The sequence below is a fragment of the Gorilla gorilla genome, chromosome 9 (assembly GCF_029281585.2).
Source record: "Gorilla gorilla gorilla isolate KB3781 chromosome 9, NHGRI_mGorGor1-v2.1_pri, whole genome shotgun sequence".
Taxonomy (NCBI): domain Eukaryota; kingdom Metazoa; phylum Chordata; class Mammalia; order Primates; family Hominidae; genus Gorilla; species Gorilla gorilla.
Genome location: NC_073233.2, coordinates 99,069,103 through 99,213,281, shown reverse-complemented (window position 1 = coordinate 99,213,281; position 144,179 = coordinate 99,069,103). Strand labels below are relative to the sequence as shown.

The following is a 144,179-nucleotide window of genomic DNA, read 5'->3' as shown; positions in this document are numbered from 1 at the left end:
GACAATAAAAGTCTTTGAGCTGATGGTTGCCTTGTTTTATTCCATTATTTCGGGGGATAATTTTTGTTTTAATTCTAGTGTGAACCTTTGTATATTGCTTTCCCATGTAAACCAGGGCAGAAAGCATCTCATGGCTTTATTTATCCAAACACTATCAAAATAGCATGTATGAAAAAATGAATAACTTAGGCAAGGCTAAGTTATTTCTGATCAAGAGATTAATAAACATGCTATATTTTACTAACTTTGAATAGAGGTCCCAAATTCATAAGGCTTCCCTCTCATTCCTACTTTGCTATGGTCACCCATTGTGTAGTGGATGACTGGTCTTGTTCTCTCCATGTAAATGAGCTTATAGTCCATAGGCCAATATCCATTACAGGTTAACTCCTGACCCTGACTTTGTTCTCAGCTTGTGTGTTGAAAAATTGTACCTGCCCTGCCCTCTGCTTTTCAATCTGCCTTTGCTATCTTCACTTCTGACCTCTTGCCTCCTTTCTTTTGCATAGCTTACAAGGTCTTGATAATCCCTTAGGAGATACTTTCTAGGTAGGCACCAAACATAATGTTAACCATTAAGAACACAAGAATAAGGTATATCCTCTTTCATTTATATGTTTTGTCTCACAGTAAAGATAGGCAGAAAGATCATTTCAGTAAAGTGGGATATTAGCAGGTGGTCTTCCATAGGTCGAGTTAGGTCCTAACGCTTCTTTCCTCCTGCAGACCTCTCATCCCCACGGACCTTTATGTTCTTGGCTTCCATCTGGTGGACAGAGAAAAAAAGAGGGTGAAGACTTTGTAAGGAATTATGGGGCCAGATTTGTTGTTAGGTATATTCATTTCACTCCTTTCCATTGTCAGATCTTGTTCATATGGCCCTCCACAATGTTGGCTAGGCGTGTTAATTTTCTGTTGCTATTGTAACAAATCACCACAAATTTAGTGGCTTAAAAGAGTACAAATTAATTTTCTTACCATTTCAGAAGTTAGAAGTCTGAAATCAGTTTCACTGGGCAAAATCAAGACTTGAAGAGGAGAATCCATTCTCTCACCTTTTTCAGCTTCTAGAGGGTGCCTGAATTCCTTCACTCATGATTTCTTTGTGGCATCACTGCAAACTCTTGCTTCCAAGGTCATATCTTCTATTACTTGTTATTCTCCCTCCTCATTTTTATGAGAGCCTATCTGAGTACGGTGGCCCCAAGTTAATCACAAAGGTTAATCCCTCCAGTGTAAGATCTTTAATTTAACCACATATATCAAGTCCCTTTTACCGTGTAACATAACATCTTCGCAGAGTCTTGAGTTAGGATATCAACATCTTTCAGAGCCATCATTCAGCCTATCATAGGAAGAAAATAGTCTTGTTCTTTGCTCTGGGGGAGAAGGAAACTGATTTGGTGAACAGTTTGCCAGTATGTATAATAATAAAAAAGTCTATTACATATTGCATATTTACTTTTTTTGATGTGTATCGTATCTGGTATATCAACATACATATAAATACCAGATAAACATTTTATTTGCATTGTCTTAATTACTCACCAAGTCTATGCATAAAGTATGATTATTTCTAATTTACAAAGGCATAAAAATAAGGCTTAGAGGATTTAAGTACTTGCCCAAAGTATCAAGGTTAGTGGTGGAGTTGGATTTAAAACAAGGTGTGGCTGACTGTAGAACCTGTCCCTCTTTATCACTATAAGGCACTGTCAACATAGATTGAAACACAGGATACTATTTTATTAGACCACAAAAAAAGGAGACTTTAGCCCAAAGCAGAGCTGCAGGGTTAACTTCACTGACATATTAGATAGAAGGATTGGTACTAATTTTCAGTTGATTACTCTTACTTCCCCGGGGCTACAATCTCTCATTGCCTCTTGATTTGTGTCTCCCTCCAGCTCTTCCTGCAAACCTACTAGTTGAAATAGTTGGCTCTTTGTCATCTCCACCAATCTCAGAATCTGTGACTAAAATAATTCTCTACATTCTGTCACTCTAGACCTAAACTGACCCGAGCCATGGTGAGGTATTGAGATGGGGAAGGGAATGATAATAAAATTCAGGTAAGGAAGAATTCAAAAGACAAAAATGTGGGGCAGGGATCAGGGCAGGCTCAGAGAGGCTCAGAGAGGCCAAGGGCCTGGGTGACCGCTACTTGGACAGTGGGGTTCAGTAGAGAGAAATGTCTTCCAGACTTCAGAACAGCAGACATCCAGGTTTTCTGCCTCATATTGCACATATCAAGATTGCATGCCAGAATCTCTCTATCAAAAAGATTTTGATTTGTATCTACTCAAAAGAAATTACAGATTCTGTATGGACTCTTTCTTTGGCAGAAATTAAGTTAATATGCCAGCACATGGTGACCCAAGTGACCCTTTTTCAAAAAAAAACATGAAAGTGAGTCATTGTGGTTTGTGCTGACAAGCACTGAGAAATGGTAACCATTCTTTCTCTTTTTTGCAGTGACATCTGTTGACTTTCTCATAATGTCTATATAATGGACAGTAGAAGATATTATGGTACCATTTAGTAAGTCTTTGCTGCAGAAACTTCCTCAATCTCACTAAATGTGGATGACCCACTAATTTAAAACCAACAAACATATTTGAAACTCCTGATTGTTTGAATTCATGATAAGATATTTCTGTTACCTAGTTAGCCAAACCTGAAGTCATCAGCTCTTTTAAATGAAGTATTCCAGAGGACACCACTTTCGTGTACAAAGCCGTTTTAACACAGTGGGATGTGAAGTGGACAGAGTGCTCTAACTTATAACCAACTTTTCAGTAAATGTGGTCAACATATATTCAGCAGGGACCTACTCTTTTCCAGGCACCAGGTTAGATGGTGCAGGGAATCTAGGTTCATGTCTTGTCTTTGTTAATAATTAGCATTGTGAACTTGAGGAAAGGTACCATTTTCTAAGCCACAGTTTTCTTATCTCTAAAATGAATATAATGATACTTGACCAATCAGCCTTAGAGAGTTGTTGGGGATTTCAAAGAAGGTAATATATTTGACAACTCTTTTGTAAATGATAATAAAGATTATACAAGCATTTACTCTTCATATAAATGGGTTGTGCTTGGCATTCAATTCGAACATAACATACTGGGTTCATTTAGTTTTCAATTCTGATGAAAGGGAACTCACTTTCTTAAAGATTATTTGAAAATAATCATCTCTCTACTCCCCCACACTGAATTGCATAAGGTTACTCTATAAAATTCTTGATAACCTGTAGGCTAATTCCTTAAAACCTTAATCGTCTTTCTGGGCTCCCATGCATTATGTACAATACCATTGTTGCCAACACAGGAACGCAATACTCATGAATATATAATGTGTAACTATTCACCTCTGACATATTTAAGTATATGCATGTTATGTCTCCTGGCAAAATTACAGAGTACAAATTATTTCAATTAATAATCATGCTTTTCATGAAATTAATTACACATTACATTGAGATTTTGAAATTGCATAGTGAAATATAGTTGCAAACACAGCTATTAAAACTGCATTAGGAAATCTCATTCTACCCAAATCTCTCTCCTCAACCCATGTTTCAAACTTTGTACTAAAGAATCAGCTAACTTGTGTTTCTTTAACTGATAGTGCTCTTTATAAGAACAGTGGACTTTTTATGTACATTATTTCAAATCTTCTAGATAGGATACTAGATGATCTTATGATGCATATTTTTACTGGCAAAGGCATTGGGAAAAATAAGAAATAAAAAATACATAAACGTGTGTCTAAATAACTGTGTTATACACTTAGTTCCACAAAATCATAGGACTGGGAAGGAGTTAATGTAGTCTGAACTTCCCGTAGGTGATTGATTCCTTCCTTACAAGTACCTTGCAAAGGGCTGACCAATCCAGTATTTTATCTTCCAGTATGGAAGAGGTCATGACTACTCAAGGAAGCACATTCCATTGTGGATAATTTTTTATATTGAATAGTTTTCTTTTAATTTTTAAAAATTAATTATTTAGCTGACACAATGGTAGGCTCAAGGATAAAGAGAACAAGAAATAAATAGTCCATATCTTCTAGCAGTTTAGAATCTAGATTAAAATATGAAAAAAAGAATGTTGAACTTCTCTATCAAATACATTAACTCTCTGTAGTCACAAGTGTGAAAATGACTATACCAAGGTAAAATTATTTGCTGATTTATAATTTATACTATGTCTTATTCCAAGGTATATTAGAAATTACTTAGAACACAGTTCTTATTTCCTAATTAGAGGTTACATACAAGTTAATGTGAACAACTTACAGTTTTCCTGAAATGGTAATACAAAATAAACTTGCTGACCACATTTTTGTATAAGAAATATTAAATAGCATTTAAGTGATATCATCATATATGATTTGAAAAAGAAAACCTCCCTTGATTGTTCCATTGGTCTGTAGTAATTAGATTAATTTTAGATGTCAGAGCAACTGTGTATTCAGAATAGTTTATCACGTTCACCTCCCAGCATATAGATACATTACTTTCTATGATACGTACCTTCTCTCTATGACATTTGAACAACTTCATACATTGGAATTTGTTTGAGAGAACAACTTTTTAGGTTAAATTATTGGAACCCAACTTAAGTCCCCTTAAGATTATCCTCTTATAATAGAGACTTACACATGAAATACGCAAGTTCACCTGCCTATGGCTTTCTAAGTTCTGAATTGAAACAAGGTAACTTAAAACAATTTTTAATTTAGTAATTATTTAAAATAACCAAAAAGAGAATAAAGGGATATAATATTTTAGTAGGAATGATAAGAATTTATAATACCCTGAGTGAATGTGAAATAATAGATATTCCATTCTGCTGATTGTAGGTCATTAAAACTAGTCTTAACATGTGCTCTTGTTTTAGATTTTCATTTGTTTAACCTAATTCATTGTGACTCTTCTTAAAAGTAGCATTATTGAGATACAATTCACATTCCATACAATTCCTCTATTTAAAGTGTACAGTTGAATTCAGTAGATTTTATTGCATACACAGTTATGTAGCTATTAATCACATTCTATTTTTTCTGCATTTTCATCACACCAAAAAGAAACCCCGTACCCATTAGCAGTCATGCCCCTGCTCCCCTCTGAGCTGAAGAACAAATAATCTGTTTTCTATATTTATAGATTTGCTCATTCTGGACAGTTTTTTGTAAATAAAATTATATAATGTGTGATTTTTTTATAAGTGGCATTTTTCACCTATAATAATGTTTTCAAGATGCATCCATATTGTAGCATGTATCTCTATTCCACATCTTTTTGTTGATGGACATTTAATTTTTTTCCACTTTTGGGCTGTTAATAATCCATAGATGTTAATGTTTACATTTTTGTGTGGACATTATGTTTACATTTATCTTAGGTATATACCTAGGGTTGGAATGCTGAGTCATATAACTATGTGGTTAACATGTGGAGAAATGGCCAAATCTATTTTCACAGGATTGCAACATTTTATATTCTCACCAGTAGTAGTTTGAGGGCTCTAATTTCTCCTCATCCTCCCCAATGTGTTATAATTGCCTTTTATACATTAGTTTTTATTTTAAAAACATGACAGATAAAATTATATGTACTTATGCACACGATGATGAAACACATTTTGAATAGATAAATCTGGGTAATTAACATATGTATTAGTTCACAGTTACCATTTTGTAGTGAAAACATTTAAAATTTACTCAGCATTTTTAAAGAATATATTATTATTAACTATAGTCACTATGTTGTACAATAGATTTGTTTAACTTATTTATTTTGTTGAACTAAAATTTTGTGTCCTTTGACCAACATCTCACCCACATACCCCCCCACCTCTAATGCTCCAGCCCCTGATGACCACCATTCTACTCTCCACTTCTATGAGATCAACCCTTTAGATTCATCATGTGCTATTTGTCTTTCTCTTCATGGCTTATTTGTCTATCTTTTATTTCCATAATCTTAGTGGGTATAAAATATTATCTTATTGTAGTTTGACATTGCATTTACCTAATGACTTATGATGCTCAGCATCTTTATATTTTTATTACTGACTTCCAAGAGACACTTACATATTCTTGACACAAACCCTTTGTCAGATATGTGACATAATCTTTTTCTTAATCTGTGGGTTGGCTTATAGCTTTATTAATAGAATCATTTCAGAATAAAACTTTTTAATTTTTGTGAAGTCCTAATTTTAATTTTTTTTCTTTTGTCGCTTGTGTTTTTGTTGTCAAGTCAATGAAGCCTTTGCCTAATCCAAGATTGTAAAGATTTCCTCCTATGTGTTCTGTGTTAGGCTGTTCTTGTGTCGCTATAAAGAAATATCTCATGCTGAAAAATTTATAAAGAAAAGAGATTTAATTGATGCATGGTTCTGCAGACTGTACAAGCATGTTTCTGGCATCTGCTCAGCTTCTGGGGAGGCCCCAGCAACTTTTACTCACAATGAAAGTGAAGTGGGAGCAGACACATCATATGGCCACAGAAGGAGCAAGAGAGAGAGGAGTGGGGGTTACCACACAGCTTTAAACAACCAGATCTCATGTGAACTCACTCATCAACAAGGGGATGGTGCTAAGCCATTTATGAGGGAATCAACTTCCATGATCCAAACACCTCCCACCAGGCCCCTCCTCCAACATCGGCGATTATAATTCAATATGAGGTTTGTCAGGGACATATAGTCAAACTAGATCATGTCCTTTTAAGAGTTTTATAATTTCTCTTATATTTAAGCCACTGATTATTTGAGTTAATTTTTGTGTGTGATGTAAGAAAGGGATCCAGTTTCATTTGTTGTTGTTGCATGTAGATATCTAGTTTTTCCAGGAAAATTTATTGTAAAGACAATTATTTTCCCACTAAATTGTCTCAAAACCCTTGAAAATCAATTGTCTATTTATAGATATAAAAGTTTATGTAGGAGTCCATATTTAGTTAATCTACATGTCTCTTCTTTTTCTAGTACCACATTGTTTTGATTAATATAGCTTTATAGTAAGATGTAGAAAGTAGAATTCTGAGTCTTCCAATTTTCTCATTTTTGAGATTATTTGGACTTCAATGTTTGCTAGAATTTCTATACGAATTTTAGAATATAATTGTTAATTTTAGCCAAAACAAAAGCAGCTGGTATTTGGCAGGGATTGTGTTGAATCTGTAAATAAATTTGGAAAATATTGCTATCTAATCCATGAAAATGGAATGCAGCTACATCTATTAAGGTCTTCTGTGATTTCTTTGAATAATATTTTCAAGTTTTGAATGTAAAAGTTTAACATTTTTTGTTAAATTTATTACTCCAATTCTTTTTGATATCATTGTCAACAAGATAATTTTCTCAATTTGTCATATTCTTTTTGTGAGTTCATAGAAATACAATTATTTTTGTAAAATTATATTACAAGCTTACCAAACTCATTTATTAGTTATCACAGATTTCCCCTCTTCTCACCCTAGCAGTGGATTCTTCACCCCTACATATGAGATCTTGTCATTTGCAAATACGTATAGTTTTACTTCATCTTTTCCAGTCTGCATGACTTTTATTTCTGTTCCTTGCCTAATTGCCCAGGCTAGAACTTTCAGTACACTATCTAATAAAAATAGCGAAACAGGCATTCTTGTATTGTTCAAGATTTGAGACTAAAAGCGTTTAGTCTTTCACAATTAATATGGTGTTAGATGGTGTTTGTCAATATTATTAATGCCTTTTAAAAATCTACTTTTTGCCTTATTTATTTTCTCTACAGTTTTACTATTCTCTATCTCACCATTTTCCGTTGTAATGTCTATTCTTTTTTCTTGTAACTGATTTTACAATGTTAAGCTTTCCAAAATGTCCTTTCATTATTGATTTTTAATTTAATTCCATTGTGGTGAGCAAACTTTGTATTATTTCAATCATTTAAAAATTTTGAGGCTTGTTTTATAGACTAGTGTTTGGTCTAAACTGGAGATGTTACATCACGTGCATACACTTGAGAAGACTGTGTCTTCCATGGTTGGGTGGAAATTCTGTAGATGTCTGTTAGGTCCTCATTAGTTTATCATAGATTTTAAGACTTCTATTTCATTTATCTTCTGTATAGGTGTTCTGTCTATTATTGGAAGGGGGCATATTGAGGTCTCCAACTCTTATTGTTGATCTGTCTATTTCTTCCTTCAATTCTGTCCCCCTATTACTTCTTATATTTGGGGGTTCTGTTAGGTGCACATATATCTATACTTTTTAATGTTTTTTGAAGAATGGACTCTTTTTCATAATAAAATGTCCTACTTTATTTCGAAGAAAACTTTGTTTTAAAGTCTATTTTGTCAGGCATCGATATAGCCACTCCAGCTATTTTATGGTTATTGTTTACGTGATATATCTTTATTCCTTACTTTAACCTCTTTGTATCTTTAAGCCTGAAATGTGTCTCCTGTAGACATCAAATGTTGGGTGCTACTTATATTATTTTAAAATATGATTTTACAATCTCTTCCTTTTCTTTTTTTTGCCTCTATTGTTTAGTTCATTCACTTTTGATGTTATTGATATGGTTGCATTTACATCTGCCATTTTGCAAGGTTTTTTTCTATCTATTTTGTATCTTTTTCTGTAGATATTTTCTGGTTTCTTTTGCAGAAAATGACTATTTTCTTAGCTGACATTTTATTTTTTAATGATTTCTGAATATTTTTGAGTTTTCTTAGTGGTTGCTATACAGTTTACAGTATAAATTATTACTTATAAGAATCTTCAAATTTATATTAATTTCTGTGAGGTATAGAAAATTTATTTCTGTATAGTTATCTTCCCTCTCCCCTTTTCTGATGCTGTAATTATTATATAGTCTATATATTTCACAAATCCAGTATGATTGGCATCTTTCACCTGGCATAGATCTTCCACCTTATATATAATTGGAGGCTCGTTGGGGGAAGTGAAACTCAGACTTCTTGGCTGCATTTGCCTAAAACAGAGCTTTTGGTAACAGGAAGCTGGTGGAAGGGAGCAGGAGAATAAGAAATGCTGGCAGTCTGTTTCTTCCAGAAAAAAAAAAAAACACAACAAAAACTTGAGCATTATGCTGGGAACTTAGGGAGGTAGAGCCTGGTCTTATTGGTACACTGGGCAAGAGTAGAGCTTCTGCCACACTGGGCTAGGTGTGTGGAGTAAGTGGATAGTAGCTGATATGCCACAGACTTGCTGTTTTTAGCTAGATTTTGTAGATATTCTTCAAAAAATGTTTCTCCATTATATGTATGCTCAGGAAAATTTCTAGAAACTTTATGTTTTTCTAAGATAAATTGTTGTAATCATATCATGCTTCTCTTTCACTTATTCATACTATAAAATTGCCTCTCCTCCTTTCTTTCCACACTTCAGAAAGGTTATTTTCAGCTAGTAGTTAAGATTATTGATCTGATTTAGAGAGAAGGTCTGCTGGCCTCCTCATTCACCATTCCAGAAGTCTTACCTCAGATAATTATTTCTTATATCTAATTGATATTTTTATCAATTGTTTGCAATTATTGTCTTTAAAGCTTTCCTCTTTTCATGGGCAGATCTCCTGTGCCATTTCTTCATAATGTATGCTCCATAAAGTATGCTCAGTGGTCCATTTTTCCTGGAGAGATACTCCTGTTATATGAGTTAATGGTGGATGAAGATATAATTCCTTACATTTGCCTTATTGAATATCTCTTCTTAAACACAGTAAATCCCTCTGTCTTCCTTTGTCATGACTTCATTTCTCCATGCTATATAATGTGCTTTTCTTTAACTGTTCCTTGTATAACATGGTCTTTACTTTCCTCACGATAGCAAACAGTCTATTAAAAACAACGTCCTGTTTGTTGGTGTCTGTCTTCGGGTGTGGTGCCAAAAGCTCTTATCACAACGAAAGCTTAATCTGAAAAGCAAGGCAGAAAGTTTTCTTAATACCTCATTTTTTTTTGTTATAAACCATATTTGCAATATTTTTCTGTGAACTTCTTTTTACAAACTTGACATGTAATACCACATAGTTAGCTAAAACACCATATTCCTTTTTGTTTGCAATATTCTTAACTATGTCTTCCTCTAATTTTATAAGTATTGTTAGAAAATATCCTGATTATCTACTGCAGCAAAATTCATGGTGGTGGTAGTGAATTCTTTGGGTCATACCATTTGCCTTCCTTGTTAGGGCAAACTAAGAGTAAAAATAAGTGCTTCTTTGTCGAAGCAGTGGTGCCCTTTTTTCCCTAGCTTAGTTGCCTCTTTCTTTAACACTTGGAGAAACATTTAAAAGGTCATACAAGTTTTTTCTTTTATTACATTGTGTTGCTGTTCTTCTTATCTACACAGGGTTCTCATCTGTTCCACTAACAGAATGCTGTCCTCTACAGGATATTAACCAGGTCTTATGCATCTCTCACTGTTTCATGCCATAAAATTGCCTCTCCTCACTTTCTGCTATATCTCAGATACAAATGTAATAGTTAAGACTAAAATGATCCAATTCAATGAATTCATACTCGCATGTGAATAATTCACACTAGCATGTGAATGAATAACAAATTCATCTTCTTCCAAATGGTGTGTGTTTGTTTATTTCTAAGTAGGTAGCAAATGAATAGTAAGTATTCAGAGACTATTAGGGCAATTTATCTTATCATTGTGTCTTCAAGGTGTCTTTAAACTGTATCACATAGATGACAGGTTACTTCGCTTGTATATAATTATGGTACTAACAATAATGACACTGATGATGATAATTACTATTTTTCTGACACTTTATGTTTTGCAAAGCACATGTATCATTATTATTTCATTTGATCTTTAAAAATATCTTGTGAGATAGGTATCATTATCATCACTTCCATTTTACAAGTAAGTATATTTATCTGAAAATGACTATGTGTCAAATTAAAATGGTAGCATTGTCCCTGTTTTATTATAGCCACAAGGTAGGGAACACTGAATGACCTGATTGAAATCTGTGCTTAGCCCAGATTTTCTATATTTAATAGTTATTTTTTTATGGAAGATTTTGAAAATCTGATTTTAAAATGTTGTTGCAGTGAGAACATATAGACACAGGGAGGGGAACAACACATACTGGGGCCTGTGGACGACGGGAAGCAGCACATCAGAAAAAATAGCTAATGCATGCTGGGCTAAATACTTAGGTGATGGGTCGATAGGTGCAGCAAACCACCATGACACATGTTTACCTATGTAACAAACCTGCACACCCTGCACATGTACCCTTCCCATAAAATAAAATGAAATAAATTAATATTGTTGCTATGCTATAAGAGAAAGTGAGCGAATTAATAACTTATTAGTAGCCAAATGATGCAGTACTGCTAGTGATGTTCTTTTGTTTGTTTTTTATTTTCTAATTTTGGGAGAAATTACTAAGTGCCCGGTTGACCAATGACAGGAAATTGAATTAGCTGGTTGATAAAGTTTCAGGCTCACACTCTCCCTCTTCTGATAGTTTCTGGAAAAACCACTGAATTTTTAATGGCCTGATTCCTAATTGCTTCTTCAGCTCTGCAAATGCAGTGTGAGGGTGAGAGGTAGAAAAAGAAAATGATGTGAGATGTAAAAAAAAAAAATGTTTGGCTAGTGTTATAGAACAGTACACATTGCTTAAAAGTAGACAGTAATAAAGGTGGCAATAAAGTATTTTCTGTCTCCTGAAAGTTTTCCATTTAAAATGTTTTGCTGGGCAGTATTTATTCAGTCATCACTATTTTAGGCTGGAGATACAGATATTTATATGTGATTTGGCCATTCTCAATTCACAGTTAAGTGGTGGAAAAATGTAACCAGAGAATTTTATTGGGTGTTAACCTGAGGCTTTAGTTAAAATTATTCAATCCATCATTTGTTTTGGTTCAAAAGGTAATATACACATAGAGATACAATAAATGGGCTTTAGAAAAAAAGTGAATCTATATATATTTTATACTTTCAAAACTCTAAGATGAAGACAATAAGCTATTGGTTAGCTTTTTGCACTTGAAATAAGTATAATACCAATTTTTTTTTCCTTTTTTCCTTGCAAATGCTTTGATTGATATGACTGATAGCCCATTTCTGCAAACAGGATTGAGATTTTAGGGAGGTGTGAATGTACACATAAAGTGATCCTCGTCTAAGAAAGCTTGGAAATAAAAGTGAAAATGATGCTCTCTAAGATTAAGACAATTAATTCAGTTTATTATGAATAAGAATAAGCATATACATTTTCTTATTGAAGGTAGACAATGCCTCTGATACCCATAACACTTTATCTAAAGCTGATTAAAGTTATAAGCCCATCTGAAGTAAAACAAACAAACAAAAAAACTTAATTAGAAGAGAGATTGCTCAATAATGACAACATAGATAAAGGAAAGCCTGAGAACTGGATGTTACCAGTGTCTACTAAAACATTGTTCCATGTAAAAATTGACCAAATAGGATATAGTATATTTTAGAAAGATTAATATTCATATCCTATGTTCAGTCTGGAAAATGAGTATCAATTAAATTTTAATACATTCTATGACTTCATGAAGTGTTCTACTTTTATAATTATAGCTGCTTCAATTAACTATAACTTTTTATAACTTCATTTTTCAATTTCTGTGCAACAATCTTGTTTGCTTTATTTTTAAAAATAATGTCCAACATTTCTTGATCCTCTGCTGTACCTCTCACATACCTACTCAGCTTACTGTCCCCTCCATAACCAAGTTGCACTACCTAAGGAGATTTAATGATATAAGACTATAAGACAATGAGTTTTGCCAAGCCCTGAACCAATGAAAAGGATAACAATAAGCTACAATTGTGCCTGAATTTAAAAAATGCTGAACAGTCTGCTAAGCATTTTATGTAAATTACTTCATTTAATTTTCATCACATTATGATAAAGGCATTATTATTTTCATTCTGCGGTGAGGTTAGCTAATTTGCCCAAGAGCGAGTTATCCAGTTGCAAAATTGAATTTAAATTCAGATCTGTCAGACTCCAATGTCCAGGATTTTAACCCAATAATATATGGACTTGGAGTCTGCTTATGATTTAAAATTTATTAAACTATTCACAAGATGATGAGAAAAATGTGAACTGAATTACATGTTTATTAGAGATATTATTGTACCTAGCTCAAACTACAGTAATGGAGCCAGAAAAGAATACAGTGCTTGTTATCCTACAGGCCAGATTTTGGGGGCATAGGTTCACCTTTTTATGTTAGCTGTTAAAATGCAAATGAAGATGTTTCTTGTGATTAGAGAGATTACAAATTGTGTTTTTCGAGGGCATTTAGTAGACCTATGTCTAAGCATGTCCTTGAGTAAAATTTTACTATAAGTAAAAATTGCTTTATACCTTCCCCCTTGATTTAGTTATTTTGATGTAGGAATTGGAGACAAAATAATACTATATCTAGTTTATTCTGTCATTGTTAGAGTCTCTTTTATGCATATGTTGATTATATGTACATATAGATAATTACCATTTAATTGTGATTTTTAAATATTCTGTATTCTTGCTGCTTGTTTGTCTATTAGCAATTAAATGGTTTTATAATATTTCCATCATAACTGTGAATTTGTCTATTTCTCATTTTAATTTTTTTATACATATTGAATCTGTGTGATTGTGCATACCTACATAGAATTATGACACATTTCTATTGGATTGTCACCCTTATTGTAATGAAATATCACTAGTTTTGCATTATTCTACTTTGATATTAGTATATGTACATATATATATTAGTACATCTTATAAGCAGAAGATAAATTTTTGGTAGCTTGTTTTTATTTTTATTTGTTCTATTTGTAAATCTAGTCTGACAATATTAGTTTTTAACTTGAAATATTTAGTCCATTTATATTTAATGTAAATATCAATCTAGTTGGATTTTTATTTATTAATTTCATTTGACCTAGGTGTTTCATAATTCTTTTTCTTTATTATTTACTTCCCTTAGATTAATAAAATATTTTTACTTCACATTTTTTCCCCAGTGCATATGTCACCAATTTGTACAGGTACAGTTTTCAATGCTTACATTGAGATTAAATATGTATCCTTAACTCATTCAAGTACAATATAAATTATTATTTTAAAGTTTCCCTAGTAATACAGGAAACTTAGAATACTTTAACTGCATTTACCTATATCCCTTATGTGTTAATGTTGTCACATATTTTTATTTTTTATATATTTTCATCCCATAAGGCATTACAATTATAGTTTTGTGTAGTCAAAATTTATTGGAATGTTCATTTATATTTTCCCATGTATTTCCCTTTTCTTTGCTCCTCATATCTTCCTTTAACTCAGTGTTTTTCCCTGTGATCATATTCTTAGCACATGAAAAATTTTCTGTAATGTGTTTTTTAGTACATGACTTATTGGTCACCAATCCCCTCATTGTTTTGTTGGGTCAGAAAACATCTTAATTCTACATTTATCTCTGCAGAGTATTTTCACTGGGCACAGCACTCTAGATTGGAAGCTATTTTCTTCTGGGACTTTACAGCTATCATTACATATTTTACAGTTTTTATAATTCCTGTTGAAGAATCCACTGAACAGGCTTTTTGCTTTGTTGGAGATAAAATACCCATTTTTTCTCTATAATTTTTAAACCTTTTTATTGAAATATAACACATATAAAGAAAAGTGCATAATTTGTGTTGCATTTAAAAATTTCTCTTTGGTTCATAGCAATTTACCATAATGAACATAAGTGTAGTTTTATTTTCATTTATTTTGCGAGGGATTTGTAGAGCTTTTTGAATCAATAGGTTGATTTTTTCATCAGTTTTAAAAGTACTCCTTGGCCTCATTGTCTCTCCTTTTTACTTTTGGAATTAAAAAGTAAACTTATGTTTGACTTTTATGTATTATTTATGTATCTCTGATGCTATTTATTGTATTTTACATTTGTTTTACTCTTAAATTTCAGTTTGGAAATTTTCTTTGACTTGTCTTCTAGTTCATAAATTATTGCATTTTTTTAAATATGTCCTCCTCTTAATCCCATATAATATGTTCTCAATTTCAGATATTTCTCATTTCTAGACTTCGCATTTTATTATATTATATAGATTCTAATTATTTGGTGAAACTCTATATAGTCTCATCAATTTTTTCATCTATTTTTTTCTATTCTCCCATTTACTTTACTATAAACATTTCAGTTAGTCTTTGTTATCTAATATCAATATCTAGATCATCTCAGATTCTGCAACTATTTTCTGTTTATTTTATTATTTTAAATCACATGACCTTTTTTGGTATATTTAAGTTTTGATTGCAGGGCAGACATCGTTAAAAAAATTACATAGGCTTCTAATGATGTTTTTATTATCCTGAGAAGGTGTGTCTTACCTTAAAAAGGCCAGTAGAATGATAGGTGCTCATCTTAATCTAGTCAGATACTGTACTGGGCTGGGGCTTGGCTTCAGGTTTCTTAAGACACCAGTGTATCTCTGGCTGTCTTCCAGCTTTATAGCTAAGAATGTGCTGTGCTCTCCATGGCTATTCCTCCTCCCCTTGCCAGTGGACTCCACATTCTAACTTTTGGTGTTCAATACTGTCAAAACTTTTGCTCTGCTTAATAAAGATTTTCCACTTAGTTTTAAAGTCTTCCACATACATTATCACAAAATATTACAAATGACCTAGAGGCAAATCAGGTTGTAGGTAGGAGAATTCCTAAGTTTTTATCAAAATAATTATTGTGCATCCGAAGCCTTCTGAAAGCATAAACTAGAGATTGCCAACCTCTTTCTGTAAAAGACCAAATTGTAAATATGTTGGGCTTTGTGGGCTTACAGTCACGGTTATAACTACTGAACTGTATAGTTGTAGCCTGAACACAGCCATAGATAATGTTTAAACATATCATTAGCATGGTTATATTCTAACAAAACTTTATTGAAAGATGCTGAAATCTGAATTTCATAGAATTTTCATGAAGTATTCTTCCTTCATGTTTTTTTCAACCACCCAACAATGTAAAGAAACATTTTTAATTTGTAGGCCATAGAAAATATGCAGTCAGCCTCATTTAGTTCACAGATCATAGTTTGCCATTTCTGGTATGTGACATGGATTCAGAACCTCTTACTTGCTTCCAGAATTAGCACATGATCTCCAACTACCAGTGGCTATAACTTGCCTCTCCTAGTTTCTTTCCCTCATTTGAATATTATCTTGCTTGTGTTGTAGTAGAGGCTTTTTTGGTAACTTTAAGCAGATAATTTCCATTTTACATAATTTTTCTGGTTGTTCTTAGAGGAACACTAGTCTGTCACTATCTATTGAATCTCACATGAAAGTGGATGTACTAAAACTTTGTTTTTTTTTTTTGTTCTAGATAAAGATATATCATCTTCACACGAGCCAATATAATGTTATTTTGGTTGAATTAATAATGTTTAAATTGTTATATGTCTAACATTGTGCTTTGTAGTCCATGCATATAGATACATTGGATATAGTCGCTACACTCAAATTTCTCATAAATCATATCTAACATTTAAATATATAGATTAATAAATTCAGTATAACATAATCGTTTGTGAGGTGCACACATTTATGTGGAAGTAAAGGAACACAAATCTAAGCACATAGTACCGTCAGAAGTTTTAAGAAATAAATATGCAATGCAACAATAAGACCTCTAAATTTAACATTCTAGGCACAGATAAAGTGTAAAACAAAAGAATGGAGGTAAAAACAGCAGCTGGGTGCAGTGTCTTCTATCAGTAATCCCGGCACTTTGGGAGGCTGACACAGGAGGATCACTTAAACCCAAGAGCTCGAGACCAGCCTGAGAAACATGGTCAAACTTCATCTCTACAAAAATGTAAAAAATCAGCTGGGCATGGTGGTGCATGCCTGTAGTCCCAGCTACTTAGAAGGCTAAGGTAAGATGATTTCTGGAGCCCAGAAGGTCAAGGCTGCAGTGAGCCGTGTTCATGCCACTGCATTAGAGCCTAGGCGACAGAGCAGGACCCTGTCTGAAAACAAACAAACCAACAAAAACAGCATGCTGTTTGCAGAAACTTGAGGACTTTTTTTTTTATCATTGAAGATGATAAGTTGAGTGAGACATGGCCAGAGACATAGAGAGAGAAGCACACAGGTCATAGAATTCTTTTATGGCAGGCCTAACAACTTGGACTTTTTTAATCCAGAGAATTTGACATATTTTCAAATGAAATATTTTGTGCATAGAGACAGTTTTAAAGAAATTACTATAAATGTCCAGAGGCTCAGAGAATTTGATCCACATGCATAAGATCATAAGGCCATTCAGTGGTGGTCCAACTTACATGACTTGTTTTGGAAAAAGTAAAGTAATAAGCTTTCCCAATATGGAGAAGAAAGAACTGAGAATAATTTTGAGTAACTTAGTATAGTCAAAAACGTTTTTAAAATGCTAGAATCAGAGGACTTGAGTTTGAGTAGTTATTTTACTGTCTAATAAGATATGTGTGGAAAATTATATGGATGAGTAGGAGATATTAACCTACCTGTAATAATGATGGTATTGCTTTTTTTATTTTTAGGGTCTAATAAAAGATGAAATTGTCAAATAGAGGATATACCATGGCTTTGGATTTAGATAAATATTGGTCTGAATTCTAGTTTTACTATGTTCAGATATATGAGTCAAAAATTCATTCAAACTTTCTAATCCTCTCATTCATTCATTCATTCATTTAATTGTTATTGCCAATATGTGTTCATGCTTTTATTCAAGAAATATTTACTGATTAACTTTCATGTACAACAAATATTCCTAGGAACTTGTATTAATCAATGTTCTCCAGAGAAACAGACTGATAGGATGTGTGTGTGTGTGTGTGTGTCTATATATATATATCTATATATCTCCATATATGTATGTATAGATAGATGTGTGTATAAATATATATGTGTATACATAGATAGATATCTCTATCTCTGTCTTTCTATGTATATCTACATTACATATAATCTCTACATGTATCTATCTTAGAAATATATATATAGAAAGAAAGATTTATTTTAAATAATTGGCTAACACGATTGCAGGGACTGGCAATGCTGAAATCTTCAGGGCAGGTTGGCAGACTGGAATTTCTCATAAAATTTGATGTTGCAGCCTGAGTCTGAAGACAGTCTGAAGGCAGATTTTTTTTTTTTTTTCCAGGCACCTCAGTCCTTTCTCTTAAGGCCTTCAACTGATTGGATGAGGACTATTCTTATTACGGAGAGTATGATCTGCTTTACTCAAAGTTTACTGGTTTCAATGTTAATCTCATGTAAAAATATCTTAAGCAACAACAATACAGCAACATCAAGACTGGCGTTTGACCAAACAACTAGGCACCATGCCTAGTCAAGATGACACATAAGATTAACCATCATAAAGTTAGTTACAAGACAGACTCAGTAGCTGCTATCATGAAACTTACAATCTAGTGGGCATAATTGCACCTGCCTAGACAGTTTTATTTATTTATTTTTTGTGAGAGTTAATTGAACTATTCTACATAAAGTTAGTAGCATCGTAATTGGTACAGAGAAAACCTACAGCAAATGTCAGTTTCCACCCTTTTATCTTACTGCCCAATTTTTGTAGTTAAATTAGGGTGAGGAACAAGGTTAATACTGCTGCTAAGAGGGGTTTCTAAAAATTCATAAAATGATAATAGTACAAATGGTAATAAAAATCTATGTTATTTATAAAGTGCTCTCAGTGTACCAGTTACTGTTCTAATTGCTTCATATAAATTAACACATTTAATTTTCAAAATGACCCTCTGAGCTCATCTTCATTTGAAAGTTTTAAAAACTGAGGCAAAATGAAGTTAAGTCACTGGCCCAATTTCACACAGCTAATAAGAGATAGAGTTGGGATTTGAACTACAACGTCCAGCTTCTCTGGTTTATGGTGAAGGATTCAGAGGGAAAGATGTGGCCTAGATGAAGCTGTTGTTTCTTTTGGCACCTTCAATGGCTTAGTACTTTCCATCCTTCAAGTCTCAACTTATTTTCACCACTTTTGTTTTCCCCTTAATACTCTTACTACCAATTTGAATGACATTGCTTATTTATTTTAACTTCTTATCTATTTTCTGCTCAACAATACAAGTTCCATAAAGGCAGATAACTTATTCACCTTATCCATCATTTTAAACCCAGCATCTAGTACATTGCCTGGGACACAGTAGAAATGCATTAAATATTTAGTAATGAATAAACTAAAAATGAATTATCAAGAGAAAAGGAAAATTTGTACAATATATAAATAATAAGCCACTGAAAATTTAGGTTCCACTTTACAAATTTTCATGCCATGTGCACAAATTTTAGGGCAACAAAATGGAGTTGTGCCGCTTAGCAACTTTCCTGTTCTGTGCAGTTCCTGTAAGTGTAATTAAAGATCAATGAAGCAAGTGCTTAAAATGCAGCCAACTTAATTGCCACAATTGTATGATTTAGATTAATAATAAATTTGCTAATGATAGTATAGCATTAAATATTCAACATGGTTATCAAAAGTCAATTAAGAAATAATTGTAAGTCAGTAAGCCACAAGTAATGAGAAGAATCCTCCCTTTTTTGAAAAGTTGTTGGCAGGAAAAAGGAATCAGAATATTCTTTCTTTTCAGCATTCGATTTGATAATATAAAAATGTGTAAAAAATATTTAATTTAGTTAGGTTGTCTTAGTCCAGTCAAGCCACTATAACAAAATACCTTAGAATGAATGGGTTATAAACTTCAAGAAATTTATTTCCTATGGTTCTGGAGGCTGAGAAGTTCAAGGTCCAGGCATCAGCAGATTTGGTGTCTGGTGAGTGCCTATTTCTTTTTTCATAGATAGCCACTCTAGCTGTGTCCTCAAACAGTGGAAGAGGCAAGCCAGCTGTCTGCAGCCCTTGTACAGGGTCACTAATCCCACTGATGACAGCCCTACCCTAATGACCTAATCAGTCCCCAAAGGCTCTACCTCCTAATTCCATAACATTGGTGATTAAAATTAGCATAGAAACTTTAGGGGGGCATGAATATTCAGACCATAGTATAGGTTGTATAGCAGATGGCCATGTCCTCAAAATTGGTAGTGCCTTGTAGTTGGAAAGGAAATTATATAATTCCAAAGGTTACTGACACCTAGTCTTGCTGGTTTGAGGAACAGGTGTCAAGGATGACTCTTTCCCTCCTGCTTCTTTCTTGGCAAGACCATTTTCAAGTGGAGTCTTTCTTTCTATTCCTCTGTTTGTACCATCTTTTTAATTTCTGGATTTCTGGTCGAGAATTTTCATTGTGTACCAGCTTTAAACAGAGTTAGGAAATGCTACTGTAGCTTTTGTGACCTATGGAATAAATATGAGTGAAATGGTTAAAAATTCTACACAGCAGAACAACTGACCTTAGCATTCCAGGTGAAAGTTTTGCTTTTATGTCTCAGAAAAAAAAAAAACCCTGTTTTTATTGTAATGTTTTAATCAAGTAACATAACAGCTTTAATCAGGAAATTATAAGTCAATTTAGTATACCAAAATGAAGGATTATTCTAGTTGGATAAACTCTGTGAATAAAATTCAGAATATGTGATTTTGGATTCCATTGGAAGTTTGGCATCAGACTGAAGAGTGGTACAATCCAAAATTTTATCTTAGTGTTCAGAAGCCCTGAATATGTTTTCCCTTCAGATAAAAGAAAACATAACAACAAGAGAAAACCACTGTAACAGAATCTCATTAGCTTGACACTTAGCTAAGCAACTTCACTTAGGTCACCAGTATCTCCTGTAGAATTTTCAGCTAATAAAAAGCAAATTGGCCCTCTAACAAAGAATTTGAAACCTGGGTGAGATGTGAATTAAAACAAAACAAAACAAAACATTTTTTTTCTTAGTGTGACAAAGCACATTTCTTCTAGATACAAATCCTGCTCTACTCTCGATAGAATCTATTAAAAGGCACTGCAGACTACTTTTATATCTCCAGTAAGGTTTTAAGGTTTCAATTTCTTAAAATATCATACTAACAAGGTTTTATTACATCAAATATTTGTATAATTTTAATGTGAAAAAGGTTTACATACATTTGGTATCAAAGTCTCATTGAAATCTGAAAGCTGAGTGAGAGAGAAATAAAAGTCTGAGAGGTGGATAATACAAGCTAGTGGTTCAGACAACAAAATCTGCCCTATCAATTCTTGATTCTCACAGTAACATACTTTGTATTGAAAGAAGTAAATGAAACATGCTTTTACCTTGAAAGGGATGGTTGCTCAGATATATCCAGGGCCATATAAAATGGAATTAGATCAGCTAATTGGGCAAATAAGTTTTCAACTTGTATATGTCTAAATGGAAAGCCTTGGGTTGGTAGGATCAGATCCTAATTACCTATACCTAGTGACCATAATCAAAGATTATTTGGGTACATTCAATGTGAAGTAAAAAAGTTCCACATCTTAAGCCATAATAGAGGTTCAAACACAGAATTATGGTTTTAGCTTTGCTTCTTGTTAAATAGGATATTTGGGGGAAAAATAAAAAGCAAGTTTTGAGACTCAGTAATATGTATTTTGGCAAGACAGCAATTAAAATCTGAAAAGCATAAGCTAAATGTCCAAATATAAAGGACATCAAATAAATATCTAGACACATTTATATATCAGAGAAAAGCCTATCTACAAGGTATGTTTTCTTTTTTCATCATTCTTTGGTGAATTAACTATTGTCCAGACTTTGCCCCACCTTGCAGACCCAAAAACTAGATTTATGCAATATGTGAGGCACTCTGTCTCAACAAGGGCTGGTACACTATTCAGGCTCCCAGATACATGTGTATAAAACAAGAATGGAATTGAGTTTATTTATTATATAACTCTCTGATCTTCAGGTTAAAGATGTGAAGTCTCAATCACTCTCATACATTTGTTATAAAATTTAGATGTAGTGTCAAACTCAGACTTATCTGTGGATGGTGCGTTTTCACTCTGGAATTCTGTTGGCTTTGGTGCTGATGGATGACTGATCCTTCTTGGTCATCATTCTGTTTGTCATATTCAAGGAATTCACAATTGCAGCCTTGTAGTAATGTGCCCTGATGCAATTTTGGTGTAGTACATTAAGTGCCCTGGGTGGTACCCTGGGCTTAAATTTTACCTCTATTACATACTATGTGATTCAGAACAAATCAAAATTTCCAAACCTGTTTTCTAATCTTTAAATTTAGTTTTATAACATCTAGTTATGAATTTTGTGTGTACCATGTGATTTTTTTTTCAGACAGTGTCTTGCTCTGTTGCCCAGGCTGGAGTGCAGTGGCACATTCTTGGCTCACTGCAACCTCTGCCTCCCAGGCTGAAGTGATCCTCCTGCCTCAGCCTCCCAAGTAGCTGGGATTACAGGCACACACCACCACACCCAGCCATTTTTTGTGTGTTTTTTGTAGAGACAGAGTTTCACCATGTTGCCCAGGCTAATCTCCAACTGCTGAGCTCAAGGGATCTGCCTGCTTAGGCCTCCCAACTGCGCCCTGCCCCATGTGATAATTTTAAAAAAGTAAAATCTAACATCTGACACACAGCTGGACCATAGTAAGCATTGAGTATTATTTGCAGATTTTTGCATAAATACATTGTGAATTGTTTTAGTTTTACTCACATAGGGCAATTTTAATTTTTTCCTAACTATTTGAATAACACTGCACAAGAGCATTGAACTACTGACATTACTTCTTTGTAATCTTGAACAAAGTAATGATTTATTTATATTCCAGAGAAATTAGATATGACCTTGTATTGGATAAATCTTATGCCTCTCCTCAAATTCTCTTTGTCAAACTGCCTTCCATGTCAAACTGCCTTCCATACTCCTTACTTGGTCACTTACTCCCCCTGCAAAGCTCTATTGATCCCAAGATGGCCCATGAGGTGTGTATCTCACAATCCACCAGCCCCATTCCTGGAACTTGAGGTTTCTTCCTGCACTTTCAGAAATGACATGGGATCTGACTTCCTTAGATGCTGCCAAAAACTTAGACAATTTGGAAGTGTGTGTTGTCAGGGGAAGGAAACTTTGTAGGATTACCTCTCTGAGAACAAACTTTGAGTAAGGAGAGAAACGAGACAGACACACAGTCAGATAAAATCCTTTCTCCCTTATTTCTTCCAATATATTGTTCTGAAGAGCCGTTCCTCTATGTGATTTGCATAAGACATCCCAAGTGGCTGAATGATGTATTTTTTTATTAATTCATTTTTGAAGCTTGTGGAGGAGGAATAGCCAACATAGGCCTCAGTTCTCTTTTCTTCTTGTTGCTCTGAAATTGCATCGACATTTTCCCCTTGCCTTAGGCTTTGTTTCTTGGGATCACAAGCAAAGACATACACTCCATGAAACATAAAAAGTAGCAGAAGTCTTCTCACTAACTGTCATTTACTTATCCATTCTGCCACAAAATCTATTACTTACATTATTGAAATCATTATGATACGTACAGTAGAAGATACAAACGTGACAGAAACATGTTATTTGGCTTTATAGAGATTACAGTCCAATAGTGGTGATTCTACCAGAATCTATATTAAAACTGTATTATTTGAGGATAGATGTGGATAAAAGTCAGAGTTCACCGGGAGAAATTTTACCTGGGATATCATGGGAATCATATACTCTGCTGGCAGCATTGTTTTGGGTCTTTTAGTCCAGGCAAATGTGACTGGACATTGATAGCATAAATGTCCTAGAAGCTCTTCTGACTCATTGAAATAATTCACTACATCAGAAGGTTTGAGAACTCAAAAGCATTGTTGCTTATAATATTATCAAAACTATGATATTTATTTGAAATATATAAATAAAATTTTTATATTCTCTTGCATAAGCATATCATTATTTTAGAAAATATAAATAAGTAAATAAAAATAACACACAATTAGATCACCAGAAATCGAGAATGTTAACCCTTTGAATTAACATGAACATTTCAGATATTTTTTGTATGGATCCCTTTGCAGTTTTTTTAATTATCAGATTAGATGTAAAATTGTCCTTTTAGGTTTTTTTTTTGTAAATATTTTTCCATGTCAGTAATGTGACAGCAGGTTTTTAAGTACTGCATACTTTCTTTATATGCTCTTCATTATATTAATGTACCATTGTTTTTTAATTCAAAGATTTGATATTATGTTGCAGTGAGCATTTCAAGTTAGTGAAATATTTCTGCATAAATTTAAATATTTCCTTAGGTAAAATTCTTAGAAGAAAGAATCTTGGAAGTAAGACAGCATTGTCATAATTTTTCTCACTTGTCCAATTGGCAATCAAAATATGATCTTAATTGATAAGTTTAGCAGCACTATAAAATGCCAATTTTCCTGCACAGAAAAAAAGATTTTGTAATTTAAAATATATATTTCATTTTGGTTGGAATAAATTCATATCTCATCTATAAGCTAAAGATAACTACTTCATAATATTTTTACAAAATTAAAAAGTCAGTAAATATGTGATTATTAATCTTATTAAGAAAAGAAAACAAAAATAGAAAAGATTAGATGGAAAATATTATAAAGGGGAGAATTAAAATTTTATGAAAATACATTTATAACTCTAAGACATTTTATTTTAAGATGTAGACAAATGAATGATTTCTAAGAAAAATATAAATCATAAAATTTAAATTATAACTATATTTATAAATTATAAATTTATATATTATTTAAATTATAAATATAAATAAAAATATAAATTATAAAAATGAATACAAAAGTAGAAATGTACAATAGAAAATTTATAGATAAGACGTTAAAGTGATTAAACTGTATTGTTAAAAAGACAATAGGATTAGGGCCAGGAGCAGTGGCTCACGCCTGTAATCCCAGCAATTTGGGAGTGTCTAGGCGGGCGGATCATGAGGTCAGGAGATCCAGACCACACTACCTAACACAGAGAAACCCCATCGCTACCAAAAATACAAAAAAAAAAATTAGCCGGGCATGGTGGTGGGCGCCTGCAGTCCCAGCTACTTGGGAGGCCGAGGCAGGAGAATGGTGTGAACCCAGGAGGTGGAGCTTGCAGTGAGCCAAGATGGTGCAGCTGCACTCCAGCCTGGGCAACAGAGTGAGACTCCATCTCAAAAAAAAAAAAAAATACAATAGGATTAGAAGAGTTTACTACAAAGTTTTTGGTCACCTTTAAAGAGCAGATGACATTCATATCGTGAAAACATTTTTAAGCTGTAAAAGCAAATGGGAAATTTTCAAGATCACCTTAAAATGTCAGAATACCTTTAGAAATAAAATCTGACAAATAGCACACAAAAAGACAAACCTACAGAACAATTCTTTACGTGTATATAGATAAACAATTTAAATAAAGTATCATAAAATACATGAAGTATCATAAAATACAATTCATTCCCATCTTAATAAGACTAATATGCTGTGGAAATGTGGGGTTATTGCAGGAAACATAATTCAATACCAGAAATCTGTCTTCATCATTATAACAACCAATTAAAGAAGAAAACAATATGGTTGTATGAGTAGATACTGCAAATGAATTTTATATTATTTAGCTGTTATTTTAAATAATACTTTAAGTAAAATATAAATGGAAGTAACTACTACAGTCTTATAATTACTACTTTTCAAACTCCATGGCATTTATTGAACAATGGTGAAACACTGAATCTATATCAATAAAACTATAAAGAGCTCACCTGCTGTCACCATTATTGTTTAACATTGCCTTATGAATGTAATGAGTCAAAAGTGTAAAAGCTATTATAAAAATTGAAAAAGGAATGTAACATATAATGTCTACTTTTGGCAATGATGTTATTGCATGACTAAAACACTGAGGAAGTTGTAGCATGCTACTAGGATTAATTTTTAAAAATCTGTAAGGGGGCTAGATACAAGTTAAATATTTGTACAAAAGTTCTGTTGACAAGAATAAACAAAATTTTAAAACTTTTAGAAATAAGAATCGTACAGACATTTTATAAAAATAAACCATGAGTTATTATTAAATAAGACAACATACAAATAATCATAAGCATATACCATCTTCTTGGACAGGATGACTTCATATGATAAATACATCATTTTTATATAAAGAGCATATACATTTACTACAGCTCCAATTAGAATATTAACTTTTATAAGAAAGAAAAATTGATGAAATTAGTCAAGAAAAATTTAAAGAACAGTAGTACCGCTCTAATAATCAATAGAAATAGAAGAGGGAATTCAGAAATAGATCATAATACATAATGCCCATTATAAGTTTGTTTCCTTTCCCTTTTTAGTTTGTGTGTTTTCTTTTATAATTGATAGTTGTATTTTCTCTTCTGTTAATTAACTTTCCAAAATTGAGTTTTAGTTATTGTCTTGAGTTTCAAGAATTTCTTATATTACTTTTAACTGCCTTTATGTTTTATTTTTTTTCTTTTAGTTGATTTTTTCTTTTTTTTAATTATCCTTAAGTTTTAGGGTACATGTGCACAACATGCAGGTTAGTTACATATGTATACATGTGCCATGTTGGTGTGCTGCACCCATTAACTCGTCATTTACATTAGGTATATCTCCCAGTGCTATCCCTCCCCACTCCCCCCACCCCACAACAGGCCCCAGTGTGTGAAGTTCCCCTTCCTGTGTCCATGTGTTCTCATTGTTCAATTCCCACCTATGAGTGAGAGCATGCGGTGTTTGATTTTTTTGTCCTTGTGATAGTTTGCTGAGAATATTTTTTTCAAATCTATTATAAAAGTATATTAAAATACTGTTTTATACTAAATACACTGACACAAATTTAAAAGTGTTCTAATACCTACTGGCAGGATGCAGAGAAAAGGATATTCATATACTTCTTCTGGAAATGTGAATTGCTTCAATTTATTAGAAGGTAAACAAGGAACATCTAATAAAATATAAATAAATATCTTCCTCAAGTGTTAATTCTCATCAGACTATATCTCATACAATAAGTCATGATAGATATTTAAATATAAACTTATGCCACATTACATGTCAAAGAAAACAAAAACCTAAAAAATAAAATATAAATGGAAACATAGTAAGTACCTCTTATCCACTGAATATCTGAGTGAAGCAACACACCATGGAAAATTGCAGAATCATTAGAAACGATGAACTAGAACTCTCCCAGTACATTTGTATGAAGTGTTATCGAATTCTTTTAGCCAAAAAGCAGGAAAAATAAATATAATTGTGTCTATTTTTATAAAAAATAATGGTAAGTAAACTTTTTATAGATGCAAATGTATATATTATTATATGAGTATGTGAACCTACAGGAAAACATGAAAATGTGTAAATTATGTTGTTAAGAATTTTGAAGAATGAGGAAAAATAGGGAGGAAGCAAATAATAATAATACAGACTAAATAAATTATGAAGACATATATATGTATGTATGTCTGAAAAATTAAAAATAAACTAGAAAGGCTTTTCTTGAAACATCCAAGCCCCTCTCATAAAGGATGAGCCCTTTATAATTGCTCAATAAATATCAAACCCCTAATTTTTTTTGCTCTATTTTACTTGCTTGCCCAAACTAAAAGTTTGCTAAACTAATATAAATGGCATAAGCAGAGGTTGGCAAACTTTGGTCTGCTGGCACCATCTGTTTTTCTTCCTTCCATTCCCTCTTTCTTTCTTCTGAATGTTCACCAGCAAAGACTGGATTTTATATTTTTAAATAGTTGTATATTATTGGTTATATACGTACCTATGCACAATATGTTTAATTTTGCTTTTTGGCTCATAAGGCCTAAAATATTTACTGTCTAGACTTTTAGAAAAAAGTTTTCCAATTCCTGATATAAAAATCAGAGAGCAAGGCAAGGCATTTTCGGTGAAAAAAGTATATATATGGTCAAATGGTGAAAGAAAATATATCACAAGTTGTGGCAATTTAAATATAAATTAAAAATAGAAGTAAGAAAATTGACCTATGAAATATAGACCATTAATTGGCCAATAACTGTGAAAGTAATTCAATACTGTATTAAAAATGATTCTCTATTTTCATTAAAAGTTTTGAATTAATGCAAGTTTTAGGCAAGTTCAGCCAAGACTTCAAGAAATGGATGCTTTCTTTACTATTTTAACCATTTCAGAACATATAAGTAATGGAAGGTTACTATAGCACAAACATAATTTTGACACCAAAAGTTGACAAAAATTGCATGGAAAAAATAAATTTGAAGGACTATATAAATGTAGTGTTAACTGAAAAATTAGGTCCATATTTCTATCAGCATTTTTGTCTCAAGCATTTAACCAGTCCAAGAAGTTCAAAACTTTCCATCGTTCCATTGTCTTCCTGTCATCTTCTGAGACCTCCAGACTCTTTCAACCTCTTCTTGTCACACAGTTCCAAAGCTTCTTCCACATGTTTAGGTATCTTTATAGCAACACCCCACTCCGCATTACCAATTTTCCATGTTACTTGATTTGTGTTGCTATGAAGGAATGCCTGAGGCTGGGTAACTTATTTTTAAAAAGGTTTATTTTGGCTCACAGTTCTTCAGGCTATATGAGAAGCATGTTATTGGCATCTGCTCCTGGTAAGGCCTCGGGAAACTTACAATCCTGATGGAAGCCAAAGGGGGAGCAGTTGTGTTACATGGAGAAAGAGGGAGGAAGAGAGAAAGGGAGGGAGTGCCAGGCTCTTTTAAACAACCAAATCTCACATGGAATCATTACTTTGGGAAGGGCCATCGAGCCATTCATGAAGAATCCACCCCCATGATCCAAACACCTCCTACCAGGCCCCACCTTCAACACTGGGAATCACATTTCAAGATAAGATTTGGAGATGACAAATACCCAAAACATATCATGGTCTTTTTCATCTATTGTATCGATTTATTTTAAAACAAATTTATTTCTAGTAAATAGGACTTATTAATGCAAAACTAGAATATTGGTAAACTTAAAAGGTTGAGAAACAATTATAGAGAAAACATGAACTATTATTTTCCGTGATAGAAAACATGTCATTTCTCTGTTCTACCTCTGGTTGTGCTTTGCTAAATCGAATTTCACTTATTCTTTTATGATGGCATAAGTTTACTGCTGTATTCCTTCTCTTTCTTTTCCTAGACAGGTTTTTTTTTAACCTGTTTGATTCTTATTTGTGTAATTGCCATGTCTTAATAAAACCTTCTTGGCTAAATTATAGGGTAACTATGAGATTTTTTTTCTAAATGATTTGTCTAAGATTTTTATGTAGATTGGTGAAAGCTCTGGATAACTAAGGTGTATTATATTTGATAACTGTATTTGTCTTCATTTTGACTGGAGGGTGCAAACTTTGAATGTTACTTTTTAAAAAGTCCCCATTTAAGTGTGTGTGTGTGTGTGTGATAAATCTTTGGTAATAATTTGATGAAATTACTTTGATAGTCTATTAATTGTGACATTTCTAGAGCAAAGCTAGGTTATAAAAGAGTGGGGAATTCCCTTCTTACGGAAGATTCTGGGAAAACAGGTGCACACATGGCATGTGAAACAATACCCTTGAAAAATAAGATTCTAATGTACTCACTTATTCAAATTCAAAGATTTATTCTCTTAGATCAAACCACTTTCATCTCTTAGAAGGCACTCCTGGTGCCAGCTGGTTATAATTTTTAGTCACAAAGATTTTAGAAGAAGCTATATTCCTTGAATATAGTGTAGTTTCTTTCCAGATAACAAATATCCAGGACTTTTCCTCCATGTCACTTCCATTTTACAGTAAATGTTTTGTCTGTGTCACTTTAGTCTTTTGGCTAAACTTCACAGGAGTTGGCACAAGGAATCACATTAATTGTCCATTTAATCTAATAGCCGTCTCTGGCAGAAGCCCATTTATGCTGTTTCAGAGGCAGACAAAACATGAACCATAATGCATCCAATCAATTGGAGATTACAAGATTAAATTTTCTGAGAAAGGAACAGTGGATTGAGAACTTTGGTCAGCCATTAAGAAGGATTAATTGGTTTTACTGGCATTTAAAGGCATGCACACAGCTATCACAGCAACTTTGAGTGTCTGCATATAGCCAGCTTAAAAGTAGCATGAACATATAATTTTCTCAAGGAATTAAACCTATAAAAATTCCCCCTTATTTCCATTTGTGATAGATTTAAATAAGTTATTATAGGCATGTGAGTCTAGTACCAGTGTGTACAGCATTATTCTCATCATTTACAGAATGGTCCTACCAGGCCCATGCCTTATATTAGTCAAGAATCTTGAGACTCAAAGTGTGGGTTGTGAACCAGATGCATCAACATTATCTGGAAGCTCATTACAAATTTAGAACACTAGGTTTCACCTTTGACATACAGAATCAGAATTGGCACTGACATTTTAATAAGCTACCTGAGTGTTTTGTATGCCCATCAGTGTTCCAAAAGCACTGTTCCATAGGATATACCAAAAATAATACTTAAGAATAGTTGCTGGTTCCCTGCATTTTCAAAGAACTGAATAGATGTATAATTGGCAGAATCCTCTCAAACTAGAAACCTTTTTTCATAGACATTTGATACGTACTACTTTATCTTAGTCAAGTCTTTTATTTTAGTGATGGCCAGGTCCCCTGATATCTAAGTAAAATAAAAGTATTCATCCTGTATTCTGCTCAAAGTGACTGAAAGAATAAAATGAGTATTCTGTATTTTCAGGCTTCTTTAATCTGAAGTAGTTCCCCTGTCTTTTCTTGAATTTCAGCATTTTAATACTTTGGGATGTTGTAGACCAACTATTTTGTGAGATGTCTTTCAGTTTACATTTGTCTAATATGCCCTCATGATTAAATTCAGGTTATTCATCTTTAGCGAAAATATTAAAGTAGTGATGCCATCTCTTATTGCATTCTCTGAAGTGGTTCACGATTTCAACTTGTCTCATTACCCGTGATGTTACCTTTGATCACTTAAGGCAGTATCTGCCAGACTTCTCCTATGTGAAATTAATCTGGTTTTCTTTGTAAATAATAAGCATTTTGAATAGAGATATTTGAGACTATAATCATATCCTTTTCTCCATTAACTTTATTTATTTATGCAAACAGATATTTTTATTCAATAAGTAATCGTTCATTACTTTTATTATTTATTTTAATACCCCAATTTTCCCATATTTACCCACTGGGAGCTCAGTAGAAAGAAAGTGGCTTCTATATTCTTTTCAAATTTGCCTATCATTCTTTGAGAACTTCCTTATTTGTTGGCATAATAAGATATTACAGGCTCATCTCATACTTACCCTGCCCTAGTCCTGGAGGTGCTATTGCCTCCAGGAGCTGCAGATTTGTGGGTGGAGAGTGATATTTGACTCCAAAATCTGGGATCTGAGTGTGCTCATTGCTACTGAGACACTGAAATATTGCTGCTCCCAGGCCAAATGTGTAGATGAAATTAGGGAAAATATATATTACACACACACACACACACGCACACCTAGATGTATGTGTGCGTGTGTATATGTGTGCATGTGTGTATATATATACACATACCTATATACACACATATATATACACACACATATATATATACACACACACACACGCACACATACATATACATTAACATACACACAAAAATTCCTTTATTTGGCCACTACTTCCACTGTCCTTCACAGAGACATACTCTTCTTTCCGCTGAGGATTCTGGGCATCTCATACCAGAACACTGCTCCATCTGCCTGTCCTTTATAGATGTCCTTTTCATCCCAAGTAGGCCTCCCTTCCCACAGCCACTTCCTACATAGATGCCTCATCACTCTGCTCAGGCTCTGATACCACACTGTTTATCACTGCTTCTGCCATTCTCCTATAAGGATGCCCTTTGGGGCTCTGATACCTCATACTACACTATTATACCTCCCAATCCTGCGTCACTGTGTAGATATCTATCTTATTCAAATCCAACCAAAACATTCTGTACCCAATACAGCTTGAACATCCTTAATCCAAAAATTCAAAATGTGAGCTACCTGAAAAGCACTATTCCCTGGGAAACTTTTTGAGGACCAAATGGAAAATTTATACCTGATCTGATGTCATGGGTTACAGTCACATTGTGTCCGGAATTGGTGGGTTCTTGGTCTCACTGACTTCAAGAATGAAACCGCGGACCCTCGTGGTGAGTGTTACAGCTCTTAAGGTGGCGCGTCTGGAGTTTGTTCCTTCTGATGTTCGGATGTGTTCGGAGTTTCTTCCTTCTGGTGGGTTCGTGGTCTCGCTGGCTCAGGAGTGAAGCTGCAGGCCTTGGCAGTGAGTGTTACAGCTCTTAAGGCAGGACGTCGGGAATTGTTCGTTCCTCCCGGTGGGTTCGTGGTCTCGCTGGCTTCAGGAGTGAAGCTGCAGATCTTCGCGCTGAGTGTTACAGCTCATAAAAGCAGTGTGGACCCAAAGAGTGAGCAGTAGCAAGATTTATTACAAAGAGCAAAAGAACAAAGCTTCCACAGTGTGGAAGAGGACCCCAGCGGGTTGCCACTGCTAGCTGGGGCAGCCTGCTTTTGTTCTCATATCGGCCCCACCCACATCCTGCTGATTGGTAGAGCCGAGTGGCCTGTTTTGACAGGGCGCTGATTGGTGCGTTTACAATCCCTGAGCTAGTACAAAGGTTCTCCAGGTCCCCATCAGATTAGATACAGAGTATCTACACACAGATTCTCCAAGGCCCCACCAGAGCAGCTAGATACAGAGTGTCGATTGGTGTACTCACAAACCCTGAGCTAGACACAGGGTGCTGATTGGTGTGTTTACAAACCTTGAGCTAGATACAGAGTGCCGATTGGTGTGTTTACAATCCCTGAGCTAGACATAAAGGTTCTCCAAGGCCCCACCAGAGCAGCTAGATACAGAGTGTTGATTGGTGTATTTACAATCCCTGAGCTAGACATAAAGGTTCTCCAAGGCCCCACCAGAGCAGCTAGATACAGAGTGCCGATTGGTGTATTTACAATCCCTGAGCTAGACATAAAGGTTCTCCAAGGCCCCACCAGAGCAGCTAGATACAGAGTGTCGATTGGTGTATTTACAATCCCTGAGCTAGACATAAAAGTTCTCCTAGGCCCCACCAGAGCAGCTAGATACAGAATGTCGATTGGTGTATTTACAATCCCTGAGCTAGACATAAAAGTTCTCCAGGTCCCCACCAGACTCAGGAGCCCAGCTGGCTTCACCCAGTGGATCCCGTACCAGGGCTGCAGGTGGAGCTGCCTGCCAGGCCCACGCCCTGCACCCGCACTCCTCAGCCCTTGGGTGGTCGATGGGACTGGGCGCCGTGGAGCAGGGGGCGGCACTCATCGGGGAGGCTCGGGCCGCACAGGAGCCCATGGAGGGGGTGGGAGGCTCAGGCATGGCGGGCTGCAGGTCCTGAGCCCTGCCCTGCGGGAAGGCAGCTAAGGCCCGGTGAGAAATCGAGCACAGCGCCGATGGGCTGGCACTGCTGGGGGACCCAGTACACCCTCTGCAGCCGCTGGCCCGGGTGCTAAGCCCCTCATTGCCGGGGGCCGGCAGGGCGAGCCGGCTGCTCCTAGTGCGGGGCCGCCAAGCCCACGCCCACCCGGAACTCCAGCTGGCCCGCAAGTGCCGCGCGCAGCCTCGGTTCCTGCTCGTGCCTCTCCCTCCACACCTCCCTGCAAACTGAGGGAGTGGGCTCCGGCCTTGGCCAGTCCAGAAAGGGGCTCCCACAGTGCAGCGGTGGGATGAAGGGCTCCTCAAGTGCCGCCAAAGTAGGAGCCCAGGCAGAGGAGGCGCCAAGAGCGAGCCAGGGCTGTAAGGACTGCCAGCATGCTGTCACCTCTCAACATGATGGGTCACAGTCACATGGGTCACAGTCAAAACTTAGTCAAGACTGTTTTATGTATAAATTATTTCAAATATTGCATAAAATTACCTTCAGGCTACGTATAAAAGGTATATAAAAATAAATGCATTTTGTTCTTAGACTTGGTTCCCAAACCCAAGATATCTCATTATGTATAAGAAACATTCTAAAATTCAAAAGAAATCTGAAATCTGAATCACCTTTGATAATAAACATTTAGGATAAGGGGTACTTAACCTATATTTTACTAAGGGAAGAGAAAGAATGGAAGCATAGGGAAGGGAAGTGTAATGCCCATTTTCATGTGTTAACTAGAGGGGGCTACAGTTCCCAACTATTCAATGAAACACTAATCTAGGTGATGCTGTGAATATATTTTGTGATGTGATAAAAGTTCATAATCAGCTTACTTCAAGCAAGAGCAATTATACTAGATTTTCTTGGTGGACCTGATTTTAATCAGTTGAAAGACCTTAAGAGCAGGGCTGAGGTTTCCCTGAAAATAAAAGATTTTGCCTGTGAACAGCAGCTTCAGCTCCTGCCCCAAAGCTCCAGCCTGCCCTCTTGATGGCCTGCCTTATATGCTTACACTTCCCTAAACAGCCCCACAATCACATGCACCCATTTCTTGCAAAAAAAAATCTCTTAGTATATATCTCCTGCTCCTTCTGCCCCTCTAGTTGAACACGGATTGATACTGGAAAGAAAGAGGAGAGGAAAAGAAAGAGAAAGTATATAATTATCATTTTTAAGGAAGCTCACTGAGAAATATATAACTCTAATTTTCTCCTTTTACATAGGATGACAAAAAGAAAGCAGAAAAATATAACACATGAGGGGCTTAAGTATAAGGAGGGATTTCCTTAAAGATTAAAAAACAAAAGGATGGTTGATGGTTAATGGTTAATTTCCGGTGTCATCTTGACTGGATTATGGAATACACAGATAGCTGGAAAAGGATTATTTATTCTCAATCCTTCAGTAGGTACTGAGCCCAACCCTTTTCTGCTGAAAGGGAAACCCAGGGGCTTTTGCATTTATTAAAATGATTGGGCTACCTCAAGTGTGTCTTTGAGGATGCTTCCAGAAGAAATTGGCATTTGAGTCAGGGGTCTTAGTGGGGAACACTGGCCCTCAGTGTGGGCAGACACCATCCAATCAGTTGGATTCTCAGATAGGAAAAAAAAAAAGGCAGAGAAAGGGCAAATTCTTGCTCTCACTTTCAGAGCTGAATTGCCTACTTTCTTCTGCCCTTGGACATCAGGACTCCAGGTTCTCTGGCCTTTGGACTCAGGGGCTCATACCAGCAGTCCCTTCAGGATCTTGGGCCTTTGGCCTGGAATGAAAGTTACACCATTGGTTTCCATGGTTGAAACGCCTTTAGGCTTAGGCTGATCCACACTAGCAGCCTTCCTGCTTCCTCTGCTTGTAGATGGCCTATTGATATAATCTGGATGGCTGTCCCCTCCAAATCTCATGTTGAAATGTGATCCCCAATTTTGGAAGTGGGGCCTGGTGGAAGGTGTTTGGATTATGGGGCAGATCCCCATACCCTTGATGATGAGTGAGTTCTTGTTCTGGTAGTTCACACAAAATCTGGTTGTTTAAAAGAGCATGTCACCTCATCCCTCTCTCTTTTGCTCCTGCTGTCCACATGTGACATGCTGGCTCTCCTTTGCCTTCCCTCACGATTGCAAGGTTCCTGAGGCCCTCACGAGAAGCAGATGTTGGCACTATGCTTTACGTACCTCCTGCAGAATGGTGAGCCAATTAAACATCTTTTTTTAAATAAATTACCCAGATTCAGGTATTCCTTTATTGCAATGAAAGAACAGTACACCTGTCATGGGACTTCACAGCCTTCATAATCAAGTGAGACAATTTCCATAATACATTGCTGCTGCTGCTGCTGCTGCTGCTTCTTCTTCTTCTTCTTCTTCTTCTTCTTCTTCTTCTTCTTCTTCTTCTTCTTCTTCTTCTTCTTCTTCTTCTTCTTCCTCTTCTTCCTCTTCTTCCTCTTCTTCCTCTTCCTCTTCTTCTTCTTCCTTCTTCCTTCTCTCTCTCTCTCTTCCTCCCTGCCTCCCTCCCTCCCTCCCCCTTATCTCTCACCACCTCTCTGCCTTCCCTCTCTCTAGTATATACTCATATATGTATATATATATATATATATATATACTCGTATGTACATATATATGAGGATCTAAGATTAGCTATCTGCACATTAGATTCCGTACAATTTCAAGTTGCTAAGTGGAAAAATTCAAATACAAATTATTCAAATACAATCTTATTGTTTTACTTTCAGTAAGCTTTATTTCTAAATGGCAACAGTCCTACATTTTAGCTTATCTGAGTAGATGCTGTGGTTTCTCTTTCATCTGTCATCACATATTTACAGTAAAGTTTATTCATTTGACCACAAACAGCATAATAAATGGGTAAATATGGGATTGACTGATCCCATAGTTTTGTTGTGGAAGAACCAGAGCAGTATTGCAAACATGTAATAAGTCAGAAAAAAGGAGAAAAAAGTCCTACTCAATGGGCTTGGGTATATGATAAGCAGACAGAAGATCACCACCTGTGTAAAGGAGGCACAGGACTCTGAATATCAGACCTTCCTGAATGACTGACAAAATAAGCCCCATTTCTCATATTGAGCTTAGGATCAAACCAGGTTTTCTTGCTACTGGAGAATACAGTGACATCAGTGAAATATGTATTTTTATATGCTATGAAAACTATTAATAATCATATGTGTGCATGAAAAAATTATATATACAAATACATATGTTGATGTATTTATGTGACTATAAAGATGTTGGAAGTTTCAACTTATGATTTGGCTCATTTATAGAGGCAAGTAAGAAATATGGGTTCAACCCATTTTATTCAATGTAGATAGCAAAGATTATGTTATAATGATCGTTATCTGCCAGTTATAGTAATTTTCAATAACATTTATTTCATTTTTATGCCATAATAATAATCATAGTTATTTTTCTCACATTTCAGATAAGTAAATATATTTATATATTTATTGCTCTTTTGGCAAGTTATTTAGTTGCATGCTTTGTAAATGTTTGTCACTGTAATATTATTTGTCAAAATCTATGTAAAATAACATGGCCAGGCCAATCAGCTTAAAAAGCCTTTCATCCCTCTAGGCATTAACAAATATTTCCCTCCTCTCATGAAAAAAACACAACTATTGTATAAATCACATTGTTTGCCATTATAGCACTTTGCTGATGAGAGCAAATAATATTAACATATGTCTATAGATGGTGAGAGAGATATGGGTTTATAAGTACCTAAATATAATGTATCATAACCACAACCAATTGAATGAGTGAATGCCTTATTTTCTATGCAGGTGCTCTGAGTTTTTGGTGAATAGAGTTGTGTTATTTGACTTTTTTTTTGTATGATCTGATAAATTGCTAGTGATGCAATAACAAAATGCACTGCTATTCTAAGATTAATGATTACGTTGAGTGTTGAGATTATTTATTTTCTTAAAAGAAATCAGTAAAAGGACACCATTCACCTTGGCTTTCATCTTAAAAGAAAAAAACATTAACATAACTTTTGATTTCAAACATGTTTATAGCGGCAGTAAATGATCAGTCAAATGTCTGGATATTTTTGTTTTACAGATTACTCAATTTGTATTTGAACATTTAGGATTATGCACACATAGTTTACACAACAGAAAGGAGGGTGCTTTTATAATAACTTAGACTCCTTGTTTTTATATATTATTATATTAATAAATGGATGTTTTAAAGCATATGGGATTCCAGAAATGGTTTTGTTGCCTTCCAGAATGTTTCATTTTTGTATGTAAGTCACAGGCCTAAATAACAAAAATGTTGACAGTCTGCCCAAACTTACTTTAGTAAATAAAAAGCCGACAGAGCTTTTTTATTTTTGTGGGAATTTAAGTGGGCAAAGGTCCATATGTTATACACAAACACACACAGACACGCACACATATTTTGTCCGGACAGCCTGTAATGTCTTATACCTTTGTATATGTTTTTGTTTTTTCTCTTATGATATCAAAACTCTAACACCCCAACTCTTCGCATTCTGCACGTAAATCATCACTGAAAATGAAAATCATAGCTTATATTTCATGGCTTTATCTCTCAGAAGATTCAGCTGTGTGGAAACCAACTTTGATATTGAGCATTTCCCATATTCAATTTAGAGTAAATAAATTTTGCATAGGTTTAGTCAAAACATAAAAATATTGAAGCATATAATTTAAAATTTGTGAACAGGAGATATTAAGGTGTTTAGCCTTTGAAAGCACGGTCAGCTCCAGATATATTTAGAACTTGCATTATAGACTCTCCTAGGAATGTCAGGAAACAGATGTGAGGTGCATGTTCTGGTTCAAATGGAAAGGCAGAAATTATAAAAGACACTGAAACTAAAGAAAGACCATGAATATCTGTATAAAATTGGATGGAAGGAATCTTTGGAAGAATACTTCCCCGAAGTCCTGTATTATCACCATGGGATAGAGATCTTTTGCACTCATTGCCATTCACTCTCTTTATTTTAGTTGATCTGTGAATTAGTGATGAACGTGTCTTGAATGTACACATGATGACAAGGAAATCATATATTTTGTAACTGGCTCTGAAAATTTGCTGAAGCATGCACAATTTAAACTAGCCAGCCAGCCGTTCTCTCCTGCTGATTCAATGGTATCAAGGACACAGCATCTAACCCTCACATTTTACTTGGCTGCAAACCTCCCTCTGAACAGGGTCCATGGAGCATGGATCGTGGTCTTATGAAACAAATCTTTCCTCCTTAAATGTCAGTGTCTCATTAGACCTTTGCTTTGGTTCATTTTAGTAGTGTTTCTCCCTGCTCTCTAGTGAAATGAAGTGACGTGGTTAACAGTCTCTGCAGTCTTAAATGTACAAGGCTGTAATTTGACTCTAGATAGACTGTGACTCTTTGGAACAAAGCCTGTTTGAACACACATTTCTATTCACGGCAGGATTTAAAGATCACAATAAAACTTCGTGAAGACACAGTGTATATGAGAGTAATGGTAATTTCCATGTTCTATAATGCTCAATTAAAAGGTTCCAACTGACCTCTAAAAGCCCCTGCCTGAATTATGGTGATGCTCAATTGTTAAAGAGAGTCTACCCCTTGTATTTCTTGAGTGTTGCTACATTTGATAATGTGTACTGTAGGGACATACATTATCCATAATGTTAGCAGAAGGTTCCTACCACTCAACTTTCTGTGTTTTGAGCAAAAACACAATTCTGGTTTCATAAAACAATTTTATAATACATAGACTTAGAAAGATAAAGGAAAGCTTTATCTTTATTTATTTATTACTGCTAACAATTATGATAACAATAATAAAAGGATTCCCTTTTATTATCACCTCTCATAATATCCTTCCTTTCTGGGGACTGACCTGGAAGTTAACCCAGGAAGATTGATCACCTCAAGTTAAGCAATAGTACATTTTTATGCTAGATAAATATCTAGAATTCTATTGTCTTCTTATCATTACAACATCATTTTTTGTTAAATTCATTTTTATGCCAGTATAACCGTGTTAAAACTATTACAAAACCAAGGGGTATTGTAATGATAGTCCCTTTTTCCTATTTGGTCTTCTTGGAGGTAGTAATTTACCTTTTTCCACTTTCATAATATGCTATCCACACACTCTTATTTTTGTTTCAAGTGCTGTATTATTCTGTTAAATCTACATTTTTAATGGAGACTTCTTTTTCGTAATTTTTTCTTGAGAAAACTGTTTTGCTTTCTGAAGCAGTTTTTTTGCACCTAATGAAGAGTGCAAAAAGCTATATCTGAGTCCTGTCATGGAAAAAAAATAAGAAAATATTCTACCATCACGTTGTGGGGGGTATTTTGACTTCATATAATATTTAAGATTGGAGATCATTTGCCTTCAGAATTTTAAAGACCATTAATTTCTGTAATCCATAGTTGTTACTGATATATCTGAAGCTGGTATAGTTTTTATCTTATGTATGTGGCATTCTCTCCCTCTCTTTAGAAGACTTTAAAATCTCCTTATCACCAATGTTTGAAAATTTCATGACAGCTGGCCTTTTTCATTGATTGTATCAGGCAGTTGGTAGACTCATGTTCTTTAGTTCAACGAAATTTTCTTCGATAATTTGTTTTCTTTTATTTTCTCCATCTGTGCTTTCTGGGGCTTCTAAAGTCAGAAACTGTCCTTCCTAGATTCGATTTTCTAAGTAAATTTTGTTTCATATTTTCTAGCTTTATGTTTCTTTGTTCTACTTTCTAAAAGATAGTCTCAAATTTATCTTTAAAACTTTAAGTTGGATATTTTTGCAGTATTTTAAATTTGAAGAGATTTTTTCTGATTTTTGTTTCCATGGCATTTTTGATTTTTACATGCATTAACTCCTCGTTGTGGAGAGTAATTATTTAAAGTTTTTAATTTTATTACCTTCCAGAGTTCTCTTTCCTCAAGACTGAAATATTATTTTTTATCTATTTTTTCTGCCTTTAATTTTGATGTTTCTTTTCAAGTATCAGTAAACTTTAATTGTCCCTTTAAAAGGAGGCTTTAAAATTATTAGTTTGGAAGTCCTTTGTGTACTAATGGGCTGAAGAATAGGAGGCTAGATCCACTAACTGGGTGGACAGCTAGCTTTTTGCTAGGGCACTCTCTTCTAAAATATTAATAGGCAGATGTTATTTTTTTGAAGATCCTCAGTTTCTCTAGAGATGATGTTTCCAAAAACCTTCCCAGGGAAGTATCTGGCAGCCACTGTTGTTACTTAGGCTCTCAGCAGGAGGCGCAAGTCTCACCATTCAGTTTCCAAAGGTTCATTTTACTTCCTTGTTTTAAACTGTGTGCATCATCTTCACTTTCCCTCTTATCTGCGATTTTGAATCTTGCTCTTGTAAATAAGTATCTCCAAAAAAGGACTTAGAAATTCTGCGTGTGGAGTGGACATTTGACTGCAGATATTCCTTACACTGGGTGGGGAAAGGGCGGGGTCAAATATTCAGTATGGAGATTTTCAAATGATCTCTGATTTTAGTGCCACTCTTCACCACAGCCTTTCGCTGATTCTTATAACTTCCTGGGAATTCTCAGAAAAAATTAATTCAAAACGACTTTCCCCAAACTGGTGCCATGTCTTATTACTCTTTGTAGAGTCAGTGACCACTCTTTGATTGGTTTCTACCTTTTAATTTAATTTATTATATTTTTTTTGCCACTAGTCACCACATTATGTCCTACCTCTGCTGGTTTATATCATTTTTGTTCCTTTACTGTTGTTTTGTTATGGACTCTGGAGGAGATAGAGATAATAAAATGGCCAGTTGACCATCTCTTGAGAGAAGTGAAGATCCCATTCATTAAAAAATGGTCTCAATAATGGTAGCAATAATGGAAGCAGCAATCATTGTTTTAGTGGAAATGGTTGTAGTCATTACAGCAGCAACACCATCAGTATCTCCTACCATTACGTGGTTACTACCAGTGCCATCACACCACATAATTTATAATGATTCACATAATTTATAGTGATTCACACTTTTAGGAACATTTACCTCACTTAATTCTTACAACAACCCTATGTAAGTAGTTGGGTGTGTATCACTAATCATTTTTTAAGCATTTCACTTTACAGACATGAAATCTAAGAAACAGAGAGGATAAATAATTTACTCAACTTTGTTCAACTAGTAGTTGTTATAGAAAAGTCTCTTCAGTCATTCTAATCCTACCTTTCCCAATATTCACCACCCATGCTGGGAAATTTGCAGAGGCAGTTTGGGACACTAGGTGTGAGTGCAGGCTTAAACATTTCCCAGGCTCTTTCTAGTCTTGTGGTTCTTGCTGCAGTAATAGAACATGGATCTTCTCTTTAAGAATTAATTGTTTGGGAAATAACAGTAGCTCAGACATTTTATTATTACCATAAATTCTGAAACAGAGACGACTTTTGCTCATGAAAAAGCTTTACCAATAATTGGCTATCTCTAATAGTACTCAGACACAACATGATTAAAATCAAACAAAATAACCTTTTTCTGTTCCTGGCTTCCAATTTTTCCAGGCATCCAATTTCAGAACCACAGGATATTCTCTGATTCCATATTTCTCACTTACCCAAATTCCCAAGTTCTATGGATTTTCTGTCTCCTTCATTGCATTCCTAATATTTCCACTATAGCTTAGATTCTTAACTGTTTCTCACCCACACTTCTAATAACTTCCCACTAGTTGACTGTAAGCCTATGTAAGGTTCACTTCACCTAAAGCACAGCTCTGATCAAGCCACTGCCTGCTTTCTAAACTTTAGTTTGACCATTATGGTGCAACTTGTATAACACCCACTTTTTTCTGCTACTCACATCATATTCTTTGAACGATTTCCAAATATCTTTCTGCATTTTCCCATCCTTGAGTATTTTCTCTAGTCTGTCTAACTATCCATCTTCATTTCCCTTTCCCCAAATACCTTCCAATATCTCTTCTTGTTGAATTTCTATCATTATTCAGGAGTCATCTCAAAAGCAACCCCCTGTGAACAGTCCTTCTTCACTAAATTTCACCAATTGCACATGGTATTTTTTATCTGAAATTTCCTTGCAGTCTGTTTTCTTCTGGTACTACTTAAGATATACTATATTCTCTGGTGTACAGCAAATTGCTGTAAGAAGTAGTAATAAATTGGAATTATTTCTATTAGTTACAGAGGAGGTGTTTTATTGAGCTGTATTAGTGAAACATTTTTAAATAGTAAAGTCATAATATCAGCAACCAGTCTTTGTTCATGCATATCAGTTCTTCAAGTTATTTATTGCATTAGCTTGACTCACAATAAAAGGAAGAGTTTGAAGAATAGAAAAGTAACACAAAGAGGAAAGGTTGGAATAGATAATAAAGGCCTAAAGAAAAGAGAAATTGTGAGCATTAAATGCAATATTGAAGTGATTAGAAAAAATGGTTAAATATTTGCCAACTCCATTCTGGATTGTAAAAGAACCTCAAAGGCAAAGACATATATATATATATATGTATATCTATATATGTATATAGATCTATATATATGTATGTATGTGTATACATATGGTATAAATGTATAAAAAGGTGTATATATATATATACCTTTTTCAAATATTTGCTGCTTAAATACTGGCAGAAATAAGACTGATTTACCATATCAAGTTAGAAAGATTTCTTACCTTTTTTGCATACTCTGATCACAGTAACTTGACTAATATCATTAATTTCCTGACCCTGCTATCCTTCAGAATAGAAATGTTGTCTTTAATCTGTATCTTTATGAAGTCAACCAAAGGCTATTCTTGTAAAAGGGCCAAAACTACAGAGTGAAAACCATAAATTGCTTCCAGTATAGTCAGTGAAAACATGGTTGTATAACACGAACAATAAATGTTTTTATAGTGAGTTCAGAGTATAAGTTTCCAATTCTTTCTCAATATAAAAATGGTTAGCCAATGTGATTTAGAGAATATTCTCTGTTTATTTCTGGTCTTTGTATTCTCTTCCTTTAGTTTCTGCTAAATCTCTTACACATTCTTAAACTGTGGTTACCTCATGGAGTTCTATGCTACGATACCACTCTTTTATCAGACACCATATGATTATTTCTATTGAATTTCTCAAGCTTTTATTAGTTGTTTGGTAAAAAGAAATCTGCTCCTCTCCAATGGGCATTGCAAAATGCCTTCTATAAATTATTTTTGGTATCTAAAAATTGTTCTCTCATCCCATTTATGAGATGCTGTGGCTTATGGTCACTCTCTGTGCTCTCCATTATTTTATGTTTTCTTTATGTTCTGCTCCAGCTGTGATTCAGAGGAAAAAAGTATTTTGCTATTCTTTCATTAAAGATATGATAGAATTTCTGACTAGAGTCTGGCCTTAAAATGTCTTTCCTATGGGAAGATGACATGACACTTTCAGTGTGACACCATTAAACACTTTCCTTTGATCAACAGCTCAAGAGTTTATTTAAACTGTTTCATACCCGCTCCCATTCAACCTACATACAAATAATGAACATTTGGTACGTTATTTTTAAAAGGTTACAGTGAATAAATCTGGGGCTTTTGGCTAATAGCCTCTACCAGCATGTGTCCATAATGTACCAAATAGCTATTTCTAAAAAAAGAGTATTCTTGAAAGAGAAACTCAGACATTATTTATGCTTGGCTCAGCATTCACCCTACAATAACATATTCTTCATCTTTTTATTAGAAAAAAATTAATTTTAAATTTCCTATCTGCAGTAGATCTTAATCTTAAACAAAATTTCCCTTACAGCACGCCCACCAAAAAATTGAAGAACATGTTACCAAGTATTGAAACCAGACTATCTAATTTTATTTCTTTTCTGTTCTTCTTCCATGAAAAGAATACATTTGGTCTGACTTAATGTCTCAGAGATGTGTCTCATCCCAAAATCCTTGGCTGTTATCCAGACAAGTTTCTTGCAATCCTGTGTGATTTCAGAGTTTAAATGTTCTCCCTGTCTGTAGGGAAATTTCATGGTCAAAAATCAAATAGTTTTCAATTTTTTATGAGAAGACAGACTTCTCTCCAAGTCTGTTTCAGTTCATACCTACACCCCCTACTACAAACACACATATCCACATATCTCCTGGGACATATCATTCTTTCCCCAGGGTGTTGACGAGAGAGTTGGATTGCCTAGCACAGTGAAGAGTAAATAGATGAAGTACTAAGGTAATACATAACACAAGAACATCTAATGATAATTTATTTTTATTTCAACTAGGATATGCTAGTTTCCAAGAGTTGAGTATTTTTTTTTTTTAAGATTGGGGTCTTCATATATATATATATATATGTGTGTGTGTGTGTGTGTGTGTGTGTGTGTGTGTGTGTGTGTGTGTATTATATATATTTATTATACTTTAAGTTCTAGGGTACATGTGCACAACGTGCAGGTTTGTTACATATGTATACATGTGCCATGCTGGTGCGCTGCACCCATTAACTGGTCATTTACATTAGGTATATCTCCTAAAGCTATCCCTCCCCCCTCCCCCCACCCCACATCAGGCCCTGGTGTGTGATGTTTCCCACCCTTTGTCCAAATGTTCTCATTGTTCAATTCGCACCTATGAGTGAGAACATGCGGTGTTTGGTTTTTTGTCCTTGTGATAAATTGCTGAGAATGATGGTTTCCAGCTTCATCCATGTCCCTACAAAGGACATGAACTCATCATTTTTTATGGCTGCATAGTATTCCATGGTGTATATGTGCCACATTTTCTTAATCCAGTCTATCATTGTTCGACATTTGGGTTGGTTCCAAGTCTTTGCTATTGTGAGTAGTGCTGCAATAAACATACGTGTGCATGTGTCTTTATAGCAGCAGGATTTATATTCCTTTGGGTATATACACAGTAATGGGTTGGCTGGGTCAAATGGTATTTCTAGTTCTAGATCCCTGAGGAATCGCCACACTGTCTTCCACAATGGTTGAACTAGTTTACAGTCCCACTAACAGTGTAAAAGTATTCCTATTTCTCCACATCCTCTCCAGCACCTGTTGTTTCCTGACTTTTTAATGATCACCATTCTAACTGGTGTGAGATGGTATCTCATTGTGGTTTTGATTTGCATTTCTCTGATGTCCAGGGATGATGAGCATTTTTTCATGTGTTTTTTGGCTGCATAAATGTCTTCTTTTGAGAAGTGTTTGTTCATATCCTTCGCCCACTTTTTGATGAGGTTGTTTTTTTCTTGTAAATTTTTTGGAGTTCTTTGTCAGATGAGTAGATTGCAAAAATTTTCTCCCATTCTGTAGGTTGCATGTTCACTCTGAAGGTAGTTTCTTTTGCTGTGCAGAAGCTCTTTAGCTTAATTAGATCCCATTTGTCAATTTTGGCTTTTGTTGCCATTTCTTTTGGTGTTTTAGACATGAAGTCCTTGCCCATGCCTGTGTCCTGAATGGTATTGCCTAAGTTTTCTTCTAGGGTTTTATGGTTTTAGGATTTAAGTCTTTAATCCATCTTGAATTAATTTTTGTATAAGGTGTAAGAAAGGGATCCAGTTTCAGCTTTCCACATATGGCTAGCCAGTTTTCCCAGCACCATTTGTTAAATAGGGAATCTTTTCCCCATTTCTTGTTTTTGTCAGGTTTGTCAAAGATCAGATAGTTGTAGATGTGTGGTATTATTTCTGAGGGCTCTGTTCTGTTCCATTGATCTATATCTCTGTTTTGGTACCAGTACCATGCTGTTTTGGTTATTGTAGGCTTGTAGTATAGTTTGAAGTCAGGTAGTGTGATGTGCCTCCAGCTTTGTTCTTTTGGCTTAGGATTGACTTGGCAATGCGGGCTCTTTTTTGGTTCCATATGAACTTTAAAGTAGTTTTTTCCAATTCTGTGAAGAAAGTCATTGGTAGCTTGATGGGGATGGCATTGAATCTATAAATTACCTTGGGCAATATGGCCATTTTCATGATATTGATTCTTCTTATCCATGAGCATGGAATGTTCTTCCATTTGTTTGTGTCCTCTTTTATTTCATTGCGCAGTGGTTTGTAGTTCTCCTTGAAGAGGTCCTTCACATCCCTTGTAAGCTGGATTCCTAGGTATTTTATTATCTTTGAAGCAATTGTGAATGGGAGTTCACTCATGATTTGGCTCTCTGTCAATGGTGTATAGGAATGCTTGTGATTTTGCACATTGATTTTGTATCTTGAGACTTTGCTGAAGTTGCTTATCAGCTTAAGGAGATTTTGGGCTGAGATGATGGGGTTTTCTAGATATGCAATCATGTCATCTGCAAACAGGGACAATTTGATTTCCTCTTTTCCTAACTGAATACCCTTTATTTCTTTCTCCTGCCTGATTGCCCTGGCCAGAACTTCCAACACTATGTAGAATAGGAGTGGTGAGAGAGAGCATCCCTGTCAAAGGTCTAATATCCAGAGTTGAGTTTTCAATAGCAAAATTTTCATTAAATGTAATGAAAGAGTCAACTAAGTTATATGTATTTTATGCTTCTTAAAGTAGAAAAGGCTAAAATTTGTGACATGGTAATCATCAAGAATTTTGCCAAATCAGAAGCAGAGAGCACATTTAAAAAATCTATCTAGTTTTGTCCCTAAATCTATCATCGAGCAGCATGTCCTTCATGTTTTAGTTGATGTCATGCTATATAGCAGTGACATGATCCTCCCATGAATATGACAAAGTGCTAGAAGAACCTCCCCAGACAACTTTCCTAGACTTCAGGGCAAATGTAAGTGTCTCTGGTGTCAGTTTGAACCCCAACTCTAATAGGCATGTCACCCTTCGACAAATTAAAGGGCTACAGATATGCAACAATATACGAAGTTGGAATAAAAATGCAACATTCACAAAGATCTACGGATAAGGATATATATATATATATACACATATATATGTAAATATATTGTAAAATAGTCTTTAAATAAATATTCTCATCATGTTCCCTTTCTTTTCTTCCATTTTATTCCCCTCTCTTCTCTTCTGATTTAAGTGGAGAAGAATTTCAGAGATGGTTGTAGTTTCCAAACAGCCTGTGCTTCCAGAATTTTTTTTTTTTTTTTTACTACTGAATTAAGTTAAATGTATGTACTCCATGTAAGAACAACTTCCTTGAGGAAAGATGCACCTCTTTGCACAGGGTTGTGCCATCTGGTCCTTGGCAGACCAGTGTGCAAAGATAGGGAGGAACATTAAGTTAAGCACAGCCAGAAAATGATGCACACAGTCCATATGGCTTTATGGTCTGCTCCCCGTATTTCTCCAGGCAGTGGTGACCAAAAAGAAAGCCAGGGAATAAGTTAATCTCAATTCTTTCTTCTAAACTATAAATTTTAAGAGGTTGGGTACTCTTCTTGTTTACTGTATTTACTCCTGAATGAGGTCTTATGATTGGATTGGGAGAGAATAAGTCCTTCACAATTGATTTTTATGGACCTCTTCTATTTGCCACTCTGAGGGTAAACATTTAAAGTTTCTGACAAGAAGGATTATTGTTTAATGGATGCAGAGTTTATTTTGCAAGATAAAAAAGTTCTGGAGATAGATAGTGATGATGGTTGCACAAAAGGGTGAATGTACTTAATGTCACTGAATTGTTCACTTAAAAGTGGCTTAAATGCTGGGCGTGGTAGTGTGCGCCTGTAATGCCAGCTACCCAGGAGGCTGAGGCAGGAGAATAGCTGGATGAAACCCAGGAGGCAGAGGCTGCAGTGAGCCGAGATCAAGCCACTGAACTCCAGCCTGGGCCACAGAGCAAGTCTCCGTCTCAAAAAAAAAAAAAAAGGCTTAAATGTTGTATTTCATGTTATGTATACTTTACCACAATTAATTTTTTTTAAGTTTCTGATCAGTAGGACTTAAGGGAACAAGAGTAAACAAATTCAAAAGCTAGCAGAAGACAAGAAATAATTAAGATCAGAGCAGAACTGAAGGAGATAGAGACACAAAAAAACCCTTCAAAAAATCAGTGAATCCAGAAGCAATTTTTTTGAAAAGATTAACAAAATAGATAGACCGCTAGCCAGACTAATAAAGAAGAAAAGAGAAAAGAATCAAATAGACACAATAGAAAATGATAAAGGGGATATCACCACTGATACCACAGAAATACAAACTACAATCAGAGATTACTATAAACACCTCTACGCAAATAAATCAGACAACCTAGAAGAAGTGAATAAATTCCTGGACACATACACCCTCCCAAGACTAAACCAGGAAGAAGTCGAATCCCTGAATAAACCAATAACAAGTTCTGAAACTGAAGCAGTAATTAATAGCCTACCAACCAAAAAAAGCCCAGGACCAGATGGATTCACAGCTGAATTCTACCAGAGGTAGAAAGAGGAGTTGGTACCATTCCTTCTGAAACTATCCCAAACAACAGAAAAAGAGAGAATCCTCCCTAACTCACTTTATGAAGCCAGTATCATCCTGATACCAAAACCTGGCTGAGACACAACAAAAAAAGAAAATTTCAGGCCAATATCCCTGATGAACATCGATGTGATAATCCTCAATAAAATACTGGCAAACTGAATCCAGCAGCACATCCAAAAGCTTATCCACCACAATTAAGTCAGCTTCATCCTTGGGATGCAAGGCTGGTTCAACATATGCAAATCAACAAACATAAACAATCACATAAACATAACCAAAGACAAAAACTGCATGATTATCTCAATAGATGCAGAAAAGACCTTCAGTAAAATTCAACGCAACTTCATGCTAAAAACTCTCAATAAACTAGGTATTGATGGAACATATCTAAAAATAATAAGAGCTATTTATGACAAACCCACAGCCAATATCATACTGAATGGGCAAAAGCTAGCAGCATTCTCTTTGAAAATCAGCACAAGACAAGGATACCCTCTCTCACTACTACTATTCAACATAGTATTGGAAATTCTGGCCAGGGCAATCAGGCAAGAGAAAAAAATAAAGGGTATTAAAATAGGAAGAAAGGAAGTCAAATTGTATCTGTTAGCAGATGACATGATTGTATATTTAGAAAACCCCATCAGCTCAGCCCAAAACTCCTTAAGCTGATAAGCAACTTTAGGAAAGTCTCAGGATACTAAATCAATGTGCAAATAACACAAGAATTCCTATACACCAAGAATAGAAAAGCAGAGAGCCAAATCATGAGTGAACTCCCATTCACAATTGATACAAAGAGAATAAAATACCTAGGAATACAATTTACAAGGGATGTGAAGGACCTCTTCAAGGATAACAACAAACCACTGCTCAAAAAATAAGAGAGGACACAAACAAATAGAAAAACATTCCATGCTCATGGAAAGGAAGAACCAATATCGTGAAAATGACCACACTGCCCAAAGTAATCTATAGATTCAATGCTATCCCCATCAACCTACCACTGACTTTCTTCACAGAGCTGAAAAAATTGCTTTAAATTTCATATAAAAAATACCCCATGTAGCCAACACAATCCTAAGCAAAAAGTAAAAAGCTGGAAGCATCATGCTACCTGACTTGAAACTATGCTACAAGCTTACAGCAAACAAAACAGCATGGTACTGGTACCAAAACAGACATATTGACCAATGGAACAGAACAGAGGCCTCAGAAATAATACCACACATCTACAATCATCTGATCTTTGACAAACTTGACAAAAACAAGCAATGGGGGAAGAATTGCCTATTTAATAAGTGGTGCTGGGGAAACTGGCTAGCCATATGGAGAAAACCTAAACTGGACTCCTTCCTTACATCTTATACAAAAATTAACTCAAGATGGATTAAGGGCTTAAACATAAAACCTAAAACCATAAAAACCCTACAAGAAAACCTAGTTAATACCACTCAAGGCATAGGCATAGGCAAAGACTTCATGACTAAAACATTACAAGCAATGGCAACAAAAGCCAAAACTGGCAAATGGGATCGATTAAACTAAAGAGTTTCTGCACAGCAAAGGAACTATCATCAGATTGAACAGGCAACCTACAAAATGTGAGGAGATTTTTTCAATCTATCCATCTGACAAAGGTCAAATATCCAGAATCTGCAAGGAACTTAAACAAATTTAGAAGAAAAAAACAACTCCATCAAAAAGTGGGCAAATGATATAAACAGACACTTCTCAAAAGAAGACATTTATGTGGCCAACCAACATATGAAAAATAGCTCAACATCACTGGTCATTAGAGCAATGCAAAAAAAAAAAAAAAAAAAAACACACAACTAGATACCATCTCATGCCAGTTAGAATGATGATCATTAAAAAGTCAGGAAACAACAGATGCTGGAGAGGATATGGAGAAATAGGAATGCTTTTGCACTGTTTGTGGGAGTATAAATTAGTTCAACCGTTGTGGAAGACAGTGTGGCAATTCCTCAGGATCTAGAACCAGAAACACAATTTGATCCAGCAATCCAATTACTGGGTATATACCTAAAGGATAATAAATCATTCTACTATAAAGACATATGCACACATATGTTTATTGCAGTGCTATTCACAATAGCAAAGACTTGGAACCAAACCTAATTTCCATCAATCATAGACTGGATAAAGAAAATGGGGCACATATACACCATGGAATACTATGCATTCATAAAAATAAAATGAGTTCATGTCCTTTGCAGGGACATGGATGAATCTGGAAACCATCATTCTCAGCAAACTAACACAGGAACAGAAAACCAAACACCGCATGTTCTCACTCATAAGTGGGAGCTGAACAATGAGAACACATGGACACAGGGAGGGGAACATCACATACCAGGGCCTGTCAGGGGGTTGGGGGTGAGGGGAGGGAGAGCATTAGGACAAATACCTAATGCATGTGAGGCTTAAAACCTAGATGGTGGGTTGGTGGGTGCAGCAAACCACAATGGCACATGTATACCTACTTAACAAACCTGCATAGTTCTGCACATGTATACCAGAACTTAAAGTTTAATAAATAATAATAAAAAGTAGTAGAAATTTAGGTGTGATGAGAAACTAACAATATTATCTAAAATAAAATGGGGAATGTGTGGTAGACAGGAGAGACCATGTTGGTAAAGTACATTAAGATTGGAAAAACACATCAGAATATTCACATTTTAAAACTGTATTATAAGAATATATATTTTTAATATACATCATGTATATTATAGGAATAGTCTATTACAAGAATAAAATTCTACTGTAAGGGAAAGAATATACAGAGGTTTTCTTAGGATGGCATATAAACATAATCATAGAATGTTAGACTAGAGAAAATTATGATAAAGACATAAGCCATGTATTGCAATCTCATTTTTACATATGAAGCGACAGGCTTAGAGAGATTCAATGACTTCTCCAAGTTCTTATGTTTTGTGAATGGCAGTCATGGTTAGTATTCACAAACTTTACAGTGTATTCTTCCTAAGAAAGACCATACCTTCTATAGAAAGAAACAATAGAATCTCCTTCTATGACTAACTTAAAAAAAATAGAAAAATCAACTCTCTTGTACATCTTAATAGTCAGAATCTAAGCATTTTGATTTATTTTAAAATCAGCAATAAACTAATCATGTATGAATCCATAAATAGCTTTTAATACTCTGAAATGTTTTTTTATCTTATTAATGCTCATTTAATTGTATAGAAATGACATAAATGACAAATACCTACAAAACTTGTGCATACAATGATAATTGCTGTATAGCATAAGATCTTTAAATTAGAATCATTAACAGCTGCTTTAAAATATAGGAGAATAAATTGGATTCCATTACATGATCCATTTTCACATATAACTTGACTTCATAGTTAGGATGCTTTAATTCTTTCACCCTTTTCCAGTTTTATTTCCGAACAATGTTAATCTTGTTTTCACACCTAGTATGAAAGTGGTCACTGCTTACAATTCTCCTGTTCTGCTACTCCAGATTCTCTGGTTCTTTCATTGTTTGTCCCAGGAACTTTGCACTTGTTTTTGTTCATACCTAGAATTTTTTCTTGAGACTCCTGCAAAGCTGCCTCTCTCTTATTATTGATCTTCCACCTCAACTCTCACTTTATTAGAAAAGTTATACCTTTCTCACTTTATCTCAGTTTCTGCTTTCTGCATCTTTTCTATTGCATCCCTTTTTTCACTTTATGTACTACTTTTAACTATCTGAAAGTTTTTATTTGCTCATTATATGACTTCCCTCTGACTAGATTAAACATATGTTCTTTCAGTTTTTGGTTTTACTTGATTTCATTTCCCTACCTTCTCTAGAACATTTAGACTCTTTATTGTGGCACTGTGGGGCTATTTCCTAAGGTAGACGTTGCACTCACTAATACTGCCCAAGACACTTTCTTAGCATACCATCTCATTGGCTCATGTGAAGCCTGTATGCATTAAGGTTTTCATGCAAGTTGCTATAAAGACTCTTCTCCCAAATTCTATAGATATTTAATTAACTTTTAAGCAAATTTAAGTGAACGACTTTATAATTAAGTGCCATAAGATTTCAAAATATAAGCCAAATCCTTTAGCCATGTCCTTTAGAAAGTCTCTGTAGCGCTCATCTACTGAGAAAGCAGACAAGAAATCCAACATATAGCCCTGTTTAGTTTGCATTCCTTTTTACTTACTGAGCATACCTCATCACTTTAACTCCTCTGTGAAATTATGTTTCATGCATCTAGGAACTCTATATAATACCCATACAAAGGCTGCATTTTGAGTGGCTTGGGGAAATATTTTTAGAATCTTGTTTTGAAAGCAAAAAATATAATAGTGGTGACTCTAGGTGGAATGGCAAATTGCTTGTGTTATGTGTAAGGGAAGCTGTTGGCATGACTGGTGGAATGCTCTTTAGCTATTTGTGAATAAGAGATGCTGTTAATGTATTAGATATGGTTTGTCTTCCAACTCAACCCATGCCTAATTACACTGTATTGGAAGTTAAGTAGACACTGAAGTTAGGGATGTGGAATCACAGGCAGTATATCCCCATTGTGATTTCTCCCTAGCACCACACAGTTATGTTTTTTTAATACTGTAGGGAACTTCATAATTATACATTTTCTGCCTCTGAGAGATCCAGTGTATAATTACACAGTTCAAATACAACAGTGCTGTTTACTGTCAAATGCATGTAGCTACATGGGATTAAAATGTATTTAACCCTAATCGCATAGAAATTAGGTGTTTCTATGCAATGATGGGACATATTACTTATTTTATTGTGAATGTGAAACGTGCAGGTATAATCTACTCCATTTATATGTGAAGGCAGTGTCTATCTCTGTATGTGGCATTGTGCAAGAATCCAGTTAGTGTAATGCTTTTGATATTTTAACACATACTTTATAAACATTATACAAGAAAATGAATAAAATCTGCAGTGGGATGTATCTTGGGTACATAGTGCATATTTATCACTTATATATTTTGGAGTTATTTTGCTGTTTTTTCTTTTTCTTTTTCTTTTCATTTAACAAGAACTGTCAGCTAATCTCATCGGTGAACACCAGATGGCGCTGCATTGAATATCACTGCCTTGGCAATTTTCCGTGAACGCTATAAACATTCTGGAGGTGAAGTGCATGTAAGAAATAATCTTGTCCAACTCTCATTTCTCAAATGAAAATACTCAAACTTATAGAGGTTACGTAATTTTTACAAAATTATGTTAAGTGTAAAAGTCTGACACTGCGTTCACACCTTGCTGGGTTTTGCATATCCTATCCTATATTACTTGGGACCATGGTTTAGTTGCACTAAAGAAAAAGTAGCACAAGGATAATGGTCAAATTTTAAATCTATGATGTTTCATTTACTAGCTGTATGACAAGTGGGAAAGCCATTTAGCCATCTTCACCTTTAGTTTCCTCATTTGTGGAAAAAACGAAAGATTCAAAACATACTTACTTTATAGTTTTATGTTGATTAAATATAAACTCTGTATTAAATAGCACAAAATGTGCTACACAGGAGATGCTGTAGATATGATTCCCTAGATGAATTTAAGGCACCATACATGTTTCCTTATTTTCATAATCCCAAAGCCTTTATTACATACTTAATTTTATTTTACACTGTATTTAAGATAATTTACCTTTTGCTTTTTAGGAGCTTACACCACAAGATAGATATTCTGATGTAGATATGCAGACGAACAGCAGAGTGCAAGTACTCCAAGGAAATAATAAGTAGAAAGATATTAGGCAGTGATGTGTGAAAGGGATATGGTGTTTCAGCTTGACCAGTGCAGGCAAGGGACAATGCAAATTAATTCTCAAGTGGGTTACTTAAAAGCAACTTCACAGGATTGGACTCTCAGACTCTCCACTGATTGGCTCTTTTAATCTCCACTTCAGCTGTGTTCAGCCCATGCATTCTACTCACATTCTTCACTATTACCGCATGCTGCAAACTCTCCATTAGAGCTTCTCCTTTGGATTTTGGTGTCATCTGCATTCTGAATCTAGTCTTTGACAATAGTTAGATTTATGTGCCTAGCCTGGCACTTTTCTACTGTGGCTCCAATTTATTTACATGTAAAATGAAAGGCTGAACTAGATAGATGGTGTCTCTCTGAAATTATGTAGTTCTATTTTTCTCCCGCTCTAATCTCCAATGACAAACCTTCTCCCCTCCACACACACATGCAAACGTAAGCCTAGTCCAAATGTACCTTCTGGTGGGTCTCAAAGCTCTCTAAAGTGCCAGTATTATATCTCTTGTCTTCTGGACATTGTTTAATCCTCTCCCACAGTCACAGTACTTTTTCATGTGACTCGTTGTGGCCAGTGAGATGTTAGCAAAAGTGATGCAAGCAGAGACTTAATAAACACTTTTTTAATGGACTTGTCTTTTGGAAAACTCGTTTGCAAGCATGAGATCACCATGCAGGGCTCATGCCAGAATTGTGGATAAATAGCAAGGGACCTAGACAATAAACAATTACAATAAACAAAATAAATAACAGACATATGGCTCACCCAGCTGTCCTATCCAGCCCCAGCCATTGAAGCCACCCCCAAATGACACCCTAGACCTTGTGATGCCCCCACCCTCATGTCCAGCCCTGTAGTGCTGCCCCATGGTGCCTCTACTGGGTCCAGTCCAATCTGTGGTAGAATCCAGAGATCCTGCAAGTCTCTGACTGGTAGAATATAGAGCAAATAGAATGATGGATGTTTTCAAGCTATTAAATTTCTGAGTGGTTGTCACACTTCAGTTGATAACCAAAACAATGTGTAACCTTGTTGACTAGTTTTGGCTTAGCCTCTCTAAGCCTCAATTCCCTCATGTGCGAATGAGGGATAATAATGGTACCAATGTCACAAGATTAGGGTTATTAAGTGAGAATTCATGTTATTAATATTTAACAAATAGTGATTAAGGCAGTGATAGGAATAGAGAAAAATCTCAGTATATAATACTGGTTATTATTAAAGGAAAACACTGTCATGATTTGATAGATTTTGTCCCAAAAAAATCTCATTCAAGTAAAATTAAGGATTGGTTATTAGAAGGTTAATGAAATAACTGTAGTTAATCTGCACAGCTGGCAATTAGAAATTCCAGTGTGGCCTTTGTGACCCAAATATTTCCCAGTTCCAACTGCTGTTTAGTGTACCTGCTGATATTTTTTAGCTGTACCTTAAAAATGAATGGGAAGGACTTGGAGTTTTCTAAATGTTTGGGACTTCCAAAACTTTCCAGTTAATTGACACCTGTTTCTCTCACTCTATTGAAAGACACTAGGTCAAGAGATTAGTAGATTACTGGTGACACAAGGACCCATATTTTACTTCCTTGTTTCCCCTCTTTTTTTTTTTTTTAACTATTCCCTCCCTTCTAATTTCTTTATCCCAATCACATTTTCATCAGATATAAAAACTTTTGCCTGCCTCCATTTGAGAACCAGGTTTGGGTAAAAGAAATGATGGGCTATTGCAAAGCATGTTTAGGTTATGTTATCATGGTGCTTTATTGAATTATAATTCTTTGTTATTATTACCATAATAATATGCTAACTATTTTACACATTTTGTATATTAGAATACAGATGTAATAAAATGTATAAATTATTACTATACACATATTATATATTAAAAACTGCATATCAATAATGTTAAATCACATGCCTGAAATAGCATAATGAATAAGATTTGAACTGGAACAGACAATCATCTATCACTGATGGCATTTTCCCCATGTATATAATTGGGACAATTGTACCTACTACTACAGTCATTGTGAAGATTTTTGGTAATAATACACGTAAATAGCCTATGATAGTGCCCGGTATAGAACTGTTACAGATCTACCTTCTTCCACTCTGGAAAATATTCCTCATCAAACATCCAGGACCTCGTTAGTGGTACTTTGTGTACATGAGATGATCCCATCATCAAAGACTATGAAAAGACCTCACATGAGTCCTTATGACAACTTAGCACTCTATAATGCACACCTGAATTACCTAATATATAAGTGATAAGATGAACATTTGCATTTTTATTTTTGGAGTTTGTTGTTAAATTACTGACCTGGATATCTCTTCTGCTGCAAGCACCATGCTCTGGAGTTTGTTAAGTCTCCTGTGTATTGTCGCTACTTCTATAGATCATTTCTGAGTTACTTTTTATTTCTACAGTAAATTAGATTGAAAGACTGCTAGTGCTGCTCAGTGCACCCAGGAGACAGCTGTAACTTGATCAGGGTCATGCAGCCAATCAGTAATGGAGGGAAGCAGAGGTAGGAGACCTCAGAGGAGAGTATTATTAGGCCAATGATAAGCTGTTATTTGGTCCTCTGGGGAAGCAGGTCATTAGGTAGGTATCAAGGCGAGTAACATGATGCACTTGCCTGAATCATATCACTGAGTGTCTCTTGGGAACCAAAGCATCATGCACCATGGCGTTCTCTCATTCTAAAACTGAGGCTGCTCTGTCAAAGGCAACTAACATTCTGTCCTTCTTTCCCTGGTTTCCCTACTTCTTGGTAGCCATTCTTAGGTTCACTTAGATCAAGTGAAGGAGCCAGGACAAAGCCCTGACAGGCTAGCCCGGATACTTTCCTATATTTTATGTGTGTTTTCATAGTATCATAGAATCAACAATTTTGAGGCCAGAGTTTAATATCATCTGACATGGCCATTTCACAATACTTAAATTCTCTCTGTAATAATTCTTTTGGTAAACATTTAGTCTTCTACTTCAACACATTTCTTGTAGGGAAATTCATTACCAGGTAAGTAGTCCATTCATTTCTTCAGATTTTTCTAATTCAATAAATATCTTGCTTTCCTTAAATTTTACTTATTTGTTTCTCTATTATCTTTTTGTCATTAATAAATCATCAGATATCTGAAGTACACAATCAAGACTTTTTCTCATTTTCACCACTCTTCATGCTTTCCAATGCCAAGGAAAAAAAAATCTACAGTTCTAGTAATTCTTTATTTCTCATGTATTATGGTTTTGAATTTCCTCATCAGTGTTATTTCATGAAAACAAAAAATATATAGCCTTTGGAGTCAGATCCGGCTCCATTTCTACCCATAGCAGTAGATTTGTGATTCAGTACAAGTTACTTAAATTTCATGCCCTTATTTCCTCTTCTGAAAAATGAGATGAAAATATTTTATAATTTGATGTTTCAGGCATTTATCCAACTGACTAGCTTCTTTCTATCATATGCTTGATTGATTAGGAACTTATATCAACTAAATACCCTAGATTTCCTTTCTTTTTTTTTTTTTTTTTTTTTTTGTCCTTAACTCTGATCTCCTCACCTCATACTTACATAATTGGTGTTCTAACTTAACACAGTTATTTTTACTTTTCTCAAGTTTTAACTCAAAAGATTCATCCAGGAATACAGAGATATAAGAATTGTTTCGCTATTTCTGACTAGATAGCCATATGATTGGCATTGGCTCATATTTTTATTAGGGAGTATGTGGTAGGTTAGCTTGATTGCTTAATGAAGACTACAGAAACTAAGTGCAATCCTTGGGTGGGTAACTGTTGCAGTCAGAAACTAAACAGGATCCCTGGCTAGCCTTCTTGCAATTGCACAACAATGGTGTCATAGTGATATATTGTGCCTGGATTCAAGACTGCAGCTCATAAATGAGTTAGGGTATATTTCATGTTTATGTGTGAAGAGCAAATGTTTCTTCAACAGTAGGGTCCTCATTTGAATTAGCATAGGATTTTCATTAAAATGGACATTTTACTGTTAATCTCGTAATTCGTTTATTTTTTGGAACTGGTGATGTGACCCCTGAGACTCCTTACATTTATAAAACAGAAGCTTATTGCCACCCCTACTCCAATAACAAACAGGTGGGAGTTACCAGGACTGCTAGTAAGAGTGATATATGTATATGACTTTGCTTTATTTACTCATTCAAATGTACTTGCAAATTACCTTACTTGAGTTTCATTAAGAAATTTGAAGTGACCAACACATTCCACGGTGAATTTCTAAGTAAGTTTCTGGATATTCACCTGACCCATTTTAGGCTCTTTGTGGATAAGCCTGAGTTATATTGTTTGATTTTGGCTTTCTGCATTCCTTGGCAGGGTAGCTATTAATACAAACATTCCCCTTAGTTCACTTAAATAAATGTGTGGTGGTGCATTTTTGACATATTATCTGATGTTGCAATCTTCTAAAACTGTATAAGCTGTTTCACTATTACGTCTTGCTTCTGGCCTTATCGTATTTATAGTTTTCCTTTACCATCACCACTGTCTTTGAAAAATGTTTTATATGTTATTAAAACCTTTGTATGTCCTTAAAACCTTGTTTTCTTTCTGTAAGTCTCAACAGTTTATTTAATTCCAATATCTTGGAGACTAGCCGTCTTATAAATTTTCCTAGATGAAATTTATGACATCCAAAAAGTGAGTTGAGTGTTGAATTGCCTGAAGGATGTGATGTTTTAAGGACTTATTTTGTGGATATGAAGTCATGATTGGAATAGCAAAATCTTTATTTTGTGTCGAATCTAAGTTTGCTTCCATTAATAGGAAATTTGCTAGATAAACTGCATTTATCATTAATATTTTTATGTAAAAAAGGCTTTCAATGTTTAGACACAATCTGTTTTCAATGCTTAGCAGTGTGTAATTGAATACCAGAATGTTAAATACTTGCAAAGTAAATTTTTAATACCTATTTCTCTATAGATCTGTGTACACTTAAAAATGTTAGTCACATATATTAACTCATTTACCATAATAACTCTGTAAGTGGTTATTATCACTTCAATTTATAGACGAGTATAACTAAGTCTAGAGAGGTCAAAGGACGGGCCTCAGGTCATTCAACTATTAAAGCAACTGAGCTGAAAGTCAAATTTTAGTTTTTTTGACTGTCAACAAAATGTTATTTCAATTCTGCTGGCTGTATATTAAGGAAAAGGTCTTATTCTTGGCCCTTAAGGGACAAAAGACTTGTATATAAATAAGACAATCCCCAAAATACCAGAGGTATAAGATAGAAAAAATAAATAAATGCTGAAAGATTGTTGCAAAATCAAATATAAAGAAAAAACTGTCCTCTCTTTACGATAACATTTATAAAATCAGATTTAATTTTGTGTCAATGTCCCTGCATCTCCTGGAAGATTATTAGCTCCCCACGTTCTCAAACCTCTTCTGCCTTTCTCACAGTTGTAGTCCCAGTGACTAGCGCTGTGCTTGGCACACAGTATGCAATTAATAAAGTTTGCCATATGAATGTGAAATGCGTGCTATGAAGGCACATAGGAATTTTCTCTTCCTGAATTTGCAGATGAGAACCCCACAAAGATTATAAAATCTTAAGGAGCAAGGAGAAAATAGCCCATGATCTATGCTCAGCCCTAGGTTCCAATTTTGCCATCTTCCTTATTCCTTGAGTGAACATGAGCGATCCTAACCTAGAGACCTGCTGGTTTAATGAGGGTAATCATTTGAAAGTAAAAAATGCAATGTTCTCCTTTAAATTTTGTAATATACATTCTTTATCCTTCTCAGGTCTTGGCTTACATCTAACTAAGGAGAGTTTAGAAATGCAAAAATAAGGAATACAAATAAAACAAACAAAAACATATTTGTGACTTGTATTTAAAATTATAATTCAATAAAAATGATTCTCCAAGTTTTATACAAAATAAGATTTTTCAAAATTCCCAAATTGCATTTTAAATATCAAATATTGAAGTTCTCAGATTATTGCATTAGCCAGAATGGAAGAAAAAATAATTATATAGAAATGAATCAACCTTTCTGGCCAAATAGATTATGGAAAGGAAGATAGAGATCTAGAGAGTTAAATGCATCTCTATTTTGTTTCCTTATACTGGCTTAGACTCAGGGAATATGGAGATGCTAAGGATAAATGACAGCAGTACTATTGCAGAAGTATTTTTAGCCACTGTCACTAGATTACAATTCTGGAAACAAATTATTTCTCTAGCAGTTATAACACCAAACTGGGATACAGCCATCTAAATTTGGCATTTCAGAGCTTTTTTCAGTTCCCAGTGACATGAAAACTGACATGAAAGCCAAGAAGATTCCATGGATTCTGCCCTGGTGGGAAGAGGCACCACTACCCCAGAGACCAGTGGGCCCACAGGTTTGATAAGGTAAAGAAGCTATGCAAGGATTTGCAGCCAGCAGGAACTAAAGTAAGACCTTCAAATGAAGTATCACCATTCTCTGATGAAACAACATTAGAAAGACTATGGGATGTAAACCCCAAATTTCAAGCATGGAGATCATTAATGCTCTCAGTGACCAGAAAAATACAGAATACAGTAAAAGGACATCAGAAGAATCTGAAGATCTTGTCCCTCTCAACTATAAAAGAAGCCATAAAATTTCATAAACCACAACTCTCTCATAAAAAGCTAGATGTCATTTTTTTTTTTTTTTTTTTTTTGAGACAGAGTCTTGCCCTGTCACCCAGGCTGGAGTGCAGTGGCATGATCTTGGCTCACTGCAACCTCCACCTCCCGGATTCAAGTGGATTCAAGTGCTTCTCCTGCCTCAGCCTCCAGAGTACCTGGGATTAGAGGGACGGGGTTTCACCATGTTGGTCAGGCTGGTGTTGAACTCCCGACCTTAGGTGATTCGCTTGCCTTGGCCTCCCAAAGTGCTGGGATTATAGGAGTGAGCCACTGCACCTGGCCTAGATGTCATCTTAATGAAAGCATCAGGGTCCTAGAGAAAGAACTGATAAATTTTAATCATGTAATAATATTACCTAGAGGGGTTATTTAAACTACTTAGCAGGCTAAGTTTATCAAATGGGATTAAATGAAATTTCTTAATTTTCTTTTCTTTTTTTTTTTTTTTTGAGACAGAGTCTTGCTCTGTCCAGGCTGGACTGCAGTGGTGTGATCTTGGCTCACTGCAACCTCTGCCTCCTGCGTTCAAGTGATTCTCATATCTCAGCCTCCTTAGTAGCTGGGATTACAGGCATGCACCACCACGCCCAGCTAATTTACGTATTTTTAGTAGAGACAGGGTTTCACCATGTTGGCCAGGCTGGTCTCAAACTCCTGACTTCAGATGATCTGCCCACCTTGGCCTCCCAGAGTGTTGGGATACAGGCGTGAGCCACGGTGCCTGGCCCCAAATTTCTTAATTTTCTAATTGAATAGAAAGTGGCATTTTAAGTAAGAATAGGTTCATAACAGAATAAAGGTACTATTTTTATTTTTTTCCCATAGGTTCCAATTGAGTTTTGAGACTCATTACATTAATAAAATATGGATTTTTTTGAGTTCTGTTTTCTCAACATCGGCAATAGGACAGCTGAAGTTAGACAATCTGCATTTTGTGTATGTTTGTTACTGTCATAAGAGCAATAGGTTTTTCCAGTGTTCTTATCCCTTTGCTAGTTGATAGAAGAAACATAGGTGATAGCACTGTTCGGGGTTCAGATGGCAAAAACAATTCCATCAAAAAGTGGTAGCCTGGGGTTTCCAGTTTCAGGTCCAACATCTAAAGAACTGTCCATCACTACCACCCTTACAACAAGAAAAACCTGAGCGAAAATCTTACCTTGAGATTACACAGGAACTGCAGTTACAAGGCAAACTGTATCTCCCAAAATCTGGAGAAAGAAGCACTTACAGAGAGAGACAGCTGAGGCTTGCTCACCTGGAACAAAAGCTGTTAAATCTCTTAAATGGTTAGCGGCAGCTAAGTGCTAGTTTTGATGATGTGCTGAAGGTTGAGCACAGATTATCGTGAGAATGAGAAACACCTGGGGATCTTAGTCATAAGGTAAACCACATATTTTCGCAGGCTTTCACTCCAGGAAACCCTCGAGGTTCCCACCGTGAGGAACTGAGAAAGATCACCTCCTGGCCCTGGCAGGAATAGGGAAAAAATGCTATCATGAAACCCATCCAGTGTCTTCTCTTTAACAAAGACCTAGCATCCTGAGGAAGGAATTTTCCAGAGCATATGCTGAAACTTGATTCAAGCTAGGGGAAGGAGATTCCTTCACACTCCAGCCCTCTCCTAACTTCCACCTCACCTAACAGGGTAAAGGCGAGGGTAGACAACAGGGGAAAAGGCTTCAAGACAGTAGATTAGTGTACTGCAACCAGAAGAGGCAGTAGGGAAAAGCAAGCAAAAGAAGCAAACAAAAAATGACCTTGGAAGATAGACTAGAATACTTTTGATGGCCATACCCCTGAAACATTGGTCCACTAAGACTAACACTTCATTAGAAGATTATAGAAATATGCCTCTTATTCGCATGCTTCCATGACAACAGAAAGCTTCAAATATAATAATAATAGTAATAATAATGAATTATGGCTGAAAGAGCTGCAAGTCTCAGATCTTCTTTAAGCATCATTACAAAGGGAAACTCAAAGTCAAGGAGTACAAACGCGAGAACAGGAGAGGAGTGTGAAGCCTCGAGTACTTATGTGAGACATTAAACAGAGCTCAGCTAGCCACATTAACATAAATCCTCACATTGAAGGCCTATTTACTTCACTTCTATAGCATGCTTGGCTTTCAACAAAAAAATTATCCATACCAAAAGACAAGAAAAAAACACAGTCTAAAGAGACAAAGCCATTATCAGAATCAGTCTCAGATATAACAAAAATATTGAAATTATCAGATAGGATATTTAAAATAATTGTGGTTAAGATCAAAGAACTTTTAATAGGAAAACACACACACATACAATGTACAAGATCAGATGGACACTGTAACCAGAAAAAGAGGAATGATGGAAAAAAAAAGGAAATTTTGTAAATTACAAAAATAATCACAGAAATGAAGAATACATTCAACAGGATTATCATTAGATTCCACACATCTGGGGAATTACTCAATGAACTTAAATATAGGCCAACAGAAATTTTGCAAATTAAAAAGCACAGATTAAAAAGAGTGAAACAAAGAAAGACAACAAAAAATAGATCAGAATATGTAAGAACTGCAGGATAAAAGGTGTGATACAGGTAACCGGAATACCAGAAAGAGAAGAAAGAGAGAATGAAGCAGAAGAAATATTTAAAGTAATAATGCCTGAAAGCTTCCTCCAATTATTGAAAATACCAAATCATAGATTCAGAAAATTCAGATTATATCAAACTGATTCATCTACTTACCATTCCGCTACCCTCTCCTTCCACAAGAAAACACCTAAGCAAATTATATTCAAACTGAAGTAAACAAAGGCAACAAATATTGAAATCAGCCAGAAGAATAAAAAAATAGTTTAAGTATAGAGTAACAAGATTAAATATTACTCTCATCAGAAAACAAACAGCAGGAAAATAGGGAAATAAACTATTTAATGTATGAAAGACAAAAAAACACCAAACTCAAATTTCAGATCCAGTGAAATTATCCTTCAAAAGTGAAGAAGAAATAGAGAACTCTCAGATGAACAAGAACCCAGGGGCTTCATTACCTGCAGATCTTCTGTACAAGAAATATTAAAGTAAGTTATTTATGAATGAAAAGAAGATATTAAAAACTTGCATATACACAAAAAAGAGCATCAGAAAGAAAATAAATGAAGGTAAAATAAAGCATTTTATTGTTTAAACGTTCTTAATTTATCTAAAAGAAAACAATGTTTTAATCAGCTCGGGTATCATAAAAAAATAACTGAGATTGGCTTACACAACAGAAATTTTATTTTCTCACCATTTTGGAAGCTGGCTGTGTTCTTCCCCGAAAGAAACCATAAAGCCAGTCTAACAATAAGAAAAATGTGACAAATGAATCTGAAGTATATTCTACAAAATATTTTATCTGTATTCCTCAAAAAAAAAAAACAGAGAAAACATCTTAGTCTAAAGCAGTCTAAGGAGAAGAGACAAATATAATATGAAATCCTAATAGAATGCTGGAATAACAAAAAATATTAGGTAACAACGAAGGAAATCTGAATAATATATTGATTTTAGTGAATAACTATCAATGTTGGTTTATCAGTTTTGACAGATGTGCCATGGTAAAGTACGATGTTAGTAATGATGTCAACTGGGTTTAAGATACACGGGAACTCTCCGTGCTATTCTTACAATGTTTCTGTAAATTTAAATCTCTCCTAGAGTAAATAATTTAAAATATTTCATGTTGCCTCATGGTCAGAATAATAAATATGAACTCTCATTCAAAATTTGGGATGACTGTTAGTCTCCATTTTTACCTACACAGCAATTGAAAACTAGAGACAAATTTGAATTTAAGTGCCTATTTGAGACACACACCCTCCACTTTGCCCTAGTCCCTGTCACCTATTTCCTTGAGTATGCTCTACTTCATACATTTTTATTATGTACCTATCTTCTTTAGGCATGTTAGTTGCAATCATTGATATAAAATCTATAACAGCCTAGAAATAATTTTGTACTGATAAATAAAATTTGATCATAAAAAATGTTTTAATCCGAAACATTGTCATGTCCTGACTCCCTAGATAAGATTAAGCAGTTGAAACAGACGTAGAACTGCCTCCCCATGCCCACTCCACCAGCACTACACAATACCCATGATGAGAGGGAGCTCAGAAAGTTTGAAACGGAGGGACAAATGTGAATCAGTCTTGTTTGGTAAGGGGAGTGGATCTAATGAACAGTGAATTTATAAGATGGCCTAGCTCTTGCCAGGACAGTGGGCTTCACCCTTGATTGTTTATAATTATGCTCTCAGTCCCTATTGGAACTCTCTGATTCTTACTTAGAACAAACAACATCAGTTAAAATGGAAGACCTAGAATTAACTAAGCCTTAGTTTAAGATGAGTAATTTGGTGTCAAAACTATTTCAGCTACATTTATTTTAAGAGAAATAAATAAGTCTAGTTAAAATTCTTGGTGTTAAAGAAAACATAAACCACTTGAGCTGTAAGGGTAGACAATGAATTGAGCAATACTCCTATACTTTAACTCACCAAAGCCATCATCAATATATAATATGGCATATTGATGATATAATTTGGCTGATGATACGTGCAAAAGACTTAGAATGTACTAGCAGGTAGAACATATTAAAAACGTACAGATTGGCTTTCATTCTGATGTGTAGTAAATATGCAGGATGGAAGAATGGAGAGTTGGGGAAAGGAAAAACAGAGCCTATGGAAGAAATGCCAAAGGAAATCGAAAGTACAGAGTGTATTTGACAGGGATAGGAAGTTTTAAAGCTCAGCTAGAGAAGTTTCAGGAAATATTCATAATGTTTTTCTTAAATTTTGTTTTCACCTAAAAAAATGGCAACCACAAAAACAGAAGTTTCATAAAACATTTAACTGGATTAACTTTGAGGACAGATCCAACTAGAATAATTTAGGGGTATCATCACAGATTCCATTTTCATCCAAGAAACTAGCAGTGTATCTTACATGTCGTAAGTACTGAATTACTAATTATTTAATTTATCCCTTTTGTTTTTATATATATACCATATATGTTATATATATCATGTTTTATATATGTTATATATGATATATATGTTATGATATGTATCATATATAATATATATCATATATGTTATATATAGTGTTATATATATCATATATGTTATATATAGTGTTATATATAGCACATATAACATATATGTTATATATCATGTTATATAATATATGATATATATCATAATATATATAACATATATAACTATATATAACTATATAGTTATATACAATATATAACTATATATGATATATATAACATATATAACTATATAGTTATATATAATATATAACTATATATGATATATATAACATATATAACTATATATGTTATATATATAACATATATAACTATATATGTTATATATATAACATATATAACTATATATGTTATATATATAACATATATATATGTTCTTGTATGGTCCTCTTCACATAAAAAGAAAAGACTTTCTGGAACTCACTTGCCTTTGATATTTCTCTCTATTTGATTAGACTTCATTATGCAAATCAAAACCACAATGAGATACCATCTCACACCAGTTAGAATGGCAATCATTAAAAAGTCAGGAAACAACAGGTGCTGGAGAGGATGTGGAGAAATAGGAACACTTTTACATCGTTGGTGGGACTGTAAACTAGTTCAACCATTGTGGAAGTCAGTGTGGCGATGCCTCAGGGACCTAGAACTAGAAATACCATTTGACCCAGCCATCCCATTACTGGGTATATACCCAAAGGACTATAAATCATGCTGCTATAAAGACACATGCACATGTATGTTTATTGCAGCACTATTCACAATAGCAAAGACTTGGAACCAACCCAAATGTCCAACAATGATAGACTGGATTAAGAAAATGTGGCACATATACACCATGGAATACTATGCAGCCATAAAAAATGATGAGTTCATGTCCTTTGTGGGGACATGGATGAAATTGGAAATCATCATTCTCAGTAAACTATCGCAAGAACAAAAAACCAAACACCGCATATTCTCACTCATAGGTGGGAATTGAACAATGAGAACACATGGACACAGGAAGGGGAACATCACACACCGGGGCCTGTTGTGGGGTGGGGGGAGTGGGGAGGGATAGCATTAGGAGATATACCTAATGCTAAATGACGAGTTAATGGGTGCAGCGCACCAGCATGGCACATGTATACATATGTAACTAACCTGTACATTGTTCACATGTACCCTAAAACTTAAAGTATAATAATAATAATAATAATAATAATAATAATAAAAGAAAAAAATAAAAAATAAAAAGCTAAGCCAAATTGGCCGGGCACAGTGGCTCAGGCCTGTAATCCCAGCACTTTGGGAGGCCGAGGCAGGCAGATCATTTGAGGTCAGGAGTTCGAGACCAGCCTGGCCAACATGGCGAAAACCCACCTCTACTAAAATATATAAAAATTAGCATCACTTAAAAAAAACATATTAGAGACTATACATAAATGAATAACAAAATGTACTGCATACTGATGAAGATTTGAAAGAAACATATTTAATTTCTTAACTTAGTCCATATATTTTTCTTATAAAATAAATTGTTCTTATAAATCTGAAAATTGTTACCTGTAAGAATATTTGTTTTTTGTTCAGATTCTACTCATAAACCATGCCTTGGACTCTTCTCAATTGTTGGAAAGAGATTGCTGTTTTTTTGTTTCTTTTGTAAATGTAATATAAGCAGCAAAGAAGCAAAGGAAAGAACTCTCTACATATTTGAGTCAGGAATTAAACTTTATTAAAAATCCTTTCCAATAGTACCTTCCCTCTTCCAAGTCCTTCAAAGTGTCGAGAGAAAAAAATTCAATCAAGATCCCATTTCACTTTATGACAGACCAAATCTATTTCTTCTTCTCCTTCTTCTTTTCTGGAATTTCTGCATTTAAAAATTATTTTGTAATTTTTAATTTAAAAATTGTATGGAATTTTCCAGTTTTAACATGAACTGAATTTCCTTTTCCCTGAGACCTAGGAGAAGCAAGAAAGAAAATAAAATTGTTGATAAATAAAATGTTTCTCTGAGGAAGACAATTATACATGCAACTAATTACAATTACAAAGGGATGAAATACATTCTCTAACACTGTTGTATGGGAGCCCAGAAAAAGAAATGGTTAATTACAATAGGTGAATGGATTAAATACAAAGAAAAACTCCATGGGAAAAAAAATAAAACATTGAAATTGGCTCAGAATCATAAACAAGAGTGGCCATGCTGGAAGTCAGAGGGGTGATATCCCAGTCTCAGAGAAAAACTTGACCAAAATACAAAGCTGAAATCACATCTGATTGAGTTGGAATAGAAACCAATTCAATATGGTTAGAATGTAGTTTATTTGAAAGTGTATAATAGGAGCCAAGGCAGGCCAGGAACATGGCTAAATAGGTTAGAGGATTGGTTAAATAATTGAGTTTTTATAGGTAAAAATTAACTGCTGAAACTTCTGAAAAGGAGAGTGCTAGAACCTATTCTATAAACTAAGTCAACCAATTGCTTCCTTTTTATTCAATGTCAAGACATACAGGCTAAAATGTTGAATAATACTCCATTCTTACAGTGAGAAATTTTATGAAATGAATTATGCCCCCACAACCTTCATGTTGAAGCCCTAACTCCTTATGTGATTGTATTTAGAAATAGGGCCTTTAAAGAAGTAATTTTGGTTAAATAAGGCCCTGAAGGTGAAGTCATAATCTAGTATGACTTATTGTCCTTATAAGGAGCCTGGTCTGTAAAGTTTCCTCTACCACCTTATCCCCTTTTCCTGATTGTTATGGTTTCTCTCTGTCCCCGCCCAGCCCAAATCTCACCTTGAATTTTAATAATCTCCACATGTCAAGGGTGGGACCAGGTGGAGATAATTGAATCATGGGCATGGTTTCCTCCATACTATTCTCGTAGTGGTGAATAAGTCTCACAAGATCTGATGGTTTTATAAATGGGAGCTCCCTTACCAAGCTCTCTTGCCTTGTGTTATGCGAGATGTGACTTTGCTCCTCATTCGCCTTCCACCGTGATTGTGAGGCCTCCCCAGCCATGTGGAACTGTGAGTCAATTAAATTTCTTTCTTTTATAAATTAAGTCTCGGGTATGTCTTTATCAGCAGCGTGAGAACAGACTAAACACTGATTTATTTTTCTCCATAGTTTTTATCACCAGCTGATATTCTACATATTTTATTCCTTGATTTGTCTCACTGTCTCAACTACAATGTGTTCAATAAGGAATTGGGGGGCTTGTTTGTTTTGTTTTTTCCCTACCGTAGCCACAAAACAGCCATACAACAGTGTGGGGCACATATTTAGAAATGAACAGGTATTTGCTGAATACTGAGTGCATGTACATAAAAAAAGAAAGAATATAGACAAAAAGGAAGACTTAAAAATAATTTAAATAGCTTACATTTATGAAGAATGATTATTCTATACGAAGAACACAAAAATTCTGAAAAGTTGCTGGTTTGAGGAAAAATCTAATAGTTAGCTTCATATATATATAGGTCTATATATAAGTCTGTAGGAAGCAGTGACATCTGTGTTTTAGACAGTGGGAAGAATGGGTCTAGAGTCCTAAGAAAAGATTAGACGTATAAAAATAGCCCCAGGAGATCTTCAACAATTAAAAGAGCACTTTTTATAAGAAATATGGCCCTTAATGTCAGAAATCATTTTAAATTTAACTATATTTTCAATGATTATTTTACTAACCCCTATCTGCTTGTTAGTAACATCAGACATTATATATACACAAGATTGTTGGCATTCAATTTTTTAAATATGTTTTCCAAATGTGGGATTAATTAGTCCTCTTTGACAAGGCACCTGGGTCAGTGGCTTAGGTGTCTGTTAATAGTTTTAAGGAGTGTGAATTGTCCTTTCCATTACTTAACAAAAAGGGTCTATTCTCAGTAGACCTCTGCAGGTCTGGAAGGAGAAAGCAACTAACAGTCTCTGGGTTTTGTCAACATACTTAAAAGTAACATTTTCAAATGTAATTGTGATTATGCAGAGGCACTGGTGCTCTTCCTTCACCTTCCCTCTGTAGGTACTCTGGGTGTGACTCCAGGATTTCCCTTTAATTTATTTGAAGCTATGTCAACTCTCTAAAATGCAAAATGAAATGGGATAATGGGAGTGTATTTCACAATATTTTTCACTTCAAATTCAATAATGTTAACTCTAGATTAATTTTCAGTCAATTTTATCCAAATAAATGGTAGTGAGCCTAGTTCTCTATTATATTAGAAAGTTAAATTGCTTTAAAAAAGCAACAAATGCTACTATGTTTTATAAAGAAATGATTAGTATGCACTTATATTTTCCTAACAAAAATATTGAAGGAGTCAAATGGACAGAGGTAGAGGGATAATGTGATAAGAGTAATCAGAAACATGTGCTTTAGAATGAGAGGATAATGAGCAAAAGAACCAAGTCTCAGCTGTTTGACCATAAATGAGACAAGGAGTCTCATTTGCTACAGATTCTTCTGTGAAATGGGGATCATCACACTCACGTAATACCGTTGATTAGATGAGTTAATGTAGGTCGATTTTTGGCAACATTTTCTGTAGTTTGGAAGAACTCAATAAATGGCAGCTATTAACAGAAAATAGGCAGAGATAATAGAGCTTTGAGAAGTGTAATTTCCTAAACTATGCCTAGTGTTCCATTACTGGAACACTTAGCACTTGGGAGTTATTTATAGCCCACTGCTCAGGGTCATCACCAAGGTCTGATAGCAAATATTCAAAAAAATTGTAACCTCAGGCATAAGTGGGTTAAAATGATTCAAACTAAAAGGTATAATTTATTAGGCCAAATGAGTGGTTTTGAAGGTTAGGTTAAGAAAGAACTGCATAACAAATACAAGTTCTCATGTTTCTTTTTTTTTTTATCTTCAAAGGGTTGTGTTAACACAGAACTCCTTGAGAGCTGCAACTGAGATCATTGTAGCTTCAAAATGTCATTGACATAGAAAAAAAAGTCCCATCAACTTATTTCAGGAAATAACTTAAGGATTGTGGAACGTGAGAGAAAGGCATAATTATCTTAGATAGTCTATGCATTTTTTGGAGGAAAAAAATTCAGTGGATCTGTATAAGTCTTTCATAATCTGAAGACAGCTCATTTTGAAGTGCACTTAATGAGCTGGTCCTACAAAAGAACTTAAAAGTAAACACATTGCAGACCTAAGAGACAGAACAATGTACTGGTACAGCAGCATCTTTTCATCTAGGTTGTTCTTGTGTTACCTGAGAGTGCTTTTACTAACCTCAGCCAATAGGATGGGCTGGATCAGTGGCCTGGAACTAAAGTGCAGTAACAACGTCTCATAAAGGCAGCAAACCATACAGGTTTACATTGGCTTTGAAGTAAGAGTGTCAGGGTTCTAAAGTCTCCATTATTGGTTAGCAGTGACACTAAGGTCAAGTTACTTAATTTCTCCAAGTCTCACATTCTTCATTTGTATAATTGGGATAATGATAGTACCTATTTCATAGGATTTATCAGAAATTAAATAAGGTAATTCATTTAAAGCATAGCATACCACCTGGCACACAGTAGCGGATCACTAAGTGTTACTGGCTGTTATGATGCAAACAAAAAACATTTAATTATTTTATTTACAAAAGGTAAAGAAAACTCAGAGCTGGGCATCAAACATTCATCTTTGTATTTCCAATTACATTTCAAGAAGGACTGCTTTAATGCTTACGTATTTTTAATAACATTTTCTTCTGCACCAAAGAGTTTTCTATACAGATAAAATTTTAGGGAGAAGGAGATATTATGGGAGATTGTATAATCTAAGATTGTTTGTGAAATTATTTCAATGTCTCTCATATTTCTTGCCGTGAAGAGGGGTAGAAATACAACCTTAGGAAAATAATCAAGTGACCCACCCCACGGGCCCCTCTAGCCTAAGTGAACACACAGAGGAGAATTGGAAGTGAGTGCAGCATGGTGCTGGGAATGTAGTCTCAGCAGACCTCACCACAAGACAGCATTTTCTTGAATCTTGATTACTTTAATGAAGCATTTCAGGTCACCGGCCTCAAATTTTACAAACATGAATTTACATTAGTTTCTTCAGTCTCTTAAAAACACTTTCTGTAGCTCTGTACCTGATTTTAAAATAACACTTACATCTGTTATTTACAAGCCAAATTTCCATGGAAAATAAACATATCTTTGGAAATTGCTGAACTCTTGGACACTTCTAGTGAGTCTTTTCCTCTCTTTAAATTTATTTGAAGACATGGAGTCTCTTTTACTCTCTATTCTATTTATTTTTTATTCATTTTGTAACATAAAAGATAACCTCTGATAACCTACTATTCCTTATGTGGTTTATATTATCCAACCTTAATACTCCCTTTTAGTGATACAAGTATTAATAGATGTTTTTTCTTGTTTTTACCAGTTTTGCTGTTTCTGAAATAAATATTATTGACTATAAAAGTAAGAATGCATCATTCAAAAGCATGTGTGTTTTTTTTTCCAACACATGACAAATTATGTGTGAATAACTTATTATCTGACAAAGGCTACTGTGACAGTGAAAAGCTCTGAAAAAAACTAGAAGGAAAACTAACTTAAGAAAAATCTTAATTTTAAGGTAAATTTCTTCCTTTGCCCAATTCTGTTATCGTAAATTGAGGTTACATTTTAATATAGGGTCCAGACACAAAGATTATTCATCTTAGATTGGTAACTCTCTCTATATATACATATATATATGTATATATAAATATATGTATAAATATATATATATATATAAAATCTCCACACATATCCACACACATACACACACACACACATATATATACAGATATCTTGTTAATATTAAATGTATATGGTTTCTCAGGATACCATTTACACAGTTTCTTCACTAATCACCTTCCCTTTATTTGATGCTTTTATTAGTTCTAATTCCTCATCTTAATTTTGAATCCAGAAAATATTAATATTTAATGGTAATTTTCTTTCACATAATTGTTTTAATAATTTTAGCCACCTTAAAAGGGCATACGAAAGAAATGCTACCATATTTATCACCATCTTGCAGATAGAGAAACTTAGGAAATTGCCTTTTGCTAGAAGTCAGCAAAATAATAAAAAGTCGAGCTAGCTCCCTATTTTCTAGAGTTTCCATATTTGGCACTAGCTGCAATATTAAGCAAAAGCATTGACTTATAGAATGCAGTATATGGTGTTAGGTGGCACATGGGAAACATAATGTCTGAGATGTGTCAGACAAGTCTGAAGTCTGGCTGCTGCCCAGAGGCCCCACTTTTCTTTCCCATAAGAGCCACCATTTTGCTTGAAATGCTATTTTCTACCATACCTACCTGGTTGGCTCCAACTCCTCCTGCAGGATATAGAGGAGATGCTCCCTTTCCTGGAATATCTTTCTTTCCTGACCCCTCTATCTCTAATGAAAAGTTCTTTCATCTGATGCTATAATGTGCTGGGTTATCTCATTCATTGATTGAGCAATTATAGAACACTGTACTCTTAGAAATTAGAAAGGAATCACATTGTAATCACCTTCTTTGTTCAAATACCAACTCCTCGCTGAAACCTAGGAAACTATTTCTGGGCTGGTAAAATCTACCTATAGACAAATAAGCATTTGTTGACACATAATTTTTTTTATTTTTGTTTTTGTTTATTTCTATGCCTATATCCACCAAAAGATTATCATCAATTTGGAGGTTCAAATTTGCAACTTGTAAGTTTTACATTCTCAGAGATCAGAATATCTCCTGAATTTTATAAAAGAAATTAAGAGAGAAAAGGATAGCTAAACAATGCATGCTTTAAGTGCTTGACCAAGTAGACATTTAATAATCTTTCAGGCTGTGTGACAAAGATTACTCTTCATATATCATCAGCCACACTAATCCTGTTCTCAGTACAACTCTGTAGACCCAGGCCTGATTATTAGGGAAAACAATATATTGTTTCTATGATATGTTGATTGTTAATAATTGTGGTCAACTAAACCATATTACACATATTAAAATCTATTCCCTAGTAGTCATCATTTTCTTCAGTTCTACTGGCTCCAGACAGTCTGGCATTGAATCAATTCTTTGTTCTGTGGAAGAAAAAAGAAGCATATTTAGAACAGGAATGATTAAAAATAAACTAATATCATTCCACCTGGAGTTTATTTGTAAGAAACCATCTGGCCATGCTTGGATCAATACTATCAGGAAGCTTGAAAAATTAGGCTAGTATGATAACTTTCCTTGGTGACTGGTTATTATAAGAAAATAAGGTGGTACTTATTTTGAGGGGGCTTCTTTTAATAAAAGCTTGTGCTTCCCTGAATCTTAAATATAAAATGTAGATTTCCATGAGAGGACTGGAGACCTTAGAAATGATTCAAGTCAGGTGTTAGATAATGTCACAACATTATGTGATATATTAGAGAATGCCACAGGATGTTGAAATGTAGTATACGTAGTTTTTTAACCATAGAGAAACCATTTGTAAAAGCAGAAGGAAATCAAAATATGAGAATGTTTATTAATTGTGATGATTTATTCAGTAATAGTTATGGAGACTATATTATGTGTCAAACACTATGCTGAGCATCGAAAAGATTTAGGAGAGATGAAATTATCTCCTCAAGAGATCACAGTGTAGTGTGGCAAGGGGAAAAAGCAACAGGTAAAAAATTATTATAAAGTATGAGATAATAGTATAGTTGAGGTGTGTATAACGTGGACTGGGTTGCAAAGGAAGGCCACACTACTTGCAGTAGTATAAGGAGTTCTTAGAAAACTCTATAGAGAAGGAAATGCTCGCCCTGAGCCTTAAAAAATAAAATAAACGGACATATCTGCAAAGTAGATGAAGGATTCCAGTAGGAGAAACCAGATGGGCTAAGACAAAATCAAAGCATAATAATTTTGCAGAATGAGTAGTAATTTGGTACAGCTAAAGAATAGGGTTTCTTAAAGCTGGTATCAGTTTTGCAAATGTGGAGTTAAATTTAATCTTAAGAGTATACCCCAATTAAGTAAGCTAAATATTTTTCAGCAATTAACTTCACATACATAAATATGAAGCAAAACCCACAGAGATTCTTAAGCATATGCAAATGAGAGAAACAAACTTTATTTGGGGTACCTGGGAATGTTACATCACCCTTGTGGTGTTCATAGGTTAAGTGATTAGACAATTGAGAACATTGACTTTGGAGGCAGAAAAAGCTATTGTCACATCCTCACTTTGCCACTTATTACCTGGGTGACTTTGGGAACATTACATAAACTGCTTAATGTTAGTTTACTTGGCACACAAGATAATGTAAATAATAAACTCTTCTTGCAGAGGTATGCCTGGAACCTAGTAGGTCTTCAGGGAATAACAGCTATTATCTTTGTCATGCTGCTAATTACAATATTTTCAATTTGGTCTAGAGGAAGTATTACTATAACAAATAAGACATTGCACTTAGAGAATACACAACATATTTTCTTTTTTTATTATACCTTAAGTTCTAGGGTACATATGCACAATGTGCAGGTTTGTTACATATGTATACATGTGCCATGTTGGTGTGTTGCACCCATTAACTCGTCATTTACATTAGGTATATCTCCTAATGCTATCCCTCCCCACTCCCCCCAACCCATGACAGGCCCCGGTGTGTGATGTTCCCTTTCCTGTGTCCAAATGTTCTCATTGTTCAATTCCCACCTATGAGTGAGAACATGTGGTGTTTGATTTTTTGTCCTTGCGATAGTTTGCTGAGAATGATGGTTTCCAGCTTCATCCATGTCCCTACAAAGGACATGAACTCTTCATTTTTTATGGCTGCATAGTATTCCATGGTGTATATGTGCCACATTTTCTTAATCCAGTCTATCATTGATGGACATTTGGGTTGGTTCCAAGTCTTTGCTATTGTGAATAGTGCCGCAATAAACATACGTGTGCATGTGTCTTTATAGCAGCATGATTTATAATCCTTTGGGTATATACCCAGTAATGGGATGGCTAGGTCAAATGGTATTTCTAGTTCTAGATCCCTGAGGAATCGCCACACTGACTTCCACAATGCTTGAACTAGTATACAGTCCCACCCACCAATAGTGTAAAAGTGTTCTTATTTCTCCACATCTTCTCCAGCACCTGTTGTTTCCTGACTTTTTAATGATCGCCATTCTAACTGGTGTGAGATGATATCTCATTGTGGTTTTGATTTGCGTTTCTCTGGCCAGTGATGAGCATTTTTTCATGTGTCTGTTGGCTGCATAAATGTCTTCTTTTGAGAAGTGTCTGTTCATACCATTTGCCCACTTTTTGATGGGGTTGTTTTTTTCTTGTAAATTTGTTTGAGTTCTTTGTAGATTCTGGATATTAGCCCTTTGTCAGATGAGTAGATTGCAAATATTTTCTCCCATTCTGTAGGTTGCCTGTTCACTCTGATGGTAGTTTCTTTTGCTGTGCAGAAGCTCTTTAGCTTAATTAGATCCCATTTGTCAATTTTGGCTTTTGTTGCCATTGCTTTTGGTGTTTCAGACATGAAGTCCTTGCCCATGCCTGTGGCCTGAATGGTATTGCCTAGGTTTTCTTCTAGGGTTCTTATGGTTTTAAGTCTAACATTTAAGTCTTTAATCCATCTTGAATTTTTGTATAGGGTGTAAGGAAGGGATCCAGTTTCAGCTTTCTACATATGGCTGGCCAGTTTTCCCAGCACCATTTATTAAATAGGGAATCCTTTCCCCATTTCTTGTTTTTGTCAGGTTTGTCAAAGATCTGATGGTTGTAGATGTGTGGTATTATTTCTGAGGGCTCTGTTCTGTTCCATTGGTGTATATCTCTGTTTTGGTACCAGTACCATGCTGTTTTGGTTACTGTAGCCTTATAGTATAGTTTGAAGTCAGGTAGTGTGATGCCTCCAGCTTTGTTCTTCTGGCTTAGGATTGACTTGGCAATGCGGGCTCTTTTTTGGTTCCATGTGAACTTTAAAGTAGTTTTTTTCAATTCTGTGAAGAAAGTCATTGGTAGCTTGATGGGGATGGCATTGAATCTGCAAATTTCCTTGGGCAGTATGGCCATTTTCACGATATTGATTCTTCCTATCCATGAGCATGGAATGTTCTTCCATTTGTTTGTGTCCTCTTTTATTTTATTGAGCAGTGGTTTGTAGCTCTCCTTGAAGAGGTCCTTCACATCCCTTGTAAGTTGGATTCCTAGGTATTTTATTCTCTTTGAAGCAATTGTGAATGGGAGTTCACTCCTGTGTCTGTTACTGGTGTATAAGAATGCTTGTGGTTTTTGCACATTGATTTTGTATCCTGAGACTGCTGAAGGTGCTTATCAGCTTAAGGAGATTTTGAGATGAGACGATGGGGTTTTCTAAATATACAATCATGTCATCTGCAAACAGGGACAAGACAGGGATGCCCTCTCTTACCACTCCTATTCAACATAGTGTTCAAAGTTCTGGCCAGGGCAATCAGGCAGGAGAAAGAAATAAAGGGTATTCAATTAGGAAAAGAGGAACACAACATATTTTCTAATCAGTCAAACTTACGGGCAGGGCGTCTTCATCCCATGTGGGGCTATCCTTTTTACTAAAAATGTCTCAAGCCAGTCAGAAACTACAAGAGCAGAATTGTTATAATGTGAGTATAACTTTTGAGTCCTTTTCCACTACTGACTTCGTATTTCATGTCCTGTTCAAGCTTTGCTGTTTTATTCATAGAAATAGGCAACATAAACACAGATATGGCCACAAAGTGAAGTGGTGATACAGTTTTTTTCAGTGTAATGATCAATTATTAAATATATAAAATTTAATAAACAGCTTTCCAAGCTTTTGAACAATGATTACTAATTGATTAGTAAAATTATCTTATGTAATTTAGACCACAATTTCAAACCAGTATATCTTATTCCTCTAACTACTTTTAAGATAGAATATACATAAATACAATAATTTCAAAACTATTCCTAGAGTTATAATAAAGCCTGAGACATCAACACTGATTTTAATTCATATTTCTCTTTTAGATCTTATGTTTTTCAAATGTTACACTTATTTTGAGAGCTTAGTAGGGTTTTATTATTTTGATGCTTTCCTAGGGTTTCTGTAATCTCATTAATTAAAAGTCTCATAATATAATACGTAAAACTTTTCTGTAGGAAAATAAAGGACTCCATTTAATGTTCCTACAAACAGGTCTAATATCTCAACCAATAAATAAATCAAGTGATGATGTTCTTATTGTTATTGCTCTGTTATATATTGAAGGGTTAACCTGTCACAGGCACTATGCTAATGGCTGTAAAAATGCATCCTTATTAATTTTCAGGACATTCTTGTGAGTTAGCTACTGTAATAATCTGCATTTTAGAGGTAGGAAAATTGAGGCTTAAAGTGGTTAAGTTTGATCTCACCCAAGGTCAAACATTTACTAACTGGTAGATCTAGAACCTGAATCCAGCCTATATTCTAACTTTCATAAAACTAACTACTTTGTTCAGGATAAAATTATATTATTGTAAATATAGAATATTTTATACAATTATAAAAAGGGCAGGAAATAAATGTCTCTATTTGCAATGTCTTTTTCGTGGCCTTGTTCTAATGTGTAGAAGCCTTGAAGGAGCAGACTGCAAACACGGTACATCCCCTAGCCTTTATACATCATATTATTCTTCCCTCTGATCATATATTAATAAATATTTATTGAACGGCTACTTTGAATTAGGAACCAGGGTTTCTGTGATGCTCAAAGCATGTTTGCTACCTTTTCAGCTCTATAGAATGTACAATAATAAGAAAAATAGGGTTAAGCAGTGCTTATAGTACATTATGACAAGTGGTACATAACAATATTGGAAGGCATGAATAACTCTGCCTAGGTTGGAATTAACAAATTTCTTATTTGATAAACTGTATTGTAATAGGATAGTGCTATAGTGACAAATATAATTGATTTTTTTTTTTTTTTTTTTGCTGGGCCATGAAAGAGTGCTTGTAAGGTTAACTAATAGCCACGTACATTTCTGCCAGAATTACTCTATAAGGCATATTTATGGATTCATTTTAACTATAAATCAAAAAGCAAATGCCTGGGCTGCCTCCAATTTTGAGCAAGTGCCAACAACTCTAGAGTCCCCCTTACAGTTCCTTCTAAGTCTCCCTTCTATTTATTTCTTTCTCAAAATTCAGTGTTTTATCCTGTTTGGGAGTCAGCCAGACTTGCAAGATTATAGGTCACTTACCTTAGAAGAGGTTCAAGAGGGACTGTTACATGCACCATATTCAAGGACAAGCCAGGATTCCTGTTGCCCAGCAGGTATTGGTCTGACTGTCTTAGGTGGAGAATAACCTGAAATCTTGCATACCTTCCTGAAAAATGTGACACTTGATGGAAGTGTCCAGTCACTATGATAGGATGGGATACTTTAGTACATATGATAGCAAAATTTATTAAAATAATCCTTTATATTTTATTTATAGTGCTATTGAAATAAGGCTACAAAAATGACTAAAAATAATGGTCAGTTTTGACTCCCTTCCCTTTCTGACTGCAACCAGTGATGTTTTGAAAAAAGCAATATTATTTATTTATTTATTTTTTTGAGACAAGATCTTGCTCTGTTGTCCAGGCTGGAGTACAGTGATGAGATCAAAACTCACTGCAGCCACAACCTCCAGGGCTCAAGCAATTATTCTACCTCAGCCTCCCGAGTAGCTGGGACTTCAGATGAACAGCACCATGCCCAGCTAATTTTTGTATTTTTTGTAGAGATGGGGTTTTGCCATGTTGCCCAAGCTGGTCTTGAACTCCTGGACTCAAGAGAAATGCAATACTTTAAAGAGCTGACATTGACTTTGTTCCAGAGTAAAAACGTATTTATGTGGAAAAGAGCAGAATTGTTTTAGTGGAGGAACAACACGTGGGATAGAATCAAGGAAATGAACATTGGGTATAGGACTTGGAAAATGAGGAAGAAGTGGCCCATATTGGCAGTGTGTTTTAGAACGAAGCCTGTTAATTCTTAGAACAGTCAGCTGCTTAGCAGGAAATAACTCAGTGGTATACCTACAGATGCTGAATTTTGTTCACTGGGACTTCTGTCCTAATAAAAGTCTCCAACATGCAGATTCAGATTTTCAAGGATACAGTTACTTTTCAGGGCATAATGCAGCTTAAAAAATGAATATGTAAAGGTCACCAGGACAGACCCAGGCCAGAGGAGATGTCCTAGATATTTGGACTAAATAAAACCTTCTAGACTTCTTTATGTTTCTGGAAAAGAGGCAGTCCATCTTTGGCTAATATATAATTTCTCTAGCACAGTAGAGTAGAGGAGAGCTGCAGATGAAGTATGAGCTTTTAAGAAACGAATTCAGTCTTCCTTATATATTCTCTGAGGGCTCCAATTAATATTTACCACGGAAGTAAAGCCTAAAGGCCATTTAGGCTATGATCCCTTGGGAAAGCTAGAATGGAGACCAAAAGAGAAATTCACAAGCTTTAGGGAAAGGATTAAAAAAATGATTAATCCGTGGCATCAGTAGCCCTATTGATTAACTATGTTGACTGAATTCATTTGACTAAGCAGGCACATTTCTGCTTCCTCCCTTTCTACTTTATATGCATCTTTTCTGTAGCAGCTCACACTTTCAGATAAAGAAAGAAATTTTACTTTATATAGGGAGATCAAGTATTTTTAGAATCTAAGACAATTCTGACTCTAAATCCTTCTATTACCCACACAACAGACTCTGAGATATAATTTTCTCTGCGCATGAGAATCACCATATGCAAGCACAAAATCTTAGTTAACTTCACTGATTGTACTGAGGATAGCGATAGCAAGATTAAAATGAACATCAGATAACTTCTAAATCATTTATGTTTAAGCACCAGAATAAGTTTTATAATTTCCTTACTAAATCCTCACTCTTAACTTCTTTTGTGGGAGATAAATTTAAAATGGTATGTCCATTTATATTTGCAATCTCAGAATCCATCTGTGGTAGGCAGTCTTTAAAATGGCTTTCAATGATTTCTGCCTCCTAGTGTCCACAGCCAGTGTAACCTTCTCCCCTTGAGTGTAAGCTAGACTTAGTGCCTCATTTTTAACAAATACAACATGGCAAAAATGTTATCATGCCATTTATTATATCCTTTTCTCTATTCTATCTTCATATTCTATCTTCTCTATCTCTCACTCCTGTGATTCTATGGAACCAAACCACCATGTTGTCACTAGCCATATAAAAAGTCCACATAGCAAAGTACTGGAGTCTCTGCTCAACATCCAGTGAAGGCCTGAAGACTACCAGTAGCTACTTGAGTGAGCTTGGAAGTGAATACTTCCCCCATCTGAGCCATGAGATGACTGTAGCCATTTATGACAGCACACAGCCTTGTGAAATTTCCTGAGTCAGAGACACCAGCCAAGCCATGCCCAGACTCCTGACTCAGAGAAAATGTGAGATAATAAATGTTAGTTATTTCAAGCTACTATGTTTTAGGATAATTGTTATGCAATATTAGTTAACTAATATACCAGCTGAATGGTGAGAGAAGGGCAAGAATCAGTATGGGCTAATGGATGCAGAGTAGAGAAACCACTGGTGAGAGGCAAGCTTGACATAGTCATCTGATCTAGGCTGAATTATCCTACCTGAATACTTACTTCTCTATATAATCAGAGAAAAAACAAGGTACAACTATTGCATCTACAGAAGACACATTCCAAGGAATACAGCTTTCTCAAAGCACATCACATGAGCCCTGGGCTCAGCTAACAAGAAATCCCCATGAACATAAACAGATGTTTTCATGTGCAGCTTCTGTCAGCTAATCTTGTAAATGGTGCCACATTTGCTTTCTACAATGAACTTGTAATAGTATTTCCTTAATATATCAGCAATTATGTTCCTGAAACTCATATTTGTTGAACATTACAATTGTACATTGATTTACCAGTTCTGAAAATCAGTTCTTGACTGCTCTTTGTAAATTTGAGTGAGATTCCAGAATAGACAATTCCTTTATTTGAGAATGAAGTATGTTTATATGGTATCCTCTTATCATGAAACCCTCACTATGGCCTTGAGTTTAATGTTGTGTGTGCGTGTGTGTGTGTGTGTGTGTGTGTGTAATATAAACAGGAATCAGAGTTCTGGTAGTGCTACAAAAGAGAGATACATTGAACAAAATTCTGTTCTCAAAAAAGACAAGTGAATGTTAGGAATAAGTGACATGTTGATTTCTTAATGCAAGATATGGGGTTACCATGGTGATAACTGCATAACATCTATATTTCTATAAAACCATCTGGGAGGGAGTGGAACATTCTTTTTAAAAAAGACATTATATCCTTGGCATATTATTTGTAGTTGGTTAAAAATAGCCCAGGCATGTGGGCATTTGCTATTCTTGTCATAAGCTTAGGCTTAGAAGAAATGCACACCAAACATCTCTCTCCCACCTCACACTCAGTAATTGACACATTACTTTCTACTCTTCTGTCCAGTAATTCTATCGTTTCCTCTCCAGTCTGCAAGGAAAACCTAAGACTACAATTTGGAGTTAATTTCTTACTACTTTTAGTGAGAATCTCTCTACCTTAAGACTAATGCCTTCAGTTACACAACAGGTAAATACCCTATACTGTCCTTTTCCAGGTTGGATTTTTCCCTAACTGGATGACACAGTCTTGCCTGAAGATGGTCAGTCCCCACAACACTTAGACAGATAGCTTTTCATAACTACGCTTAAAGTATTGAAAAGAAGTATAAAGAGGTTTTGAGTGGCTGTGGCATCAGTGATGGGGGAGCCACAGCTGTTTTAGAAGAAAGTTTTCTTGTTAGCAAGTGAGTTTTCTAAGGATAGAGGTTGTATCACATTCTTCTCTAAATGAAGTACCTAGCAAAATGAGGCAAACAAAATGTGTTGCGAACATTTTGGCTGAATATGGTTCATCAAAATATTGGTTACCAGTTGATATTCAAAGTGTCACCTTTTTCACAAGTTGAATTGTTCATTCTGAAAGTATTAACCCTCTCAAGCTGTACTGAGTCATGTGATAAACTGTTTCTTCTCAATAATCTTACTAATTAGGACAAGAACGATTTATCTAAAGCAAGAAGTGTAGCTTAAATATATATAACTATTGATCTCATTTGTTTAGGATTTTCTGCCCTAATCACGTTCATCTGCTATTTATAGTGTGTTGTCTTAAGAATAGGCAGGCAAGCTTTTAGCTTGATACAAATGAATATATGTGACATTCTTTTGGATGACATATTATGAAGTTGAATTTTGTATATATTTTGATCTTATTATTTTCACTTTTTATTAAACTCTTAGAGTTATTAACAGGTGAATTAGTAATAGGTGATTTATGAATCAAATTTTTTTTGTTTGTCTCTTACCTGCCTAAGATTGTTTTCAAAAAGGACTTAGTCTCTTCAGATCCAACTTTCATTTTAGATAAAGTAAGAAGCTGCTGACAGAATGTGATATGGGAAATATCAGGAAAGCCCCTTGACCCAGTCATCTCCTATTTCTTCCAGCTTGTATCTTTAAATTCCAGTTTTCTCTGGCTTAAAAGCTTGAAGACCCTGTTTAAAGGGCAAGTACTAGCTGGACTAGATAGAGTATTTATTTAAAGTCTATTATTTAAACTACCACATAATTACGCTGTTGGTGAGGCATCCTATCAGAGAGCAGGGCACAAAGATGATAGTTTAAGCAACAGACAACTTTGGAGTAGAGTATTAACCTTTCTCTGGAAATGGGGACCATCTCTGAATACTCCATGAAATTTGAGGACTGTGGGATGGGGTACCTAAAAGGAAGTGAAGAGATACTGACTATAATTATTAATGATGTTGCAGTTTTACTTAGGCCCTTATGAGCTGCTGTGCGGAATCATTACATTTTTCGTTCCTGTCAGTAAATCATTCATATGTATAAGAGACAATGAAATAGGGAAATTGATGAACCACGGCAATAAAACATATGCATTCTAAAAATCCGAACTAGAAGAAGTGTTAGTAGACATAATTTTGTCTTATCCTATTTTTCATCTTATATTACTCTCTTTTAAACTTTCAGGTTTAGATTGCTATCATTTATCCAATAATCACTTATTGAATCAAAAAGAAATGTGCTGAGAAGTCACTGTGCTTACTGTCTAACATAGCAACTGCTAACAGCAAGCTAATACAGAAAGATTCAGATATTATGAAAACCCAAAATAGAACCTGTCAATTACTGTTGATAGATTGAGTACCTACTCTGCTCTAAGTATTCCTACTAAGATCAGGTCATGAATATGTTGTGATTACAGTGTGTTTGATTAAGTTAACATCTGTCAACCCCAGGAGTCCTGCACTAACAGAATCAGATATTTTATTCCTTTCCCCATTAGTTAAAAACAAAAAGGGCTATTAGAAGTTTCTAGTATTCCATCACCAAGCAGAAAACCTGGTAAATGCCTACATTCAACAACACCAACACAGCACCAAACAAAAAATAAAGCAATTACTTTTAGAGGAAGAAGCTCTGGTTTCATAGGAACCTCAGCCTGCTCCTGGCCTTTCTTAGATTGTATTGAGTTATTTGGGTCTGACTCAAATCAGTAATAAATTTGGGAAAAAATAGCAATTTTGGCTTAGCTTCCTCCACTTCCCTCTTTCAAGTGAACTGTGCAGAAGTTGCATTTCTCTTTGCTGCTTCTTGTTGAGTGTCTTATAGAGCAGGGGTCCCCAACCCCCAGACCATGGACCAGTACCAATCCATGGCCTTTTAGGACCTGGGCTGCACAGTAGGAGGTGAGCAGCTGGAGAAAGAGCATTACCCCCTGACCTCTGCCTCCTGTCAGATCAGCAGCATCAAACTCTCATAGGAGTGCAAATCCTGTTGTGAATTGCACATGTGAAGGATCTAGGTTGTGTGCTCCTTATGAGAATCTAATGATAAATGTAATGTGCTTGAATCATCCCCTAACCATCCCTCTGCCCCGCCCTCATCCATGGAAACAGTGTCTTCCATAAAACCTGTCCTTGCTGCCAAAAAGACTGGGGCCACTGTATAGAGAGATGCTTACCCAAGTTTGACAGTGCCGTAACTTGGAAAACAGCTTGTCTTCTTTCTGGACTTCATTACTAGTAGGCCTACTTGCACAAGACATAAACCACATCCTCTAACCTGAGTGCTACCATTAAGAAAAATGTTCTTTATGCCTCAATGTTTACTTACTTAAAATTTTCAGAATTCAGAGATGGAAGACAATACTATACACTCTGAGACCCTTAACAGGCACAACCGCAACCACATTTACGGATAAATAGTAAGAGCTAATATTTGTTATATGCCTAATGAACATCAGACACTGTTTTATGTGCTTTACAAATATCTACTCCTTTAATCCTCATATAAAATTTTGGCATATGGATGTATGAAATGGTTACTATATATAGGAAACAGCTATTCTCTTAAATATCTTGAGATTATTGCCTCCCTGCAAAAATTGCAATAGATGGCTTTACATGCCCACCAATAATGTGTAAGAACATTCATGGCTTTACCTTTTTCCAAAAGGCATTTTGTAAGACTTCAATTTTTGAGATTATGTTAACAATAAAATTTATTTTGATCATTTTTAATTTGCAAATCCATTATTATTAAAGTTAAGTAACTCTTTGTTTATCCCATTATAATTTCTTGCTGTGTCAAATGCATGTTGCCTATTTTTATTTTGTGCTGTTTTTTTCTTACCTATTCTTAGTATATTTGATATATTATGCATAGTAGTCCTTTGTTACTTACCTATGTTAAAAATATCACATCCCACTCTTTGACTTGTGTTTTTACTGCCTATAGAGTTTTATAATAAAGTTAATTTAAATATTATCAATCTTTCCTTCCTTTCTTTGTTAAGCATCTTTATTGACATACAATTTAATATCATAGAGTTCCTCCACATCTTCACTAGCATTTCATGTTGTTGGTATTTTTCATTTAAGTCATTAGGATAGGTATTTAGTAACATCTTATTATGGTTTTATTTAGCACTTTCTTGATGACTAATGATGCTGAATATCTTTTCAGAGGATTATTTGTCATCTATGTATTCTCTTCTGTAAAGTATCTATTCATATCTTCTATCCATTTAATACATGGATTTTTTTTCTTTTACAATTGATTTTGTGTGCTGATTATATATTTTGGATTCTAGTCCCTTATCACATAGATGTTGTGCAAGTAGTTAAATAGTTTGCTCCAGTTCTGTTTTTTTTCAAGTAGGGTTTTGCACAAAGTAAATGTTTTTAATTTTGATGAAATCCAATTTACCAAATTATCTCTTCTGCATTGTGTTTTTGTGCCAAGGCTAAGATCTCTTTGCCATTCCAAGGATGTCTATCACCTTTCAAAAGGCTTTTTGGTTTTTACTTTATGCTAAAATCCATGATCCATTTTAGGTTAATTTTTATATAAGGTGTGAATTTAGAAAGCCTTTTTTTTGCCATATGGATATAAAATTGCACCAGCACCATTTGTTTAAAAGATAGGTTCCTTCATTGAATTGTTTTTGCATCTTTTTCAAAAATTAATTAGGCAATTTTTATGAGTCTTTAATGGGAGGTTCTGTATTTTACTCCACTGATCTGGAGATCATGTCAATTTATTCATTAATACCACAAAGATTTGATTACCATTGGTACAGGATACATCTTAAAATCAGGTAGACTTATTCTTCCCACTTTATTCTTCTTCAGAATGGGTTTAGATATTCTATATCATTTGCCTTTTTATATAAAGTTTATGATAATGTTGTCTATAGGTAAACAAAATATCTTACAGAAATTTTTATATGAATTGCATTACATTGGAATATGTATTTGGGGGGAATTTGTTTTCACTCTGCTGAATCATTAAATCTATCAGCATTGCATCTATCCTTATTTATATATTATAATATATATATATTATATATATATTATATATTATAATATATTATATATTATTTATATATATTATATATATAATATATATATAGTATATATATTATATAGTATATATAATATATATAGTATATAGTATATATAATATATATAGTATATAGTATATATAGTATATAATATATATATATTATATATAATATATATTATTTATATATTATATATACATGTGTATATATATACACACACATAATATATATATGCACACACATATATATAGTGTGTGTGTGATTGCTGTTGTCAGTAGATTATGGATACATATTTATTATAATGTAAGTTTTTGTTTCTGCTGGTACTGTCATATTACTAGCTAAAATGAGACATATATGTATATATACATATACACACATCTATTTGAATTTATTATTTATATTTATCTTATTTCTTGCACCTTTGTTGAATTTCCATTTTGGTTCTTGGTTTTGTTGTAGATTCCTTGGAATTTCCTATGTAAGTAACCATGTCAACTATAAATAAGAACAGATATCCTTCTTCCCTCCCTCCCTCCCTCACTTCCTCCCTCCTTCCTACCCATCCATTCATTAAATAAATAAATTAAATTCATTTTATTATTTCTTTTGAGATTTCCTAAGTTATGCATTATTTAAAAATGTATATATTTGATTTGCAAGTATTTGAAGGTTTTTCTGTTAACTTTTTATTAGTGATTTCTATTTTGCTTCTATTGTAGTCAAAGAACATAGTCTGTGTTCTCTTAATCCATTTAATTTTTTTAGGCTCAATTAATAAATCAGCATATAATCCATCCTAGTTAATATTTTGTAGGCACTTGAATAGTATGTATATTCTTCTGTTGTGGGTTTGAATAGTCTATGAATCATTAGAACTTCATGTAGGCGACTTTTTTTTAGTTTTCTATTATATCTCTGTTAATACATGTGGCTGCTCTAACAATAGTTAAAAGAAGGACATAAACATCTCCAACCATAATTTTGGATTTGTCTTTTTATTATTTAAAGTCTATCATTTTTTGATTCATATGTTTTCAGCTCTGTTGTTTGGTACGTACACAGGCATCTCTTCTTTGTGAATTGACTCATCTGTAATTATATAATGTCCTCATTCACCGGTAATTTTCTTTGCCATTCACTTTGGTTTATATTAATACAGGTACTTACTCCTTCTTATGGTTGATATCTGTATGCTTTATATTTTTCCATACTTTTATTTTTACTTTGCCTATAGCATTATATTTGGAGTATGTTTCTTATAGATGGCATATAGTTGGATCATGTTTTATTCACTCTGTCAATCTGTCTTTTCATTGATGTATTTAAATCATTTACATTTAATATACCTATTGATATATTAGGGGTTAAGTTGGCCATTTTTGTTCTGTTTTTACTTTCTATGTTTTCTTTGTCCTGCCTTACACTGGGATACATGAATATTTTTAGAATGTCACTCTTATTTATCTCTAAAAATTTTTGAATGCATATTTTTGTATAGATTTTTGTGTGATTGCTGTTGGCAGTAGATTACAGATACATGATTTATTGCAATATAAATTTTTCATTTCTATTGGTACTGGCATATTACCAGCTAAAATGAGAAATATAAATATTATCCCCATTTTATCTCTTTACTTTCACTAATTTATAGTTTAATTGTGTTAATTTCTCTTCCTACATTTGGAACTATATCAGATAATGTTATAATTTTTGCTTCACATATCAACTATAATTTAGGAAACTCAAGAGGTGAGAAAAATTCTATTGTATTTGCCTATATAGATGCTTCTCAACTTATAATGGAGTTACCTCCTGAAAAACCTATCATAAATTGAAAATATCATAAGGCAAAATGTATTTAATACACCTTATCTACCAAACACCATGGCCTAGCCTAGCTTATCTTAAATGTACTTAAAGCATTTACATTAGCCTACAGGTCGGAAAAATCACCTGACATAAACACTATTTTATAATAAGGTATAGAATATCTCATGTAATTTATTCAGTACTGTACTGACGTAGTTTCTACTGAATGCATTTCACATCATTGTAGAGTTGAAAAATGGTAAAGCAAACCACTGTAAGTCAGAGACTATCTTTGCTTACTGTTTCTTCTTCTTTCTAGATACCTCAAGAATCTCTCTTGTATTATTTCCTTTCAGTTTAGAGAAATTCCTGCAGTTATTGGAAAATAAGGGAATATCTTCTTATGAAAAGCTTTTCTGCTCCTGATTTCTTAACTTAAAATGTCAAGAATTATCTTCATTTCTCTATCATTCCTGAGGCATAGTTTCACTAGATGTAGTAAGCAAAGTACAGCCTGAGTAACACGCTTTAATACTAAAAAACTTCCATTTTAAGATAGGTCTGCTACAAGCTTTTTATCTCAGTTTGTATTTATCTGGGAATATTTATATTTCACCAGGGCCTTTGAAACATATTTTTTTCTGGTTGTAACATTGTTGGTGGGCAGTTGTTGTTGTTATGGGTTTTTTTGTTTGTTCATTTTCTTTTAGCACTTTGAATATGTCAATTTTCTTCCTTCTGGCCTCCAGTGTTTCAAGTGATGAATTAGTATATTATCTTATTAAATTTCTGTTGTCTGTGAGGAGTCATTTTTCTCTTCCTACTTGGGACATTTTCTCTTTGCCTTTGGGTTTCAATATTTTGTTTGTAATGTGTTTGGTTGTGGATTATTTTATGTTTCTCCTACTTGGTGTCCCTTGAGCTTCTTTAATGTGAATATTAGTATATATCATCCATTTTGAGAAATTTCCTTTCATTATTTATTTAAATAATTTTTCATCTTCCTTTTTTCTCTTTGCTCCCATATAATGGATACTCCCATTATATGTATCTAGGTGCAGTTAATGATGTCCGGATTTGTCAAAGATTCCATTCACTTTTCTTTTTTTTTCTCTGTTTCTCAGATTGTTTAATCTCTGTCCATCTGTCTTCAAATTTGCCAATTATTTTTATAACTCAATTCTACCGTTGAATTATATAGTAATTTTTAATTTTATATATTTACTTTTAAGATTTATTTAAATTTATATGACATGTAAATATAAATTTTGTTTGTATTTATAATAGCTGATTTGATGTGTGTTTCTACCTCCACTAGTATATGCTTACTCTCACAGTCAGTTTGGTTTCTCTTAGGCAAGGGTTTAATATCCAAATCTGTAAGGAACTTAAGAAATTCAACAAGCAAAAACCAAATAACCCCAGTAATAAGTGAACAAAATACATGGACAGATGCTTCTCAAAATAATACATACAAACAGCCAACAAACATATGAAAAAATTCTCAACATCATTAATCATAAGAGAAATGCATCAAAATCACAATGAGGTACTGTCTCTCACCAGTCAGAATGGCTATTACCAAAAAGTTAAAAAAAAAAACAAAAACATATTCTGGTGAGTCTGGAAAAAAGGGAACATTTATACACTATTGATGGAAATGTAAATTAGTTCAGCAACTGTGGAAGAAGTTTGGAGCTTTCTCAAAGAACTTAGCACTACCATTTGACCCAACAATCTCATTACTCGTTATCTATCCAAAAGAAAATAAATTGTTCTACCAAAATGATGCATGTACTTGAATTTTCATCACAGCATTATTTAAAATATCAAAGACATGGAATCAAACCAAGTGCTCATTAATGGTGAATTGGATGAGGAAATGTGGTACATATACCCCATAGAATGCTACACAACCATAGAAAAGAGTCACATTGTCCTTTGTAGCAACATGGATGCAGCTGAAGACCATTATCCTAAGTAAATTATTTCAGGAACAGAAAACCAAATACCTCATGTTCTCACTTATGAGAACTAAACATAGGGTATTCATGAACATAAAGATGGCAACGATGAACATTGGGGACTACTAGACAGGGGAGAAGAAGGGAAGCAAGGGTTGAAAAACTAAGTATTGTGTTCTATGCTAGCTACTTGGATAACAGGATCAACCATACACCAAACCTCAGCATCACACAATATACTCAACAACAAATCTGCACATGTATCCCTTGAACCTAAAATAAAAGTTGAAATCATAAAAAAAGGAAGAGAAACAAACAAACTACATCACACCACACACACACACAAATAAAAATCCTGAAAAAATTACAGTTACAATTAAAAAATCTTTCCCTATACTCAGGTTTTAAAAGTATTCACTTTTGTTATTTGAAATCTTAATTGTTTTGGCCTTTGGTATGGTTTGAGGTCTAACATTTAAGTCTTTAATCCATCTTGAGTTAATTTTTGTATAAGGTGTAAGGAAGGGGTCCAGTTTCTGTTTTCTGCATATGTCTAGCCAGTTGTCCCAGCAACCATTTATTAAATAGGCAATCCTTTCCCCATTGCTTGTTTTTGTCAGGGTTGTCAAACATCAGATGATTGTAGATGTATGGTGTTATTTCTGAGGTCTCTGTTCTGTTCTCTTGGTCTATATATCTGTTTTGGTAACAGTACCATGCTCTTTTGGTTACTGTAGCCTTGCAGTATAGTTCGAAGTCAGGTAACGAGATGCCTCCAGCTTTGTTCCTTTCACTTAGAATTTTCTTGGCTATTCGGATTCTTTTTTGGTTCCATATGAAATTTAAAGTATTTTTTTTCTAATTCTGCAAAGAAAGTCGCTGGTAGCTTGATGGGAATAGCATTGAATTCATAAATTACTTTGGGCAGTACGGCCATTTTCACGATATTGATTCTTTCTACCCATGAGCATGGGATGTTTCTCCATTTGTTTGTGTCCTCTCTTATTTCCCTGAGCAGTGCTTTGTAGTTCTCCTTGAAGAGGTCCTTCACATCCCTTGTAAGTCGTATTCCTAGGTATTTTTTTTCTCTTTGTAGCAATTGTGAATGGGAGTTCACTCATGATTTGGCTCTCTGCTTTTCAATTCTTGGTGTATAGGAATGCTTGTGATTTTTGCACATTGATTTAGTATCCTGAGACTTTCCTGAAGTTGCTTATCAGCTTGAGGAGTTTTGGGCTGAGATGATGGGGTTTTCTAAATATAAAATGTCATCTGCTTTGCTTTTTTGTCTTGTTATTATGTAGTATTTATTATGATGATATTTGTGTATTTATTTTTGTCTCTGATTTTAGCCTTCTATCAGTGAGCTTGTTTCATCCATTGCAATAAATTCCTGCATGTTATGTTCTCAAATACTTCATGTCTCTATTCTCTATTTCACATATTTCTCATGACCAAATTATTTATACACACACATACACACACACACACACACACACACACACACAGAGTACTCTTATCTAGACTGGATATCTCTTAAATTATTCTACTTTTCATATCTTTTAGTCTGTTTGCGTTCCACTCTGGTTGCATTCTTATCTCTTTTGCATTTTTAAGAAATAACTCACTCTTTTCCTAAACTATTTTAAAGCCACTGTTAAATCCATGTGTTGAGTTAAATCTCAGTTATTATATTTTTTTAGTAAAAATTGCGTTTAGGACTTTAAATGGATTGTTGATAATTTTTGTGTAAGATTTATTTAAAGAATTTCCAATTTTTTTAATATACAGTAAGCATCATTATATTCTGTGCCTGGTCCCTCTGGATCTGAATATTAGCATATTACTTTCTCCTCTTTATTTTTTCGGCTGGTTCTTGCTCACAGTCCTTTGTTTCATAATTTTTTGAGAATGATTGCTCATACTCTTTAGAAAATTAATTTTTATAGTCATTTACAAAATGGATGAATCATTTACAAAAAGAATGAAAGTATGTTTCTCTAGAGTTAGTCAGCTTTGTTTCTATAAACTGCTTATGAAAACATTATTAGAACAATTCAATTCGAATGAATTTAAGGCTTAAGGTATTTTTTTGTTTAGTTCTGTTTCTTTCCATTCATTGGAATGAAGAATCACATTTGTTCCCAAGTGACATTACAACATTTTTTCTTTCTCTGGAAAGTGCCAAAGAAATATTTATTATAGTTTTATTTTAATAAATTATTTCTAGTTTATCACCAAATGTATGCATTTTGGGCATCAGTTTCATTCAACATTCAGGGCAGAATGTTGACCTGCTGAGATTCCCCAGCATCAGTAAGCCCTATATTTTTTTTGTCTTCTTCCCATAGCCCTCTGACATAGGTGAACTAGAGTTTCAATTATCCAGGATTGGCAAATTACCTAACAACATGGTTTTACTGTTGTCATTTCTTTCTGGAGTCCTACCTTCACTTAGATTTGATATGATAATTCTTCACTATCTATGAAGCTTTTAACAGTTTTATTATTTTTTCTGGTGTTTTCATTTTCAGCAAGGAGTTTGGTTTGACCATGTAGGAAGCCATATTTCCAGAAATGGATGTCTATTCCCATCTTTATAGATAACTTTTACAGAAGGAATTTTGGATTGTAGTGCTATTTCCTCACACCCAAATTTTGCTGTAGAACCTCATTGCCACTCCAACTGCGTATTTGATAAATCGTATGTTTATACGTTTTCTGAAATTTGTTCTTCCCTTTTCAATGTACATATTTTACCCTCAACTGGTATTCTTATCTCTTTTAAAAACAGACAAAAAACACAGGCAAGAACAGAAAGCTAAGATTGCTCTGCGTTTTAATCAGCAATCTAAGCAAAATTAACATGAAGACACTGGGATGCATATTTAGTTCAATTAAGAATATATATCTAAAAATATCAATCTATGTAAAGGTATAAGTCTGGTATAAGGACCCTTTCATAAAATTACCTGATTCTATAATCATAAACTGTAGGTTCATCTCTTTTACTAGGTGAGTAATCTCCATATTTGAAGATATGAGCCACCATTCCATAATGCCCTACCAGAGTTTAATTAGCAATGTTTATTGCTTTTTATGAAAATGAAAGGCATTATGTGCATGCACACAGCTTACAAAGCAAGGGATTTTCTCTAGTGTTTGGTTTACCTGATTTGTATTTACATGAAACAAATTAGATCACTGGCAAATTGCCATTTCTGTTGATATGTGAATAAAAGCTCAAGTAAGATAGTACTCTGAAGAAACTATAGACAGAAAAAAAATGAGTCATTGGGCTCTAATTCTCTCAGATGTATATAACTTATTGGATGTTCTCACATTGCCTTATACATCTTTTCTCTAGGTTTATCTCTCTAGGGAGGTCAGATTTTGCAAGGAATCTTGTGTATGACTTAAATATATTATAGATTACTATAATTTTGGAGTTACTCAAAGGCAGTTCCTAATTATTATTTTTACCCATGCTTTTTTGATTAATATAAAAGCCTTAAACTGATGCACATAAAGTTTTGACCCCCATTTAATGTTACTTAATAGTGCATGAAACCAAAATAAAACAATAATTTTGAATATATATTTTTAAATGATAAATGCTTCTCCTGAATTTCTGATACTACTTTTTGAGTATCACATCCCTTTTCACACTGTAAGACTAATCATAGTGTATCTTCAGCTGATGGAACTTCCTGAGGTATTAGCTAAAATAGTGACCTTGCTCATATATTTACAATTTTGGTTTTAAAATTATTCCATTAAAGAATTGAATAAATGTCAGGCTTAATGACTCTACTTAGATTCTGTCCTTCTTCATGTGTGGTAGAGTGTCTTGCCTTTCCATACATCTATTATCAATTAAATAAGATGAAGGACATGAAAATAGAAAATAGTTAACAAAATTAAATATTAAAAGTGATTTAAAAATCTGGCCAGTATATTTGGAATAATTCCTTCAAATAGGTTTCATTTAAATAACACTTTTCTATTTTGACACCTAACAGGAACTTTACTATCTCTGTATGAAAGATGGGATTTTGTCATAAATTAGACTTCAACAGGAATGTCTCCTGTTAGACTTAATCACTCTGTATCAGCTCTGACAAAAAGAGTATAGCATATATTAGTATGTAATTTTCCTCCTCCTTCCTTCAAACTGGATAAAGGTCCAAGTTATCATTTTTTCAAAGTACCATCATTCTCAATTCCACTAATATTTTCATCTGGCATATAAGAAACCCAAGTCAGAACTGCAGAGAAAAATAACAGTTCTTATTTCTGGAGGGCTGAACAGAAACTGGAATATAAAAACTGGAGTGTCTGAGTGGAAGAAATTCTGTCCTTGAAACTTGGGAAACCAATTTTATGCAAAACAAAGAGCAATTTAAGGCCAAGAATAGGATATATTTGTGCTAGAGTAATAGTGAATACCTAAGTATCTATAAAATAAATAGATTCATGCTTTTTGGCATATTGCTAGAATAATATCATGTACCAGTCTATTTGTTTTTAGACAGAGTCCATTTTTGCTTGAGAGGTCTCATTACTGGCCTATTCACAGTCCATATTGGATGTTAGACACAACTGGATTATATTCTTTTTGTGAGTTTTGCCAAGTTCTATGTGTTGGCATCATTAACAGTCTCATCCTCAACTCCAGTCCACTTGAAACTCCCTGTAACTGTTGCATGCACAAATTATTTCCTGACTGCCTGACTTTGCTTTGGTCTGGCTTACAGTGAAGTCCAAGAGAGAACATCCAGGAAAGCAGGAGCATAGGCTGCATAGCCCTCCTAAGTATTCAGTCTTGTATAGTACTGTGGTGATTTCTCCGTAAGGTCTACCCAGCATGGAATTCAAAATGATGTGGTGTGAATTTTATAATGACAAAATCAAAATTTAAACAAACCATAAAATTAGAAGGATGAAGAAGTGGAGCTTTATGAGAGCTCAACAACCAACACTTAACTTTCTTCAGTCATTATAATTAAATCCAAAAGTATTTCTGTGGACTTAAATGCCCTGTGTGAATCTGGCCCTTGCTGACCTGTGAGGACCTATCATCACATTCCACTCTTTCCTTCAATCACTGTATACCAGAAAACCAATCTCTCCATTTCTCTTAACTCCTGAGCTCTTTTCTCCATAAGGTCTTTGCTGCTCTATCTTCCACAGGTTTTCCTTAGATTTCCATCTACATGATTCCTTAAGATCTCTGCTCAACTACTCATTAGAATAACCTTCTCTCACTACCTGCTCTACATTAGCTCTGCCAGTCACTCCTTATCACATTAGATATGGATACAGTAGATTACAAATTACATTTCCATTAAAACTGTCAAAGAAAGAAATGAATAACAAAATGATAATCCTCTGAAAAGTTTCCTGTGTATGTTTTGACCTTTTTTTATATTAAAATCCATAGACAAAGGAACATAAGCAAACTTTCAAAAAGTATTTTATCAAAATGTCAAATAATTTTGGACTAATTTATTATACAGTTTTGTAGTCTATATGAATACATATGTATATAATATCGGTGCTTCCAAATATGAACTATGTAAATATATTCATAAATATACCTTGGTTTTACACATGAAAACAAATCTATTCTTAGTCACAGTAATATATTCAAGATGTTAAAATTCTAATATAAAACATATTGAGTATGATTTAAAATGAACAATTATAGTGCATGGATGAGTGAGTAACACAATAAAGGAAATTATCACGTGTCAAAAATATAAGAAAAGTGTAAACCTGAGAAGTAAGCAAGCCCCAAAGCAGATGGCTGCCTAAAGGCATCTGATAATCTCCAGTGTTCTCAGACTTTGGCTGTAAAAAGATGCGATTCACTGTATGAGAAGTTAGTTTGGAGACCCCTGTATAAAATCAACAACTTGAATGGGAATAACTCCAAGTGAAATTCTGGACTAGTAAAACTAGGAAATATTCCTGTCTCCAACAATTAAAAAAAAATGTAAAAGAAAGCTCCAACAAAGGTTTGGAACATGGATTCAAACTACTCACATGGCCAGAGGGGAAAAAAGACTAGAAATTTAAAGTAGACTTGGATGATAAGGGCCCTAGGTACCTAGTAGAAACTAAAATAAATCTTCTCTGTCAAATACCGCACAACCAAGACCTCAGAGAACTCCCATAAAGTTTTAATGAGTATAATCTTAAACTCAAAAACAACACAAATGCATAATAAAACAAAAAAATTAGAAACTCTAAAGTGAAAATACAAACGTGTGATTTTGGAATTACTGTATGAAAAAATGAGAATATGTTATATGTTTAGAGAAAAAGTAAACGAAATTATGAGTAATATTAAAGCCTATCACAAGAGTAATTTGAAAATTATAGTTAGATATTCTATATCTGAATACAATATTTCAATGAAAAATATTCTAATTAATTAAAATCAAAAGCTCAATGAAAGGATTAAAAGGAAGATTAGACATAGATTAAGAATTACTGAACCAGAAGCTGAACTAAAAGTAAAAAGTCATCAAGAATTCAGCCTGAATTACTAAAAAAAAAACAGTTGCAGAGAAATGTTGAACAAAGAAAGCATATAAGTTAATGGCATAGTTAATTCAGTTTATTATATTATTTGGGAAAATAGTAAATATACTAAATACTAATAAACTTTGTTCATTGAATGTACATTATGTAATTAGGAAAATCACTGTACATAAATGTCACATATAATATCTCTATTTTGAAACTTTGTGTGGTGAAGGAGAATTGAAGGTAAAAACATGTACAAATAAACAAACTTGAAAACTAAATCTGTCCAAAACAAAGCAGAAAATCCCTTATCCTTTTATTTTTATTTTTAGAGATAGGGTCTTGCTCTATTGCCCAGGCTGGAGTGTAGTGGTGCAATTATGGCTCACTGTAATGTCAACTTCATGGGCTCAAGCGATACTGCCACCTCAGCCTCCCTAGTAGCTGGGACTACAGGTGCGCACCACCATGCTCAACTTCTTTTAAAAATACTCTGTGGAGACAGGGTATTGCTCTGTTGCTCAGGCTGGTCCTGAACTTCTGGTTTCATGCCATTCCTCCTTGGCCTCCCAAAATGCTGGGATTACAGGCATGAGCCACCATACCCAACTGGGAACAGTTTGCTAATGCATAAAGTAAATTCAAATTAAAAAGAAAACCAATTACATTGAAATGCTTTATTATCTACCAACTCGCTATGGGTCTGTCATGCTCCAGTTAAGAATTCCTATAAATCTCAGCCAATGAACTATAGCAAGAAAAATAATAAAAAGATAAAATGATTTGAAAAGAAGAAAGAAAATATCTACAAGTGATAAATAAGAATACCTAGTAAAAATGTATTTGCATTGGTAGGATTTAACAAGGATGCTAGATTTAAAAAATTAATATCTAGATTTAAAATATTAATATACAAACAAAGCTTGTACTTTAATACTATAGCATCATGCGGTCAATACATTGCAGACAGGTACTATTTATAATAGGAACAATCATATCATGTATAGAAAAAGCATAATATGAAGCGTGCAAGGCTGTTATGGAAATGTTTATAACATGTTAAATGCATGCAAAAAGTCTAGAGACACCTATACCATTTTTAATTAAAATGTAATATTTAAAAAATGTAAATTATCCTGATAATGACTCATAATTTTGATTCTTTTCTAATCAAATACCAACAGATGTATTTTCTGGATGTTGATGCATTAATTCTAAAATATATGTGGAAGAGGAAAGAACCAGAAAAAGCCAAGACAAGCCTCAAAAAACACCATGATTGCAGAGCACCATGGGACGTGTGAGAATGAGTGTGTGTGTGTGAGTGCGCACGTGCATATGTGTGTATGAGAGAGAGAGAGAGAGAGATCCTTACAGAATTCCAGACCTATTAAAAAGTTAGACTAATTGAGTCTATGTTTTATAGTTGTGGAGAAAGACAACAAATTAGGCCAAAATTAGAGAACAAAGTTTCCAAACACTGTCTCATGGATATAAGAAAACTGACATGAGACAGAGATGGCATTGGCATTGAAGGTCAGTAGGGAAAGATGAAACTATTGAGTAAGCAATTGTTGATGCAATTAATCCAATTATCTATAAGGAAAAGTATAAAACTGACTATCTACATTATTCTATATTAAAAAATCAATTCCAGGTAGAGTAAAGATAAATGTCAAAGACAAAACTTGAATTAAATAAAGAAAATGTAGAAAATAGTCTCTTTTATTAGGGGTTAGACAAGGATTTCTTCAGCAAGACACACTTAGAGTCTATTAAAATAATAATTGAAAAATTATCAATCAATAAAACTAAGAACTTTCATTTATCAAAAGATATTAAAAAGGAATATGGAGCCAAAAACTATAGAAAATATAGTTGTAATATGTTTAATTGAAAAAAAGTAATATCTAGAATATATAGAGATAAGATATAGATAGCTGTATTTTAAGACTCTGTGTGTGTATATATATATATGTATATATAATTATATATGTGTGTGTATATATGTATAAAATCAATATATCAAAGAAGAACAGTTCAGTAAAAAATGGGTCAAAGATATGAACAGAGTTTTATGGAATATGAAAGATAACCAATAAATATGTAAATATGCTCAACCTAATTAGTAATAGGGGAATTGCTAACTAAAACCACAGTGAAATTTTACTACACATCCAGCAGGATTAGGAAAAAAGTCTTGAAATCTCAAGAATGTCGAACATCATAAATGTTCATAGCCTATTCTGGAAAGCTTCCCTGGTATTGTTGACTGTGCACACACTGATGATGCAGAATTACCAGTCCCAGGAATAGACTTTTGGCAGGTTCAGGAAAGAATTATATAAAAACATGTTTAAAGGCATCTTTAAGAAAAAAAAGTCACTGAAATTAATGCTATGCCTAGTAAGAAAAAATTGAGAATAGTGGTCACTCTGATGGTAGTTTCTTTTGCTGTGCAAAAGCTCTTTAGTTTAATTAGATCCCATTTGTCAGTTTTGGCTTTTGTTGCCATTGCTTTTGGTGTTTTAGTCATGAAGTCCTTGCCCATGCCTATGGCCTGAATGGTATTGCCTAGGTTTTCTTCTAGGGTTTTTATGGTTTGAGGTCTAACATTTAAGTCTTTAATCCATCTTGAATTAATTTTTGTATAAGGTGTAACGAAGGGATCCAGTTTCAGCTTTCTGCATATGGCTAGCCAGTTTTCCCAGCACCATTTATTAAATAGGGAATCCTTTCCCCATTTCTTGTTTTTGTCAGGTTTGTCAAAGATCAGATGGTTGTAGATGTGTGGTATTATTTCTGAGGGCTCTGTTCTGTTCCATTGGTCTATATCTCTGTTTTGGTACCAGTACCATGCATGCTGTTTTGGTTACTGTAGCCTTGTAGCATAGTTTGAAGTCAGGTAGCATGATGCCTCCAGCTTTGTTCTTTTGGCTTAGGATTGTCTTGGTTGGAAACCATCATTCTGAGCAAACTATCGCAAGGACAAAAAACCAAACACCACATGTTCTCACTCATAGGTGGGAATTGAACAATGAGAACACTTGGACACAGAGTGGGGAACATCACACACTGTGGCCTGCTGTGGGGTGGGGGGAGGGGGGACGGATAGCATTAGGAGATATACCTAACGTAAATGACCAGTTAATGGGTGCAGCACACCAACATGACATGTGTATACATATGTAACAAACCTGCACGTTGTGCACATGTACCCTAGAACTTAAAGTATAATAAAAAATAAGTAAATAATGATGAATAGTGGTATATTCACATAATAAAATATATAGCAGATAAAAATTAATAAACTGTGGATACACACTAAACATGGATGAATTTTCCTAAAATTTTGGGGTGTGAAAAAGAATTTCAGAGTTTTTACTACTTTTTTTATATAAAGTTCAAATTCAAACATATATACATAGATACATAAACATACATTTCTTATATGCACATACACACAAACATACGCACACAGACACACTTAACTAAAACCATGAAAAAAGCAAAAAATTAGCTAACATAATGTTTAGGATAATGGTTATGTTTGCTGGGAAGGGAGGAGAATGCATCCCAGAGACAATCACAAAGATAAACACAGGGCCTTCGAGTATTGATGTTTTATTTGTAAAGTGGAGGTGTAGTTATATAGTCAATACAATTTATTATTCTTTCAATATTTTGTACATCTCAATGAGACTCTTTTGTATGTATGAAAATAGAACTGAAAAATAAACACATACAGCAGAAGAAGGCTGTAGCCAGCGCAACTCTAACATTAGAAATAATATAGTACACAGCCTGAGCATCCTGTGGGTATGGAACTTTACATGTGCAGAATAATTCTATTTTCTGTCAAATTTTTAAACTAACTGGCTGAAATAATGAGAATATGCTTTAAGAAATGTTGCAACTAATTTAAATTTGTTTTCTAAACCACCTTCATCTTCCTTTAGCATAGAGCAAATGTTAAGGATTATGCTAACGGTTTCCTGCAGAAAATGGGTGAATCAAAAACACTGTCTGGTCTCATCTTATTGTTCTGTTAGCTATGTAACAGGCTCTATCAGGCCCTGAGCAAATTATTCATTCATTCATTTTTATTCATATGCAAATTGAAAATAAACTGTTGATATGTATTCTGCTGCAGGCACCGTGCCAGTGACTATGGGTACAAAGACGGATAAAGCATGAATTTACCTGGGCATAACTCACAGCTGACCAGAGCAGGAAAACCTTGGTACCATCGGTAAGTGGTATCTGAGATTATACTTACTTCCTTAGCCTTGGTTTACTTTTTAATTTCAGTGTGTTTCTGAAATCTAACCTATATCTTTAACTCTCAATATCCTTATCGGCATCCTGAAAACCTGATTTTCAGGAGATGTTTGTCACTGCCTCATTTGGAAATGAGGAGCATCAGAGAAGATCTTTTCCAAACATCCTCCCGCAATCCCTAAATGTTTCTGCGCCCAGGACTTCCTGCTGTTATGCCCTCACCTTTCCTTTGGTGGTCTCTGGGATACAGCTAGAGATATTCTGTATTGGCCTAATAGTTGGGAATTCCCTCTAAAGCCAGGCCATTTTGATTTGCAGGGTCCTTTTTGGTTTTTGCTTCATTTCCTTCAAAGTCTAAAACCCTGAAAAGCTAGGATGCCTCGAGATTAAACCCCCAGGGTTTCTAACGTTGTCTTCCTCTTAAGTGCTGCAGCAAGCCAAATGCCAGTGAGAAAATAGCCTGTGGGCAGTCCCTGAATTAGCTTAGCTTTGGGATGCTCTTGGACCCTGTGTGAAGTCTTCTGCAGAGGAATCTCTGGGGAATATTCCTCAGCCTGTGGTTACTTAAAGTTTCATTTTAAAAGAAAATGATTCTCAGCTGAACAAACAGAACAGAAGGCAGCTGACTTGACGAAGGGAAGCTGAGATAACTGATTTTGACCATTTGGGCTTTTTTCTTCGGGAGCCAGAAAACACCTACATACCATATTGTGAGGCTGGAGACTTCTGGGTTCTGTGGTTAAACTGCTACCCTGGCATTATTAAGATCCAGAATTCATGTGTTCCTCCCTTTAACAGCTGAATTAAAGGGGAAAAAATTTCCCTAGGGAGAAAGTGGACAGTTCTTACAGGAAATTATAGTGAAAGGTTATCTCCATCATATATATAGGTTGTGCCAAAATTTCCCTTGGGAGAAGAACTGGAGAATGACTAGATTTAATAATAAAATTTAAAAAATCCAAAAATGAGGGATTCATCACAATATTATTTAATAATATTTTTAGTAAAATATAACTTTTAAAAAATAAGCAGCTGTATTTTCAAAAGGGAATATCTGAAATCACAAATATAAATTTCATCTTCACACATATTTGTAACCTTTTGTGTCTTTGAGGCCTTCAGTTAGATGCTATGGAGCATACAGTGATAAATCAGAAATGGGTTCTGCCCTCAAAAGAATGGCATTGAAGGAGAATAGATAACATGTACAAAAATATCTAAAATATAATGCATAAAAGGGTAACTACTCTAATAGAGGTGTTAACAAAATTTTCTGAGCTGATGATGAAGTTTTCACTCACAGCTATCTAAGCAAGAAAATAAAGTAAACATCATCCAAAAAATTAAAGAATATAGGGTTTGAGAAATAGTACGTAGTACAGGTTTGTTAGGATAATAGTGATAATTATCACATAGGGACTGAAATCTGAGACTGCTATGAATAGACTTCATGTGATAAGTGGATAGAGTTGAAGGTTTTTGATTGTATATGTTGTTTGGTTGGGGATATGTCATAATTATAACTTCTTTCTTGAAAAATTAACTGGCTGTGGCATCCATATTAGAAATGGTAGGGAAAATGAAGTTGGAGACCATGAAAAAAAATATTAAATAGAGATATGAGGAGGTCAGAAAATATATCTATGAAATGGAACAATAGGAATAAATATGAATGATACATTAGCCAAAGACTGTACCAGACTTGACAAAATAATAAATATGAGAGGATTAAAAGTGAATTAAGAAATTCAATTTAGCAAATATTTTGAGCGCTTGTTATTTCAGAGAATATATTGAGTTCTGAGTTCTTTGATTAAAGAATTTATAATTTAACTACAATAATGATAGTATCACCACTAACAATAGATAAAATTGTCTTTGAAGGTAATCGATATAGCACGAATTGAGCTTGACATGGCAGAGACATTAAGAAAATCAAGTCAAAAGGTATTTGTAAATTTGGAGGGGTAGGTGGAGAACACAAAAGAGAAATTAAAAATGTGGGTGGAAATTTATAACCAAAAAGTGAGATATGAAACTGTAGAGAATAGTTGAAAAAAAACAGAGAAAAGAAAGCTTTCCCTATATCATTATCAACATTGAATATTGTTAAAGGTAAAAAAAGATGTTAATAAGAGAGACAAGAAGACTTAGGGGAGAACTGATGAAATAAAAGGTATTTCAATTTCTTGGTGACTAAGAAAAGGCAGAATTTCAAGAGGTAGGTGTGATAAAGCCAAAATTGCATAGCTCATTACATTAATTGGCCTATGGGAGAGGGCAATAATGCAGTTATTAACACTTGATAATATGAGTTTGAATATAAGGCAGGAGAAATAAAAATGCAATAGTTTAGTGATACAATCATGACACAAAAGAATAGATGACATCGACAGAATTTTCAAAAAGCTTTAAAGTAAAAGAACAGATTATACTATGATGGTTGGTCCAAGGGAAATAGCTTCTAGTGACTTTTTTTCTATAACTTGTTTCCGTATAAAGAAGACATATATGTATAAGGACATATATAGAGAGAAATAGAGCCAACTACAGTAGTTATTTGTTGTCTTTTGGACATTTAATATTGTTTTACAAACTCATAACCCAATTTCTATTTGAAATATTAACCCTCTCTTCTTGGTCTATGTGACCGTGGTGCAATTGACTTCATACTCCCTTGCTCACTCACCTTCCTTAATTCTAGGCTTCCTGAATTCAGATCTGATCAATTTAAGCACTTCCTTCAACTGGAGAGAGAGATTGATTTAGAAACGTTATATGATTGAAAGACTATTGTATCAGAGATATTGAGAGACTATTTCAGAGTTTTTGTTTTGTTTTGTTTTTTGTGCCAACAAGGGAATAGATTCTTATTCTTCCCATAGATCTCATGATGGATTGAAGTGATACTGAAGTTTCTTATTACCTGTATCTGGAAACTGAGAATTAAGTCAGTGCAGCAGAATGCACAAGAGGAAAGTGGGGGAAAACACAGTCCCCATGGTAGCATTTGATCCTTTATACCTAGCCGTTCCTAAAGCCAATTTTACTTGTGGGATTTTTCACTTAAATGTAACTATACATTCTTGTAATTTTAATTTGAGTTTCTAACCACTTGCCACTGAAAGGGTCTTAGATGGTATGCTGGTTTCATGGGAGGGTGAGGGAAGTGGATTAAATTGGAGTGTGGATTTTGAGAGACTGGGGGGAAAACTTTATCTAGATCAGAAGAAAAATAAGATAATTTATAATTTATATCTGTCTGTCTGACTATCATCTAGAAAAAGAGAGATTGAAGATGGTAGCTTTAGAAGTCTTGCCTTGATAGATTATGAGACATTGACTACTACTGAGGATAAAGGAGGTGCAAATTTGACTTGGAGTTTGCAGTGTATGGAAAAGTTTCGAGTCAGTTACTGTGTAAACAAGAGAGCTAACAAAAAATAATAAATAATTACTCAGTTACAGTAAAGCACAGTTGAAGCGGCTCTTTAATTTGGTACAAATTAGATCAATAAAAATACTTGGAAGCTCAGAATTAAGGGTTAAACAACAGGCAGTGAGGCTTTTTTAAAGCATCAAGACTGGTAGATTTTTGGATAGATGAATATGGTATTTTGAGATGTACATCAATAACATGACTGATCATGAAATTCAAGTGTATAACGAAGAATAGAAAGCCAAAGAGTGGTAAATATTTACTATAAGAAAAGTGAGAAAGGACAAGTAATCAGAGTATAAGAGGAAGTTCTCACTAGAAGAAAGAATTTGAAGAAGATACAGTATAAGAACTGGTTTTCAGAGTAGAGGATTTTAAGTTTCCAAAACTTGAAAACTGAATAAGACTGCATGATGATTTGAGTTGAAGCTCTCTACTGGGTAGCTAAAATAGAGATGAAGTTTCTAAGATGGGAACGTAGAAAGAAATGTCAACAGACTTAAAAAGAATACTAAGTAGGAGATGGAATTTGTCAAGGAAAATAGTGGAAGATTAGTGTAAACAAGGTGTGTAAACCATAGGTTATTGAAGAAGCTAGGACAAGGCTGTCAACATTGGCAGCTACTGGATTTATCTTAGGTTGGAGACAAGGTGTTATAAGATGATAGAATGAATTTCAAAACAAGGGAATAATTTTGGAGCAATGGTTATCTGAATGAGACAGTGATGAACAAGCATATTTTAATTTCTGCATTAAAATGTACCGAGCATTTGTTTTAAGCAAGTAAGACATGCACACATAAAAATGATTGTCATAAAGGAAGAAGTTTATACTGACAGACCCCTGGAAGCAGGAGGCACACCATGAAGGGTCACAGGGGAAGGAAGAGGGTCATTCAGGAGACAAAGGAGCAAGAGGGGAGAACATGGCCCAGAACCTTTATTGGGGCTTTTACAGGAAGAAATGACAAGGCAGGGTTGATATGCTAAAGTTTAAAATTAGGCTGTTTGAATTATTTCAGAGGGTTGTAAGTTATAGGGGTGGTTCTGACTTTTCTGGTATCTGGCCCAAGGGTGACTTGGGGCAGGGGAAATATTGGCTTGACATGTGAAACTGTGATAAAGGAGAGGGCTGGCGGGGTGGGGGAGGGGGGGCGGTGGGGGTTTGATTGGTTAGTTTGTAATTCCAAGCAGCCCTTGCAGGGTAGTTCTTTCCTAATTCTAGGAATTAGCTAGCCCTGGCGGGGGGGTAGTTTCTCTGGGAATCATAGCACCAAATGTTAGAGCATCAAGAATACGGAAAATGGGAAAATATAGTGAATATACTTTCTCTTCCAAGTAACTATGGAGCATAGAGGAAGTTACTAATTACATATTTCCTTTCATTAGCTAATTTAACTCTGAATGTAAATTTATTAACATTAAGATTTGATTACTTTTTCTTGAAACAAATACTAAAATGAAGAAAAAGTTCATGATTTAATGATAAAATTACTCATTATTTTGAATACTTACCAGCTACTATGCTAAAAACTTTTTACACTTTATAGTATATAATCATCAGGAAAACCATAATGAGAGAATTACTATTAATATGTATGTTTACACCTAAGGAAACTGAGGCTTAGATAGTTTAAGTAACTTGTCCACGTTCACTGGGATATAAATCTAGGTCTGTCTAGATTCAAAAACCTAGGCTTTCTGTGGCAATATCTACATATTTTTCATGCAATGTGTTCTTAATTCAGGAAATCACCCATTCAATTCCATATCATTCATTGGAGGCACAAGTTATGATAAAATAAAAAAAGTATAGAAGCTGGTATCTACCTTAGTGGTTTCTGATTTGCTTAGGATTTAACTGAATTTCATTAGTTTTTCACTCTGAATAAAAGCAATCCTTACAATGATACATGGCATGCAGTCTATCTTAAGTTTTATTTTGAACATGACAGTGGCATGTAATTTAAAAAAAAAATCAGCCTAACACTAAGTGTATGAGGCAATAAATCTCAAGTCTCCAGAGCAACATTTTTCTGCCACCCCCTTCCTTCAGACATAAAGAGATGTGGGACTGCAGCCAGAGAAATATAATAAAATGTAAGAACAGTTATAAATGAAATACAATCAGAGGCCAACAATCTGCTTCTTTGCTAGCTTGCTTTATTCCTTCCTTGAGGATTCTATTTCTTCCTCTCCTTCACCATGATATTCCATTTCCCTTGCTTTCATTTTCCTACGTTTGCCACTATTTATAACATTTGCCCTTTCTCATTTATTCTTTTTTATGTGTTTTCTTTTTTCTTGAAGAAAAAAGATATCCTATGACTTCATTCCTATGTGTATTCAGGATCACGGTTAGCTTTTGCTTTTGCCTTTTATTACTTTTTTTATACTGGATATTAATTTTTTCCCTCCTGTGTCTTTTACCTGCATTTAGTTGGTATTAATACTTTGATCTTACTTCTGGGTTGGATGGAGCAGTTTCCTATGGACTATCATGTTTAGAGATTTTTTTTTCTCTTACCAAAGCCAGTCATAACTTTGCTTATGGGATCAGACATCAGAGTCCCTGAGTCTAAAGAACAGTGCCAAAGTATGTTGAAGGGGTTTACTCTTTCACTCTTTTACTTAGGTGGGTGAAGATATATTTATTCATTTACCCTTTCTTTCATCTCTGTATCCGTCCTTCCACCCTTTCACCAAGTATTTATTGAACACCTTATATTCATTTATTGACCCAGTTAATGATCATTTATAGAGCACCTATGATGTGCCAGGAGTCAGTGGCAAATGCGAGAATAGGTGGAAGTAAAAGATAAGATATGCATTGTCATGAGGTAATTTAAAAAGAATATTGAAGTCAATTGTCAGTCTTTTTTTTATCATCCTCATGTATCCAGATTTCTAAACGATGCTAGTGATAATCCTTCCCATGGAGGCTGTTCACTTCCACCACTTTCCATCTCCCCGTTGGTGTGGAACTTTCTAGTACAGAGCACAACAGATAAAAATTCCTGGCCTCTTGAAGGTTACATTCTAGAAGAAGTGGGTATATGTGTGTGTGCACATATATAACTATATTGATAATTATATCAATTTAATTGAAGATATAGTTTTTCATACATATAAGAACTAAAGACAAGTTGGGGGTAGTACTGTGTATGCTAAGCCACAAATCAGTAGAATAGGAGTTGATAATATATCCATTAAGGCATTACCTACTGGTAGCCATGACTGGGATTAATTGGATTTCATATGTGCCTTCTTGTTAAAGAGCTGAACTGGGGTCCACTCACCTGGCACAGTAGAACCAGATATGTACAGCAAGGTTTGCAGCTGTAGAAAGGAAGGTGTTGGTCTGCAGGGCCCAAGCAAGGAGGATCAGGCAGCAAATGCTTAAGTCCCAAACTCGCTGATGCCTTGTAGGTAAGGGTTTCTAAAAGCAGGGGTAAATTGGAAAAAAAAAAAAAAAAAAGTTACAGGCAAAATTGTAAATCAATGTACGGAGGTTACATATTGGTTTTGGCTTAAAAGGCCAGGGTATCGGAAAGCAGAGGCTTATAGGACATAGGTAGATTCAAAGATTTTCTGATTTGCGATTGGTTAAGGAAGAGAAGCTTTGCTTAAAAATTTGGGGTCAGTAGAAAAGAACGTTAGCTCCAGCTCATGGTATGACTTTCTTCAGGCTTCTTAGGAAGACATTTAGAACAAGGAATGGCAGCCAAAGTTCAGTCCACAGTTTCCCCTTATCTGAGGTCTATGTGACAGCAGGCCAAGTCTGTGGGTGTCTGGGTTTCTGAAAAACAACTGAGAGCTACATGTTACGACGTTATCTTCACTTTTTTTTTAGAAGAACCAAGCATCCCCGTGATTTCAGCTTCCTTGGCTATTGTTTTTTACTACTGTTACCTTCTGACTTATCAAGGTCCTTATTTGCTTCTTAAGGTGAGCTAAGTTTCTGGAATTTCCTTTGAAGGAACTAAATATTTTTCTTTATTTTCATGTTTGGGGGACCGGGCAGGGCCATGAAGGGGTCTTTTGTCTCATTCTGTCAGTATTGTTACATGCACTTGGGCATCATAATCACCTAGGGGTGTTCTTACAAATAGAGGTGTCCTAGCCCCATTCAGAGAAATTTTAATTTCATTGCTCTGTTGTATGACCCAAGTGTGTATATTTTATAAATTCCTCAGATAATTTGGGCAATCAGTGCTGAGAAACATATACTACATGACCCAAAAAGATCATGAAAAGGACGTTAAACTAGATGTTGTAGGTTTTTGTCTTCAAAAATATAATATTCCTGTGCCTCAGTATGTCAAAATATGACCTTATTTAAAAGTAGAATCATTGTAGATGTAATTAGTTAAGCTAAAATTGGATCTACTGGTGGAGGCTGGACCCTTAATTCAATATGACTGATGTCCTTATAAGATGATGTGGAGACATACAGGGAGAATGCCAGGTGACGATGGAGACAAAGATTGCAGTGATGCAGCTGCAAGCAGTGAACACCTGCCACCATCAGAAGCTAGGAAAAGGCAAGAAAGCCTTCTACCCATAGCATCAGAGAGAGCCAGGGCCCTGATAACACCTAGATTTTAGAGTTCTCCGTAACTGCAAGATAATAAATTTCTGTTGTTTTACAGTACCAAATTTGTGTTACTTTTTCACAGCAGCTCTAGACAATGAATATAGTAGATTTTGTCATCTGATATTTATTGTGAATTTATGGTGATGAAGCTAGGAAATATCTTTGCTTTGAGCAATATTTGCATCTGTGTCACCTATATTTAGCCCTGTTGCAGGAGAACAATACACAGTGTTGGACCATCAGGAGAAAAATGTCAAGGAAAATGATTCTAAAGAAAACACATCTTGACCTCTCCACCCATATGAACTTTATTTCTATGCAAATACCGAAGGTTCCTCTAATGTTGCCAGCCAGTTACTAAATTGTTGGTAGCTTAAAATCAACCTTGATAACAGTATATAAGCTATGGAGATCTGCAAATGCAAAAAGTCAGGCTTTTGTTGTTGTTGTTTTTCCAGAGAGTGTTCATCAGCATACTACTACAGGGCCTGGTGAGTCATATAAATGTGAGATGTTAAATGTAGAAAAAAAGATGGGAAAGTTAATGGGCTTTCTTGGGCATGATAGGATAATAGGAAAACATGAAGTGTAAACATCTTCCCTGTAAACAGAGGAAATCATAATGCTACACAGCATCTCAAAGAAAAGTGAATATGGGTTCAAGTTTGACTAAGTGGTTGAACTAGCATGGCTGCTGGCTTCCACTCCCAAGTTCAGCTTCAGAGGAATCAGTAGGGAAAAGGGAGAAAACTGACAAACCCCTGGGAGACTGGAGGTTTTAAATTGGTGTGTAGGGAGAAGTAGCTTTGACCTGTGACAGGAGGCAATCAAGCACTGCTGAGGTTTAAGTACAGTGAGGATTATTGGAGTTATGCTCTTACTTTTTCCAGGACATTTCCTGGAGGCGAATAATGCCTGTGCCACAGAGCTGGGTCCAGGTGTATTAGGAATAACTATCAAAGAATCCCTAGGGCTTACTGACTTCAGTCAATTGCTTCTCCATTTCCCATCTTTTCCCTTTCAAAACTAAAGATTAGGAACTATATTCCAAGTACTTAATGAATACTTCTTGGGCTGAGAAGGATAAATAATTGATAAAAGTGTTTGTTTTATAAGAAAAGGAATGATTGAATCTGGTTTTCTTAGACGGCTCTACCCTTGGGCTTTTCTACTCCACATCTTCTGGATTTATCAGTCTGACAAATACTGGGGTTTCGGTCTTCCTTAACTCTCACTGCCTGAAGAAGAAAAAAAGAAGCTAATATTCCTGAGGAAAATGAGTTCACAGATCAAAATAACAAGATATTTAGGTGAAAAAAAAACAATTTCAAACTGTAATTTCAATATGAGAACATGATAAAAACCATATTAGAAATGTACAGTATCAGAAGTATTGTAACTGAGAAACTCATTAAATTTTTGCATGTAATACTTAAATCAGGAGTGGAAGTGAGAAAGACCAAGACATGTAAAAAGAGATTTCTATTTTATTAAAAGAGGTATACAGTTATCAATTTAAAAAAGAAATAATTAAAATAGACATTGCAAAAATAGGATATAATACAAAAATAAGACAGTAACAGTTCTAAATAAATCAATAGTTACAATAAATAAATATGGACAACCTTAACAGTTCAAAGACAAATTCTGACAGACTGAGAATAACATCCAAAATTTTGCTATATGCTGATTACAAAAGACACTTAAAACATGAGGATAAGCAAAAATTCAAAGAGATAAAGACATTTAACACATGTTTTTCATTTCATTTCATATACTAGCACAAGGAAATTGCCATACTGATATTAGATAAAATACAGTTAAGATAATGATATAGGGTAGTGTCACTATCTAATGATGCAATTTCAATTTACCAAGAATTTATAGCTATTAGTAATGAAGTAATTTTGAAATATATGATGCATAAGCTGAGAGAAATACAAAAATAATTTCATAAATCCAAAATTTTATCAGTAGATTGAACACACATCTGTCGTTTACTAACGGTTAAAAATATAAATGAAAAGGGGTATATAAATATTTACAACAAAATCAGTAAACTTGCCCATAATCAATAAATTCATGGAATATATATATATATATATATATATATTCTATGTGTAACAATTAATGAAAGACATTTTTCACAGACACTTGCAAAGCCTTAGAAAATTTCAAAGGCAGGTATCATAAAGATTATAATCTTTGATCACAATATAAATTAGAAGTTAATGACAAAAATATACATTTTTAAAATATCACACATTTGAATAATATAAAAACATTGCTAAATAATTCATGGTATAAAGAAGAAATTATACTAAGGAATGACTAGAACTGAATTTTAATGAAAACATTATATATCAAAGCTAGTAGGATACAACAAACCAATGCTTTACAAAACACATGTATAGCCTACTTAGTTTTTTTAGAAAATTAGAAAACTTCTAAATATATAAGCTAAATGCCCATCATAATAAAGTAGAAAAATAAAAATAAAACTTAAAGAAATTAGCAAGTGAAGTAAAAATCTAGCAAAATTCATTAAAATATAAACCAATACTACTGAGATCACTAAAGCCTAAGTAGTTGTTTGAAAAAAGAATTAAAGGGAGACAAACTTTTGTCAACAGTAATTGAGAGAAAAAGATATACATATAGAATGATAGGAATAAAAGTTGTAACACTAGAAGTAATATGCCAATACTTTTGCCAATAATTTTGAATACTTTTGATTAAATTGAAATTTGCAGAAAATATATCTTACTAGAATTAATTCAAGGAGAAAAAAACAGCATGAATAATATAAGCATTCAAGTAATTGAAACAGTGCTTAAAATAATCCCACAAGCAAACACTAGGCTCAGAAGGTTTTAAAGATGAGTTCTTGTAAGTGTTCAAGCACATGATACCAAGTTTATTCAGTCTCTGACATGAAATTTTAAAGGAGGAATATTTTCCAATGTCCTCTATGAGGCCTCATCAACCTGGTACAAAAACTAGAGAAAACTATGTAAGAAAGAACAATTGCATGTCTATTTCACTTATGATGATAGATGCAAAAAAAAAAATAACATATTAAGAAATCAAACACAACAATATACAGAAAAAATATTACACCACAACCATATTGGTGTTATTCCAGGTATGAAAAGACAATATAGTATTAGACAATCCAGAAATTCAGTCCAACAAATTGATTAATTTAAAGGGAAAATAATATAATATTCTCTATACATGCAGTTTAAAAAATTAAAACCCATTTGCAAGGAAGATTATTACCAAATTAATAATATAAGATGATTTTCTTAATATAATAAAGGGTATAAAAAAACCATGAGCAGCCATCATCCTAAATTAGAGACATCTTCTTTTAAGACAAAAATGTCCATTATATTAGCTACTTATTCCATGCCCCACATCCTTTTGGCTCTCCTTTTACTCAAGTCATATTCGTGGCATTCAGCTTCATTAAGGTGTAAACTGCTAGCACTTTGCTTCGGTTACACCTCGCATTTTCGCTTTCGGCCTTGGATGTTTCTAAAAGCATGACTTAAGAGACAAGGGAAATCTAACTGATTTTTATACATATGTGGTCTGGGAAGGTGAATTAATACCTGATGGACAATTCTTGACCAGGGTGAGACAGGAGCCAGTGAATAAATTCTCCCCTCTTTCTTTTCTCAAGTGAAGAGTTGCGAAATTCAGTCTACACAGTATCTTACATAACCTTGATGATGCAAGTGGCCTCATTTATCATGAAGGAGAGCAATCAAAAATCGGAAGTACCCTCTGTATTGCCTTCCTCTCCTTACATATTTTACTCTCATTAGCTTTCTGCCTATCTTCCCTGAAATTTTTTCCACAATTAAAATCCTTGTTTTGTTCTGGATTAACCCTGGTTAAGACAGATGTTATCACTATTCTATTCAACATTGTGTGAGGAGTCCTAGGCTATGATTAAAGGCATAAGTATTAGAAGGAAACAGAAGCTAATGTAGCTATAGATGTTATGACCTCTCAATTAGAAAATTTAAAAGAATACATACATATATTATTAAATGTAATAAGAGCATTTAGCAAGCTGGCTGGAGATAAGATTAAAATATAAAAATGATACATTTTTATACAGTAACAGCATATTTTTACACCAACTGCTGAATATTAAAGAAAAGATATTTTGTACAGTAGTAACATAATATCCAAAAACATATTTAATAAACTATAACACTTCTGCAGGAAGAAATAAAACATTTCATGATGAGATATTAAAGAAAACAAATCCCTATTTGTTTTCCATGTACCATCATGGATAACAGGAATTAATATTTTACAGATATTAATCATCAAAAGATCAACTTTTAAATTTAATAAAATTCCAAACAAATTTTAACAGTTTTTATTTTGGGAACTTGATAAATTGCTTCTTTAATTTTATGAAAAATTAATGCACTAAGTATATTCGAGGTGTTATTGAAGGGAAAGTCAGGAGGAGAGGGATATTACTTGATTATATATTAGAATTAAGTTTGAAGCTAGAGAATTACTTAAAAAAGAAGTGGGAAAAAAAAAGGAATGCACAAAAGTCCATCTTGGAGTTGTGCAATGGTAAAGGTGGTGATAAGTCTGGAATTTACATTAAAGATCATATTAGAGAATATCTTAAATTCCATAACATAAGGAATTTGTTTCCTGTAAAGCAGTGGGAAAAGTTTGGAACATGTCTAATGTGCTGGAATTTTAGCACATGTTGTGTAGCATACATTGAGAAGAAAGAAGACTTGAAAGAGAAGCCAGGCTGAGAAGTTTTTAAGTTGTCAGGAAGTGAATAAGTAATTGGTTAATGTTTTTGGATATTCTTAAGAACCTCTGACTTAACATATTTAGATATTAAGATACCTCCTTTTGGATACACTTAAATTACCCCCAATTCAATATATTTAAATTGACTCCTATCATTTGTGTCTATTGATTTTATGATGCATAAGTACATTACCCTAATGATTAGCTAGGTATGATTTTTTTATATAAATATTCCAGCCAATAATCATAAAACATTCAATGATAACAAACCCAGGGCTGCAAATTTACAATGATTGACATAGCTTGCATTTATTTGTGTGTGTTTAGTTAACATAGTTAAAATTAACTTTACTATTTTGAAACTATATGATATTGCATATTTATGACTTATGAATTTAATATATGAAATAAAAATGTTTATGAGAATTGTTTAGACTTGAATCTCTCATAGGAAAAAGCTTTGATTAGTATTTTATAATTTCCACAGTTATAATATATGTGACTTTTTCCAGAGCTTGATCTTTGGACTCTTTAACATTATTTCTGAAAAGAACAAAATTGTTCCATGAGTATGTAATAAAATATATGAATGATGAATTATTAAATAAAATTCAGGCCAGGCGCGGTGGCTCACGCCTGTAATCCCAGCACGTTGGGAGGCTGAGACGGGCGGATCACAAGGTCAGAAGACCGAGACCATCCTGACCAACACAGTGAAACCCCATCTCTACTAAAAATACAAAAAATAGCTGGGCGTGGTGGTGGGAGTCTGTAGTCCCAGCAACTCGGGAGGCTGAGGCAGGAGAATGGCATGAACCCAGGAGGTGGAGGTTGCAGTGAGCCGAGATTGTGCCACTGCACTCCAGCCTGGGTGACAGAGCAAGACTCCATCTCAAAAAAAAAATAATAATAATAATAAATAAATAAAATTCAATTAATATTTTGCTAATAACCTTGAAGATCTGGTAGCACAACAAATTTCAGAATTGAAATAGCTGTTATAGATTGGTTTTCTTTCGGCTGTTATTGTTATTATCAGGATATATGGGATTAAATAGACTCTCCAAACAGAATATAAACATTTTATCCTTTGCAGATATTTTTGGCCTCAGTTATAGATGACTAGTAAAAATTTACTGGTCTTTTTCTTTAGAAATTTTGAGAGATGGATATATATATTTTCTTTCTTCTCTTATTTTTGGTGTTTTCATTGCATTGGGATGACATGAAATAATGATTTTACTGACTATAAATTCTTTTTTCTATTTTCAAATATCACAGATTTAAAGTGGAATTATTTATCTCAAAGGATTTACTGAATGGCCAAAATAATTGGAACAAAAATGAAGTTTCTCTAGTTAGGTTGTAGTAAACTTCACCAAGGACTCAGACAAATCTATTAAATAGCAATTATATGACTGGGCACTCAGTGCAAAGGATGTTATAGACCAGGGGTCCCCAACCCCTGGGCTGTGGATGGGTACTGGTCCATGGCCAGTTAGGAACCAGGCTGTACAGCAGGAGGTGTGCGGCAGACAAAGGAGCATTACAACTGAGCTCCACCTCCTGTCAGATCAGTGGTGGCATTTGATTCTCATAGGAGCATGAACCCTATTTTGAACTCACATGTAAGGCCTCTAGGTCAAGTGCTCTTTATGAGAACTAATGCCTGATTATCTGAGATAGAAGAGTTTTATCCAGAAACAACCCCCTCTGCCTTCCCTCCTTGGAAAAATTGTCTTCCATGAAACCAGTCCCTGGTGCCAAAAGGCTGGGGACCACTGCTGTAGACAATGAGATGAGAGAAGGCCTGGGCCATGCAATTCAGAGAATTTTTATCTTTACAAACTGTGAAAACATTGACAATTAATAGTGCAACAGAAATAGTCAAGATGTAACTACAGCTAAGAGATATAGTTGTGATGCAGGAGAACATTATCATTGTTTCTAGTGGAAAGAGATCATCTTTCAGTGGATGTAAACCCTTTTCAGAGAAAAGGGTTTAAGAGGTATTTTCAAGTTTAGCAACTTTTAGATAAATGGAGAAGGACAGTGAATAGGTGGTTGTAAGATAGATAAATATTTATTTACAGAAAACTTATGAGAAATTAGGACAGGAATGTACATTGAGATAATGTATCTCAGGACTTGAATGCCAAACTAAAGATTTTGGACTTTTTTCTAGAAAATGGGGAAGAAAAAAGCAGTTAAATAACTAGATGAAAGTCGTGGTTTTGGGAGATAAATGTAATCATAGATGATTTTATATAGATGTGTGTGTGTGTGTGTATGTATGAGTACAAAAGTTACTATAAATTTACTACAAGAAGAAATACTGAGGGTAAAAAGAACAACTGGGAATAAAGACTGGTACAGAGACATAGTACTTTTTTACTTTTTTACAATAATAAATGTGTATTTTTCTATACTTTGAATTACATAGTGGCCCCTCCTCCCCATTCCAATAATAGCTAAGGCATTTTTATCTTTATTGTTCAGCAAAGAGACAACACAGCAGTAAGGCAGAATACTTAGAATACTTGGGGTTTTATTTTTTAAGATAGCCATTTATAATTTATATTAGAGACAGCTTTGAGGGAAATAAACAAAAATTATGAGTTTCAAAACTCTGAACTTTTAAATGTCCTCTGCCATAAAGAAATTGCATAATACATGTATGCCATTAAGAAAAAGTAGTTTTAGAGTATAACCCATGGATCAGGTAACATCAGAATCCAGGAAGTAACATTGAGACAAGGGAACCTTCTCCACCCAAGGAAGTGGTGGGTAAACGTGCGACCCCAGGAAACCACGCTTCTCCCACGGACCTTTGCATCACTTGGGTCATAAGATCCCCTCATGAACCCACTCCATAAGGGCTTCTAGTCTGACACACAGAGCTGTGTGCAGTCACACAGAGCAGCTGCTCAGGCACATGTAGAGACCCAGGAGCTTTAGATACTCTGGCTTTCTGGGCTTCCAAGAAAAGGTAATAGCAACTCCAGCAAAGTGTGAGGTTAGACCTCCATACATACCCCGAGGAAAGAGGCTGAATCCAGGTGGGCAAGCAGCAATGTTCTGCAGGCCCCGCTTCCATGTGACATAGGTCTGTCTCACAGGACACGACCAACTGGCTTGGAGTTGCAGCCAGCCACCAGTAGCAGTGTTGCCCCTACCTGGGACAGAGCTCAGTCACTGTTTGGGCAACTTAGCCATTCTAGCCTATAGGCTTTGGAGAGTCCAAACCGATCAGGAGTGGAAAGGATCCTCCAGCACAGCATAGCTGCTCTACCAAAATGTGGCTAGCTTGCTCTTTAAAGTAGGCCCCACATTTATTCCTCCTCACTGGGCAGGACCTTCCAACTGGGACCTCCAGCCACTTCTGCTGGTGTTCTACTGCTGATAGATATTTGAAAAGTCCCAGGGACAGCACTCCCAGAGAGAGGGGCATGCCACCATCTTTGCTGTTTGGGAGAGTTAGCTCTTCCAGTCTCCAGGCTCTGGAGAGCCCAAGCCAACCAGGGGCAGAGCAGTACCCCAGCATAGCACAGCTGCTCTATGAAAGCATGACCACACCACTTATTTAAGCAGGTCCCTGATCCCATTTCTCCTCACTGGAAGAAACCTGCAAACCTGGGCCTCCAGCCACCCCCAAAGATGTTCTCTGGCCTACAAAGATTTAAAAACTCCCTGGGCAGAAATCCCAGAGGGAGGGGTGGGCCACCATCTCTGCTGTTTGGGCAACTTAGCAGTTCCACCCTCCGGGATTTGGAGAGTCTAAGCCAACTGGGGCTGAAAACAGTACCCCAGCACAGCACAGAAACCTGATGAAGCTATCCAAATTGTTTTTATAAGTGAGTCCCCAACCCCATTCCTCATCACTGCGTGGAGCCTCCCAACCAGGGTCTCTGGCTACCCCCACTGGTGTTCTCTGACTGACAAAGGTTTTAGGCCACCCTGAGATGAAGGGGTAGGTAGAGGGTGATACTTCCAAGTGGACCCCCAGCATACCACAGCAACCCTGTGAAAAAGTGGCCAGACTGTTTAAAAAAAAAAAAAAAAGACCCATTCAAAGGTCAGCAACCTCAAAGATTGAAGATGGGTAAGCCCCTAAGGATAGAAAGAATCAGCTCAAGGAAACTGAAAACTCAAAAAGCCCAGAGTATCTTCTTTCCTCCACATGACCATGTCATCTCTCCAGCAAGGGTTCAGAACCAGGCTGAGGCTGAGATGGCTGAAATGACAGACGTAGAATTCAGAATATGAATAGGAAGAAAATTCACTGAGATAAAGAAGTACATTGTAATGGAATGCAAGTAAGCTAAAAATCATGATAAAACATTGCAGAAGATGGCAGACAAAAGAGACAGTATAGAGAATAATGTAGCTGACCTGATAGAACAGAAAAACATATTACAAGAACTTCACAATGCAATCACAAAAGTATTAATAGAAGAGTAGATCAAGTGGAGGAAAGAATATCAGTGCTCAAAGACTGGCTTTCTAAAGTAAGTCAGGCAGACACCGAACAAAGAAAAAAGAATGAAAACCTCTGAGAAATGCGGGATTATGTAAAGAGGCTGAATCTATGACTGATTGGTGTACTTGAAAGAGATGGGGAGAATGGAAGCAACTTGGGAAACATATTCCAGGATATCATCTGTTAGAACTTCTCCAACCTAGCTAGAGAGGCCAACATTCAAATTCAGGAAATGCAGAGAACCCTAGTAAAATACTCCATGAGAAGATCATCCCCAAGACATATAATTATAATATTCTCCAAGTTCAAAATAAAAGAATGATAAAGGCAGCTAGAGATAAAGGCCAAGTCACCTACAAAGGCAAGCTCATCAGACACAGTGGACCTCTCTGCTAAAACCCTATAACCCCAAGGAGAGTGGGGTATCAATATTCAATATTATTTTAAAAAGGAAGTTCAAACCTGACATTTTGTATCTGGCCAAACTAAGCTTTATAAGCGAAGGAGAAATAAGATTCTTTCAGACAAGCAAATGCTGAGGGAATTTGTTACCACCAGACCTGCCTTGCAAGAGTTTCTGAAGGAAGCACTAAAATGAAAAGACAAGACGATTACCAGACACTACAAAAACACAGTGAAGTACACAGACAGGTGACACTGTAAAGCAACCACATAAACAAGTGTGCAAAATAATCAGCTAACATCATGATGACAGGATGAAATTTTCACATATTAATACTAACCTTAAATGTAAATGGACTAAATACCCCCAAATAAAAGACACCAAATGGCGAGTTGGATAAAGAACCAAGACCAATTGGTATGCTGTCTTCAAGAGACCTATCTCACATGGAATGACACATATAGGCTCAAAATAAAAGGATGGAGGAAAATCTACCAAGCAAATGAAAAATAGGAAAAAAGAAGAGGTTCCAATCCTAGTTTCTGACAAAATAGAGTTTAAACCAACAAAGACAAAGGTACACCCAATACAGGAGCACAAAGATTCGTAAGGCAAGTTCTTACAAATCTTCAAATAGACTTAGACTCCCACACAATAATAATGGGAGACTTTCACTCCCCACTGACAATATTAGAAAAATCATCAAGAGAGAAAATTAACAAAGATATTTAAGACTTGAACCCAGAACTGAATCAAATGGACCTCATAGATATCTACAGAATTCTCCACCCCAAAACAAGGGAATATACATTTTTCTCGTTGCTACATGGCACTTACTCTAAAGTCAAGTGCATAATCAGAAGAAAACACTCCTCAGCAAATGCAAAAGAATTCAAATCATAACAAACAGTCTCTTGGACCATAGCACAATCAAATTCAAAATCAAGACTAAGAAATTCACTCAAAATCATACAATTACATAAAAACTAAATAACCTGCTTCTGAGTGACTTTTGGGTGAATAATGAAATTAAGTCAGAAATAAATGCTATTGTGGAGTAAGTAAAGGGAATAGAGTTTTGACAAAGAAGTTTTAATATTGATAAATGTTTTCTGAGGTCCTGAAAAGATTATCTGAAGGTACTCTTCTCACAAAGAATATTAAATTGCTGGACCTAGCCCTAGAAAAAGAAAAGGAACTATGAGAACACACTGTCATTCTTCACCTGGTTTTTTCTCTTTTATAATTAGTATGTTATATGGTCAGTGTATAAATAATAACTAACTTCAGTGGAACAATATTGTCTAGACCAAGACCAAGGAAATGTAGTAGTTAACTGTCAACAATGATCAGAGAAGCAGAGGAAGACAATAAGTCAGCTACAGTCACAGAAAGTTAGTTGGAGAATGAAGGAGAGTGGCAGCAGCAAATTTAGGATGAGGTTTGGGTACAGTTACTAGGAAAGCAAAGGACAGATTCAATTTCTGAAATGATAAAGTAAGAGAAAAGATACTGTATCAGTTAAACATTTCAGAAACCAGTGATTCATGAACATAGAGGTGCTGGGTTTTGACTTCGACAGCATATGTGCTAGGGTGCTTTCAGATGCCAATAATTAAAATTCTAAATTAAACTGGCTTACAAATAAATAAACATACTGTCAATAAACCCAGCAATCTGGTGGTCTTCAGGTATTGGTATGATCAGGATACTGACTCCATTACTTTGTGATTCTTTGTGCTCTGCCTGTCTATGTGTGTTTACTTGATCCTCAGAACAGTTTGCCTTCTGGTTGCAAGATGGCTAGCTAGCTACAACTGGAGCAATAGAATTCCTAGCTCACATTCAACTGATGTGACACTCCTCCTCCAATCAAAAACTAGTCTCCCTTTAAGTTTATTGGTTCAGTTTACTCTAAGCCATTCCCCAGATCAGTAGGAGTTTCCAGAGAAATGTTTTACGTTCACTAGATTAAGCCTCGATCCCTGGAAAGAGAGATTAAATCATCATAGTTAACATAAAATGAACAAAATCAGCTTTTCCTGAGTCACAGGGATGCATAATTTAAGTTTTTGGAACAAAACTAAAGTTCTGCTAGGAAGAAAGAAAAGTTAATGTCTTCACTAGCCTTTATAGAATAGATTTTGTAAAATGCAGGATTTTCTTTATTCCAGGAGACATTTTTCTCCCCACAGGTTTTAATACCCCTAACGTTGGGATGCAACTTACAATCAATGTCATCTTAAAGTTGAGTTGGCAATGATCTATTTTCCCTGTTTTAGAGTGACATAGGACACAGTGTTGCATACTAAATTTTATACCATTATAAATCTTAGGTAACAAGATATTTCCTTCAAAGATTAAAACTTTGCAAAAACTAGGACTTTCTTTATATAATGTGACTAGTCCTTTCATTTCTGCAAATGCTTACTGAATCAATTCATTTAGGTATGTGAAGGAAATAATCTTGTCAATAACATGTAATAAACATATTTGAATTCTGTCAACTTCTTATTATGTATTCTACAATTTTAGCCCAAGCTACTGACACTTCTCTTATTGATTCTTTCAGTAGTCTCCTAACACCTTTCAGTATTCACTACTGGTCCCCTTTGAAATCTACCACATCACAGTTAGATGGGATTTTTTGGAAGTTTAAATCTGCAATTCTGCTACAGGTAATTGTAGAACAAGCTTGCATCAGACTTACTTGCAGATAAGTATGACAAAAACTACAAACAAAATATTAAAAATGACTTTCAAAATGGTGGACTTTCAAAAGCAGAAAAAAGCCAAAAGCAACCAACCACTGAAAGAAGTACCTGCACTCAATAAGATATCTGTTTATTGACATTTTACATTGGAACACACCCTAAAACAAGTTCTTTGCTAGAACTCAAGTCGTGCTAGGACAAACAGGGGTGCTAGAATTCAACTAATACCAATCAGGGACTGTGGCTCAAGTAGTCAGACAACAGAGTTTGGGGCTTCTTGAGAATCCAGAAAGAGACAGAATGCAAAAAGAAAGGAGCCATAGAGTGGGCAGCCTCATCATAAGCTATGTATATTCTCCAGCTAAATACTTGGATAACCCTCCAACTAAATACATGTATGGTCCCAAAATGCATTCATAGAAAACTCCCAGGAGCCTGGTAGAAAGTAACATCTAGGGAGACAGAGTAGAAAGTTTGAGTCCAGCCAAGTTAACAGCTCACTAAGAGGATGGTATCAGCAAAAACAACATTCTTCAGATAAAGATGAAAGATTCCAGACATCCTAGGATGTATTACAGCATTGTCCAGGATAAAAAAATAAAATAGCAATTATTTACAGTAACCAGAAAAGTAGCCTCTCATCAAAAGAAAATCATTCAATAGAAACAAAAACTTAGCTCATATTTTGAAAACATAATGATAAAGTTTCAGATTTAAAAAGTACAATATCTAAAATTTAAAAGATTGCCAGCTAGGCTTAACAGAAAATCTGAAATGGCAGAAGAAAGGACTAGGTAACTTGAAGACAGTTCCATAAAAATTACCAATCTGAAATGCAGATACATTTATTGAAAAGATAAAGAGTCTCAGTAATTGGGAGAAAAAAAACCCTAGATATTGTATGTAGTTATGCTTACTCATAGCTGTAATTGAAGTAAAAGAAAAAAATTAGGTCAGGAACAAATATTTGAATAAATAATTTGGGAAGTTTTCTCGAATTTGATTTAAACACTCCTCCTTCCTCCCCATATACACTTAAGGGTTCAAGAATTTCAGGAAATCTTAAAGAAGATAAATACAACAAAATTCAGGATAAAAGACAACACACATATATTATAGTTAGAAAGAAATACCTAGAAAGCAACCAGAGAAGCAATATACGTAGAGAGGAATAATGACACAATGAAAGCTGACTCATCAGTAACCATGTAGGCCAGAGCATGATATAAGACCATCTTTAAAGTGCCAAAATAAATCCAAAGACCTGTCAACCTAGAATTTTCTAACCAGTACTATTATATTTCATAAACATAAGCAAGAAAAAGATAATTTCAACTGACATAAACTAAGGGAATTAGTCACCAGCAGATCTGCACTACAAAGAAACATTACAATATTCCTTAGAATGAAAAGATAGATCTACAGAAAGGAGTTAAATGGTAAGTCTTTGGACACATATAAAAGAATATATTAAGTTTCAAATAATTTTATTTATAGACAAAATTTTTGTTTATAGACAAAATTATTTATAGACAAAATAACCAAATAGTCATCATCATCCAATACCCAGAGAGCCCACCACCATGTTTCTCCTAACATAAAACACCAAGAAGGAAACATCAATTTTGTCAAAAATTGATTGCCTAAACCTAAGCATGAGAAAACATGGAGCAAACCCAAATTGAAGGACATTCTGAAAAATAACTGGTCTGTGCTTTTCAAAAATATCATTGGCAAAAAAGGAAAGAAATGCTGAGGAATTGTTCCAAATTAAAAGATAATATAAAGATATGGCTAGTAAGAGCAATGTCTGCTCCTGGGTTGGATAATAATCAAAAATAACATCTCTGAAAAAATATTACAACAATTTGAATACAAACCATTTATTAGTAATAATAATGTATGAATGCTTAATTTTCTCATAGTGATTTCTAAAAAGTATAGATGTGTTTAAGTCTCTTCCCTATTTGACGTTGTATCAAGGCTTACTGTTGGTTTCAAAGAAATCCAATGTTAACATTAACAAGATCTAGATGGCTCCAAGCATTCTGGCTTCTGATTACCTAGCATCTTTCATCTCAGCTCCTTGTATGCTAACTTTGTTCAAAGCACACAAACATACATTTTGTGCACTCTGTGTCTCTCTTTATTATCTCTCTTTTATTTTTCATGATTTTGGTATTCCACCTGTTCTTTCTTGTATGTATTTCAACAGTTCTTTCTTTCAACTATTCTTGCTTATATAGGGTTTTTGCTCCTATCTGGTTCTGTTAAAAAATGTTACTACCTAAGCCCTACTCACTCTTCAGAACTCTCCTTAAAAATTTCTTTCATAGAAAAATATTTTTTTCACATGCCTCATAATCCTTCTTTTATACACCACCCTAACATTATGTATATCTTCTTTATAAAATGTAGGATAATTGTAAGCCAGTAATCTACTATGTTATTAGTTATATATTTAGCAGTTCTTCCAGGTAGAATGTAAGCTTAATAAGGATAAGGAATGGATCATTACTCTTTAGTACTATAGCTCCAGCAATCAGCTCAGTGCTTGGCAAATAGACACTGCTGAATACATTTTGTTGAATGAATAAACAGGAAAGAGTGTGAGTATGGAGAGGAACAGTTATAGGTAAGTGTTGTTTGTGTAGAGAAAAAGACTGAAGAGACTCTTAAGTGTCTACTGCACTCCTAATTTCCTTTTGAAGAAAGTGGCTGCAGTTGTTGACACCTAAGAAAAGTTGTTCTCATTTTGCATCATATAACTATGGTTCACTGGCCACAGCTTATTGGCCTATGGATCACTCTAACCAACGGCATCCATCTAGAGGTTAGAAAAGAAATGAAAGTTTCTAATCTTTGAGATGACTCCAAATGTGAGTGCTTTACATTAGTTCTGTACTAGGTTTTGTATTGAGTGGTGATTGATTGTGGTAATAAGTTTCTCACTTGGGTTAGGAGTTACAATTAAGAGACAAAGATATAAAGATTATTTAAAAAGAATGGTCAGCATTGTAGAAGATATCAAACATAAAAGATAAAATTAAAATAGATTGAATAGCAGAATCCTAAGAATGCCAGTCCTGAGAATGAAAATCTCTAGAATAAAAGAAAGTAGATATATTTTATTAGGAGTAACAGGATGGCACTACCATGGACTCCCTTTTTCTTTCTATTATATATTAAAAGAAAAGAATCTGAAAGAATTAAACATATGCCACCCCGGATATGCCAGTCTGGCATATGGACTACTTTGAGTTAAAGGTACTTAAAAACCAGCAGGTACAAGAAGATCACTGTGACCTTTGAGCTATTTCTTAAAAGCAGGAGATGAAATTCCCATATGAAAATGTCTTTTTTCTACCAGAAGGAAAGTATCATTCTAGTATCATTCTCATCTTCCAGGACATAAAGTTGGGGCTGAGGGAAATCTGTACAAATCTTGTTAAATTAAGCCTTATCTTTCTTGCCACATCTATACCCAATTAACTATCTTAGCCAAATCCCTTTTGCCTTGTCACATTTTCATAGTTTACTACTATTTCTCTAATTCAGCAGATAAGCTTTCAACTCTAACTGCATCTTTGGTTCTTCATTTACTTGAGGAAGACCGCTATGTCACATAAAATTTACTTTAAATAAATTTGTAGGCTTTTTTCCTGTTCATCTTTCTCTTGTCAATTTAATTATCAGATCCAGCCGAAACACCTTGAAGATATAGGTAAAATGTTGTCTCTCCTACAGATTCATCCTACTTTTCTATTTAAGACCTAGCTTTGTGTTTGCTGATATGGTTTCTTCTGTTTCGTTGCTCAACCCTAACTACCTCTGGTAACTTGATCGTGTGCCTGTTACATATGACACATCTTTCTGTTCTTCTAACACATCTTTTAAGAAAGAAAAATTGTAAACCATATCTTAGTTATATTGTCAGCCAGGAAGCATAATAGTAATCATAAATTAGGGTATTTTTGAGATTTCTATTACACTGTTTTGTCATTTTTTTTGAGTAATATTTTCTTCAGTGAAAATCAGTTTTACTCATAAATAAGTACAAATATGTGCTACTTTCCATGTATACCTTAGAATTTTATCAGTTAGCAAGTTCACTACAGGTGTCCAGCTTAGAGCATTAATATAACTTAAAGACAATGATTAGTCTACACAAAATTACAAACAGAATGGTATACATTCAACAGATTTTCAAGGGCATTAAATGACTTGTGTAACTAGTTGCTGTATAATCAAATCATGTTATAATAAATTACATAGAATAATGGAAATTATCATAGGCATGCACACATGCAAGCATGCATCACAATTACACATGATGCTAGAAGTTAGACTGAGGCAATCACACTAAATTTATTCAGATGTTATTCATCCTAAATCATTTGAAATCTAGAAAAAAGCTTACCAAATCTGAGATCAATAATATCTTACAAGGACTCTATATTATTTAATGAAGGACTTTTAAAGGTCTTTTATTTTTCATAATGTATTTTTGGAAGTGCTGAATAGACATTAATGTAACTGCACTTTAATAATTTCAATTAAATACATTCATCAGAACAATGTCACTTGTTAATGTTCCTCTACAGATATTTTCATGGAGGAAACCATATTAATGCTAAAGTCAGAGTCACTGCCTTTAAAAGCCCTTAAATGTTATTTGTGTAAAATGTGTGACTTGGAACATATACAACCAGTGAAATAGCAGGTTCCAGTATAGAAGATTATAACCTACCACAAATAACCTTGATAAAAGGCCAGTAACTTTCAAAAAAATTTTATCCAGTCTGCAGAGCCCACAAAATAAATTTTATAAGTGGCCCAGTAAAGAAGGTCAAATATTTTACACTGACAAAATTTTATTAAAGTGGCCCAGATCCTCAAAAGAATTACTGACAGAAGATATCTGAATCAAATAATGGCTTCTCTTATTTGCGCTATTGTATTTTCTTATTCCCTTTGGGCAACATCTCTCTTCAAATTGCCAAGGCTCCTCAGAGTCTTACACTGATATTTGCCATCTGTGTGTGCGTATGCTGATCCAGCTGTCACTGCCTAGTTACCTGATATATAGACTGGGTTTTGATTCTATCTGTTTTCTTCTAGTGTTTGAGCCTTGTGTATATACAAGCTGATTCTTTTCTCTATATCTGATGCAGTTTGGATATTTGTCCCTGGCTAAATCTCATATTGAGATGTAACTACCAGTGTTGGAGGTGGGGACTGGTAAAAGGTGTTTGGATCGTGGGGGTGGATCCCTCTTGAATGGCTTGGGTCATCTCCTTGGTGATAAGTGAGCTCTTGCTCTGAGTTAATAAGAGATCTGGTTGTTCAAAAGTGTGTAGTAGCTTCTCTCCCACTCTCTTGCTATTGCTTCTGTACTACCCATGTGAGGTTCCTGTTCCCCTTTTGCTTTCTGCCATGATCAGAAGTGCCCTGAGGCCTCCCCAGAAGCAGATGGAGCTATGCTTCCTGTACAGCCTGCAGAACCATGAACCAATTAAATCTCTTTTCTTATAAAATACTCAGTGTCAGGTATTTCTTTAGAGCAATGCAAGAATGACCTAATACAATATCATTGCTTAGTATTTCTCACTGTAGGGTCAGCAAGTGGTTTGATGAGTAATTTCAAAGGAAAACAATGAGGAAAACATTTTTAAGTATATTTCAAAATTTTGAGATGCTAAGTTAATTATGATTTTAGTATACATCCCATAGTATTCTTAATGATTTTTACATTTCTAAAGGTTTTTTAAAGAAAGAAATTGATCATTTAATATTATTTGATATTAAATAGCTTTTAATATAATATTCCAATGTCTTTAGCATGTGGTGGTTTATATTTATCAAACATGAATGTTTCGATAGAAATGATTTTTATATTCCCAAAAAATAAAAATATAAAGAATAGCTTAAAAGTGGTTAAGTAACATATCATCACATTATCATTATCATTGTACTAGAAAATAAAGCCTAAAAATATAATAATAGTAAATAAGAGGACATTTGGATGAATTTCTGTTTCTGGGGATAATGAAATTTAAAAGTGTCATGATTTTAAATAATTAGAAAGGTATGTACAGGAAATGTTACGATGATCATTTGAAAAAATAGATTTTTGGGGAACATCAATTCATTCTTCTCTAGTCCCCAGTGTGTTGTAAAATAGTGGCATGTAGCCATCAAGTGCTTTAATTTCTCCCCCAAAACAAAGTTAATTATTTTATAAAAATAATTGTTTTTCCCCCAGAGACAGTACAAAATAAAGCTCTCCGTTATGAAACTGATTATTAATTTGGTTAAGACCACAAAAACCTCATTCAAATTTTATAATCTCAGAGATTGAGAGCAGAATGAGCTTTTGGTAAAATTTATCAAATGATACTTTTCAGTGTCCTAGAAGTTGAAGTCAAACAGCATGGAAGAGTAAAACTACCAATTTTACATATTTACATTCTGGGTGATTTTTTTTTTTTTAACAAAGGAAGTGGGAAATACATTACCAGACAGCTTTCTTTTCTTCCGAAAGTATCTTGTGAACATTATAGATAATAGTTTAAATAACACAGAGGTGGTATAAGCTATAAGGCTGAAAGAATAATTAAGTGAAGAGAGGAGAAAAGATGCATGATTTAGAAAAGCATAGAATAAGCTGAAATTTGTAAAAAAAAAAAAAAATTAAAGTGGCATGTCTACTACAATTTGAAAACTAGCTTAAGCCTTCATTTGCCCTTTCACCTTTTGAAGACACAGCATTTGTTCCCCCCGGAGGATGTAGCAAAAAGGAATCATCTTGGAAGCAGAGACGGGGCTCTCACCAGATACCAAACCTGCTAGCATCTTGATCTTGAATTTCACAGCATCCAGAACTGTGATAAATAAATTTCTATTTTTTACAAATTCCCAAGAATGTGTTAATTTGTTATAGCAACAAAAATAAACTAAGACAATAGATAGCTAGATAGCTTTATATCTATTTTATTGATTTTTTTCCAAAAACCATCTCCCAGATTTGTTGATTTTTAGAAGGGTTTTTCATGTCTCTATCTCCTTCATTTCCACTCTGTGCTTGGTTATTTCTTGTCTTCTGGTAGCTGTGGGGTTTGTTTGTTCTTGGTTCTCTAGTTTTTTTAGTTGTGATGTTAGGGTGTATGATTTGAGACCTTTCTAGCTTTTTGAAGCTGGCATTTAGTGCTATAAAGCTCCCTCTTAACACTGCTTTAGCTGCGTCCCAGAGATTGTGGTACATTGTCTCATTGTTCTCATTGGTTTCAAAGAATGTCTTGATTTCTGCCTCGATTTCATTATTTACCCAGAAGTCATTCAGGAGCAGGTTGTTCAATTTCCATGTAGTTGTGTGGTTTTGAGTGGATTTTTCATCTTGAGTTCTAATTTGATTGTGCTGTGGTCTGAGAAGACTGACACGATTTCAGTTCTTTTGCATTTGCTGAGGTGTGTTTCACTTCCAATTATGTGATCAATTTTGGAGTAAGTGCCATGTGGTCCCAAGAAAAATGTATATTCTCTTGTTTTGGGGTGGAGAGTCCTGTAGATATCTATCAGGTCCACATGGTCCAGAGCTGAGTTCAAGTCCTGAATATCTTTGTTAAATTTCTGCCTCAATGATCTGTCTAATACTGACAGTGTGATATTAAAATCTCCCACTATTATTGTGTGGGAGTCTATTTCTAGGTCTTTAAGAACTTGTTTTACGGATCTTGGTGTTCCTGTATTGGATGAATATATATGTAGGATAGTGAACTCTTCTTGTTGAATTGATCCCTTTACCATTATGTAATGCCCTTCTTTGTCATTTTGATCTTTGTTGGCTTAAAGTCTATTTTGTCAGAAAATAGGATTTCAACCCCTGCTTTTTTCTGCTTTCCATTTGCTTTGTAAAGTTGCCTCCATCCCTTTATTTTGAGCTTATGTGTGTCTTTGCATATACGATATGTCTCTTGAATACAGCACAATAATGGGTCCTTGTTTTGTTTGTTTGTTTTTGAGAAGAAGTCTCCCTCTGTTGCTCAGGCTGGAGTGAAGTGGCATGATTTTCGCTCACTGCAATCTCTGCCTCCTGGGTTCAAGTGATTCTCCTGCCTCAGCCTCCAGTGTAGCTGGGACTACAGGCACATGCCACCATGCCTGGCTAATTTTTGTATTTTTAGTAGAGATGGGATTTCACCATATTGTCCAGGCTGGTCTCAAGCTCCTGACCTCGTGATCCACCCGCCTTGGCCTCCCAAAGTGCTGGTATTACAGGTATGAGCCACTGTGCCAGGCTGGTCTTGTCTTTTTATCCAGCTTGCCATTTTGTCTTTTAATTGGGACATTTAGCCTATTTACATTTAGTGTTAATACTGTTATGTGTGAATTTGATTTTGCTGTCAAGATGCTGGCTGGTTAATTTTTCAGACTTGTTATTGTAGTTGCTTCATAATCTCATTGGTCTGTGTACTTCAGTGTCTTTTTGTATTGGTTGGTAATGGTTTTTCCTTTCCATGTTTACTGCTTCCTTCAGGAGCACTTACAAGGCAAGCCTAGTGATGATGAAATCCCTCAGCATTTTCTTGCCTGAGAAGGATTTTATTTCTTCTTTGTTTATGAAGCTTAGTTTGGCCAGATAGGAAATTCTGGGTTGGAAATTCTTTTTTTTTAAGTATGTTAAATGTTGGCCCCCAATATCTTCTGGCTTGTAGGGTCTCTGTTGAGAAGTCTGCTGTTAGTCTGATGTGCTTTTCTTTGTAGGTGACCTGGCTTTTCTGTCTGACTTAACATTTTTTCCTTCATTTAGACCTTGGAGAATCTGGTAATTATATGTCTTGGGGTAGATCTTCTCATGTAGTATCCTATTGGGGTTCTCTGGATATCCTGAACTTGAATGTTGGTCTGTCTTGCTAGTTTGGAGAAGTTCTCCTGGATGATATCCTGAAGCATGTTTTACAACTTGGTTCCATTCTCCTTATCTCTTTCAGGTATTCCAATCAGTCGTAGATCCAGTCTTTTTACATAGTCCCATAGTTCTTGGAGGTTTTGTTCATTCCTTTTTGTTCTTTTTTTCTCTAATCTTGTCTGCCTGCCTTATCTCATTTGCTTGTTTGATACGGCTATTGATAGTGGTGTTTGCATTGTGAAGTTCTTGTGCTGTGTTTTTCAGCTCCATTGGGGTGTTTAGGTTTCTCTCAAAACTGGTTATTCTAGTTATCAGCTCCTGTAATATTTTATCATGGTTCTTAGCTTTTTTGAGTTGGGTTAGAACATAATCCTTAAGCTCAGTGAAGTTTGTTATTACCCACTTTCTGAAGCCTACTTCTGTCATTTCATCCATCTCAATTTCAGTACCATTCTGAGCCCTTGCTGGAGAAGTGTAGCAATCATTTGGAGGAGAAGAGACATCCTTGCTTTTGGAATTTTTAGTGTTTTTGTATTGTTTTTTTCTCATCTTTGTGGATTTATCTACCTTTGATCTTTGAGGCTGTTGACTTGATCTTTGGATGGGGTTTTTGTGGGGTCTTTATTGTTGATGTTGTTGTTTCTGCTTTGTTTGTTTTTCTTCTAACAGTCAGGCCCCTCTTCTGCAGGTCTGCTGCAGTTTGCTGAGGGTCCACTCCAGACCCTGTTCATGTGGGTATCACAAGTGGAGGCTTCGGAACAGCAGATTGGTGCCTGCTCCTTCCTCCAGAAACTTCATGCCAGAGGCACACTTATCTGATGCCATCCACAACTCTCCTGTATGAGGTTTCTGGCAACCCTTTTTGGGAGGTCTCACCTATTCAGAAGACAGGCGATCAGGGACCCGTTTAAGGAAGCAGTCTGACTGTTTCTTAGTAAAGCTGTTGCACTGTGCTATGGAATCTTCCTTGTCCAGATTGCCCAGGCTCTTTAGAGCCAGCAAGCAGGAAATATTAAGACCACCGAAACTGAATGGGTTTATGGAGTTTCTCATGCTGACATATTAGAATTCAAACTCCCCTAGTCTTTTTTTACTGATTGTCAGTTCAGAAAATCAAACCCTTTCATCTTCTGTTGTCTAATTTCCGACATATGCTTATAGCAAATATATTTGGCAGTACACCTGCTATATTTTAACGCTTCTATAAAAACATTATGTATTATTATAAACTTTGATTTATTCTCCCTACTATATTTCCAATCATCTTTAAGAATTTCAAAGCACTGCTACATTGGTTATCCATGCATATACTCCATTAACCTCTTTGCATGACTCTGAAAACATAGGTTAAACATGTTTTGTAAGTAAATTGTAGGTGGGTCTTAGTTAATTGTAAGCTTTCTTCCATCATGAACTTCAGATTCTAATAAACAATATGACATTGAAGAAGAATATGTTGTTATCAAAAAAGAAAAAATCTCCTACAACTCTTTCTGTCTACTTTACTCTTAAGCTCTTAATTAGTGATGGAAGGGAGGGCAAACAAGTCTTTAAAGACAACAGAGAGGTAATTGAAGGTGGTGTTTAGTGACAAGAAAGGGCTACCTATTATATATACCAAATGGTGTTTACTGGAACACTTTCCGCAAAGTCTGTAAGTGGCAGTATCAATCCCCTGGAAAGATCTGCAACAATGTGGCTTAAAAGAGAGACCAAACCCTTAACCAGGAATGCCTGAAATCTTGACAGAATAAGTGAACCTTAAGCCTTCCAGCACTCTGATTATATGCTATATATTTCTGTTGACTTGGAGTTATTTCCCTAAGTGCCCTCTTTTGGGGTGCTATCACTGAAATAGCATCAGCTGTAACGTTCCTATTTTTCTCATATGATGAGGTGACTGTAGAAGAAAAAGAGATTAGTAGAAAAGTCTTTTTTTTTTCAATTCACAATTAAATAGATGCATATGCATGTAAATATATAATAGTTTCCATAGATTAGCATAGATCATAATTATTGACCAAAAAGTAAAATTAGGTATAGTGCTTACTGTTATATTTTTAAAGATTCTAGCACTAATTATGCTCTGGTAATTTCACATTTCAAGTGTTTCTTTTTTTTTTCTGAATCTTTTACCTCCTCCCTTGCTCTATATTCTCTGGCAGCAGCATCCTTCTCTCAACTTCTTCCAGTTTTACTATAGTAATTTCTTATAAATACAGATGATCTGAAATAATACAAGGTTTAGCACCACATTTTACAACCAATTTGAGATATGGGCTGTTGTCACTGTTGTTAGAACATGGAAGAGACTATGAATTAATCAACAAAAGGTAGTGAACGTAAATAAATGAGGCAGTATTTTCCACTTGTGTTTTAAAAAGTACATTGAGTCTGAAAACCTTTATTAAACCTTGTGTTCACTTGTGAGGAAATCACTATACCTGGTGGAGGTGACTCTGAGCCCTGGTGTCCAATTTGCTGAATTCAAATCCCAATTTTACTACTTATGAGCTATTTGAGTTTTGAGTTAAGGAACTCATTCAAATGTTTATCTCTTAATTTTCTCAATGATTAAATTTGGGTTAAAAACAATATCTACTTTAAAAATTATACATGGATTAAATAAATTCATATGAAAGTGCTGAGAATAATGCCTGGTACATGGTAAGTACTCAATAAACATTAGTTATTAATATAGTCATTCAATATACTGAAGCTAGTATTGCCATTATCTTATCATCTCTTTTCCATTTTTTAACTGAATTTATTCAATGAATGCTTCCTATTTTATGCTTTTTTTTAAAGTTCAAACATCGTATGTAGATATATGTCTTATATCTCAATATAGCAGAGAATGTACTTCCAGTCTGCATAAAATATCTGTTTCTATAGCTAAATATTCTCACTCAGCTGGCTTTTTTATTGTACTAACTCCCTGTCACAGTGTAGGCTTTCAAATTTTTTTGAACTCATAAATGACTTCATGATATGATTAACCACTGAATTGCAATATCATTTTTCCCATTTTATTTTTTAATCTAATAAATTTGGCTTGATGTTTCCTAACTGTGCTTATTATCCAACTAAATTATAACTCTTTGAGAATAAGGACTCTGTTTTATGCTTCCCCATATTATCTGAAAGATGTGTTGATTTAATGAAAATAGATTACATAAGTAACAATATAGCTGAGTTCTATAAAACTCACCAGTGACTAAATCAGGGCTCATAACATAATGAAATTGGGGTTCCTTAATGAAGCCTCACTTAGATTGGTTTGGTTGCTCCTTCCTGTTTCCTAAGTCACATGTAAAGACTTGTGATCCTCCGGTTTGAACTTGGTACAAAATGGTATTCTTGGAGAGTACTTTACTAAGTCTCTCTTGATGTAAGAGACACAGATTGTATTCCTGTAACAGTGAAAGAGACATTTTTATTTTGGATTTTGCTTGCATTAGCACTTTCTTCATTATTCAGTTCAGGCCCCAAGCTAATATAGCACAAAGAAATAACTCTTCATACTTAAACATATTAGAATAATTATGTGGTCTGAAAAAAATATGGACTTTCTGGCAGAAATGTAGTACAGAATAAACACAGACCAATGAGTCAATAAAGATAAATTAAAATGATTAAGTATGATAGCTATACCATTACCTCCAGGATCTACATTTGGATAGTCTTCATTGATTTTACTTGCAGTCCCATCCAAATTTCCTTTACACTGTGTTCTTTCTTGCAATGACTCGTTAATATTTTGAGTTCCACTTTGCAGAGACTATATTTGCCTGAGTTGGAGACCTGTATATAGAAAAACATTTTACAAGTGAAAGTAAAGACTACCTTAGAATTTTATTTAGCTGGAACTTATCAGATTACTTACTCTTTTTGTAAAATAAGATTTTATTTAATCTGAGGGAACTTTAGAGGTTATTTAAACTTATTTGGGTAGTATAAGGGGTAAAAAGGACTTAACATTTTTACTAATAAAAGATATCAATATCTTACTTTATGGAAACTTAATCACTTGGACTTCATTATAAGAAAGATAATACTGCCTTATTTAATTCTGACAACACTCTCTTGTAGGAAATACTATATTAACTATTTTAGAAATATAGATCAAGGTCTCAAAGTGAATGCCTAGCTCACAATGATCAACCTGATAAGTAACACCATCTGAATCTGAATTCAGATATTTTAACTTTTTAAAATTCATCACCCTGCTTTCATACTTTATTCTCTGTACAATAAAATGTCACATTTATATGAGCATGCTAATTTATCTGGCCCTCAAAATATACAGAATCTAATCATCATGACTTAATATTATAATTGCATTTTACAAATTCCATACTATCTTTGATTAATACTAGTAAAGAATCCATAATATTTGCTTCAATAAGATATTTTTTGAAAGGGGATACAGATGTGAAATCATTTGACTTATATGTAATTTGCATATTCTGAATGACAATTTTGCCCTGAAATCCTCAGTGACAGTTGAATTTTCAGTTGGACCATACGTCATCAAATAAATAATTTGCCTTGGAATTTGACTTGTAATAATGCCTAAGCCTTCAACTTTGACCTTATTGTCATTAGATATTAATGATCTATACCAAAGAATAGCAAAGTTTATGCTAGCTTTTATTGAGATTTTATTTACAAGGACATACAGTCACTAAAATTCATTAGGTTCATAAGTGGAACTTTGTATCCTGAATGTATTCATGCCTTAAATGAATTGCTTTAAGATATGAAATTGAATTCATATTATACAGTTAATGAGAATATATTACATAGATTTTTCTGTTACTTTCTTCACACTTTTTTCTCCTACTTAGGTATTAGAGTAATTTGGAGTTTGAGGGTAAAAATCCATATTTTAAAAGGGCACTGTTTAAAATATAAAACCAGTTATTGGAAGATAAACCAGTCTTATATATGACACTTGAATTTATACTCAGTAGAATTAACAAATCTATACAAAAGCCTCTTCAAAAATAAAAGTGACCATGATCACCAGTAATTTATTCCACCATGTTTTACACCATATGGTCCATGTTTATGAGCTAACATTGAATATTCCTTACATCTCCCTGTTCAGAATACGGTGCAGGGAAAGGTATCTGTATGCAACACCGAGCAGTATCAAAAGGCAGTGGTCATGCCTGAAATACACTATAAATGTCACTACTGGAAAAGGAATAAATGTTGTATCCCAAGGCATACTTTCTTCATTATCTCCTGAAATGCTCTCAAATGAGGTATCTCTGTAAGAATTATAGCATACGTAACACTGTCTTTCATGGGGCAAAGTTCATTTTGCTAAAGCATTCAGCATTTCATGATTCTTCCTTGGAAATTTGACTTGCAACAAGAAGTCCCAGGGTAATCTGAAATAATCCACGGAGGCTTCAAAAATTTCACTGTGCGTTCTATAAAATACACTTTATAGAAATAATTTCATTGAGAATACCTAATTAGGCACTACATATTGACGCTATGCATCAGAGATGGGAGTCATATCAATTGACCATTTCATTTATTGAGTTTGACAATCTAAATTCTCAACTAAAATGATAAATGACTTTCTTGTAGCCAAATGATACTTCACCTTGCAATTTTCCTTTCCCTTTTCAGTCTTATTCTAGCATAAAGACAGAGACTATTGTTCATAAATATTGTAAACATCTACCATTTGCTTTGTTCAGCCTCAACGGTTATTTTTATGCAATTAGCATCTTGTATCTATTATTACTGGCGATTATCATACGATATTTAAAACATACAATTTAAGACAATAAACACTAGAATGCCTTAGACTCTATCACCCTCTAATGTGTTTCTGAGCAGAAGCCGCAGCCTTTGTCATTGTTTCTTTCAGCAAATATTTACTGAAATGCTTTTTTGTGCTGTGCACTTTACTGAGTGCTTTAACTGATGACTCGGCTCTGCTTGTTTGATACAAGAAATGTATCTCTGTTCATCTTTTTTGCTTCTCTGTCTGTTCGTTGTTACTTAAAATCTAGCTTAAGAACTCCAGAGATGTGATTTGGGAGTTTCAGGGAAGATCCTTATAAACAAAGATCATGATTATTTGAAAAGAATGACTAGAACATGCTATTTTTCATGTGATATATTTTCATCTGCAAAGCACATCTGGACAGAACACTTCTGGCAATAAATAATAAAACAGCAACATAGTAGATAAGGGAAAGTCTGATCCAAAAGAAAACCAGTCAAGGCTATACATATCGGCCAGCAGGCAAATAAAAGCAAGGGAAATCACTGTTTACAGTGAGCAAGGGGTGGTAGAAGCTGAGCTATAAAAGAATGAAAAAGGAAGAAAATAGGATTCATGCTCTGAAGATTTTGAAGTCAATGCTACAGCTGGCCTGGTGACCCAAAACACAACAGTGACCACCCCACAGGCACAACATATCTGGCTCAAGGCTGAAGTCACAAATACAGTACTGAGTAACCCTGTGTCTGGGAACTTTAAAGCCAAACAAGGTCATGGAAAAGTCAGACTGTTCTTTTTCTTGACAGCCAGTGCATAGAGCAGGGTACAAACTTAATTTTTGCACAGCTGTGGAATCCACTGAATGTTCCTGCACAGAACAATCTGCCTGTGATGGAGATGATCTGCTGGAAGCCCTACAAAGCAAGAATTACAGACATCAGGCAGGTTTGTTCGTGAAAGCAAGGCTTACTACAATTATGTCCAAATAAGCAGTACAAAGTACATGTTGCTCTAATGGTGTGTGGGGAGGTACCAAATTCATGCTATTTCAACTATGTAATTGTCAAGTAAGACTGAGTCACTGCCAAAAAGCAATTCCACATTTGTGAGATTGGTGCACTGCCCTCCTATAAATCATTCAGCAAGACAGGTGCTTAGCCTTCAATTGTGCTTTCTCTATCTGGGAAGTGTCTGGAATTTTGGAAGAAGCAAATGGGAGACAGAAGAATGAATAATGAACAAGTTTCTTTGGATTTACAATTTTACTGTTAGAAGTTCTTCACTTCACTATAAGAACATAAATTATAGTAGTAAATTTATATATAAAGCATATTATGTGCTAGATGTGGTTTTAAAAACCTTACAAATAATAACTGCTTTAATTTTTGTTAACAACCCTAGGAGGTCAATACCAATAAGGAAATTAGTAATAAAGAAATCAATGAATGTGGGATTTGAACCCTTGGAATTTGGCTCCAAACTTTGTGGTCTTTAACCCTATTCTGTACTGACACTCTAGGAATAGAAAGATCAATAGAAATAGGTGAGTGATAGTAGTATGGGAGAATTAGGTCTCTTAATTGCAAGCAACAGAAAGAAACTGGCTAAGAGAAAGGGTGGTTATGAAAGGGTGAACACAGAATCAACAGGAGGCAGGGGTACAGGAGAAAATTGAAAGGACAAAAATTAGAAAGTGGGGAACATGAAGATTGTTTCACAGCTAATGAACTTGGTCTGTCTGCAGCCACTATTGCTGCCTCTGAGATAATTAACCAACTTTAAACCTACAATGTGCACCCCTACCTCAAGACATAAAATCCTAAAACTGTCGGAGTTTAGGCCATGTACCTGCCTTCTGTCTGATGGGCCTTGAAGAGGACCTATATCCTTTTTTATTTCATTTGAGAAGTAGATTTTGGAATTATATTTCTCCTAAAATTAATGGGACAGAGAGCTTTCTGAAATAGGAAACAGAAAGTTGTAACATATTCACCCATACTGCTATCACTTGCCCTGCACAATGGACAAGTAAACACACCTGCAGTTTCACTCTAAGAACTGTGCACAAAGATGGCTGGTTTATTGGAACTGCTCGGCATGGAGTAATTGTGGAAAAAGAACGAATTTTCAAGTCAAGCACACTCAATGGATGAGGTATTTATCTATCTGAACTTGGTTTTCTCATTTATTAAACAGAGTTAGTAATTATTCCTATTGCATAGGGTTGTTGAGGGGATAAATTAAACAATGTGTGTGTGATGTTCCCCTTCCTGTGTCCATGTGTTCTCATTGTTCATTTCCCACCTACAAGTGAGAACATGCAGTGTTTGGTTTTTTGTCCTTGTGATAGTTTGCTGAGAATGATGGTTTCCAGCTTCATCCATGTCCCTACAAAGGACATGAACTCATCGTTTTTTATGGCTGCATAGTATTCCATGGTGTATATGTGCCATATTTTCTTAATCCAGTCTATCATTGTTGGACATTTGGGTTGGTTCCAAGTCTTTTCTATTGTGAATAGGGCCACAATAAACATATGTGTGCATGTGTCTTTATACCAGCATGATTTATAATCCTTTGGGTATATACCCAGTAATGGGATGGCTGGGTCAAATGGTATTTCTAGTTCTAGATCCCTGAGGAATTGCCACACTGTCTTCCACAATGATTGAACTAGTTTACAGTCCCACCAACAGTGTAAAAGTGTTCCTGTTTCTCCACATCCTCTCCAGCACCTGTTGTTTCCTGACTTTTTAATGATTGCCATTCTAACTGGTGTGAGATGGTATCTCATTGTGGTTTTGATTTGCATTTCTCTGATGGCCAGTGATGATGAGCATTTTTTCATGTGCTTTTTGGCTGCATAAATGTCTGGTGGGGGGAGTGGGGAGGGATAGCATTAGGAGATATACCTAATGCTAAATGACGAGTTAATGAGTGCAGCACACCAACATGGCACATGTATACATATGTAACAAACCTGCACCTTGTGCACATGTACCCTAAAACTAAAGTATAATAATAATAATAATAAAACGATGTGTGAAGCATCTATGTTAGTAGGCTCTCAGTAAATGTTATTCCCTTTCTTCCTACATTCAATTACTGTGTCCTCATACACTAACAGAATTTAATAAAAATTGCTACCTTTTATTGTATATTCTTTATGCTCTCTGCACTTCTGCTAAGCTTTTCAAATACTGTTTCTTGCTTTAATCTTGCAAAAATCCTGTAAACATGGGTTCTATCATCTTCATTTACAGATAAAAATGCCAAAGCTTAAAAAGGTTAGTTGATTTATCCAGTGTCACACTGCTTGTAAGTAACAATGCTGAAATTCAAACCTAAATCTATCTTTACAATCTTTTTCTTCTTAGACTTCTTCTTAGACTTTACCATCCTAGACTTTTAAAAAAAAGTGTAGTTTGTGATATTGTATCACAAGGATATTTTTGCATTTATTTGCTCTATTTCTCAAATACCTGTATAAATTTTATTATTTCACTTAAAATATTATTTATTTTTTACTATAATCAATGAAATTCAAAAACGATAAATTTTAAATTCAAGAAATATAAACATAAAACTCAATTTATAGTACATATGAAAACAGATTATGTTTTAAAGTAATTAGCAGACAAAATTAATATTTTTCAATAATATTAACACAAAAATGAAGAAAATTTAACCACAAAGTATTTAAATGAAATATTCCCATTAATTTATTCTTAAAGAGGAATTGTTTTGAGGTACGGAAATACTTTGAACATATTTTTTTAGCTGCTGAAAGCTATTTCTGATTTTAAACCAATCTGCTAAATTGAGTTATGACCTAACTTCAAATATTTTCCTCTGACTCCATCTTAAAATAATGACCCATCCGTGTTGGAACTTGAAAATAAAAATAAAGTGAGACAATGGGATACAACAGGCATTGCAGACATAGGTGAGTTTTCTCTGTTCCCTCTCAGTTTCAGGCTGACTTAATGGGAAGTGGCTACAGGATGGAAATATGAAAAGAAATTCCTGAATGCCCAAAGTGTTTGCTGAGAAATCACTAACTCTTGTGGTCTTGGTGGCAGGTATGAGGGCAATGTTAAGTACAGAGAGATTATTAGGGGTCAGTTATGTCCTTTTTTAGGTTAGTCACAAAGAGTAAAGAGGGTTGGGTCCAGCCCTGTAAAAACTGTGTCCTCACTTGCACCTTTTAGGCCATAATAGAGAGAGACAGATTTTGTCCTGAGGTCAATGAATGTTTTCCATATCTTAGGAGACCTGGTCATCTGACTCTTCTTTGTACTCCCAGGCAAAGGGCCTCTCTACATCTAATGAGCTAAACTCTTGACCAATTCCCATTGTCACAGCCCGCATCCAGAATTAACTGCATTTTAGGGGAGGAGGACAGAACAACAGAATCACAGTGATAGGTGCCTGAGTCAGAATTGAGACGCCATTTTTGTCTTCCTGACCAAGAGGAGGAGTCCTGGGTCAACACTATATCTTCAGATGAAATACCCAGAAAGTGTCTGACCTCTTTGGAAGAATTTGACCTCCATTCCCAATTTATTACTGAAATGTTAGTATTTCTTCAATAAATAATGGGTATATTGTGAGTTTTTTAATATGCACTATATACAGTTATGCACCACATAAGGATATTTCAGTCAAGACCATACAACAGCAGTCTTATAATATTATAAGAGCTGAAAATTCCTGTCACCTAGTGACATCATAGCTGTTGTAGCATCATAGCACAAGGCCTTACTCACATGCCTGCAGTGATACTGATATAAATAAACCAACTGTGCTGCTAGTTGTATGAAGTATGGCACATACAATTATGTAGACTACGTAATACATGATAATGATAATAAATGACTGTTACTGGTTTATATATTTACTATACTATGTTTGTGTTGTTATATTAGCGTGTACTCCTTCTGCTTATAAAAAAAAGTCAGTGCAAAATAGACTTAGGTGGGTTCTTCAGGGGATATTCCAGAAGAAGACACTGTTATCATAGGAGAAAACAGTTCCATGTGTGTTATTGCCCCTGAAGACCTTCCAGTGAGACAAGATGTGGAGGTGGAAGATAGCGATATTGATGACCCTGACCAGTTGTAGGCCTAGGCCAGTGTGTGTGTGTGTCTTAGTTTTTAACAAAGAAGTTTAAAAAGTAAAAGAGAAGATAAAAATATTAAAAAGAAAAAAGCTTATATGTTAAGAATAAGAGAAAGAAAATTTTTTTTGGAGAGCTGTACATAAAAAGTATTATAAAAGAGTCAAACAAATATAAAAGTTTATGAAGGAGTTCGTAAACCTTAGTTGATGAAGCTAAGGTTAATTTATCATTGAAGAAATAAAAATGTTTTAAGTAAATTTAGTGTAGGTTCAGTGTACAATGTTTCTAAATTCTACAATACTATAATGTCCTAGGGCTTCGCATTCATTCAATACTCACTCAGTGACTCATCCAGTGTCACTTCCAGTCCTGCAAGCTGCATTCATGGTAAATGTCCTATACCAGTATATCATTGTTCAAATCTTTTTTATCGTTACTTAACCATGCATTTTCTATGTTTAGATATATTTAAATGTACAAGCATTATTGTGTCCCAATTGCCTACAGTATTCAGTACAGTAATGTGCTGTACAGGTTTATAGGGTTTATAGCCTAAGAGCCATATACCATATAGCATATGTGTGTAGTAGGCTATCCCATCTAGGTTTGTGCGACGACATTCTGTGATGTTCACACAATGACAAAATCACCTAACAATGCATTACTCAGAATGTATCCCCACTGTAAGGGACACATGACTGAATTAGAAACAATATTGTAATTACTAATTACTTTGATTTATGATGATACCTTCAATTCAACCTCCCCAAATGAATAAAGAATTAATAACAAACATATAGAATATACACAGTAGTGTTAGATACATTTCTAAGTAAGTGCATAAATCTAAAATCTCTTCCTTAAATATAGATTCTCTTTTGTTTTTCACTAATACAAGGGTTCTTTGGTAACTTGAAATCTGGAAACAATTTAATAAAACAGCTTTCCTTTACCAGGTATGGTCATGGCTATTCTGGACTTGTATTATGAATCTTAACATTTTTGAAGAGAACACTAATATTTCTATGTTATTTATGTTAGAATAGACTCAACAACTAGTCAGCTGAGGCAAAGGTTCAACTTGCATAAGTGATTGAAAGTGCTGATTTCAGCCTAAACCTTTAGAAATAAATGCTGAGTTTCTACTTGCTTTATATGGTTGTTACCTGTCACCCTGTAAGCCAAGTGCAACTGAGTTGAAGCTGACAATCACTGTAATAACTGTTATGATGTTGCCTTATTGTTAAACTGATAGTGATGGGTCAGGCAGAAGAGGACACATTCCATCTGCCACAGAGGAACCATGCTGTGCAGCCCAAATCCCTCATCACCTTTGCAGCTGCTTCTCTCATGCATTTGCCAAGTTTATATAGGCCCCAAAAGATAAAGAGCAGAACGTTCTATATCATTCGTACCTTTGTTATGGGAAGCAAGGATAGTAGTAGGGCCACAGGAAGTCGAAAATTAGATGCATTATTTTTCAAGAAAATATTTTGCCACAATAACTTTGTTAAGGCTTTAAAATGACAAGCCAATTATTGGTTCAGAAATTGAGACAATAAACATATTTTGATCATAAAGAAAACTTCTTAAACAGTTTCTTAAACGTTGAAAATCTCCCACAATTCCTGGTTAAAAGTTAGACATATAAAATATTTCCTTCTTTTTCTTTTAGAATCACATCTTCCAGAAGAAACATTCTCATGTCTATTAATTTAGAATTTAGAATTTAAGTTTAAAATTCCATGGAATATAGGATAAATCAATGGATGATCATGAGGTCACTCCTTTTTACAGTAGGTAATTACATAGCCATTTGTGAAAACTTGAATTAATCAGCTTTTTAACTAAAGTATCAGCATGGAGATTGGAATGCCTGTGTTTTCACTTCTAATAGAGAGCTTTCACAATATTAACTTTTCAAGAAAGACCTACGTTTTCAGGATGGC

At 34.6% G+C, this 144,179-nt stretch overlaps 1 long non-coding RNA gene across 1 annotated transcript; it reads right to left on the bottom strand.

Moving 5' to 3' along the window:
* Positions 1-74,066: 74,066 nt before the first annotated feature.
* LOC129525351 (uncharacterized) lies at positions 74,067-143,942 on the bottom strand. The gene is made up of 5 exons (XR_008669603.2): positions 143,646-143,942; positions 135,017-135,160; positions 134,568-134,769; positions 108,751-108,890; positions 74,067-74,531 (listed from the first exon to the last, which is right to left on the bottom strand). It is a non-coding gene; the product is annotated as an uncharacterized lncRNA (long non-coding RNA).
* Between the last annotated feature and the right edge of the window lie 237 nt (positions 143,943-144,179).